This window comes from Dipodomys spectabilis, unplaced genomic scaffold, assembly GCF_019054845.1.
Source record: "Dipodomys spectabilis isolate Male_0828 unplaced genomic scaffold, ASM1905484v1 ptg000463l, whole genome shotgun sequence".
NCBI lineage: Eukaryota > Metazoa > Chordata > Mammalia > Rodentia > Heteromyidae > Dipodomys > Dipodomys spectabilis.
Genome location: NW_024871140.1, coordinates 2,482,517 through 2,626,695, shown reverse-complemented (window position 1 = coordinate 2,626,695; position 144,179 = coordinate 2,482,517). Strand labels below are relative to the sequence as shown.

General features: G+C 40.2%; 1 pseudogene; it reads left to right on the top strand.

Annotated features, from left to right (window-relative positions):
• The first annotated feature begins 83,983 nt into the window (after positions 1 to 83,983).
• LOC122098208 lies at positions 83,984 to 84,080 on the top strand (annotated as a pseudogene).
• Positions 84,081 to 144,179: the final 60,099 nt, after the last annotated feature.

Here is a 144,179-nt window from a genome sequence, read left to right as displayed (position 1 = left end):
CCCCTGTAAATCCTAGCTACTCAGGAGACTGAGATAGAGATCGAGGATCAAGCCAGCTCAGGAGAGGAAAGTTAATGAGACTCTTCTTGACAATTAGCTACCAAAATCCAGAAATGGAGATGTGGGTAAAGTGGTAAAGTGGTAACCTTGAAGGAAAAACTTTAGAGACCAAAGCCCAGACACTGAGTTCAAGTCCCAATACTAGCACAGGAAAATTAAAAAAAAAAAAAAAAAAGATTTCAGGACCTCCTAGTCCACTGTGGTGTAAGGCCAGATCATCCAGGCACAGGTGGCTCATGCCTGTCCTCCTAGCTCCTCAGGAGGCTGAGATGTGAAGATCACGTTTCAAACCCAGCCCAGCCAGGAAAGTCTGGGAGACTCTGATCTCCAAGGAACCTACAGAAAACCAGAAGTTGCTCTGTGGCTCAAGTGGTAAGGTGAAGAGCTGGGAGACAGTGCCCAGATCCAGAGTTCAAGCCCCATGACCTTACTCTGTGGCTCTAGGCAGAGTTTTTCCAGTGTGCCCCTGAGGGTCTCTTAATGTCTAGGTGTCCTGCAAGTCTTGATAGCAGCCTGTTTGGAGGCCATTGCCTACAGAGCAAGCCACAGTACCAGAGAAGTATCGAGCCTGGGGGCATGAAGATCATCAGAATGGCATCTATCATGGGTGCAATGTGGATCTGAGTAGTAAATTACTGTCTCAGACCACGGTTCTGGGCCAGGAGGGGCAGAAGCTGCAAGATGTCACACCAGATAATACCCACTCACACAAGTATCACAAGAGTGCAAATTTGTCAGTCAGACCTTGGGCAGATGTTGAGTTGGGCTCATGAAAGTTTTGTAGGCTCAGGAATCCACAGCCAACTGGATGCTGCTTGTAGCAGTCACTATCCCAGGAGTCTGAAGGCACTGAGCCCTGCTTTCCTCACCAGTGCTTGGGGAAGTGGGGCAGATGAAGATCTGCAATCATGGGCCAACTACAAAGGAGCATCCCCAGTGTCCTTCCCTTGATCCTGTGGCCCCCTGTTGAGATCGAGGGGGCAGGTTCTGTGGAACTTATTGCCATGGCCCAAACCCCTCAGCCCAAGGAGGACTTAGGGAGAAACCACTTGATCTGGCTTGAGAGTTGACTGTGACTGTGACTCAGGACTGCCCCCAGTTCTACCTCAGCTCATCCAGGTCAAATTTAATGCCCTAAAACATTGAGGTACTGGCCATACCAATTTCTCATCCCCTAGTTCCCTGGCCCTGGAATCTAAAGTATATGCCTCTGTATTCTGGGCATCCGGAATTGTCTAGAAGGACCTGAGAGGCCCAGCTGGGGCCAGAAGTTAGATTTGCCTATGATAAGGTACATTGACATTTCCTAGATATCGAAGAGTACATCCAAGCCACCTTGGCCTCACCTCTTATGTAGCCACAGATCATCCTTTTTGTGGGAGCCTTCAGTCAGGTATCAAGGTCGAGTTTGGGACCATCATCTAAACTGATGACTGAGCATGGCGCTACATATCTACCATCCCAACTACAGAGGACCATGCATGATGGTGCATGCCTGTCACAGGAGGACCATGGTCCAGCCAAGCCTGAGCATATATGGAATCTCTATCTCAGAAATGCCCAAGAGAGAAAGACTTGGCTCCCATGGAAGAAGACATGACTGGAAAGCCTAAGGCCTTGAGTTCAAACCCTAATATACCAAAAAAAATCCGAGGCCCGGTGCCAGAGGCTCATGCCTATAACCCTACCTACTCAGGAGGCTGAGATCTGAAGAACACAGGTCAAGATTTAAAGTAGGGTTGGCCTTGCCCATCATACATCATGATGAGAAGACCCATGCCAATACGTTCCATACTAACAGGACTCAAAGCCTTACTAAGTGCTGACCACATTCTCTGTCCCCCTGGGGAGCCACCCCCTGTGGGCCCCACCTCCAGATCCTCCCACACTCCCTCTGCCAGCAACCAGGCCAATGGGAGTAGACAGTTCCAGGGCACAAAGTTCTCTTGCTCTTATAATTTAACAGTGCTGAGTCCCCTTCAAGAGTCTCACACTTCCAGGCCCCCAGACCTCAGCCTCAGAGCCCATGCTGCCCCCAAAGACAGAGTTTAGAAGTTACCAAAGGGTTCACCACTCCTTGTTACAACCAACTTCTATTCACACACACACACACACACACACACACACACACACACACACACACACAAAGCCATCACGGGTAGCTCCTGTCTGTCATCCTAGTTACTCAGGAGGCTGAGGTCTGAGTATCACTGTTCAAAGCCAGCCACGTAGGAAAGTTTGTGAAGCTCCTATCTACACTGAACCACCAAATAGCCACTGGTGGAGCTGTGGCTCAAGTGTCAGAGCTCTAGCTTTGTGCAAGAAATCTCAGGAACAGCATTTAGGCCTTGAGTTCAAGGCCCAGTTCTTCTACCTCCAAACACACACAGACACAGACATAGACAGACAGACAGACAGACAGACACACACACACACACACACACACACACACACACACACACACACGGAGAGCCCAAGCATTCAATAGTCCCTGAGAACCAAATCATGAACTCCCTCAATTAGGATCACATACCACCCCTGAGAAGGTGGCAGTACTGATATCAGACCCACTGTGGACAAAACAGTGAGCCTCACACATATCTGGAATGCCTCATAGAAGAGCATGGCATTTCCTACCATACACACTGCTATGCAGAAAACTTAATCACCTCTTTTTTGTTGTTGTTTGTTCAGGGGCTTGAACTCTGGGCTTTGGTGCTTGCCCTGAGCTATTCAGCTTAAGGCAAGCACTCAATTGCTTTAGCCACAGCACTGCTTCTGGTTTTCTGGCAATTCCTTAGAGATAAGAGTCTCAGGGTCTTTCCTGACCAGGCTGAATTTGACCCATGATCCTCAGATCTCACCTCCTGAGTACCTAAGATAAAAGCCATGAGCTACTGGCACCCAACCAAACATCCTTTTCCATTCCTGTTATCCTGTCCCCTCAGGAGACTGAAATCTGAGGACTGGAGTTGGATGCCACTTAGCAGCAAAGTCCATAAGAACTCTTTATCTCCAATTAAACACCCAAAAAAGCTGGAAGTGGAGCTGTGATTCAAATGGTAGAGTGCTATCTTGGAGCATAAAAGATAAGATCCATGACCTAGTTTCAAGCTTTTTCTAGCGTAGACCCAAAAAAGAAAGGGAAGCAGGTGGGCATATGGGAACTCAAAGCTAACACCTAATACTCAGGACTCCAAGAACTGACTCCATCCTGCTCTTATTCTCTAGATTCTATGTCCTACATCATGGCAGTCTTAGATGGGACTGACCATGCACCAATTGGGACATTCAAGGACATTCTCATACTGAAAATCCCCTGACCTTATCAAAGACTCAGGATCTCTCACTGTCCTGCCTCAGCACTGGGCAGTGAGGTAAGTTCTAGTTATTCTACCACTAAAGGGAACTAAAGGGTTTCTTGGTCAAGGGACAGAGACTGGGGAGATCTAAGTCCCTCTTAGGGAGGTGAAAAGGGCTGCTATATCCAGAAATTTTCCTATGTTGTGAGTATTATCAAAGAAACAACCCTGCTCAGAGCCCAGTGCCTCTGGTTTTCCCACCAGCCTCTACACAGCTCTGCCCCACATTCAGCCTGCCCTCTCTGAATCCCAGATCTGGCATGTAGACTAAAGACTGAGCCCTCATTCCTGCCCTCATTCCCAGGCTGTCCTGTGGCAGTGGCATGCTTACCTCAGGCTTTGGTGGAGGAATGAATACCGGGGGTGGTATCATCAGATTGAGCCCTGGAAAATCCTAGTCCCCAAGGATGTACTGCACAGGCATCCTGCAGTGAAAGATAGCCAGGTTGTCAATGATGAACCCAAGGTGCCAGGACTTTTAATTGCAGTGTTGCTGGATCAAAGGCTGGTAGTCTATGTTGTCAGGCGAGGTCATGGCTCCAATTTCCTGACCTAGGACCATCCTCCCTCTTCAAATTCCTGCTTAACCCTTTACCCCCCATTGAAACTCTCTCATTCCAATACCTCCCTAGCTCTTGGAAACTTCCTTCTTATCTGACCCGAAAATAAACTCGATGAGGCTGGGTATAATTTAAACCTGGTGACCCACCCTGAGTCCTAGGTTCTACCCGAGGCTGGTTCCCTCTACAGTTGGTGACCATACAGCTCCTGGCTGTCATGAAGTTGCTGAGAGGTCAGTGGCTTGGTCCCACATACTAGCTTTAGTTTCGGAAACTGACCCACAGAGATTGTGAATACTTGGCTCCCTTGATCCAGGGACTCCAAACCAAGGCTTGCATGTTCTCCCTTTTTCCTTCCTTTCCTCTTTTTCCCCTTCTGTCTTTCCCACCCCTCTCTCTTTACTTTCTTTGTGTCAGCCCATGGGCCTTGTACTTGGAGCCTAGGTGCTGTCCCTAAGCCTTTTTATTCAAGGCTAGCAGTGTACGGCTTGAGCTACACATGCACTTCTGGCATTTTGTTTTTGGTAGTTATTGAAGACAAGAGCCTTACAGGATTTCCTGCCCGGGCCAAAAGTCTCAATCCTCTGAACTCAGCCTCCTAAGTAGCGAGGATGACAGGCTTGAAGCACTGGCATCCAGATCAATCCAAGGTTTCTTCATGGGCTGTGGAACCAGTCCTGCAACTTTTGTCTGTGACCCCCCCAGAGCCTGGTGCACACTGTAATGTTTTGTTGGATAAATCAATGAACATCTGTCTATGAAAATACTACAGAAAAGTCCCATCTGATTGAGATAAGAATCCTCTGTGGGGGAGGAGGGACGAAGCCTGATGTACCTCTCCCGCAGTTCAACCTCCTCCTTCTTCCCTCTTCCTGGTGCCACAACACTTAACTGTTCTGGCTCTGAGGATGTGAGCCACTATGTACTCGCTGGACTCCAGGGCCTCTGGGATGCCTATCTTCTCAAAGATCTCTGTCCAGTAGCTGACCAGCTCTGTGGCACTCAATTCCCCACGTAGGTGTGAATGAGGTTACTGTGAGCAGAAAGCCTGGCTCAAGGGGCCTCCTCTCCTCCCCCTGGGGCCAGTCAGGATTACCACATCCAGCCCCCATGTTTCATGTTGCAGAAAAGGATCCTCGAGGTATCCCTGGTTTCTGAATCTCCCAGAGTACAGTGCAGGTGCTGGGAATCATCTCTGCTCACAGCTGGCAGGCTAGGGATGGTGAGGTCACAATCTCTGCTCCCCATGACATCCTTGACTGTGGTGGTCACCCTAGAGAGAGCTGGAGGAGAATCAACAGCTGCCGAAGAAAGTCAGTCAAGGCATGACGTTTTTTAAAGGAGACCATCTGGCTTGGGAACTCTTCCTGTGCTGCTTTGAACATCATTGTCTGGAGGCTGAAATTATCTGTCTAATTTGACCCGTCATCACAGGCATTAGTGGAAATTGCCAGCTTCAAGAAAAAAAAAAAAAACCTGGAAAACTTCAAGAGTTCTAAATTCAATGGTCTGCTTTTTCTTCCAGACAGCCTACAGTAGGTTACAGAAAGTGGCATTCCGAGAGCCCTAGCTAACTGCCACAGCAGTTAGCAAGCAGGCTCCAACAGGGGGAATGCACTTGCTTTCCACTGCCCAGCTGGAAACAGCTCAGGCCAGACAGAGACTGGAGTCTGCAGGACTCCAGGGAGAACTGCCCACCAGTACATTGCCCCAGGAGGGAATCCATGCCACCAGTGGGGGACTGGAGTCCCCTGCCTGGCACTGGTGGCTCACGCCTCTAATCCTAGCTACTCAAGAGGATCACGGAGATCTGAGGATCATGGTTCAAAGGCAACCCTGGCAGGAAACTCTGTGAGAATCTTATCTCCAATAAACCACTAGAAAACCAGAAGTCGAGCTGGGGCTCAAGCGGTAGAGCACTCGCCTTGAGCTGAAGAGCACAGGGACAGGGCTCTAGCCCAGAATTCAAGCCTCACGACTGACAAAAAAAAAATGATTGAATTCTTCCTCCTCTTGCCTCACTATTCCCAATAGTATTATTAAAAAGTCATAAGTGGAAAGAAAATAATTTTTTCTGTATGAAATCAGAATTTTTGTTTCAAGTGGGACACACTACACATTCATACTTCATTTTAACTCAAAAATCTTCTTTCCTTTGTTTAAAATCACAGATGTGAATTTGTAATCCTAAAATAGCTGCTACTAATTTATCTGAAATGATCCAAACTATTTTCACGATTCATTATATGTAATAAGAATGTAATAATAATAGTAAGTAATATAGTATGTAATAATTGACTTTTGGGAAAGTCAATAACTATGGATTTTTGTGAGATACTGAGTAATAGTAAAACTAATTAATGATTCAATTAAAAAATTCAGTTACATCTAAAAATAAATCATAGTTATAAACTAATGCTGAAAAAGTAAGATTGTTTATTGGAAAAAGCCAGAAATTTCAATAACCTTACTTTTTAAAAATTGTCTATGATCTGGGCTTTGTTGGCTCATGCCTGTAATCCTAGCTACCCATAACTGGGAGATCTGGAGATAGTGGTTAAAGTCAGCCTGGGCAGAAAAATCTGTGAGACTCTTATCTCCAATATATCTCTTGAAAACTAGAAATGGCAGTGTAGCTGAAGAGATACAGTGGTATCCTTCAGCTGAAGAGAGGAGGGACAGTGACCAGACCCAGAATTAGAGCCCTATGACCGACAAAACAAAATTGACATGAATTTTACTTTATTATTTTATTATTTTTTTTCAAAATACAAACAGAGGGTTTACAATTACATGAACAAGGTAATGAGTACATTTCTAATCAAGCATTTTTGCCTCCTCCTTTGTTTTCCCTTTCCATCCCTTCATATCCCCTTCTTCCACCCCAAAACCACCTCCACACCAAAGTTGTAAAGTTTGTTTTTCGACATGTATATGTCGTTGTGGTAATTAGTCCACCTGTATAACAATTTGTTTTTCCCTTGCCATCCCCAAATTATACGAACATCAAATACAGTGAAAACAGGAGTTATAACGTGGGGGAGGGACATAAAAAGCAACAAATAAATCTTTTCATAAATATGGCAGAAACAATAGCAAGAACAAAAAACAATTTGAGTCCTTATCTTAGGGTTTATTTCTCCTAACATCAACTTGTCTAACAGTCTCTGTTTGTCTCAGACATATACTAGATATTGCAAATAAGGGAAACCATGGCACTTACGTTTCTTTGGGCCTGGATTACTTCACTTAATATAAATTTTTCCAAGGCTTTCCATTTCCTAACAAATGGGGAAATGTTATTCTTTCTGATGGACGCATGGAATTCCATTGTGTATAAAAACCACATTTTCTTGATCCATTCATCTACTGAGGGGCATCTGGGTAGGTACCGTATCTTAGCTATGGTAAATAATGCTGTAATAAACATAGTTGTGTTGGTAGCTTTAGTATGGTATTTTTTGTAATCACTTGGTTAAATGCCCGAAAAGTGGGAGTGCTGGGTCATCGGGTAGCTCTATGTAGACTCTTTTGAGGAAGCTCCATACTGCTTTCCAAAGTGGTTGAACAAGTATACAGTCCCACCAATATCCCCACCAGTTTCTGTTGTTATTAGAGTTCTTGATTATAACCATTCTAACTAGGGTCAGGTGGTATCTCAATGCTGTTTGGATCTGCATTTCTTTTATGGCTAGGGAGTTTGTGCATTTCTTCGTGTGTCTATTCGCTATCCTTATTTCCTCTTCAGAGAAGTTTCTCTGTAAGTCATTAGCCCACTTTTTTATTGGGGAGTTCTTTCTTTGAGGATTTGTTGTTGGGGATTTAATTTTTTGTGTTCCAGGTATATTTTAGACATGAGACCCTTGTCTGTTGTGTGCCTAGAGAAGATCTTCTCCGAATCTGTGGGCTTTCTATTGATCTTGCTAGCTTTGTCCTTTGCCAGGCAGAAACTCAGCAATTTCATGAAATCCCATTTGTCCAGCATTTCTTTTATTTTTCGTGTTTCTGGGTCTCTATTAAGAAAATTTTGGCCTGTGCCAAGGAGACCTAGGGTTTCTCCTATCCCATCCTGTAATGTTTTCAGGGTGTTTGCTTTGACTCCCAGGTCTTTGATCCATTTGGAGTTGATTCTGGTGCAGGGCGATACATATAAGGATCTAGCTTTAGTTTTCTACAAGTGATTAACCAATTTTGCCAGCACCATTTACTGAAGAGTCTGTCTTTCTTCCATTCTATTTTTTTTAGCTCCCTTATCGAAGATTAGGTGACTATAGGTATGTAGGTTCATTTGTGGGTTTTCAATTCTATTCCATTGGTCCTGAGTTCTGTTCTTGTGCCAATACCAAGCTGTTTTGATTACTATAGCTTTGTAGTAGAGCTTGGAATTTGGTAATGAAATTCCTCCAATACTGTTCTTTCTGTTAAGGATCATTTTTGTTCTTCTGGGTCTCCTATTGTTCCATATGAATTTTTGGATTGCCTCTTCTGTTTTCTTGAAGAATGAGTTTGGAATATTGATAGGTATCACATTGAATTGGTAGATAGCCTTGGGAAGTATTGCAATTTTCACGATGTTGATCCTTCTGATCCAGGAGCATGGGAGGTTTTTCCAATTTCTAAGTTCCGTTTTGACTTCATTTTTCAGGTTTTTAAAGTTTTCATCATAAAGGTCCTTCACTTCTTTGATTAAGCTAATTCCTAGGTATTTTATTTTTTATGGGGCTATTATGAATGGAGTTGCTTTCCTGATTTCAGCCACACTTCTCATTGTTGGCATGCAGAAAATCCACTGATTTTTGAGAGTTAATTTTATACTATGCTTCTTTGCCAAAGTTTTGAATCAGCATGAGTAATTTGGGAGTGGAGTCTCTGGGATTCTTTAAATACAAGACCATGTCATCTGCAAAGAGGGAGAGTTTTATATCATCTTTCCCTATTTATATCCCTTTTATGTTTGCATCTTGTCTTATTACTGTAGGTAGGTATTGTAATACTAAATAGAGGAGAAGTGAGGAGAGTGGACATCCTTGTCTCGTTCCTGAGTTAAGAGGAAATGGCTTTCATTTTTCCATTAATTATAATGCTGGATGTAGGTTTGTCATATACAGCCTTTATTGTATTGGGGTATGTTCTCTGGGTTCATAGCTTTTCCAGAGTCTTCACCATAAAGGGGTGTTGGATCTTGTGAAATGCTTTTTCTGCATCTATTGATATATGCATGTGGTTCTCATTATTGCTCTTGTTGATGTGATGAATTATATTAACTGATTTGCATATATTGAACCAGCATTGCCTCCCTGAAATAAATCTTCTTTCTTTGTGTGCATGATATTTTGGATGAATTGTTGAAGTCGATTGGCCAAAATTTTGTTGAGGTGTTTAAAATCCATGTTCATCAAAGAAATGGGTCTATAGTTCTCTTTCTTTGATGAGTCCTTGCCTGGTTTGGGATAACAGTTACGTTGACATCATGGAATGAATTCGGTAGTGAACTTACTCTTTCAATTTTTTGAATAGTTGGAGGACCACTGGTGTGAGCCCTGCTTTGAATGCCTTGTAGAATTCTGCTGTAAATCCATCTGGTCCTGCACTTTTCTGAGATGTGTGGCCTCTTATTGCTGTTTCTATTTCTATGCTTGATATGGGCATGTTAAGTTGATTTAACTCATCTTGGTTGAGTTTTGGCATGACGATATTTGATAGGAAAAGGTCCATTTCTGCCAAATCTCAAACTTATTAGCATGAAGTTTTGAGAAGTATTCCATTATAATGTTCTGATGGTGATGTTCCCATTCTCGTCTCTGAGTTTGTTTATTTGGGTGTGTTCACTTCTGTTTCTGTAAGATTTGCTAAGGGTGTGTCAATTTTGTTAATTTTTTTGAAGAACCAACTTTTTGTTTTGTTGATTCTTTTTTGGTGTTTTTGGATTCTAATTTACTTAATTCTAATTTAATTTTAATTATTTCTTTCTGTCTACTGGATTGGGGTCTATTTTGCTGATCTTTTTGAAGGAGGTTCAGATGTCTTATTAAATTGTTGGTTTCAGATCTCTCTAATTTGTTGATGTAGGAATTCCGAGCTATAAACTTCCCTCAGAGTATTGTTTTTGCTGTGTCCCAGAGGAGCTGGTAATTTGTGTATACTTATGGTGCATAAAACACAAGATAGTCCAAAGAGGCACATTGAAAATAACTATTTACACTCGAAATGGGCCTGCATTTACCTTGTCATGGGCTGTACACTCAGTGACAAGCCAGCCCCATCACCAAATCTCAGACCTCTAATGGGCAGCCACACATAGTTAATTGGTTTGCAAAGCACCAACTCCCAAAATTATCATCTCCAAAGCTCCAAACTTCAATAGGTAAGGCTTTGTCCTTTTCCCTTACTCCCTCCTTTTTTTTATAGACTTTCCTTCATTTCCCTTTTTCCCTTCCATCACTTCGTTTTTCTCTTAGGCTTCTCCACTATCCACAGGCCTAAACTTCTGTGACCTGGTGGCCAATTGGCATACTTTCCCTCCTACTAGCCCTCAAATTCCTCTTCTCCCAAGTCTTTCCCCTCCTGCTGTCTCACCACTTCCTTCCCTTGATTTTCTCCAATTCCATTTCTCTGACCATGCAGCGTATACATAGGTTGAACACCTCCATCACTCCAGTGGGTCTCCTGCCTAACAGTTTTCAACCATCACTTCACAAACTGCCCATTCCCCAATCACTTCTTCACAGCTAATCATATGGGGATGACATCCTACCCCTTCCAACAACATATCCTGGCCCTTTGGTAGTATGTCCCATGCACTCCAGTGGGCCAGGACATGGGGCTACATTGATTAGTGGGCCCTGCTGATTATTAGGGCCCCTCTGCTTTATACACCCCCCACTGGTTTTCATGTCCAATCAAATCCTATATTTCTTCTTACCAAATGCTAAAAATTCCCTTCTCTCCACCCAATGAACAGGCTTGAAATGTAAATTTAATAGAAAACGAGTAAATTATAGAAACACACTAGTTAGCAGTAATTAACACTTAGTAAGTCTTATCCTTAAGGGATCATCTGAGTGTCTCTGCACAGTTCATCTTGCAGCTTTCTCTGAATATTGGTTCTAGCACCACCAAGTATGGTCCATGCCACTTTGGTTCTAATTCAAGAGCATGATGAATTTTTACACACACCAGCTGTCCAGGCAAGAAAGAGTGGGTGAAGTGTTTTTTTTTTTTCATCTCCATTTTTAGTTTATATCACTTACTTGAGGTCTAGCTTTTGAATTTATTGCTGAAGGAGACTTTCTATAGAATAAACTACATTACTCTCCCCAAAGAAATTTGCCTTCCAATTGGATTTAATTTCTTATTTTATATTTGAACTTATCTGTTGCCATCCTGTTTATTTATTTTTTAAATACTTTCTATTGTTATTATTTTTAAGTAGTTGTAGAAAGAAGTTCCCATTCTACAAAACAGTACATGAATACAAGGTGTCACCCATCTCTCATAACCCTTCCCTTTTCACACTTTTTTGTAAAAATTGAGGTAAGTGATTACATATATTTCACATATGTCACAATATTGTGGAATTGTGATAGTTAAAGTCACAAACACATTTTAACCTTGACAAGGCAAATTATCGTTATCATGGTGTAAAGTTTGTTAATTCTATGAGCTTTGAAAATCCAAATTATTTTTCCCACCTCAGGTGATGTTTACATTTTTTCCCTTTTGCTTAGTGTAAGCTTTTCCCTCTTTCCCTCTTTCTCTCTCATGCCTCCCAAGCCTGTTTTGACCTTGGGAATCTGTTCTGGAAGTTCCTGCCTTGGCCTATAAGTCCAAGTCTCTCTCATACTCGGTCCTGCCATAGTTTCAGAGTTTCAGGTTTGGGTTACTTAGTTATTTTTCTTCTATGTCCAGTGCAGCTGATGGACCCCTTTCTTGTATGTTGTTCCATTTCCCAGTTATTCTGTTCCTCCTCCTGGCTTCCCTCCATTGAATGCATATTTCTACCATCTACATAGTCAAGAACATGAAATCATTCAGGGTGATACAACAAAAAGAGTGGCTGTCCTTTGTTTCTCATGTCCTGTTTACTTTGTCATACCTTCTTGCATTTTGGCTTTAGAATCCACATGTCAGGTAGACCCTATGCCATTTGTCTCTTTGTTCTTGGCTTACCGCACTCAAATAATTTGGTCTACTTCCATCCATTTCTATACAAATGCCATCATTTTGTCCTGTCTAATGGCTACATAGTATTCCATTTTATATAGGTACCCGAATTTTTGGATCCACTTATCAGTAGTCGCTCATCTGGGTTGTTTCCAAATCTTGGCTATTGTGAACAATGCTGCAATAATCATAAAGGTGTGTGTGTCTTTGTATACTTGTTCCTGTTGTTCTGAGTAGATGCCTAGGAGTGGTATGGCGAGTTCATAGGATAGGTCGATATTTAGCTTTCTGAGGTACCTCCAGAGTTCTTTCCAAGTGATTGTATTAGTATACATTCCCACCAGCAATGTAGTAATGCTTCTCTTTCTTTGCATCCCTTCCAGCATTTGTCATTGACTGAATTTTGGATGTTGGCCATTCTGACTGGGATGAGGTGGTATCTCAGAGTTGTTTTTATTTGCATTTCCTTTACAGCCAGGGATGATGAACATTTCCTCATGTGTTTCTTTGCCATTTTTACCTCTTCTTCTGAGAAGTCTCTCTTGACCATTTCAAAATTGGTTTGTTAGGTTTGTAAAGGGTTAGTTTCTTGAGTTTACCATATATAATGGATATTAGACCCTTGTCTGATATATTGCTGGTGAATAATTTTTCCCAATTATTTGGCTTTTTTCTAGTTTGATTACTATTTTTTATCTGTGCAGAAACTTTATTTTATGGTAATCCCATTTATTGAGTAATTCTCCAATTTGTTGTGACCCTGGGAATCTGTTCTTGAAGTTCCTGCCTTTGCCTATAAGTCCAAATCTCTCTCATACTCGGTACTGCAATAGTTTCAGAGTTTCAGGTTTGATGTTAAGGTTTTGAATACATTTTGAGTTGATGTTAGTGCATGGTGATATGATATGGCCCACTTTTAGTTTTCTGCATGTGGCCAGTTTTCCCAGGACCAGTAGCTGAAGAGGTTATGATTCTTCCAAGGTATGTCTTTGGCTCCTTTGTCAAATATCAACTGATTGTACATATGCGGTTATATTTCTTGGTCCTCTAACCTGTCTCACTGATTTTTGGGTCTCTTTTTGTGCCAGTACGAAGCTGTCTTTGTTATTATGGCTCTATAGTTGAGCTCGAAGTCCTGTATCATGATCCCTCCTGGATCCTTTATTTTGCCTAAAATTGTTTTGTCTATGCTAGATCTTTTGTTGTTTCATATGAACTTTTGGACTACTTTCTCTATTGCAGTAATGTAAGCCACTGGAATTTTAATGGGAATTGCATTGAATGTGTTTATTAATTTTGGCAGTATGGCCATTTTCACCATTTTAATTCTGCCTATCCAGGAACATGGGAAATCATTCCATTTCCTGGTATCTTCTAAGATTCCTTTTTTAGGCTTTTATAGTTTTCATGAAATAGACCCTTTACATCTTTGGTTAGGTTACTTCCTAAATACTTTTTTTTTAGGTTATTGTGAATGAGGTTGTTTCCTTGATGTCCATTTCTGTTTGTAATTTGTTGGTTTACAGAAAGCCGACTGATTTTTGTGGGTTAATTTTGTATGCTGGTACTTTGCCAAATTGGTTTATAAGCTCTAAGTGTTTGGGGATGGAGATTTAGGGATCGTTAATTTATAAAATAATGCCATCTGCAAAAAGAGAGAATTTATATTCTTCCTCTCCCATGTGGATCCCTTCAATGTATTTTTCTTGCCTTATTGTTCTGGCTAAAAATTCTAGAACTATATTGAAGAGGAGTGGAGAGAGTGGACATCCTTGACTTGTTCCTGTTTTTAGGGGAATTGGTTGTAGTTTTTCCCTATTAAGCATAATTTTGGCTTTTGATCTGCCATGTAAGGCTTTTATTGTCTTATGTAATGTTCCTTCTATTCCTGTTTTTTCCAGAGCTTTCAACATGAATGAGTGCTGAATTTTATCAAAATCCTTTTCTATATCAATGGAGATAATCATGTGGTTCTTGACCTTGGATCTGTTGATGTGATGGATTATACATTTATTGACTTATATATGTTAAGCCATCCCTGCATCTCTGGGATGAAGCCTACTTGGTCATAATATATGATTTTTTGATATGTTTCTGGATTCTGTTGGCTGCAATTTTATTGAGGAGCTTTGCATCTGTCTTAATCAAAGAGATTGGTGTGTAGTTCTTTCTTGTTGGGTCTTTGCTTGGTTTGGGGATGAATGTGATGGCTTCATAGAATGAGTTTGGGATTACTTCCTCGGTTTCTATTGCTCTGAATAGCTTGAGGAGTATGGGTATTAGCTCCTCTTTAAAGACCTTATAGAATTCTGTAGTGAATCCATCAGGTCCTGGGCTTTTCCTGTTGGATGATTTCTTATTACTTCTTCTATCTCATTGTAGGTTATTGACATTCGTAATTTATTTATTTCTTCATGGTTCTGTTTGGGCAATTTGTATTTCTTTTTTCAGGCAGCAAAAGAAGTTTATTTACCAAAAGCTTCCCCACCATGCATGGTGGAGAAGCATGACTGAAAAGAAAGGGGGTCTACCCACCTCTTATCCAGGACTTATCTAGGCCAGGGACAGGAAGAGGTGTGGCCAGGTGCTGGAAAATTGTGGCCACACTGGATCCGGATATGACCTCACGGTCTGGAACCCTCCAAAGGTCAGAGGGAGGCATGTGACCAGAGGTGGCCTAGGATGTGACCTAGCAGGAGAAGGTGATTGCTTCCAGGTCTGCCAGTTACCTATGTAACAGATATTGGGTGGAAACTTAGCCAGGAGGGAGGGAGGTGTCCCTGTTCAGAACTTACATTCCCGCCATTTGATAATTATGAAAAAAAGGGTGAAGATTCTCTCTGGCTACTTCATGTTTGCAAGTGGCATTGACGGTAAGGTTAAAAGGCTAATATGTGGTCCTATCTGGGAGGAGGCAGAAGGCAACACCTGTCACTTGGGCATTGAGTCCTTAGATAAAGTCTGGAGGAGGCAAGTCTTTTGGACGAAGTCTGGGGAAGTCTCATGACGCAATGAGGGACTGAAAAAAATACTAGAGAGCAAATAAATGGTAAGAGGAGGTCTTGGGGCTGAAAATCTTGGTAGAAATATCCCTACCTTCTGACACCTGGCGACTAGATAGAGAAGAAGTCAATTAACAAAGGCAAGAATATAAATCCTGTCCAGTTGAATGGTAGACAGATATGGACATTAGATGGGCAGTCTTCTTACTTCTATTGACCTCCCGGCTCTGGTTAATTTTGATAAGGCAGGTACAAAGTGGCTGATGTTATATCATCTCCTCTTACTCCTCTCCATGTTACTTTGTTCCCCACACTGGCTGAGTCTAGGTGCTCGTGGCTGGGATGGTTAGTCCCAGTTGGTATTCAAGGAGGCTTGAACTCAAGGCCTGAGCACTGTCCCTGAGCACTTGTTCTCAGAGCTCGCACTCTACCACTTTGAGTGATGGTACCACTTGTAGTGTTTGCTGGTTAGAGATAAGAGGCTCGAGCCATGCTTCTAGCCTGGCTCTTTGCAGGTTAGTTGGGAGATGGAGTTTGAGGGATTTTTCATCCCAAGCTGGCTTGCACTGCAATCTTTTCCACAAAAGCTGTTTGTTATTTTCAATTAAAGCAACAAGGAGATCAAATATAATAAGTAGAGCTTACCTTGTCCTTATCAAGGATTGACCAAATATTCTGCAATGACAAAACTTGTTCGATGTGAGAATCTTATCAAAGATATGCCCAATATGTTAGAATCAAATAGTCAGTACTAGACTATACAACACAAAACCAAAAAAGGCAAAACTCAAAACAAAATTTTTGACAACAATATTTAGACATCTTTGCTAACAAAGCACATCAGATGGTTGGGCCTCAGTTACCAGGGTCTGTGAAAAGAGCAACTTGTTAGCAATGCATATCAGAATAGATGGATGGAGGATTAGCAAGCTTCGTAGAGGTGTAAGGGTTGGGTGGGGCCAAAACCCTTAACCCACCATGTGGCCAAGATGGCAAACACAAGATGGCGAATTTCTGAAAAAATGCAAAGAAAGCCTGAACAAAAAATCAAGCCTAGTTTGGCTAGCCGTTGAGAGGGAACCTAGAGGAGATCCCGGGGAAACAGTCCATGTTGCACTCTTCAGGGCACAATCCAAAAAATTGTAGAGAAATAGAAATTTGGACATGAATAGCAGAGCGCGAAGAGAGCCTGAAAGTAAAGAGACTTCTGACAATGTACCATTGCAGAGGCATAAATTGTCTAAATCTGAGAACAGCAAAAAATATGAGGTCATCTGGCTATCCAGGGAGCACAGGAGGCATGTCAGCGGGGTTTCACGGCTCGAGCATGACTCCCAAGACCCCATTAAATGTGTTAGAGAGTCAGTTTGGTGAGTGAAGGAGAGCTGACCAGGAAGAAGCTGTGTCCCGGCTTGCCCCAGACCCCTATAGAGAGAAACGGCTAAGCCCCCCAAACCAGGCATTCTCCGCTCCGGAGATGACCATCCTTTCTGCTAAAGGCCATAGGAGCTCTCTGGAATGGCGCCACATCTGAGCAGAGATTGAGCAACAGAGAGCCATGGAGAGTAGTTTCATTCACCAGTGTAGGGAAGTGGTGTGTGGATGTGGATGTGAAGGCCAGCAATGGTATTGGTGAAAAGTCTCACATGGTGTCTCAAGGCAGTTTGGTTTGCAGAAAAGGGGTGGTTAGAATATTCTAGCATTTCCAACTCTAAAACCTCATCCCATTCATGGCACTATTTGTAAGGTATATTAAATAGGTAGGTTTCATTAAGTAGCCCATGAAGAGAACACCACACGCTATTCAGGTATGAAAAGAAGTTTATTTACCAAACTGCTGCCTCCACCATACATGGTAGAGAAGAATGGCTGAAAAGGAAAGGGGGGATAGCAATTTGTATTTTTGTAGAAATTCATCCATATCTGCTAGGTTTTCTTTCCTTTGTGAGTAGAGTCTGGAATTATTTCTTCATGATTGTTTTGATGTCTTGGATGTTTGTTGTAATTTTTTCCCTGTGGTATCTCTCATATTATTGATTTGAGTCTCCTCTCTTATTTTGTTAGTTACTCTTGCCAGTGGTCCCTCAGTTTTAGTGACTTTTTAAAACAGCCTTTAAAAATTAATTTTATTTATAATTTTCATAATCTCTGTCCCATTAATTTCAGCTCTTATTTCGGTTCTCTTTCTGTCTAGCAACTTTAGGTTCAGGTTTTTCTTGTTTCTCTAGCATTTTTAGTTGCATCATAAGATAGTTTACTTGTTCTATGTTTTCTTGATGTGTGCACTGAGAGCAATAAGTCTGCCCCTCAGGACTGCTTTTGCTGTGTCCCATTGGTTTCTTTGTGATGTATCTTCATTTTCACTGAATTGTAGGAACTTTTTAATTTCTTCTTTAATTTGTTCTGTGATCCATGTATTGTTCAACAGACTGTTGTTTTTTCTACTTTATGCCTTGTTATTGAGAACTAGTTAGATTCCACTATGCTCAGATAGAATACAGAATATTATGTCGATCCTCTTGTGTTTGCTTAAATTCCATGTATGAACTAAGGAATGATCTATTTCAGAAAAAGTTAGGGGGGTTGGAAGAGGAAGACCCTACTGGCGTGAATACCTGTAATTCTAGCTACTCAGGAGGCTCAGATCTGTGTATTCAGGTTCAAAGCCAGCCCAGGTAGGAAAGGTCATGAGGCTTTTCTGGGGTTTCTCAGCACCACACCCTGCCTCAAGTCTGGGGTTGTTCACCACCTTTGCCACCATGGGCTGCTTATGCAAGCCAGTATAGAGAGGCGCCACACCCCACTACGGGTCCAGAGTTGTTTGCTGCCGCTGTTGATGCCACTGCTGCTGCCATAGCTGCTGCCACTGCCCCAGCTGCTGCCACTGCCCCCAGGATCAGTTGGGCCACTAATGCAAGCCAGGCACCCCACCACAAGTCAGGTGTTAACCACTGTTGCTGTCTCGGGTTAGGCTGGGCCACTTATACAGGCCAGTATGGAGAGGCACAAACCACCACGGGTCTGGACTTGTTCAGTACAGCTGTCCCCACCTCAGGCACCGCTGCTGCCCCGGGCTTGTCAGGGCAAGTGCCAAGAGGCATTGTGCCCCATTTCTGGGTGGTTTGCCACCACTGCCAGTTGCTGCTGCTGTTCCAGGTTAGGCTAGGCTATTTACACCAGCAGGGCAGAGGTGCCACCCTGAGAGTCTAGGGTAGTTCGCCACTGTTGACAGCTGCTTCTGCTCCTAACTGGGCTGGGATACTTGTACCAGCCAGGCAGAGGCGCTCTTCCAGGGAGGGTGAGGGGAGTCTTTGTTCTAGCTCTGCCTTCTGAGATTTCTGTTTGTATATTCTGGGTTGGCCCAGCTCTGGGAGTCTCCTGGGAGACTTGGGATGCTTGTGGGTGTGTGGTCCTCAGAGGGTCCAGACCCAGGGCACTTAAGCAGCTTGGTACAAAACCCCATCACTTAAGCTGCACAATATGGAGCCCCATCAGCAACAAAAGGTGAGGGAAGGGTCTTCCCATTTTACTGTCTGTGTAGGTTTTTCCCTTTTCTTTTTGCACTTCCTTTATCTCTCTGAGTAATTGCCTTTTATTTGTGGGTCACTTAGAGAAACATAGCATTGAAATCCAAACTCTGTATTTGGTTGGAGAGAGCTGTGGTGTTTCCCTGCTGTTGTATCACCTTCTTGGTCCCACCACTTCAGGTGGAGTTTTCCTTATCTGGCTGGTGGGCCTTGGTAACCAAAGGATAGTTACACAAAAGAATATGTTATAAAGTCTGTAGATTGTGGTTAAACATTTCTGTTAATATAGACTTCCTAATTTTAGGAACCCAAGGGGGTATTCTACACTAAAGTATTTCAAAGGGATTGAATCCTTGAACATAAGGGCTACATCTTGCTCGAAGAAGAGTGAAGTGGAGGAGGCTTACCTAGCCATGGCCAGTCTCTGTATTTAATTTAGTTAAAGTTTCCTTTAAGGTCATATTCATTCTTTCTAGTGCTTGAACTCTGAGACTTATAAATGGATTGTAACTTCCAATTTATTGCTAGGGCATTAGTTAATAATTGAGAACTTGGGCCATGAAATCAGGGCCATCATTGGACTCCACAGCTAAGGGTATGCCAAATCAAGGTATTATTACATGCCTCAGCTCAGCCTGAAAAAATGTCCACTATTACTATCAGATACCAATAGCCATACTTTTCAGGCTTTACCTCTGTGGAGTCCACTTTCCCAAGTTCACCATCTGAGGTTCCTCACATATCAATTCTTTCCATATGTTCCAGCATTTCAGCATTTACCTGTTGGAAGTTACCTACACACATTACAAAATATTGTCAGGCTGAGGGCCCACCGATTTTCAAAACAGTTTTAGGCAGTGTCCTCAGGCAATTTACCAGGTTGCAAATATCTACATGTAAACTGACAGAAAGCTTGAGCCTGTATGCATTTTTCACAAGTTCAGTGTCAACATTTGCACACTTATTACCACTGTTTTTGCTTCTTCCTTTAATATTGATGACTAGTAGCTCTAGAGAACCAGCTGGTTTTAGACTGGTCTCCTAAGCTACCTGATCAGCTCAGATGTTTCCCTGTATCTTATGGTCTCTAATTTCTTTAACTCCTGTATAGTACTCTGAACCTTGGAGACTTCTTCCATTTTATTATCCTCCTCAAACTTGTTTTCATGATCCCACTCTCCTTCTCAATGTGCTCCTTAATCTGCAAGTGTTTTGGCAGGGTCAGAGGAGAGTTCCCTTGACTGGCCAACTGCTGCTCCTTCTCACAACACCTTTGCTTGCTCTTCAGCTCCTCTCTTAAGTTCACAAAGGTGCTATTGAGAGGTATTTTTTACCACCTCCACTTGTTCCACTGGGACACGATGCTTCTGCATTAAATTTATGGTGAAGATCTCAACAATATTTTGGGGCTTTTACTCTAGTAGTTTCTCTTTCTAGTTTTCCACTTCAGTCTATTCTTTCACAGATCTTTCAACTGTTTAGCTCTTCTGTTTTTCTTCTTAATGCTCTTTCCCTTTCCATGGCATTCTCTATCAAAGCAAGTGGTCCTTTAACTCTTTCTGAAGAGAAACAATCTCTTTTTTGAGCTTGATATTTTCCTGTTCTCTTTTCTTGGCCTCATCTTCTATGACACAGCACTTCCCCGTCTTCTCTGCTAACTCCTCTTTCCTTCTTACTCTGTTGATTTGAATTTCTGGTGACACTTTTCAAAGCTTATAATCAACATGTACTTCAACCTAATATATTCTTATATCAGGTTCAGCTCCTTTTTCTTTTTCTTTTTTTTTGGGGGTCCAGTCATGGGGCCTGAACTCTGGCCTGGACACTGTCCCTCATCTCTTCAGCTCAATGCTAGCACTCTACCACTTGAACCACAGTGCCACTTCTGGCTTTTTCTTTTTTGCTTATTTGGTGCTGAGGAATCGGACCCAGGGCCTCATGCATGCAAGGCAAGCACTCTACCACTGAGCCACCTTCCCAACTTCCCAGCTCCTTTTTTATAGCCATAATTTCTTAATGGAATTGCATGTTTCTCCAGAGCTATGAGCACATTTTCCATGTGGTTAATGTGATTACTTAACCTGTCATTTACATTTTCCAGGTGGTTAATGTGATTACATAACCTGTCATTTTCTATCTTTCTCCTCCTTGGACATTCCTTTTCCTAATGTCCATTTTGCTTGCATTAAGCTCACTGTTCTAGTCCTAGAGGTTCCCTACTGCCATTTGCAAATGAATTGTACTGTCTTTGCCAAAGGTTTCTTGATCCCTATTCTGGTGCTCCTACCAAAACTCAAACTCCCTTCTTAGACTCGTTATTTTTCAGGATGTCTCTGTTATCAAACACCAACTGGGCAACCACTTTACCTCAAAAACTTAACTTTTCAAGCTTTCTTCTAATATCTATAGCTGACTGGGTAGCAAAGGCCAAATTTAGGGCTCTTTGATTCTCCAGGGCTTAAATATCTATAGCCTTTATGTCCTATAGGCTTCTGGGAAAAGTTCCAGAAAAAGCATTAGGGTACTCACTGGGGAACAGTACCATTTCACTCACCTTAGATTGAAGACTTAGCTTTCTATCCACTGTGGTATCCCTGCTAGCTAAACTTGGAAATAATTGGTAAACCCCTCCATACCTCGACTGCTGTTAGTCTCAGCTTGGGTAAGTCTGGGGAAAGACTAGCTCCAAATAGTCTGGTTCAATAGTGGGGCTACTGTCTGGTACAAGGACTACTGTCAAATCACTGACAGTATTCACTCCCTTTAATACAAGGTGAAAAACACCTGTAAAATTTGCTGACAGTCATCCCAGATGTGCTTGTGTGTGAAAATTATTGTCTCTAATGAGGTAATGATCCCCTGTTTTTTTTTTTGTTTTTTTTTTTTCTGAAAAGGATGGATTTTTCTGTTTCCAGTTATACAGGTCACTACTTGTAAAGGGAACATATATTAGAAAGGGGTCCTGCCCACCATCTCCTCCATGTTCCTGTCTCAAGGGTAATAAGGGTAACATGCCACATTGTACCACCTCAGTCTGGTACAAGTAACTGAAAGGTTAAAGTTTGAGGCAGTGACCACCACTTGTTGCTTGTTTCTGTCTAGCAAAGCAACACGTGGTGGTAATCAAAACACCTGGTTGATTGTGTGCCTATATAAGACCTGCAAATCCTAAGCTCGGGGCTCTCCTCCTAGGATCCGCTGTGTCGGAGTGTAGGACGAGGCCCGAGCTGCAGCCCGTATAAATAAAACAGCTGTAGAGTCTGACTCTCGGTGGTCTTCTTGCAGGGGATCCTGCGACCTTGCCATAATGGTAGACTTTTGGTATGGGAGGACTTATTAGAGTTGCTGATGACAAAGAATAGGAGAAAGAGTACATCAGTGCATCTTCCTCTGAGGGATTCTGTAAACCTGGGGGAGAAATTTTTTGGATATGACAACCTAAGGCCTTGTTCTCCCAACCTGAGAAAAGGAGTAAACAGGTGCATAGTGCATACAGGACACAGATAGAACTATCAGCATACATATAAAGACCAAGAGCCACAGACACTTAACCCACATGTCCCATACCTCTCAATGTTGACCTCTACAGGAGCTCGCAGATGACAGAGAGAACATCTCAGATTGCCTATTGAGGAGGCAACAGATGACCTCTGGAGGATGTCACAGATGTCTTCCCTAGGAGGCTCTAGATGTCCTCTCATGGAGGTTCCAAATAGATTCCCAAGGAAGTGTCAGATGACCTCCAAAGGAGTTTCCAGATGTCTTTTCAATGAGGCTGAGATTACCTCTCTCAAGTAGCTCCCAGATGGCCACTCAAGGAGGTCACATATTAACTCCAGAGGAAGTTCCAGATAACCCTCTTAAGATAGTGACAGATGACCTCCAGAGAAGGTCCGATATAGCTTCCCAAGGAAGTCCCAGATGATGTCCAAAGACGGTCATAGATTTCTCATCATGGTAGCCTGAGATGACCTCCCAAAGAAGCTCCAGATGACCTCAGGAGGTGGTCCTAGATTGCCTCTTAAGAAAGCCCCAATGACTAATTTTTTTTTTTAATTTGATTTAATTTTATTTGTGAACATACTGTACAGAGGAGTTACAGTTACATGGGCAGGATAATACGTACATTTCTTACCAAGCATTGCAGCCTCCTCCTTTGTTTATCCTTCACATCCCTTCCTAGCCTCCCCCCTCCCCCCCTAATACCAATCCTTCTCCTTCCCCCCCCCCCCCAACGTTGTAAAGCTCGATTTGGACATGACAACTTGTACTTCTCATTGTTGCAACAGGTCCACCTGTATCATTGAACAGCTGGTTTTTCCCCATCTCCTCCACAAGTTATACTGACATCAAATATAGTGAAAGCAGGGGTTATACTGTGGAGGAGGGACATACAAAGCAACAAAGAGATAATCTTATAAATGTGTTAGAAACACATGCATGAAAGAAAAAAAACATTAAAATACACATCTAAGGGTTCATTTTCCTGACATCACATTATCTGACCTTTTCCGCTTGACTCATACATATACTAGATATTACAAATAAGGGAAACCATGGGACCTACGTTTCTTTGGGCCTGGCTTACTTCACTTAATATAATTTTTTCCAAGTTTTTCCATTTCCTAACAAATGGGGCAATGTCATTCTTTCTGATGGAGGCATAAAATTCCATTGTGTATATATACCACATTTTCTTGATCCATTCATCTACTGAGGGGCATCTGGGTTGGTTCCATATCTTAGCTATGGTAAATAATGCTGCAATAAACATAGTTGTGCTGGTAGCTTTAGTGTGGTCTTGTTTGTAAACATTAGGGTAAATGCCCAAAAGTGGGATTGCTGGGTCATAGGGGAGCTCTATGTGAAGTCTTTTGAGGAACCTCCATACTGCTTTCCAAAGTGGTTGAACAAGTTTACATTCCCACCAACAATGAAGTAAGGTTCCTTTCTGTCCACATCCCCTCCAGCATCTGTTGTTGTTAGAGTTCTTGATTTTTGCCGTTCTAACTGGAGTGAGGTGATATCTCAATGTTGTTTTGATTTGCATTTCTTTTATGGCTAGGGATGTTGAACATTTCTTCATGTGTCTATTGGCCATCCTTCTTTCTTCTTCAGAGAAGCTTCTCTTTAAGTCTTTCGCCCACTTACTTATTGGGCAGTTGTTTCTTTGAGGATTTGTTGTTGGGTGGTTTAATTTTTTGAGTTCCAAGTATATTTTAGATATGAGACCCTTGTCCGTTGTATGGCTAGTAAAGATCTTCTCCCAGTCCGTGGGCTTTCTATTGATCTTGCTAGCTATGTCATTTGCCCTGCAGAAGCTCTGCAACCTTATACAATCCCATTTGTCCAACTTTTCTTTGATTTGTTGTGTTTCCGGGTCTCTATTCAGAAAATTTCGGCCTGAGCCGAGGAGACCCAGGGTTTCTCCTATTCCATCCTGTAATGTTTTCAGAGTGTCTGCTTTGAGTTCAAGGTCTTTGATCCATTTGGAGTTGATTCTGGTGCAGGGTGATATATAAGGATCTAGCTTTAGTTTTCTACATGTAGTTAACCAGTTTTGCCAGCACCATTTACTGAAGAGGCTGTCTGTCTTCCATTCTATTGTTTTAGCTCCCTTATCGAAGATTAGATGGCTATAGGTCTGTAGGTTCATTTCTGGGTTTTCAATTCTATTCCATTGGTCCTGAGGTCTGTTCTTATGCCAATACCAAGCTGTTTTGATTACTATGGCTTTATAGTAGAGTTTGAAATTTGGTATTGATATTCCTCCAGCAGTGTTCTTTCCGTTGAGGAGCGTTTTTGCTATTCGGGGTCTTTTATTGTTCCATATGAATTTTTGGATTGCCTCTTCTATTTCCTTGAAGAATGAGGGTGGAATTTTGATAGGTATTGCGTTGAATTTGTAGATAGCCTTGGGAAGTATTGCCATTTTCACAATGTTAATCTTTCCAATCCAGGAGCATGGGAGGTTTTGCCATTTTTTAAGTTCTGTGTTGATTTCCTTTTTCAAGATTTTAAAGTTTTCATCATAGAGGTCCTTCACTTCTTTAGTTAAGTTAATTCCGAGGTATTTTATTCTTTGTGGAGCTATTACAAATGGAGTTGCTTTCCTAATATCAGCCACACTTTTCTCATTGTTGGCATACAGAAAAGCCATTGATTTTTGGGGGTTAATTTTATAACCTGCTACTTTGCCAAAGTTTTGAATCAGCTTGAGTAATTTGGGAGTGGAGTCTATGGGATTCTTTAAATACAAGATCATGTCATCTGCAAAGAGGGAGAGTTTTATTTCTTCTTTCCCTATTTGGATCCCCTTTATGTCTGCATCTTGTCTTATTGCTGTAGCTAGGCATTCTAATACTAGATTGAAGAGAAGTGGAGAGAGTGGGCATCCTTGTCTTGTTCCTGAGTTAAGAGGAAATGGCTTTAGTTTTTCACCATTGAGTATAATGCTGGCTGTAGGTTTGTCATATACAGTCTTTATTGTATTGAGGAATGTTCCATGGATTCCTAATTTTTCCAAAACCTTCATCATAAAGGGGTGTTGGATCTTGTCGAATGCTTTTTCTGCGTCTATTGAGATAACCATGTGGTTCTTATTCTTGCTCCTGTTGATGTGATGAATAATATTAATTGATTTGCGTATATTGAACCAGCTTTGCATCCCTGAAATGAATCCTGTTTGATCGTGGTGTATGATTTTTTGGATGAATTGTTGAAGTCGATTGGCCAAAATTTTGTTGAGAAGTTTTGCATCAATGTTCATCAAAGAAATGGGTCTATTGTTCTCTTTCTTTGATGAGTCCCTGCCTGGTTTTGGGATGAGGGTTATGATGGCTTCATAGAATGTGTTCGGTAGTGAGCTTTCTCTTTCAATTTCATTGAAGAGTTGGAGGAGAATTGGTGTGAGCTCTGCTTTGAAGGCCTTGTAAAATTCCGCTGTAAAACCATCTGGTCCTGGACTTTTCTTAGCTGGGAGGTCTCTTATTGCTGTTTCTATTTCAATGCTTGATATGGGCCTGTTAAGCTGGTTTAACTCATCTTGGTTTAGTTTTGGCATGTCAATATTTGCTAGGAAAAGGTCCATTTCTGTCAAGTTCTCAAACTTATTAGCATAAAGCTTTGAGAAGTATTCCCTTATAATGTTCTCAATCTTGGTTGTTTCCGTGGTGATGTTTCCATTCTCATCTCTGAGTTTATTAATTTGGGTGTGTTCTCTTCTTTTTCTGATAAGATTTGCTAAGGGTCTGTCAATTTTGTTAAGTTTTTCGAAGAACCAACTCTTTGTTTTGTTGATTCTTTCTATAGTTTTTTTTGGATTCTAATTCATTTAATTCTGATTTAATTTTGATTATTTCTTTCCGTCTACTGGATTGGGGCTTATCTTGCTGCTCTTTTTCAAGGAGGTTTAGATGTGTCATTAAATTGCTAGTTTCAGATCTCTCCAATTAGTTGATGTAGGAGCTCAGAGCTATAAACTTGCCTCTGAGTACTGCCTTTGCTGTGTCCCAGAGGAGCTGGTAATTTGTGTGTTCATTTTTGTTGAATAGCATGAACATTTGAATTTCCTTTCTAATCTCTTCCATGACCCACTCTTGATTCAGCAGTGTGTTGTTCAGCCTCCATGTGATACTGGACTTTCTTTGGTGGCTTTTGGTGTTGAGTTCTAATTTTATTCCCTTGTGGTCAGAGAGAATGCAAGGTATAACTTCAATGTTTCTGAGTTTAGACAAGTTTGCTTTGTGGCCTAAAATGTGGTCTATTTTAGAAAACGTTCCATGTGCTGCTGAGAAAAACGTGTATTCTGATGCTGCTGGGTGAAATGTTCGGTAGATGTCTGTTAAGTCTAGTTGATCTATGCAGCTGTTTAGATCTGCGGTTTCTCTGTTGAGTTTTTGCCGAGTTGATCTATCTAGTGGGGAGAGTGGTGTGTTAAAATCCCCAACAATTAATGTCTTTGGATCTATATGGGATTTGAGGGAAAGTACTGTTTCTTTGATAAATTTGGGTGCTCCATTGTTTGGCGAATAGATATTTAGAATTGTAATATCCTCCTGAAGGGGAGATCCTTTAATTAGTATGTAGCGACCTTCTTTATCTCTTCTCACGAATTTTAATTTGAAGTCTATTCTATCTGATATTAAGATTGCAACTCCCGCCTGTTTATGGGGGCCGTTTGCTTGGTAGATTTTGTTCCAGCCTTTAACATTGAAAATGTGTTTGTTTTTACGGGCAAGATGTGACTCCTGAAGGCAGCAGATAGAAGGGTCTTGTTTTTTAATCCAACTAGACAGTCTATGTCGCTTAATTGGAGAGTTCAGTCCGTTAACGTTAAGAGATAGGACTGAGAGGTATTTGGGAGTTCCTGCCATGTTATCCACCTTCTTGGGGGCTGCGAAAACTGGGTTCTTCCTATGGTTCTTGGATTCTCAGTTTGGGTGCAGTTTCTTGCCCTTTGTTGCGGTCTTGTTGGTTTTCTATGTGTAGGACATCTTTAAGAATCTTTTGTAGGGCTGGTTTGGTGGAGATGTATTGTTTCAATTTTTCTTTGCTATGGAAGGTTTTTATTTGGCCTTCAGTTATGAATGAGAGTTTAGCTGGGTACAGTATTCTTGGTTGATAGTTGTTTGTTTTTAGGGCATGGCATACATCATTCCAGGCTCTTCTTGCTTTGATTGTCTCTGCTGAGAAATCTGAGGTGATTCTAATTGGTTTCCCTTTATAGGTGATTACCCTTTTCTCCTTGACAGCTTTAAGGATCTTTTCCTTGGTCTGAGTTGATCCTGTATGGATTATAATGTGACGGTGGGATGTCCTATTCTGGTCTGGTCTATTTGGGGTTCTAAAAGCTTCTTGTATCTGAATAGGCCTATCTTTTTGTATGTTTGGGAAGTTCTCTGCTAGGATCCTGTTAAACAAATTTCCTAGACCATTAACTTCTGTTTCTAGGTGCTCCTCTACACCCATTATCCTTAGATTAGGCCTTCTGATGGTGTCTTCCAGGTGTTGGATAGATCTATCATACTTCTTGGACTTGTCTTGGATGGTTGTATGTTCTTTCTCTATAATATCTAGGCTGTCTTCAATCCCTGAGATTCGATCTTCTGCATGGTCTAACCTGCTGTCAAGACTCTCTACTTTGTTTTTTATCTCTTTTCCTTCTAATTGGTCAGCTTTGATGGCTTCAAGTTCTTTGTTGAAGCTCTGTTTTAGGTCTTGTATGAATTTTTTTACTTCCTTAATTTGGTGTTCAGTGTTTGTTCTCAAATCACTTAGTTGATTGGTTATGGTTTCTTTGGACTCCCATTCCTTCTGTTGGGTTCCATTCAGCATTCCCTTTGTGGTCTCCCTGACTTCCTTCAGCTCTTTGTTAATGGATTCCATGAATGCCTTTAGTGATCTTTGTGTGTTCTCTACCTGGTCTCTCAATTCCTGAATTACTCTTTGATTAGCTTCCTCCTGTTTGTGGGATTCCTGCAGTTCTCTTTCCTCCCGTTCGTGGGATTCCTGCAGTTCTCTTTGAGTGTTCTCAGCCTGCTCACGCCATTCCTCCCTTTCTCTTTGAGTATTCTCAAGTTGTTCACGCAAATCCTGTATCAGTTTTTGAGTAGCTTCCTCACGCTTATGATATTCCTGTATAAACTTTTGGGTTGCCTCCTCTCTCTCCCTATCACGCTCATACAGAGTCCTTTGTAAGTTGTCAAACTTCTCATTTATCATGTTTGCCACCAGTGTTTGTAGAGCTATTTGGGAACTCTCCTCTGGATTGTTCATTATCTGATCTGACCCCTGATTATCAAGATTGGGAATTGAGATACCCGGATTTGCCATTTTTCTTGTGTTTTTCCGGCTTACTCTGCCCATTTGAGATGAAAATAGCACCAGTTTTGTGCTAGAACACTATCTTAAGGCAACCATCAACCAACGTTTGCATTTATACAGTCAATAGTCTACAAATACAATCTAGTTCAACAGATACATCTATTCAACATCAAACAACTATATGTTAATGGGCTTCGAACCGCAGAGAAGAATTTGGAAAACCAGAAATTTTTAGGGTTAGGGAGAGATGTGGGTAAAAATTAGGAATAGATTGGTGTGGGGAGGCACAGGGAGAGTTAACTATGTCCTAATCTCAATGCAGGAAATAGGTTGGGTAGGATGCAAGTAGAGAGGGAGAGAAAAAGAAGAAAGGGAAAGGGAAATGAAAAGAAACCAGAAAAAAAATTAGAAACGTAAAAATTAATATAGTTATGGAGATTGAAAGACCATCTATTTAGTGAGGAATGTGAATATAATGAGAAAACAGGAGGGTGATAGAGGAGATGTGAAAAACTTAAAAAATGCTTAAAATATTATATAGATATAAGAGGTAGTACTGCTATTAAGGAATTTAAGTCTCAGAGGTTTTGGATTGAGTAATAAATTTGTGGATTAAGTGTGTACACAATGGGGGATAGGGTCTACTAGTTAACTATGGGCTTATCTGATGATGTGCAGGGCAAGAGTTAAGTCACATACAGAAGAACAAAAGAAAGGAAAAGGTGAAAAGGATAAGAAAGGGAGAAAAAAAAAATCAGAAGTTCAGTAGAGCTAGACAAAAAACAAAAAGATAATTAAGAAAGAAAGAAAAAGAGAGAGAAGACAAGAAAAGAAAAGAAAACGTACATTCACGTATTCCTAAAATAAAAATTATAAGAGGGAAAAAAAAGTTACTGGAAAACAATTATTTTTTCAAAAAAGGCAAAAATTAAAGATTAATAAAAGTTTTAGAAAAGGAAAAAAAAAATTTATATATATAAGGTACCAAAAAAAAAAAAAAAAAAAGAAAAGAAGAAAAAAAAAGTTCTTTGATTTTTTTTTTTATTTTTTTGGGAGGGGTGGGAAGAATCCTGTATCTCCCTTTTGTCTGTACCCAGCCTCTTGTTGGAGTCTCTGGTCAGCTTGAGGTCCTGTGGCTTGATTGGTTTCTTGAGTCAGTTTGTTCAAACAGGCAGAAAAATGCTCTGCTTTACCCAAGATTTTGAGATCCCCCTCCCAGGTTAGTTTAATGGGAGGGTGATCTGCTTTAAGAATCACAAAAGAGGGGTGATGAGGCTAGGTTCTGGTAGAGTTGAGGCCTTTCAACAAACAGTAGCTTTTCCCTGGGGCTATTTTGTGAAAAATTCACAGAGCCCACCCTGGAGCCATTCTCAGGGTTTCTGTTTTTCAATTGATTGTGGTGGCTGCTAGAGGGAGGGGCAGCCTCTGGCTCTGGTTACCCAGTGAGGAAAGCCACTCCAATGGCTGGTGCCTGAGCTGGGTGACTTTTCCCTGGATGGAGCTGAGTCTGGCAGGTCACTTTGCCGTTAAGTTCTTGTGACCTGTTATATGACTCGTTTTATTCCAAGGCCTGAACTGGAGCTAGCCGCTCCTCCGAGCTTTGTCGGTATCCAAGATGGAGATCACCGGTGCTGGGAGGGGGGGAGGGGTGGCCTTCCCTCCTCTGCTCCCTGAGAAGGAGTGAGGAAGTCGGGCTTCTACTCACGCCGAGTCTTGGATCCTGGGTCGTCTCTGGTCTGCAAACTGCAGGATGAAGATGTCCGCTCCTTGTCGGTTCTTGCTGGTGTTGACCTCTTAGCTCCTTTGAAAAATAACATGCCCTTTTCAACATCACAGTCCCTTTGTGTACCATATCTTTGTTGTGAACTGACAGTTGAAATCAGACATGCCATTATAACATCAAAAAGTGTTTGTGGAAGTGGTGCTGTAGCTCAAGTGGTAGAACGATTGCCTAGAGCTGAAGAGCTGAGGGACAGACAGTGCCCAGGCTCAGAATTCAACCTCACGACCGACCAAAAAAAAAAGTGTTTGTGACATCCTCAACAGTGTGACATCACATTTTCATCATGAGAGCATCAGCTCGTTGTGACATCACCAAACTCAATGACTGAATCGCATTATGACAACAATTCTCATTGTGACGTCATAGACACATTGTGAATGCTTATTCTATGATTTCATTGTGTTTCAAAAGTGGCATGAGAGTTGATATCAGAAACACACTTTTGTGCCTACAAACCATTTTGACATCATAATCACTTTGTGAAATCACAGTACCATTGTGATATCACTAGCAATGTGACATCACAAACCTCTCCTGTCTTCATAACTTTTGTGACATGCTTAGACTTTTTTGCCCTCATAATTTGTTTTCAACCTCATATTTCATGTGACTTGAGATAACAGAAATCCCCTGGGACATCATGACCAATTTGACATCACACTGACAGATGTCATGATCATCGTGTCACATTTTGACATCACAAAAGGTTTTGATGTCACAATTAATGGGTGATGCCATACAGTAAGGGGTCTATAACGTCACAATTGGTTTGTGATATCCAAATGGCATAACGGATCCCATTTGTCATGAAATCACAGAGAATATGACTTCACAACAGACTGTGGTATCTCCAAAGTCATATATTTTCACAAATGTTATGAAGTCTTAGGAGGATTGTGATGTCACAGTGTGACACGATGTTTATGATGTATGTCAGTGTGATGTCACAATGGTCATGATGTCACAGTGGATTTCTGATATCATATATCATAAATATAAGATTGAAAACAGATTACGAGCTCATAAAGGGCCTAAGACATCAAAATTGCTGCACATCACAATAGTTATGAGGACAGGACAGGTTTTTGATGTCACAGTGTGTTATTGATATCACCATGGCACTATGATGTCACAAAGTGATTGTGATGCCATATATTTAAGAGATCAGAATATATTTCTGATATCAACCCACATGCCACATTTGAAATAGAATGAAATAAGAGAATAGGCTTTTACCATATATCTATGACTTCACAATGACAATAAATATCATAATGCTATGAGGTCATTGTAAATTGATGATGTTGCAAGGAGGTAATTGTGTAATAATGAATATGTGTTGTCTCACTGCTGATGGGGTCACAAAGCGTTTCTGATGTTACAATGGCATATAGGAATTCAATTGTCATGTGTTCACAATGAGGATATGGTACACAGAGGGACTATGATGTCACATATGCCATGTGTGTTTTCAAAGGTACTTAGGGGTCATGATAGCTTTATGATACACAGTTGTGATGAGGTTACAGTGGGCTTTTGATGTCATAATGATTTTGTAATATCTCAAACACAAGTCCATTTTCAATTGTTACTATTTCACAATGTGCATACAAGTTCACAGAATGAGCTGGAAGTCATAATGGACATGGATTTTTAAAAATGTTAGGAGGTCATTTTAGGTTTGTGAATATAGAATAGGACAGTGATATCACCATGACAATGTCAACTCATTACATCATGTCAAAATATTGTTTTGGTGTCACAGTTAGTTGATGATTCCACAATGGTGGTGAGTTCACAAAATATTGGTAATGTGTTGGGCATGTCAAAATGACATGATGATTCTCATTTGTCTTAACTTACAATGAGTATATGAGTTCACAAAGGGACTGTGGTTTTCCAAAAGTATGTGTTGTCACACATATATTGAAATACTAAAAGGTTTGTGGTGTCAGAATTTGACACAATGGAGGACAAAAAGGCCTAAGGTATCAGAATTGCAGCATGTCACAAAAGTTTTGATGAGAGTATAGGTTTGTGATATCACAGCGGGTTAGTAATATCACAATGGCAACATGATATACAAAAGGATTGTGATGTCTCAATGGTTATGAGTTCCTGATTTGTTTATGATATCAACCTACATGCCACAATTGAAATAGAATGAAATCACAGAAACGGCATTCATAATGTGTCTATGATGTCACCATGACAATGTGAAGTTATAATTCTACCATATCATTTTAGTTTTGTGATTTCACAATGAGTAGATGGTATAAAAATGATAGTGTGATGTCACAACTATGATGATCTCACAAACTGTTTTGGATGTCAAAATGTCATGTCTGATACTCAATTGTCAATATTTCACAGTGGGGCTTTGGGTACACAAAGGGACTCTGATATCACAAAGCTATGTATTTTTCAAATGTTATAAGAGGTTATAATACATTTGGAATGTCACAATGTGATCCTGGTATCAAAAACAACAATGTGAAGTCACAATGGGTTTGTGATGTCACAGTGGTGATGAGGTCACAATGGGTTAGTTATGTCACAAGTTTGTAATATCACAATTATTTGTCCAATTTCAATTGCTATTACTTCACCATGAGGACACTGTAATAACCAGAAGTGTTGCTATATTCCACGGGTACATTCATCATTGCCTCCTAGTCTGGACAAATGGAGAGGGGGGTGCATGAAACTGGAGGGGGCAGGACATGCTGCTGAAAGAGATAGGATGTCAAACCCCACATGGTGAGCTGCCAAGAAGTAATTGAGCATGGACATTTGGTAAGTGATAATTGAAACTGGAAGGCAAGAAACATATTGCAGTTGGGGAAGGGTACAGCCTATATATAAGCTGCAATTTCAGAGCAAGAGAAGGGGAGAGAAAAAGGTTTAAGGCCTGGGTGGAAAGAAGTGAAGAGACTTCTGGAGGGCAAAGACCTGGGAGGAGAGGAAATTGAGAGAGAGCAGGAGGTGAAGGACGGCAATTGGCCACCTGGACAAGGCAGGGCAGGCCTGTCAAGAGTAGAGCAGCCTGAAGAGAAGAATGGAATGGTGGAAGGAAAAGAAAAAGACCTGAAAGGTAGGACAGATCTGTAGAGAAGGAGAATGAAGAGAAAGGAAAAAGCCTTGTCCTTTGAAGTGTGGAGCTTTGGAGATCATTAATTTGGGGGCTGGTTGTTTACAGATCAGTTAACAAATGGCTGAACTGCTCTTTGGAGGTCTGAGGGTTCATGGTTTTGACTGAATTTAGCTCTTGGCATCCAGCCCAGGCCAAGGTAGTCACTTGTTACAAAATTTATGAGGACAAGACAAGTTTGTGTTGTTACATTGCATTAATGATATCACAATGTCAATATGAGGTCACAAAGTGATTGTAATGTCACAATGATGATCTGGTCACAATGGGTTTCTGAAATCAACCTATATGCCACATTTGTGATAGAATGAAATCACAGAATAGGCAATCGCATTGTCTCTAGGACCTCACAATGAAAATGTGATGTCATAATGCCATGACGTCATTGTCATTTTGGGATGTAACAATGGGCTGATGGTATTATAACAACAATGTGAGCTCACTCTGGAGATGATGTCACAACGCATTTGTAATGGTACACTGGCATGTCTGATATCAGTTGTCTTTGTTCACAATGACGACATGTTTACCCAAAGGGACCATGATATCACAAATACCATGTGCTTTTTCAAAGGTGTTAAGCGGTCACAACAGGTTTGGGATGTCACAAGTTGATCATGATTTCACTGTGGCAATATGATGTCACAATGGGTTTGTGATGTCAAGTGGTGATAAGGTCACACTTGGATAGTGATGCCACAATGAATGTGTAATATCACCATTACATGTCCAATTTCATTCTACTAGATCACAATGAAGATACGAGTTCACGTAAGAAGCTAGATGTCAGAAAGGCCATGAATTTTGTAAAATATTTTGAGGACATAATAGGCTGGTGAAAATGCAATGAGATAGAGTTATCCCATTGGCAATGTGATGCAACCATTACATGAGATAGTATTGTTTTGAAGTCACAAATGGTGATGCCATACAAGTGATAAGTTCACATAGGTTTGTGAATTCACAATGGGATGGTGATGTCACAATCTCATGCCAGATCTCTAATTGACAATGAATATATAAGTTCACAAGAGATAATGATATATCTAAAGGCATATGTTGGCACAAGTGTAATGAGTCTTAACATGTTTGTGATGTCCTCATGTGACTCAGTGGTCATGACATCTGACAGTGTGATATCACAGAGGTCATGATATCACAGTGGATTTTTGATATCACATGTCATGCCTGAAGTATTAGGAGTTAAAAAATTTATGAACTCAGAGAGGCCAAAGAGATCACACTGGCAGCATGTCAAAAAATTTATGAGGATAAGACTGTTTTGTGATGTCACAGTCGCTTAGTGATATCATAATGGCAATGTGATGTCATCAAGGTATTGTGATATTATAATGGGTAAGTGGTCACAATTTATTTCTGATATCAACCCACCTGCAACATTTGAAATAGAATGAGATCACAGAATAGGCATTCCAATGTATCTGTGACATCACAATTACATGTGATTTGATGTCATTGTTGTTTTATGATGTCATAATGGGCTGATGTTATCATAATGACAATGTGATGTTACATTGCTGATGATGTCACAAGGTTTCGCGATGTTAAAATGGCATGCCTGATCTCAATTGTCATTAGCTCAACATGAGGATATGAGAACACAAAAGGCCTGTTATGTCACAAAGGCCATGCTTTCTTTCAAAGCTTTTGAGGTCATAATAGTTTTGGGATTTCACAATGTGATAATGTTAGTACAATGCAATGTTATAACACAATGAGTTTGTGATGTCTCCGAGGTGATGAGATCACAAAGAGTTAATGATGTCTCATCAAATTTGTAATATAACAATGACATATACAATTTCAATTTCTTCTAATTCACTATGAGGATACTATCATAACCAGTGGGGCCAGAATTATCTGTGGGAGCCGATATTCATTGTAAATTCTTGGTTTGGTCCACCGGAGACTGTGGGGAATGCCGCCAAAGGTGGAGGTGTCAAGCCTCACACGGTGAGCTGTCAAGAAGTGATTGAGCATTGGGCAGTTTTGGAAGTGATGGTTGAAAACTGTTACGCTTGAGATCCGTTGGAGGGAGATGGGTACAACCTATATATAAGTTGCATTTTCAGAGCATTGTAAGGGGAGATAAAAATGGGAGTTACCCGGATGGAAGAAAGTGGTGAGACAGCAGGAAAGATAAAATCTGAGAAGAAAGGAAGCTGAGGGAGAGCAGAAGGTTGGCAAGTGGTCACTGGGCCAGAGTAGGGCAGGCCTGTGGAGAGTGGAGAGGCCTAAAGAGACAAAGGAAGTGGCGGAAGGGAAAAATGGAAAGACCAGAAGGAATGACAGGTCTGTAGAGAAGGAGGGAAGAATGGAAAAGAAAAAAAGCCTTGCCCATTGAGGTTTGGAGCTTTGGAGATCATAATTTTGTGGTTGGTGGTTTGCAGAACAATTAAGTAAGGGTGAGGCTGCCCACTGGAGTTCTGAGGTTTGGTGGTCAAGGCTGCTCTTAAACCTGGGTATCCAGTCCAGGTTAAGGTAATCACAGTACCCTTCCTAATGAAAACTGGTTTATTATATTAAATGTGACTCGATGGTTTATCTCTTTGCCTTAGAGGTCATATGTACATGAGTCCAAAGAAAGAGCTTGAAGTCTCAAAGTCCATGAATTTTCTAAGATCTGATGAGGCCATAACAGGTTTGTAAAAACACAATGGGAGAGCGATACCACAACAGCAATACCACAATATCATGTCAAAATAATGATTTGATACAACAATTATTTGTTGATGCCATTCTCGTGATGAGGTCACAATAAGTTTGTGATGTCACAATGGGTTCACGATGTCAGAGTGGCATGAGAGATCTCAACTGTCATTAATTGGCAATGAATATATGAGTTCAAAAAGGGACTGTAATGTCTCCAAAGGCATGTTTTGTTACAAATGTGATGCCGTTCTAACAGGCTGTGAGGTCATAATGTGACACAATGATCATGACATCTGGCAGTTTGATGTCACAGGAGATTTCTGATATCACATGTCATACCAGAAATATGAGATTGAAAACAGATTATGAGATCACAAAGGGCCTAGTATATGGCAATGGCAGTATGTCAGAAAACTAATAAGGACAGTACTGGTTTGTGATGGCACAGCAGGTTAATGATATCACAATGGCAATGTGATGTCACAAAGGATTGTGATATCACAATGGTTATATGGTCAAAATGGGTTTCTGAAATAGAATGAATTCACAGAATAGGCCTTCACACTATTAGGTCTATGATGTAATAATGTCACTGTGATTTATAATGCTATGATGCCATTGTCATTTAGTTATGTCACAATGAGCTGATGGTGTCATAATGACAATTTGGTGTCATTGCTGATTTATGATGTTACGATGGTTATGAGGTCACATTATGTTTCTGATATTAACACACATGTCAAATTTGAAATAGAATGAAAAAGCTGGGTGCTGGTGGCTCACACCTGTAATCCTGGCTACTCCAGATGCTGAGATCTGAGGATCACGGTTCAAAGCCAGCTCAGGCTGGGAAATCTATGAGAATCTTATTCCCAATAAAAACCATTAGAAAACCGGAAGTGGCTCCGTGGCTCAAGCGATAGAGCTCTCGCCTAGAGCTGAAGAGCAGGGACAGCACCCAAGCCCAGAGTTCAAGCCCCATGACCGAAAAAAAAATATTAAAAACAGTCTTTTTATAACATCACAATGACAATGTGATCTCATAATGCTATATTATCATTGTAGTTTTGTCTTGTCAAAAATAGTTGATGCTGTCATAATGACAATGTTATGTCACTCTGGTGATGTCACAAAGGGTTCATGATGTTAAATTGGCATGTCTGATATCAATTGTCAGTTCATAATGAGGGTATAGTTCCACAAAGCGACTGTGTTGTCACCAAGGGCATGTGTTTTTTCAAAGGAGCGAAGAGGTCCTAATAGGTTTGGTATGTCACAATGTAATAGTGATGTCAAATGGCAATGAAAGCTCACAATGGTTTTGTGATGACACATTGGTGATGAAATCAAATAGTTTTGTGAAGTCACATCTCATAATCACATGTCCAATTTCAGTGTGTGATGCCACAATGGGTTGGTGATATCAAAATGACAAAATGATCTCAATTGTTATTAACTCACAATGAGTACATGAGCTCACAAAGGGACTCTGATGTCTCCAAAGGCATGCACTTTCACCAAAGTTATGAAGTCCTAACAGGTGTGTGTTGTCAGAATGTGACAAAATGCTGATAACATCTATCAGTGTGATATCACCATAACTTAGATGTCACACTGAATTCGAGTATCACATTTCATACCTGGATTGGGTTTGAGAGGACTGGAATTTCACAGTGGGTTAGTGTTATCACTATGGAAATGTGGGGTCACAAAGGGATTGTGCTATCACAATGGCTATTAGATCACAATGTGTTTCTACTATAATAGGTTTGTACTGTCACAATTGGTTGGAAATGTCACAATAGCATGCCAGATCTCAAATGTCATTAATTCACAATGAAGATATGAGTTCACAAAGGCACTGTGTTGTCTCTAAAGTCATGTGTTTCACAAATATGATGAAGTCCAAACAGATTTGTGAGTTCATAATGTGCCATCATGGTCTTGATGTCTATCAATGTGATGTCACAATGTTCATGGTGTCACAATATTCATGATGTCAGAGTCAATTTCTGATATCATATGTCATACCTGAATTATGAGTTTTAAAACAGATTATAAGTTTACTAAAAGCCTAAAATATCCTAATGGCAGCATATCACACATTATGACTAAGTTATGACCTCCTCATAAGTATGGCATCACCAATTGTGACATCAAAACATTATTATAATATGATGTCATCATTGTCATTGTGAAATCACTGTCCCATTGGGTTTTCATATAGTATGACCTCATACTATGAAGCTTCGTCTATCAACTGGTATCCTCATATTGAATTATGAGTAATTGAAATTGGATATATCATTTCTGATATTATAAACAAACTGTGACATCACAAAGCCATTGTGACCTCATCACCACTGTGACATCAAAAGCCCTATGGGACATCTCATTTCCATTGTGACATTACGGATCACATTGTGCCTTTCTTAAACTATTATGACTTATAACCACCTTTGAAAACACACATGGCCTCTGTGACTTCACAGAACCTTTTTTGTATCCATATCCTCATGGGGAACTAATGTCAACTAACATCAGACATACCAAGGAAACATAACAAATCCTTTCTGATATCATAATTGTGATATCATGTTGCCATTATGACAGCATCAGTTCATTTTGACATGTAAAACTACAATGACATCATAGCATTGCAACATCACATTGTTATTGAGATGTCATAGACATGTTGTGTTTGCTTATTATGTTATTGATTCTATTTCTAATGTGGCATGTCGGTTGATATCAGAAAACCATTGTGTGTTCATGACCATTTTGATATCACCATACCTTAGTTCCATCACATTGCCATTGTGATGTCACATTGCCAAATTGATGTCACAAAGGGATTTTGATGTGACAATGGTTGTGACATCACAATGAGTTTCTGATATCAACCCACATGCCACATTTCAAATACAATGAAATCACAGATCAGGCATTCATAATGTGACTATGATATCACAATGACATAATGGCAAATGTTATAATGGCATTGCCATTTTGTGATATCACCATAAGCAAAGATGTCATAACAACAATGTGATGTTACACCAGTTATGATGTCACACAGGGTTCATAATGTTACAATGGTTATGAGGTCACAATGTGTTTCTGATATCAACTGACATGCCACATTTGAAATAGAATGAAATCACAGGATATACATTCACAATGTGTCTAAGACAGCAAAATGGCAATGCGATGTCATAATGCTATGAGGTCACTGTAGCTTGTTGATGTCACAATGTGCTGATGGTGTCATAATGATTGATATCACACTGGTGATTATGTCACAAATTGTTTGTGATGTCACAATGGTATGTCAGATCTTAATTGCTATTAGTTTGCAGTGAGGACATGAGAATGAAGTCACCATGATATACACAAATGAACTGTGATGACACAAACACCATGTTTTTTGTCAAAAGTGATAAAGTTCCTAACAGGTTATGGTTGTCAAAGTGTTAATGATATAAAAATGGGTTAATGATGTAAAAACTAGTTTGTAATATCACATATTGTTTCAAATTTCAATTGCTACAAATTCACAGTGATACAAGTTCACAGAAGGAGTTTGATGTCCCAAAAGCCATTCATTTTCTAAGATGTGATTAGGTCATAATAGGTTTGTGAAAGCATGATGGTACAGTAATATCACAATTGCAATATGATGTCAAATTCTAATTAATTGGTGATGCCAAAATAGTGATGAGTTCAAAATTGTTTTGTGATGTCGCAGTAGATTGGTGATATTACAATGGCATTCCAGAACTCAACTGTCATTAACTCACAATGAGTATATAAATTTAGAATGGGCTTGTGAGGATTCCAAAGTATTTGTTGGCACAAATATGATGAAGTCAGAACAGATTTGTGACTTGACAATATGACACAATTGTCATTACATCTGGCAGTGTGATGTCACTATGCTCATGATGTCAAAGTATATTTCTAATATTTCATGTCATTCCTGAAGTAATATGATGTCGAAAGTAGATTGAGCTATCAATGGGCCTAACATTACACAGTGACATGTCATAAAACTTTTGAGGACAGGGCATAATTGAGTTGTCACAGTTGTTTAGAGATATCACAATTTTAATGTTACATCACAAAGGGATTAGGGATTGTGATGTCACAATGGTTATGAAGTCAAAATGTGTTTTGATATGAACCCACATGCCACATTTGAAATATAATGAAATCACATAATAGGCATTCATAATGTATATATGATGTCACAATGACAATGTGATTTCATAGTGGTATGATGTCATTACAGATTTGTGATGTCACAATGAGCTGATGTTGTCATAATGACAATGTGATGTACCACTGATGATTATATTGTAAATCCTTTGTGACATTTCTTCGGCATATCTGATCTCATTTGACATTTCACAATGAGGATATGGATACACAAAGGGACTGTCATGTCACAAAGGCCATGTGTTTTTTCAAAGGTGCTAAAGATGTCATAATGGGTTTGCGAGCTCTCAAGGTGATTGTAATGTCACAACAGCAATGTTATATCACAATTGCTTTGGGATGTCACATTGGTGGTGAGGTCACAATGGAAAGGACCATTTTGTGATGTCAAAACAGGTTACTATCACAATGGCACTGTGATGTCACAAAGGGATTTTCATGTCACAATGGCTTTGAGGTCATAATGGATTGCCAATATCCACCAATATTGCTCACTTGAAATAGAATAAAATCACAGAATAGGCATTCACAATATGTCTATAATGTCACTATGACATATGATGTCATAATACTATGATATGTAAGTTTAGTGATGTCAAAATGGCATGTCTTATCTTATTAGTCATTAGATTGCCATGAAGATCCCAAAGGTTGCTATGTGCTGATTCCTTCAAAAGGCTCATTGTGCTGAGTCCATTACACAGGGTTCTTTGTGTTATCTTTTAAAATTGTTCTGAGTCCTTGAGAGGTAGGTATGGGTATCCCCAACAATTACACACACACAAACATGGAGGGACACCATGCACCTGCTTGGTGTGTGGGGTGGATGGAGAAGAGTCCCCCAGCAGTTGGGCTGAGAGGAGATTCGATCCCCCCCGCCCCCGGGCAGCTGCTGGGGTTGGGGGAAAGCCCTGACCTGAGGTGAGGCTGCTTCTGCCATGGCCTGATAGCCTTAGGGCAGAGTCAGGGATGGGGGCGTGGGTGAGGGTGGAGGAGGCATGACCCAGGGGAGAACAGGGCATGGCTGAGGGGACACATACCCCCTGCAGCCAGGGGCACACAGGGGCTGGAGCATTTGCGCAGTGGGGGTGGGGCAGCCCAGGAGAGAAGTGGGAGCAGAGAGAGAGCAGAGAGAAGACCAGGCACATGCACCAGGGATGGCGGCCTCAATGCCTCTGTTGCTGTAGGAGCATGTGTCTGGGCCAGGAGCACAGAGCACAAAAAGCCAGCACATAAGGCACATCCCTCACACCACCCCAGGGAGGCTCAGAGGCTAGGTATGCCCTGAGTCTTAAGCCCCTGCACTGGGAACTCAGCTGCAGCAGGGGCATGCTCAGCCCAGCCATCCACCAGCTCCTGCCCCTGCCCCATCCCCTGCGCTCCCTGCAGCATTGCATTGCCTCTGGCTCAGACCTGCTGTGCCTCTTAGAGTCATCCAGTGATGGTGCACCCCCAGCCGCTTTAAGGCCCTGACCTGGTACAGGCCCCTGGTCCTCTGCTCTGAGACCAAGCGTACACCATGCCACTGCCATCACTACATGCTGCACACAGAACCACAGCCTACAGATTCTCCCAGCAGCACAAGTGAGTGGCCGCCAGCAGGTCAGCAACTTGCGACCGCCCCCTACCACTCCCACTCCTCCCCCTGCAAATCCCCCCTCTCCTCTTGTGTCCCAACCATGCCTCCCCAGCACCAGGCGGGCCAGCCCTGACTCTGCCACAAATGAGCCCCAGGAGTGGGGGGGGAGTGGGTGTTGACTCTGGGAACTTACCCCCATCCCTAGTGGCCAGTATCCCTAGAAACAGGGAGATGCAGGAATGGGTGAGAAGGGTTCACCATTGAGCCCCTGGATGGAGCAGTGGGAGGCACATAGTCCCACATCTGCACTCTTCCTCTCCCTGGTGGGAACCTGGTAGCTGTAGTCAGAGATGGGGAGCAGCACCTCTGCACCTGCCTTATTGGGTCTTTTCCTTTTTTTCTGGGAGTGGGGGGTGTTGGATGCAGAAGATAGGTCTCCCTTGCTGTGTGAGCCCTTGTCCTCAATGCTCAGTCACATTTCATCTGAGGAGGGTCCCAGAAAAGCCCACTAGGGAGGTGAGGGCACTGGGGGTCAGATAGTAGGGGAATATATGGGAGGAACACACACCCTCAGACACACATATACCCGGCCTATCCCCCAACCCCAGCTGTCAACAGTACTCACAGGGTAATCACATTTCCCATCTCTGCCAGCATCTGCTGGTGCTCCCTGTCGATATGATCTCCTTGTCCTCCCCAAGAATCTGCCTAGTTGCACAGAAGCATCTAGCCTGGAAGTAGGAGTCTATCCATGTATGTAGCCTTTAGGACCCCATCCATTTCCTCAACACTGCCCCCACCCTGAGTCAGAGACACACCTTGGGACCCCATGACCCACTGCTTGGTTCAGTTCTGGCTCTGAAGAGCCACCTGTCTGGGGATTCCTTCACCCAGCCTCCTGGCCTAGGGTTTTGGTGAATGGGGAGTTAAGGTTGGTTGTTCCCAAGGGGAAGGGACTGGCCCTGGAGAAGGGGAGAGGCGGGTCGTGCTGTGTCATTAGAGTGTTGCTCCCCTTGGGTGGGAGCCCTTGGTTCTGACAAGGGAACGGAGAATGGGAACCTCGTGCTCCAGGTAATACATTGTCCCAGATGAGGAACCAACAAACTTAGGAGAGGTACTACACTGAGTCTGTGTGTGTGTGTATGTATGTGTGTGTGTGTGTGTGTGTGTGTGAGAGAGAGAGAGAGAGAGAGAGAGAGAGAGAAAGAAAGAGAGAGAGAGAGAGAGACAGAATTTTTCTCCTTGTACAGCCTGACTGTCCTCAGGTGAGTAATCAGTTGGCAAATTGCAGGTGCTGCATGGAAGAGTCATCTGTCACCATTCTGGAGGGGTGTGTGTGTGTGTGTGTGTGTGTGTGTGTGTGTGTGTGTGTGTGTTGGGAGAGCAGGGACATGAGAACAATGAAAATATATTTAAGTCACCATGTCTAAAAACAGCAAAAGCATTTTACTACTCTCTTTCTCTATTTTTTGTTGTTCTTTCTTCATCAATACCAAGTACAAGCCCAGCCACAATTTTTGTTTTCTCCTTCACAGTTTCATGGCTCCTTTATGGAAGATTTCAGTAGACATTACTTTCCTCCCATTTACACCTCTCTCTCCCTCCTTTGCTGTAGCCCACAGTAGCTGCTGGGCCTGAGTGGGCCTCTCCTAGAAGAACAGTGTGAACCCTAGACTGGAGTCGACGCCTGTCCTTCTAGCCCCAGCCAGAAGTTTGGTGAAGCGAATGAGATCACAGCCACACTCTTCCAGCCAGACACTCTGCTCTTGTGTGTTTAGTTGGAGGTAATTTAAGGGATTGGAATGTCTCTGCCCAACATAATTAGGGAATGAGATGAGGGAAAGTATAGGGCAGGGGCTGTGAACCTATGAGGTTTTGGAGACTGGCGTACGGTGTGACATGGCAGATGGTTCCCCATGACAGTGGATGAGAGGGGAACCATATCTAGGGCATTAACGGTCTCTGTGGGCATCCGGGCACAGGGCTGCTGTGCCCCACTGGTGGTCAGGATACCCTCTTGGGGCAGTGCCCAGGGTCAATCCTCCCTGGAGTCCTGCAGAATCCAATCTGTGTTCCGCCTGGGCTGTTTCCAGGTGGGCAGTGGTAGGCAAATCCTTTCCCCCTACTGGAGCCTGCTCGGTATCAGGAGGTGGCAGTTAGCTAGGGCTTGCTGAATGCCAGTTTCTATAACCTGCTATTGTCTGTCTGGAAGGAAAAGGGGACCTCTGACTTTGGAACCCTTTAAGTTTGATTGGGACAAATTAAATACCACATTTTCCAGGTTTTTTAAATTTAAGCTGGCAATTTCCACTAATGCCTGCTAATATGGATCAAATTAGATGGATGATTTCAGCTGTCAAACAATGATGTTCAAAGGGGCACAGGCAGAGTTCCCAAGCCAGATTATCTCTTGCTTTGAACATTGTGCCTTGACTGCCTTTCTCTGGCAGCTGTTGAATCTACCTATGGTGACCATCCCACTCAAGAACATTGTGGGGAGCAGAGATTGTGACCTCTCCATCCCCAGCATGCCAGCTATCAGCAGAGATGATTCCCAGCACCTGTACTGGACTCTGGGAGATTCAGAGAACGAGGTTGCCTCAAGGATCCCTCCTCTGCAACATGAAACCTAGGGGCCAGATGTGGTGGATGATCCTGGCTGGCCCCAGGGGGAGGAAGAAGAGGCCCTTTGAGCCAGGCCTTCAGCTCACAGCAACCTCATTCACATCTATGTGGAGGATTGAGTGCCACAGAGCTGGTCAGCTGCTGAAAAGAGATCTTTGAGAAGATAGGCATCCCAGAGGCCCTGGAATGTAGAGAGTACATAGTGGCTCACACCCTAAGAGCCAAAACAGTTAAGTGTGGTGGCACCAGGAGGGGGTAAGATGGAGGAGGGAGAACTGTGGGAGAGCTACATCAGGCTTCATCCCCCCTCCCCCACAGAGGATTCTTACCTGAATCAGATGGGACTTTTCTGTAGTATTGTCATAGACCGATACTCATTGATTTATCCAACAAACCATTACAGTGTGCACCAGGCTCTGGGGGGTCATAGACAATGAAAAGTTCCAGGACTGGTTCCACAGCTCATGAAGAAACCTTGAATTGATCTGGATGCCAGTGCTTCAAGCCTGTCATCCTAGCTATTTAAGAGGCTGAGATCAGAGGACTGAGGCTTTTGGCCCGGGCAGGAAAGCCTGTAAGACTCTTGTCTTCAATTAACTACCAAAAAAAAAAAAAAAAAAACATCAGAAGTGGACGTGTGGCTCAAGCCATAGAATGCTACCCTCGAGTAAAAAGGCTTAGGGACAGAACCTAGGCTCCAAGTACAAGGTCCAGGAATGACTCTAAGAAAGTAAAGAGAGAGAGGAGGGAAGGACAGAGGGAGAAAAAAAAGAAAGGAAGGAAGAAGGGAGAACATGCAAGCCTTGGTTTGGAGTCCCTGGATCAAGGGAGCCAACTATTCACAATTTTGGGGGGGACAGTTTCTGAGACTAAAGCCATTATGTAGGACCAAGCCACTGACCCCTGAGCAACTTCATGCCATTCAGGAGCTCTGTGGTCACTGACTATAGAGGGAACCAGCCTCGGGTAGAACCTAGGGCCCAGGGTGGGTCACCAGGTTTCAATTATCCCCAGCCTCATGGAGTTTAGTTTCTGGTCAGATAAGAAGAAAGTTTCCAAGGGCTAGGGAGGTATTGGAGTGAGAGAGTTTAAAGGGGGTGTCCGAGGATAAGTAGGAATTTGAAGAGAGAGTGATCCTAGGTCACGTGTGTCAAGACATTGGAGCCATGACCTCACCTGACAACATAGACTACCAGCCTTTGATCGAGCCACACTGTTATGAAAAGTCCTGGCACCTTGGTTTCATCATTGACAACCTGGCTATCTTTCACTGCAGGATGCCTGTGCAGTACATCCTTAGGGACTAGGACTTTCCAGGGCTAAATCCGACAGTACCATCCCCTGTGTTCATTCCTCCACCAAAGACTGAGGTAAGCATGCCACTGCCACAGGACAGCCTGGGAATGAGGGCAGGAAGTGGGTCTCTTGTCTAGCTCAGTCTTTAGTCTAGATGGCAGATCTGGGATTCAAAGAAGGCAGGCTGAAGGTGTGGCAGAGTGGGTAGAGGCTGGTGGGAAAACCAGAGGCACTGGGCTCTGAGCAGGGTTGTTTCTTTGATAATACTCACAACATAGGAACATTTCTGGGATAGAGCAGCCCTTTTCACCTCCCCAGGAGGGACCTAGATCTCCCCAGTTTCCATCCCTTGACCAGGAAACCCTTTAGTTCCCATATCATGTGGTTGGATAACTAGTGCTCAGTTGCCCAGTGCTGAGGCAGGACAGTGAGAGATCCTGAGTCTTTGATAAGGTCAGGGGATCTTCAGTATGAGATTGTGCTTGAATGTCCCAACTTGGTGCATGGTCAGTCCCATCTAAGACTGCCATGATATAGGACATAGAATCTAGAGAATCAGAGCTGTTTGGGTTCTGTTCTGGGAGTCCTGATGATTAGGTGTTAATTTTGAGTTCCCATATGCCCACCTGCCTCCCTTTCTTGGTTGGGCCTATGCTAGAAAAAGCTTGAAACTAGGGCATGGGTCTTATCTTTTATGCTCCAAGACAGCACTCTACCATTTGAATCACAGCTTCACTTCCAGCTTTTTTGGGTGTTTAATTGGAGATAAAGAGTTCTCACGGGCTTTGCTGCTAAGTGGCATCCAACTACAGTCCTCAGATTTCAGTCTCCTGAGAGGAAGAATGACAGGAATGGAAAAGTTTGTTTGGCTGGGTGCCAGCAGCTCATGGCTGTTATCCTAGGTACTCAGGAGGTGAGATCTGAGGATCATGGGTCAAAGCCAGCCTTGTTAGGAAAGACCCTGAGACACTTACATAAAAGGATTGTCAGAAAACCAGAAGAGGTGCTGTGGCTCAATAAATGAGTACTTGCCTTAAGCTGAAGTCCTCAGGGACAGCACCCAGGCCCAGAGTTCTAGCCTCACAAAATAAAAAAGAAAGAGAGTAAGACATCTTTCTTTCAAATGATGGTGGAGGTGTGGTGGTTTGGGGAGGGTGCTGTGTTTGGGAGACCAAGTGCTGGCCTCAATGTACAGACATTTGTAAGAACTCCCCAAGTTTGCCCCAGTTTGAAGCCACAGCTTCAAGAGGACGTGTCCTGTGACAGGCAGGGAGTGGGCAAAGGGGTGCAGGTGTGAGATTGTTGTGTCTTTATTTCCTCCACTGAAGGATAGATTTGGATGCTGGGTATCAAAATCTGAAGTGAAGGGTTGCAAAAAGTTTGTGACCTGACGAGATGGGTTTCCTCTGTGTATATGAAGGTGGCTGAAGCCGGAAACCACCAGAGGCTCACGACTCTCATCCTAGCTACTAAGAAGGCTGAGATTTGAGGACCGTGGTTACAAGTCAGCTTGGGCAGAATAGTCTGTGAGACTTGATGATAGACCACTAGAGAGCAGGAACTGTTGCTTTGGCTCAAATGGGAGAGTGCTCAACTTCAGCTGAATTGCTGAGGGACAGCACCTTGGCCCAGAGTTCAAACCTCTTGACCTACAACAAAAAAAGAGGTGACTAAGTTTTCCACATAGCAGTGTGTATGATAGGAAATGCCATGCTGGTCTATGAGACATTCCAGATATGTGTGAGGCTCAATGTTTTGTATACAGTGGGTCTGATGTCAGTACTGCCACCTTCTAGGGGCTGGGATCTGATCCTAATTGAGGGAGTAAATGTTTCTGTTCTCAGGGACTGTTGAATCCTTGGGCTATCCCGTGTGTGTGTGTGTGTGTGTGTGTGTGTGTGTGTGTGTGTGTGTGTGTGTGTGTGTCTGTTTGTCTGTCTGTCGGTTTGACTGTGTCTGTGTCTGTGTGTGTTTGGAGGTAGAAGAACTGGGCCTTGAACTCAAGGCCTAGGTGCTGTCCCTGAGATATCTTGCTCAAAGCTAGAGCTCTTACACTTGAGCCACAGCTCCACCTGTGGCTATTTGGTAGTTCAGTGTAGATAGGAGCCTCACAAACTTTCCTGTGTGCCTGGCTTTGAACAGTGATCCTCAGATCTCAGCCTCCTGAGTAACTAGGATGACAGAGAGGAGCCACACGTGATGGCTTTGTGTGTGTGTGTGCAGAAGTTGGTTGTAACAAGGAGTGCTGGAACTTTGGTAACTTCTAAACGCTGTCTTTGGGGGCACCATGGGCTTTGTGGTTGAAGTCTGGGGGCCTGGATGGTGAGACGTTAGAAAGGGACTCAGCGCCTTTAAAGTATAAGAGTAAGGGATCTTTGTGACCCTTAACTGTCTACTACTTTGGGCCTGGTTGGTGGCAGAGGGAGCACGGGAGGACCTGGGGATGGGGCCCCTAGGGTTGGGTCCCCAGGGGGACACAGAGCATGGTCAGCCCTTAGTAAGGCTGTGAGCCCTGTTAGTGTGGACCTTATTGGCATGGGTCAGACTCTGGGTCATCTCATCATGACATCTGATGGGCAAGGCCAACCCTACTTTAAATCTTGACCTGGAATCTTCAGATCTCAGCCTCCTGAGTAGGTAGGGCTATAGGCATAAGCCTCTGGCACCAGTCCTCAGATACTTTTTGGTATATTAGAGTTTAAACTCAAGAGCTTAGGCTTTCCAATCAGGTCTTTTTCTATGGGAGCCAAGCCTTTCTCTCTTGGGCATTTCTGAGATAGAGACTCCATATATGCTCAGGCTTGGCTGGATCATGGTCCTCCTGTGACAGGCATGAGCCAACATGCCTGGTCCTCTGTAGTTGGGATGGTAGATATGTAGCACTATGCTCAGTCATTGGTTTAGTTGACTGTCTCAGTACACAGCAGTGGATTCGTGACCACAGTTGAAGCTCTGGGTTCAGCCTGGAACCATTGGTCCTCAGTCTCCTCACAGGACAGTTGTAAGGAAACAAGGGATCAATACAAGGAGAACTCTGGGGCACGGCCAGGCATAGAGGGAACGGTCATCAGATAAGCTTCTTGGCAATTCTGTGAGCATATAACCAGAAGATACCCGGAAAGTACTAAGAAGGGGCCTGTTATTTATCATGACACAAGTATGGGATTATGAAAGAAAACATGGCTCTCTTTCATCCTTATATTCGCTCAAACCAAGGAAGAATGGCTTTGGATACTGGTGTCAAAGTCTGATAGTGAAGGGTTGCATGTGCTTTATGGCATGATAAGTTGGATTTCCCCTGGTTGTAAGAAGGTGGCTGAAACTGGGCACTGCCAGTGTCTCATAATTGTCATCCTAGCTACTCAGGAGGTTGACATCTGAGGATCATGGTTCAAAGCCAGCTTTGGTAGGAAAGTCTGTGAGACTTTAACTTAACTGAAGCACCAGAAAACTGGAAGTGGTCCTGTGGCTCCAGTGGTAGAGCGCACATCTTCAGCTGAAGAGCTGGGGGATGGCACGCAGGCCCAAAATTGAAACCCCATGACGGACGACCAAAATAATGTGACTGAGTTTTCTTCATAGTGGTATGTACAGTAGGAAATGACATGCTGTTTTATGAGCCATTCCAAATGTGTGAGAGGCTCTTAGTTTTGTCAACATTCAGTCTGAGGATGGTAGTGCCATCTTCTCGGAGGCTGGGATGTTCAGTTGCGCAGGGACTGCTGAGGCTTTGGGCTACCAGTGTTTATGTGTGTGTGTGTGTGTGTGTGTGTGTGTGTGTGTGTGTGTATTTTTCCCTCATCATTCTCTGCCCACTGCCTGGATGCTTGTCTGCCTCTTCCTGGCCTTGGATAGTGCCCTTCCTCAATAGCAACCTTGTTTTTAGTCCCCTATCATGGTCTACAATGAGTCCTAAATTGCCAGTGTCCTGCATATTCCAGCTTTTCCTTGGGACCCAAGTCTTGCTATCCATATCTTTGTCCTCATCCAGGGGATTATGGGACCTCAGGGCCGGCTGGCATATGTTCTCTCCTGCCTCTATGTGGTCTGGGTCAGTCATGCTGTGTCCTGTCCTTTCCTCAGCTCAGCCCCTGGCTGCATGTCCCATTCCCAGCAGGCTGGTAGTGGTATGGGGAAGGGTGGTTGCCAGTGGCTCTGGCCAACTCAACCTTGATAGCTGACTGAAGGCTCCCCAAACAAGGGTAATCTGGGGCTACATGAGAGGTGAGGCCAAGGTGGCTTGGATGTATTGTTCAATGTCTAGGAAATGTCAATATACCTTATCATAGGCAAATCTATCTTCTGACCCCAGCTGGGCCTCTCAGGTCCTTCTAGACAATTCCGGATGCCCAGAACAGAGAGGCATATACTATAGATTCCAGGGCCAGGGAACTGGGGAATGAGAGACTGGTATAGCCAGTACCTCAATGTTCTGGTGCATTAGTTTTGACCGCGATGAGATGAGCTAGAACTGGGGGGCAATCTTGAGTCATAGTCACAGTAAACTCTCAAGCCAGATCAAGTGGTTTCTCCCTACGTCCTTCTTGGGCTGAGGGGGTGGGCCATGGCAGTAAGTTCGATGGAATCAGCACCTTGATCTCAACATGGGTCTACAGGATCAAGGGAAGAACACTAGGGTTGCTCCTTGGTAGTTGGTCCATGATTGCAGACCTTCATCTGTCCCCCTTCCCCAAGCACTGGTGAGGGAAGCAGGGCTCCAAGCCCTCGGACTCCTGGGATAGCTACTGCTACAAGAAGCAGCCAGTTGGCTGTGTATTCCTGAGCCTACAAAATTTTATGAGCCCAACTCAACACCTGCCCAAGGTCTGACTGACAAATTTGCACTCTTGTGATACTCATATTACTGGGCATTAGCTGGTGTAACATCTTATGCTCCTGCCTCACCTGGCCCAGAACCGTGGTCTGAGACAGTGATTTACTACTCCGATCCACATTGGACCCATGACAGATACATTTCTCATGATATTCATGCCCCAAGGCTCCATAATTTTCTGGTACTGTGGCCTGCTCTGTAGGCAATGGCCTCAAAAAAGGCTGCTACCAAGACTTGTAGGACACCTAGACATTAGGAGACCCTCAGGGGCCCACTGGAAAGAACTCTGCCTAGAGATACAAAGTAAGGTCCAAGCAGGTCAGGTGTTGGTCATGGGGCTTGAACTCTGGGCCTGGGCACTGTCCTCCAGCTCTTCACATTACCACTTGAGCCACAGAGGGTAGGGTCCTTGGAGATCAGAGTCTCCCAGACTTTCCTGCCTGGGCTGGGTTTGAAATGTGATCTTCACATCTCAGCCTCCTGAGGAGCTAGGAGGACAGGCATGAGCCACCTGTGCCTGGATGATCTGTCCTTACACCACAGTGGACTAGGAGCTCCTGAAATCATTTCTTTAATTTTCCTGTGCTAGTATTGGGGCTTGAACTCACAGTCTGGGCTCTGGTCTCTAAACTTTTTCCTACAAGTTACCACGTTACCACTTGAGCCACAGCTCCATTTCTGGATTTTGTTAGTTAATCGACAATAAGTGTCCGATTAACTTTCCTCTACTGAGCTGGCATGACCCTCGATCTCTATCTTAGTCTCCTGAGTAGCTAGGATTCACAAGGGTTGAGCCACTGGTGGCATTGGGCTAGAAGCTTTTCTAAAGTAAGGGTTCTTCCCTGCATTTGCCCTGATTCCTCCATGCAAAGGAGGCCTGGGGGTCAGGAGTTGTGAAAACAGGTTTCCAGCCACAGGAAATGGCTTTGGGTCCCTGGCGAAAAGCCAAGCTAATCTTCCCCTTGGGCGCCATTCTGGGACCTCCCCATCTGCCCTGTGACTCAAATCAACTTTGACTTAGCCTTGAATTTCCTGCCAGACTTTTCTGAAGCCATAGAACCTTCATACCACTCACACCACTTGCTCTACAACACACTTCAGGACCTTTGCCCATGCTATACCTCTGCCTGAGGCTCTCTGTCTTTTAGCCACATATTAGAACTACTGTGGAATTTTGGCACTGGGTATATCACTTCCTGGAGCAAGTCTTTCCTTCCCTTCTCCATCTTTATTTTTTTTTAATATTGAGTTGCTATAGATGGAACTTGTGCAGGCCGACTGGCAAATGTTCAGTATTGGGGTGTGTGTGTGTTTTGTGTGTGTGTGTGTGTGTGTGTGTGTGTGTGTGTATATGCCTGTCCAGGGGTTTCAATTCAGGGCCTGGATGCTATCCTATCCCTGAGGTTTTGTGCTCCAGGCTAGCAGTGTACTACTTGAACCACAGCTCTACTTCTGGCTTTTTGGTTGTTTAATTGGTGAAAAATGTCTCATATTGACTTTTTCTGCTTGCAATTGGCATCCTCAGATCTCATACTCCTGAGTAGATTACAGGGGTGAACCACCAGCACCTGCCCTCTACCCTATGTCTTACCTATAACCGTGGCCCTCTTTTGAGTTCCAGTATAATATGTCTCACCAGGCTCAATTTTTTTTTTTTGCCAGTCTTGGGGGTGAACTCAAAGCTCATACTTTGGAGACACTCTAAACATGTGAAGACTGTCACAAATGCTTCCATTTAATTATGTATCATGTTTCAACACTTAATAAAATGTTAGTTAAAATGAGTCAATGCCCTAAATTATTGTGTATAATTTTATAATAGATGTGCCAAATATAATATTGTGTGGATAATAACTCTAAATACAATATTCAATACATGAATCAAAGAAAAATAAAATACAAAATCAATAATAAAAATCATAATATGAAATTAACATGCATATATGTATATATCATGTATTACACATGTATAGAAATATTTCTTCCATTGCAGAACTTTCATTTAGGCCCTGGGAACTCTCGAACTCTATCCTGATTTTCTTTTCCTCAAGGACAGTGAGCTTTTCATTCAACCATGATGCAAAAGAGTTACCTGGACGGTGAGCTCAAAAACTAGCAATGGCAGAAATAGTGGCCCCAGTTCCACGACAGTGACTTAATTTTTTTAATGGAAGCAGTTATATTTATTCAGTTCCATAATGAACATGATAAAAGCAGTGTAGAGTTTTGTACAGCTATTCAAACATCCTTCCCTTACCTGCAAAGTGCTTCTCTGAGAACTACATTGTTTCCTTTTTTGTAGTTTTTTATTGTAAAAATGTTCTACAGAGTGGTTACAGTTCCAGGAGCAAGGTAATGAGTACATTTCCTATTGAGCATTGTTTACTCCTCCTGTATTTTCCCCTACCATCCCTCCCCTCCCATCTCCCCCTGCCGAAGTCAGTGACTTAGTTTTTCATTTTTGGTTGGCACTGTGTTTGAACTCAAGTAATGGCAACTCTTTTCTCACATTACTACAGATTTACCAAGACCCTGAGTTCAAATCCCAGGCTAGGAAAGAAAACTGACAAAAATTCCAAAACAGGGAGATTCATTTTTTAAAAATTTAGTTAAATAGTTAATTTTTATATGTTCTTTTTTTAAATTTTTTTTGGCCAAGCATAGGGCTTGAACTCAGGTCGTGGAAACTCTGCTTCAGCTTGGCTCTCACTTGGCTGGGGTGCACTCATTGGACTCATAGCTGATCATGAGATCCTTGGCCCAGAGGCCTTTCAGGAAGAAAAACAATTTGGAAAGCACAAAAAGTGATGAGCTGCAGAGAGCTGGGGTTTTACGATTTATTTTCTTTGCACAGTGACCATCCTGGGTCTGAATGACAAAGCTGCAAAGTGTACCTGACTTGCCATTGCTGGTGGCTGGTGGGCTATCAGTGAAGCCATAGGCCAACCTGTCAACATAGGTCATGGGTTCAAATCCCAGTCCTGACACCAATAGCAGGAGATGACAAGAGGCTCATTCCTATGCATAGGAATACCGATTGAAAGAGTAGTTTATGTATTGGTCTACTCTAAAAATGGATGCAATAATCCTGGAGTGCTGATTGATCTTAATTAATAGTTTATTAAAGGTGAAAAGAATAATATTCCTTCAATGGTGGTATAAGAAATACCTAAGAGTTGGTAGGAACATAGTAGGTGTCCTTCTATCATAGATAGACGGTCATGGAACTCTTTACCAATATATATTTATTTGTATACCTCCATCTGCCTATCCATGTATTGCTGTTTTGGCCAAACCTGGGGGTCAATCTCAGAGCCTGGGAACCACCTGACATCTTCATTGGCTAGAGGCTGCCATGCTCAAACTCACCCAAACATGAATTGGGCCTGCTAGGCACTAAGTTCAGATCCTGGCATTGCCAGGCATGATGGAGAACATATCTAACATCTGGATGTTATGTGATAGGATGTAAACAATGTATTAAATGGTATAGGTGTCATCAGAGTCAATAAAATAAATTCTAAATAAATGAATTACACAAGAAATAAAATAAATAACGACACCAAACACAATATGGACTGAATGTTTGTATAGAAGTATAAATCTTATCTGTAAAATATATATAAGGAGGGCTGGGAATGTGGCACAGTGGTAGAGCTTTTGCCTTGCATGCATGAGGCCCTGGGCCCAATTCCTCAGCACCACATAAGCAGAAAAAAAAGCTGGCAGTAGCACTGTGGCTCAAGAGGTGGAGCACTAGCCTTGAGGTGAAGAGCTGAGGGACAGCACCTGGCCCCAAAGTTCAGGCCCAGGAGGGGACCAAAAAAAGTATATAAGGAATATCTTTTCCAGGCCTGAGGCTTGAATTCAGACCCCCTAAGCAGAGGGAATGTTGGGAGATCCTGAGATACTCGTTTCTGGACCTGGGAAATTCATGGAATGTGATCGATCTCATCCTTAAATCAGTAGTTCGTACATGATACAAGTAGGAAATGATAGGCAAGACTCATGGGTATCGATTATTTGTAAAGAACAGTTGATGAAGCATGACAATAATCATCACAGTCATGAAATGGAGGCATCAGGAAAGATCCAAGAATCGGTAGTCACACAGATTGGATTCCACCACAGGTTACCATCTCTCCTACTCTATACAAATGTGTACTTATTTGCATACTACCTTCACCTTATATGAATGGATGACTGTTGCGCTGCCGGCTCTCCCCTTGGGAGCGGGGGCTCAATCGCAGGTCCTTGGAAAGGCCTAGCTCCTTCGTGGCTGAAAGGCTGGTTTGCTCATGTGGACCCATTCACCACTTGGTCCTGCTAGGTCTCGAGTTCAGATTCCCTGCCCTGCCAAAAGATTCAGCTTTATATCAGAAGTCAATCGTTGCACCTGTTTTCTTTCCTGTGCAAGTTCTGGATCTCAGCTAGGGTGGAGAATGCATGGGACACCCTGTAGCCATGGTAATAAGTTATCCATGTCAGCCCAGTTATACCTGTCATCATATACTCAAGAAAATACACAATACACCCATGAATAGCATACAAAATAAAGAGAATAACCAAACTCAATGCACGATGCAGTCCACACACAGATGTGAATATACATTCCATGTTTCAATGATCATTGAGGACTATTTTGGCCTTCGTGGGGCTCGAACTCAGTTCCTGGGAACGGCCCAGCTCCTTAGTGGCTCACAGTCTGGTGTGATCACGTGGACCAATTGGGCATTTGGGCCACCTAGACCCAAAGTTCGAATCCCAGCTCTGACAAAAATTCACCCTGATGTGAAAAGCCAGTCGTTGCACCTGTTTTCCTGGGTTGTGCAAGTTCTGGGTCTCAGCTAGGAAGGAGAATGTATACACAACTCCATACTCATGGTAATAGGTTGTCATCCAGTTCACCACAGTTATATTTGTCATCCTATAATCAAGGAAATACAGAATACATCAATGAACAAGACACAAAACAAAGAGAATGAGTACACCAAAGGCACGATGCCGCCCACCCATGATTGGAAATATAGATCCTCTATTTAATTATGAATTTACAACTATATTGGCCCCCACCAGGGCTCCATCTCAGGTCCCAGGAATGGCCTAGTTCCTTAGTGGCTCACAGCCTGTTGTACTCACCATGACCCATTCACCAATTGGGCCTGCTAGGCTTTGAGTTCAAATTCCTGCACTACCAAAAGATTCATTCTGATTTGAGAATCTTATGGTGGCACATGTTTTCCTGTCTTGTGAATGACCTGGGTCTCATTGAGGATGGAGAAGGCTATATAGGCAACTCTTAGCCATGGGAATAGGTTGTCATCCATGTCAGCACAGTTATATCTGTCACCCCATACACAATAAAATACACAATGCATCCATGAATAAGACACAAAATAGAATAACTACATTGAATGCAAGATGTATACCACATCTGTAGGTAAAGAGAAATCCTATGTTTAAAAAAGGTGGGCTTGCTATTTTGTCCAGTGCTGGGGTTTCAAATCAGGCCCTGCACAAGGCCTGACATTTTAGTCTTCAAAGATGGTGACCTTCCTCTTCCCCCACAGTGCAACAGAGTTACCCAGACATGAGCTCAAATCCCAGCACTGACAAAAGATTCATCCTGATGTCAGAAGCCAGTCGTTGTGCCTTTTATCCTGTGAAAGTCCTGGATCTCAAATACGATGGAGAATGCATAGACAACCCAATAACCATGGGAACAAGTTGTCATCCATGTTAGCACAGTTATTCCTGTCACCAAACTTATTAAAATGCACAATACCTCCATGTATTAGAGACAAAATAAGGAGAATAATTGCACTGAACACAAGATACTGTCCACACATGTATGTCAATATAGATCCTATGTTTAAATTATGAATTTATGACTATAGTGGACCACCCTGGGGATCAATGTCAGATTCTGGGAATGGCAACACTACTTACTTGCTCACAGGTTCATATGATCACCTTGACTGATTGGCCAATTGGCTTTGCTCTGCCCTGAGTTCAGATCCCAGCACTACCAACAAGTGGATCTTGGAGTAAGAAGGAAAGTGTGACACATTTTTTCCTTTTCTCTGAGAATCTTGGGGGTCAGGCATGATGGAGAACATTTCTACAAATCTAGATGTTCTGTACTAGGTTGTCATCAATGTAATAAACAGAATGCGTTTCATCATAGTAAAATCAATGTTAAATAAATGAATAAAACAAAAGATACAAGGAACAACCACACCAAACATGTACGGACTGAACATCTACAGGTAAGTATAAATCCTATCTTTACAATATATATATATATATATATATATATATATATATATATATGTATGTATATATATATATATATAGTATGTTTTCCAGGGCTGGATCTTGAATTCAGTACTAGTGAACAGGCCTGACTTTTTTATCTTCATGTAAGGTGATTTTCCCTTTTATCCACTTTGCTGCAGTTTTACCCAGATCCTGAGTTCAAATCCAAAGCCTGTAAGAATAAACTGTGTGAATTACAAGCCAGGGAGCTTATTTTTTTCTCAACATGGGGCTTGAACTCAGGTCGTGGCAAGTCTGCCTCAGCTTCGATCACCCTAGGATGGGGTGAAGCCACTGGACACGCAGGTGCTCCTGTGATCCTAGAACCCCAGGTATTGCAGGGAAAACAATGCACTGAAAAAAATGTGGCCTTTTATGTTTTCTTCCTTTGCACAGTGACCCTTCTTGGTCTGAATGACACTGTTGCAAAGGGTACTTCATCTTGCATTGCTGAAGGCTGACAGACTATAAGGGAAGCCATAGGCCCATGTGGCAACATAGGCCCTCATTTCAAATCCCCGTCCTGACACCAACCAATGGCAAGAGATACTAAGAAACTGGTTCCCATCCAAAGGAATAACACTGGAATTTTGTCAATGTCACAGTTGATTGAGTTAATCGTGCATGATGATCCTATAAAATTAAACAGCATCATTTCAGAAGGCTGGTTGATTTATTTAATATTTATGAAGCATTAAAAGAAAATTATTACTTATAGGAACACAATAATTTTAGGACACTGAGTGCTTACATTAATAATTTAAGTATTTAAACAATAACATTAATTACATGGACACGTAATGAATACTCAGGAATTGGTAGGAATATAGTCTATACAACTGAATAATCTGTAGACAGCTCTGGCACTCTATGAAGATATATATTTATTAGCATACTGCCATCTGCATGTCAATCTGTTTTTATTTTGTTAACCCCTGGGGCTCATTCTCAGGTCCTGGGAACATTCTGTCAGCTCATATTGCCCCAGGATGGCCTGTTGACACTCACCCATTCTGCATGCTTCACAAGATTCTGGCCACAACCCCATTCTTTCTTGTTCCTTTCTGACCAATGGGATACAAGAATGCTGGCCACACCCACATTGCATGCTGCCAGGTAGCACTGAGGTTCCCTGTTAGTTTACAACACTACCAGTAGTTGAGGAAGGTAGAGGTGGCTGAATGGTGAGGGAGAGTCTCAAGGTGTCTTTGGAATATAGAAGGAAATTGATGCTCCTACCCCCACCCAGGCCCTTCCCTCCCTCCATGTGGTGCCAGGTTTCAAAACTCAGGCAATGGCTTGCTGCCAACAGGCCTAAATCCCCGACCTGGTCCCTGCCCCTAGTCTTTTGCTCTGGGCCCATGTGTCTGCAATGCTGCTGCCATCACTGCTGCCCCACTTGGAGCAGCTGCCAACAGCTTCTTTCAGCAGCACAGGTGTGTAGCCGCCCCAACACCAACTCAACCCGGGTCAAACACCCTTCTGGGGGCACCATGACCCCCCCCCCCAGGGTGTTTCCTCTCCACGGCTCTGATGAGCCATCTTTCTGTCTTTAGCATTTCTGAGATAGAAACTAAATATATGCTCAGGCTGGGCTGGATCACGATCCTCCTGTGAAAGGTATGCTCCATCAGGCCTGGTCCTCTGTAGTTGGGATGGTAGACACATGGTACCATGCTCAGTCATTGGTTAAGAAGGATTATCCCAAACTCAGTCCACAACAGCGGATTCTTGACCACACATGAAGCTCTTGGTAGGGCCTCAACCATTGGACCTCAGTCTCCTCACAAGACAATTGTAAGGAAACAAGGGATTTATGCAGAGAGATCTCTGGAGAATGGCTATGCAGAGAGGGAGCAGCCTTCAGGTATGGTTTTGGCAATTCTGTGAGCATATTTCAGAAAGATACCAGAAAGGGCTCAGGTGGGGCCTGTTATTAATCGTGCAACAGGTGTGGGCTTAGGAACCTAAACATGGCTCTCTTTCATTATTACCCTATCCCCATGAGGAAGGGGATCCTTCACTTTGTTCAGTTTTGCAGCTGGGGAAACCGAGCCACAGAGAAGCCAGGTGACCTACTTATGACCTCAAGTTCAGAGGAAGCTCAGCCTGACTTCTCTACCATGCTCCCTAGGACAATTGTTGCTATTCAGTCCACTTCTTGTGTTGAGAAGTCCACTTCTTTTCTGTCGTGGGTCTTGAACTCTAGGATTGGGCACTGTTTCCGAGCTCCTCAGCTCAAGCCTAGCTCTCTATCACTTGAGCCCACAGTGCCCCTTCCAGTTTCCTGGTGGTTCTTTGGAGATAAGATTCTCACAGACGTTTCTGCCTGAGCTGTCTATGAACCATGATCCTCGTATCTCAGCCTCCTGTTTAGTTAGAATTAGAGTTCTAAGCCACCTGCACCGGATTTAACTGTAATTCTGGTTTTCTCTGTCTGTCTGTCCATCTGTCTGTCTGTCTGTCTGTCTCTCTCTCTCTCTCTGTCTGTCTCTTTCTCTCAGGAACTGGTTGAATGGGTGCTGTAGGAGGTGGCCCAACGTCCCCAGGTGGCTGGAACCCAAGATGGCCTACGCATTCTGGAGGTGGGCTATGGGTCAGGAGCTGTCTCACTCAGCATGTTGATACATCTCCATGAGGTAAGCTCTCTGTGCCCTTTCTAGACTGTGAGGGAGGGTTATTCATTGTCCATCTAGCCTTACTGGATTTATACATTATACATGAGTACACTGAGTCAAACTTTGTAAGTTCTCTGTAAATTAAGGCGAATTTTAAATGGGAAGATGGTTTTAAGAACAATCTTTTTGTGAGTGTAAGTGCTGTTCATTATTTCCCAAGTGTACATGAGCTAACAGTAAGGAAAACAATAGCAATAATAGGAGAAAGATAAGTTCTGTGTTTAAGTATAAGGTTCAATACAATATAGAAGACTACAAATAAGGCAACATTGAAACAATAAATCCAATTCCAGTCTGTAGATTTATGGGAGTGATATACAGAAACAAGATTCCTACGTGGAACATGAAGTATGAGGCCACTCCCATTCTAAATCATGCTTACTAATCATGCAACTTTGTAGAAAGTAGAATGGAAGGATAATCCTGTTTCCAAAGAAGTCAGATATAAGAGCATGGATTTAACTGGAAAAAAAAAAAGTTCATCTTGTGAGAGCAGGGAGTATACTAGCAATGAACTGGTGGCTAAGATCACATTTCTTTTATTTTTTCTTTACATATATGTATATTTTTTTGTTGGCGGTGGTCTTGGCACTTGAACTCTGGGCCTGCGAGCTGTCTCTCTGCTATTCAGCTCAAAGATAATGCTCTACCACTTGATCCACAGTGCCATTTCCAGTTTTTTAAGTTAATTGGAGAAAAGAGTCTCTGGGACTTTTATACCTGGGCTGGCTTTGAACCCCAATCCTCATATCTCACAACAACCCAGCTTACGATCACATTTCTAACAGTGTACACTCAGGATACGTAATGTGTGTGTTCATCTATCTTTATAAGAATTCTTGAGTTAGGGGTTGGGAAGGTGGCTCAGTGGTAGAGTGCTTGCCTTGAATGAATGAGGCCCTGGGTTCGATTCCTCAGAATCACATAAGCAAAAAAGATAAAAGCCGAAAGTGGTGCTGTGACTCAAGTGGTACAGTGCTAGCCTTGAGCTGAAGTGCTGAGGGAAGTGCCCAGGCCCAGAGTTCAGACCCCATGACCGGACCCCAACCAAAACAAAAAAAAAAGACTTCTTGAGTTAAAAATCTGGGCTACAGCTTAGACATTACTCTCACAAAAACATTTGTAGTTTAAAAGTTGATACTCCTGGAGAAATAAATCCTCAGAATGTAAAGGAGTCTGGGATTTTCAGTTTGCATCCAGCCTGGGCAGAACAGTCTTTGCAACAGTACATATAATAAAGCAGCCAAAACCTGGATTGAAAGAATGGCTTAGGTGATGGAATACCAGTTATGAGCAAGATTGCTAAATAAGAGCTTGAGGTTTTTGCATACATACATACAAACATACACAAACACACAGAGGCACTTATATGTGCACACACAAATGCACAAATGAAACAACTCTCAGAATGTGTAGAAAAGTTAGGAAACAATAAATATATGTCCTGAATAAGACTAGAATCAAGTGATAATTTTTAATATTAGGAAGTCCTCAAGTGAACTTCCTTCAAATAAGTTTGAGAATATTACATAGGTAGGGACCAGAGATAGGAAGAGAGTCAATTAATCATTATTAAAGGGATCGCATCCATGGAGGAATGAATCAGAGACCCCGAAGGTGCAACTGAAAATATTCATAACCTGTATCAAATGTTAGAAAATCTTTGAAAATAGTAGATAAACTGTCTGAACAGTCATTCTGGTGTATAATATCCCTGGAGAAGTTCAGAATTGGTAGTCTGTGTCTAGATTAAATAAACCAAGAAACTATGGCAGGGCAATGTGATGCAAGTCTAGAATTCTAGCACTGAGGTTAAGACAGGAGATTAGAGAGTGGAATTACATAGTGATACCTTCCCTGGACCAGGTAGTATAATTTTGTCTTAATAAAACAAAACAAAAAAGAAAGGAATACATAGTTGGAAGTTTGGGCTAATTTTTGTCATTATGTTTTGAGAAGTCAAATTTCCTGTTGAAATGCAACTCATAATTAATCCTCACTTGTGTTTTAAATTTTCTCTTCATTACAGAAAATTCCTAGATGCAAAATGACTCATGATTCCCATCCAAAATTTGAAAAAGTAAGTAATCATCATTCTGTTGTATCCTAAAGAAATGATGAAGGATTACAAAAACTTAAGCCTGGAAAAACAGCAAAGTTCGTCTAATGTAGTATTTTGAAGATCTTGCTAAATTAAAATTTAGATTTAAAATAAATATTTTGATTTTGTTTGTAATTTCATATGCTATAGTATACTACAAAATTCTTTTTAAGTAGAGTGTTTAATTGACAAATTCACAAATGATTTTGCATTCTATTTGCCCAGAATATTCTTTCAAGAGAGTTATAATTAGAACTTATTTAATAGATAATTAAAATAGTTCATGTATAAAATGATAATGTGAATGTTGTAGACAGAGTTGCCAAAAATTGATGATATTAATTTATAAATTATAATAAGAGCAATTTTTTTGAGGCTTTGGTATAACATGGTGTGAAGAGAATAATCGTGTGACATCTTCTTTCTTCTACCTGTATGTAACACAAGAAGCAATTTCCTTAATTATTTGCCACTGTATAAAATGAGAAAAATGTTAGGTTTGGGGTTTGTTTTTATTTTTGTTTTTGTTTTATTGGTTTGTCCTAGGGCCTGAACTCTGGTTCTGGACACTGTCTCTGAGCCTGTTTATGCTCAAGGCTCGTGCTCTACCACTTCAACCTCAATGCCACTTGTGTCTTATTTTTGCTGATAAGTTTATTGGAGATAAGAATCTAGGGAATCTTCCTGCCTGGGTGAGCTTTGAACTGTAATCTTCCAATCTTAGCATCCACAATTTATACGAGAGTTAAAGAAGTATAAATATAAATAATATTTGCAAGTGTTCTGATCTCAAGAATACCAGTGGGGGGAAAATGATGCAACACAGTTTATTGTGGTGTTATTTCCAGAACATGTATGGCATCACATTAGCAGAGTTGTATTTTTTTTCACAATAGAGATAAGCTATTCATGATGTGAATTAAGGGAAGTTTGAGGTGCACCCTAAAAATTCTAGACTGTTGGGATAGGATGTCTCTATAACATAAATATTGGGATTGGTTGTCATAAAAATAATAGCTTACTATGATAAACAATTGCTTACTCCTGAAGAATTATTACGTATGCTACATAGTTTTATCCTCTACCAGAATGTGGTTATTTTTCTGTTGACTCTCAGTCTGTAACACCACATTAGAAAATGCATCTATTGCAGAATTACATAACATGCAAGCCGGTACCGTTTTGAATCTCTCAAGTATGGAATCTTCCAAATTTGAAAATGAGTAATTATTAGTCATTGGAATGATGAAGAACACATATATCCTGTCTTCTTAACAACTTATTTACTTTTAAAAGTTATAGGTTTCCATAGAATTAAACTGTTTTGGCTTTTAATATGAGAAACTACTATATTTATTCTTTTTTCAAAATATTGGTAAGTATATTGTGAAAGTATTGTCTAGTCAGACAGCATTCAAGTTGATGGTCCTCTGATTAAAAAGGGATAATTACTTCAAATTAGACGACAAAGAGTATTGATTTTTAAAAAGTTACTACATAAAGAATAATATTTACTCTACCAATACAGTGAAATTTTATTTCATGCAGCTTATTTTTTAAATCTAATTTTATTGTCAAAGTGATGTACAGTGGTGTTACAACAATTTTAAGGTAGTGAATACATAACTTTTCAAACTTGTTACCCCCTCCTTCATTTTCTTCAGTTTTCCTTCACCCCAATACCCCTCACAAGTTGTAATGTACATTTCCAACATATTGTCTTGTGAGTATTGCTATTGCATTGGTTTGCCTTTGTCCTTTGTCTCACCATTTTGTTGTTCCTCTTCCCTTCTCTAATTAAGGTAAATATATACACAATACACAGGTTACCAAAATCAAATACAGCAGGGAATAAAGCATATGGGAAAAATCCAAAAGAAAATAGAAATCACATAGTACATTAAAAGCAACAACCGCAAATAATATTCTCTGTTTCCATATCTTGGAGTTCATTTTGTTCAGAATCAGCTTATAAGGTTATATATATACATAACACAGACACTGGAAAATAATAGTTTCATGGACACTATATCATGAAAACACCATGTTAACTGTTTTTGATGGTAAAGGTGGAGTTAGGATTGGTGAATTCGCAGTTCCAATAAAGGAATTTCAAAAGAGTTTTAAAATTATAACAGGTAAATATTAATTTATTCAAACTTTTTAAAAACTTAGCCTATTATGAAAACTTAAAATTGCCTGAGAAAATAGGCGTTCATGCAAAGTAATCCATGGAGACTTAGCTGAGAGGGAGCAACGTGGGTGAAGATGGCTCATTTTCACACTAAACAAACAAGCCTCAGAAACCTTGCTATAAATCCTTTAGGTTCCCTTGAGAATTGTACTTACCCAGGAAATCTACTCTTACTGTGTGAAACAAGGTTGTAGTAGAATTTAAATTCAAAGTTCTTAAAAAAAAACACATCAAAATTTGTGAATTGACTTTAATTACCAAACAGTATTTCTCTGAAAAAGATAATTTAGGTCCAAATATTTAGGGAGAAAGTGTCCTCAACAATGAAAGAAGGTATTGGGTTTACACTTTTCTGTTTGAAATTATTTCCAAAATGTCTTTGCACGTGAAGCACTGAACCACAGAAAAAAATATGATTGAATACTTGAAACCAATGATTTCACACTTCTTAGTAGCTCACAAAATATAATATCCTTATTAACATGAGATAGAGAAGACTTTTCTCTTTACATAAACCAAAAAGTTTTGGGATCAAAAAAGAATTGAGCAAATTGAAAAGGCAAGAAAACGTATTCTTAGAAGCCTTAGCTAAGCAAATTGGCTTCAGCAGTGGAGGGAGGCCAAACTTTTTGATATACATTGTCTTAATATTTTTGCTACCTATAGTGATTTTACAGAACCTATTTAGCTCAATACAATGCAGAACAGATTGAATGAAGACATGAAAATAAATTCCACATCCAAATAAAAGAGTTTTGAAAGGAAAACCATGAAGATGTAGTGTGGGTAGAGCCAGTCAGATCTGGTTGAGTCAGGTAGAGTAGCAGTTGAAGCACACTTCTTGCTCATAGAGAACTGACCCACAGGCATGTCTGCCTAGCTTGCCAGCCATGAGCTGTCCATGCTCCCTACATGCCCCCAGGGGACCAATCAGTGCCTGTCACCAAGCAGTACCCATCACAATTGCCTTACATCAACTCCCCGCTAAATAATTGGCTGGGAAGGGCTCAGGAGGTTGGGAAGTCTAGGGCTTTAAAATCACCCCCTTGTGCAGAAATAAACGAGACCTGCTTAACCCTGTTCTCCCAATGTGTGTTCCTTGTGGGCTTCGTCCATTCTTACCTCCTGCCAGAGATCTAGCCCTACAAGTGGTACCCAACGAGGGGCTCGATTGCTTTCAGCAGATGGACGGTCTAGGGTCTAGTGTAAGGTTAGTGCCTCCATGGGCAAACTTCCCCCCACAGCACGAGAGCCTCAATCACGAGCACTTGTTGCCCTGCTCAGGAGTAGGCAGATAAAAGTAACAAAAATGAAGCTAGTTTAATATGGGAAATAGTGAGTGAATTGTGTCCCTGGACTGACTCCGGGGAAATTTGGGATCCAGACAGGTGGACCCACGTCCTTCACGCAGCTCATAAAAAGGAAGTCCGTGAAGGCGCTGAGCTGCCCCTAACCTTTTACCACATCATAGTAGCTATTCAAGCCTGCCTGTCAGGGAAAGAAGAAGGGGAATCTCTGCAGGCATTTAACACCTCGCTGCAAGAAGAAACAGAACAAAAGGAAAATTGCAAAGCTGCTCAAGCACTCACATCTTCTTGTGACACAGCAAACAATTCCAGCAAGAACACAGATAACCAACAACTTCCACTATCAGGTGACCCAGGGGGCTGGCCAGCTATGCTTTTAAAACCGCCTCCCCCACACTATCAGTCCCAGGAAGCCTGCCCAATCACTTCTTCTGGCTGTTTAGGCCAGCCTGGGAACTCCCCTCAGAAAACTTTGTATCCTTGGGCAGAGATATACAACTTTGCCCAAGAACAAAAACCCATTGTTCCCCCTGTAATACAACAGTTGTTAATGGACTCCACAACTATCATGGCAATGACAGCCAAGCCTATAATTGAACCCCAGTTCATGTTCCCGGTAAACGTCCACTGAACCTCTGCATGACCTAATCAATGGTACCCCCATGACCCAAAAGTACTTGACAAATACTGGGCCGCTGTCAGGCAAGATGGGTTAAACTCCCCGAATGTTCAACAGATGCTCGAAACCCTTAGCATTGACATTAACTACCCCATGATTGGAATAGCTTAATGAACACAGCATTATCTTCAGGGTATCCCTTTGATGGAAGGCTGCTTTTTATGATGAATGTGAACAACAAAGCGCATGAAGTATCACTGCCAGAGGTCAGGATGCCGCCATGGGGGGCCCTGATTGCTTAAAAGGGGAGGGCGCTTATGCATCTACTGCCACACAAGCAGTGGCATATCCGCAGTACTTTGACCAAGTACACCTCTGTGTATTGAGCATGGTCTCCTCAGTCCCTTCTAAAGAAGGGGACAAACAACTTAAACCCTTCATACAACGTCCCAATGATCCTTTCACTGACTTCGTTGCCTGTGTTCAAGAAGCAGTGGCCCGGAAAGTATCCCACACTGGAGTCCGAGATGCGCTAATCAAGAGCCTAATATGGGAAGGGGCCACACAGGAATGCAGAAAAGCCATTGCCTGTGACCGAAATGGGGAGATCACTGATTGCATCCTAGCCACCAAAGATTTGGGGACATCAACTCATGCTGAGTACCCTTGCACTGCCTTTAGCCTCTATGACTGCCAGTGCTCATGCGCCCCCTAATGGCAAATTGGGAAATCGACCTTGTTGGGGATGTGGCGGAACTGGTCATTTCATAAAGGATTGCCCATCACTCTGGGGCTCACCCAAAAGAAAACAACCTCCTTCTGTAGGTCTTACATGCAAAAACGGTTTTCATTCGGCCTCTGAATGCTGCTCTATGACTCAGCCTTTCAACTAAATAAGGGGCAGTCCTCAGCCCTGACCACAATAGGACAAAGGCAACAGCCACCACCTAAAGTGTTATGGACTATTCCTATCCAAAATGGAAAAGCTAGAATGAAACTTAAAATCAATGGAACAGAATTTAAGGGCATCATTGATACGGGAGCTGACTGCAAAGTCCTTAGAAAAGATGAAGTAGAAGGGTTGGAATGGAACCTAATTCCTGGCCCTTGCATACAAGGTGTCGGTGGAAAAACAGATTCCCTCCATGTCCAATGGCCTATAAGATGGGAGGACTGTGGTGGGGCCACCGGGGCTTTTAAACCTCTTGTTGCCCCTTGCCTTTCATGCAATCTTTTTTTTTTTTTTAAATTTTATTTAATTTATTTGAGAACATACTGTACAGAGGGGTTACAATTACATGGGCAGGATAATGCATACATTTCTTACCAAGCATTGCAGCCTCCTCCTTTGTTTACCCTTCACCTCCCTTCCCAGCCTCCCCCCTCCCTCCCACCCAATCATACCCCCCCACCCCCCCCAACCAACATTGTAAAGCTGGTTTTGACAAGACATTTTGCACTTCTCATTGTTGCAACAGGTCCACCTGAATCCTTAAACGACTTGTTTGTCCCCATCTCCTCCACATGTTATACTGACATCAAATATAGTGAAAGCGGGGGTTACACTGTGGGAGAGGGACATACAAAGCAACAAAGAAATAATCTTATAAATGCGTTAGAAACACATGCATGAAAGAAACAAAAACATTAAAATACATATTTGAGGTTTCGTTTTCCTAACATCACATTATCTGACTTTTTCCGCTTGACTCATACCTATACTAGATATTGCAAATAAGGGAAACCATGGGACCTATGTTTCTTTGGGCCTGGCTTATTTCACTTAATATAATTTTTTCCAAGCCTTTCCATTTCCTAACAAATGGGGAAATGTCATTCTTTCTGATGGAGGCATAGAATTCCATTGTGTATATATGCCACATCTTCTTGATCCATTCATCTACTGAGGGGCATCTGGGTTGGTTCCATATCTTAGCTATGGTAAATAATGCTGCAATAAACATAGTTGTGCTGGAAGCTTTAGTGTGGCCTTGATTGGGATCATTTGGGTAAATGCCCAAAAGTGGGATTGCTGGGTCATTGGGGAGCTCTATGTGGAGTCTTTTGAGGAACCTCCATACTGCTTTCCAAAGTGGTTGAACAAGTTTACATTCCCACCAACAATGAAGTAAGGTTCCTTTCTATCCACATCCCCTCCAGCATCTGTTGTTGTTAGAGTTCTTGATTTTTGCCGTTCTAACTGGAGTGAGGTGATATCTCAATGTTGTTTTGATTTGCATTTCTTTTATGGCTAGGGATGTTGAACATTTCTTCATGTGTCTATTGGCCATCCTTCTTTCTTCTTCAGAGAAGCTTCTCTTTAAGTCTTTCGCCCACTTACTTATTGGGCAGTTGTTTCTTTGAGGATTTGTTGTTGGGTGGTTTAATTTTTTGAGTTCCAAGTATATTTTAGATATGAGACCCTTGTCCGTTGTACGGCTAGTAAATATCTTCTCCCAGTCCGTGGGCTTTCTATTGATCTTGCTAGCTATGTCATTTGCCCTGCAGAAGCTCTGCAACCTTATACAATCCCATTTGTCCAGCCTTTCTTTGATTTGTTGTGTTTCCGGGTCTCTATTCAGAAAATTTCGGCCTGAGCCAAGGAGACCCAGGGTTTCTCCTATTCCATCCTGTAATGTTTTCAGAGTGTCTGCTTTGAGTTCAAGGTCTTTGATCCATTTGGAGTTGATTCTGGTGCAGGGTGATATATAAGGATCTAGCTTTAGTTTTCTACATGTAGTTAACCAGTTTTGCCAGCACCATTTACTGAAGAGGCTGTCTGTCTTCCATTCTATTGTTTTAGCTCCCTTATCGAAGATTAGATGGCTATAGGTCTGTAGGTTCATTTCTGAGTTTTCAATTCTATTCCATTGGTCCTGAGGTCTGTTCTTATGCCAATACCAAGCTGTTTTGATTACTATGGCTTTATAGTAGAGTTTGAAATTTGGTATTGATATTCCTCCAGCAGTGTTCTTTCCGTTGAGGAGCGTTTTTGCTATTCGGGGTCTTTTATTGTTCCATATGAATTTTTGGATTGCCTCTTCTATTTCCTTGAAGAATGAGGGTGGAATTTTGATAGGTATTGCGTTGAATTTGTAGATAGCCTTGGGAAGTATTGCCATTTTCACGATGTTAATCTTTCCAATCCAGGAGCATGGGAGGTTTTGCCATTTTTTAAGTTCTGTGTTGATTTCCTTTTTCAAGATTTTAAAGTTTTCATCATAGAGGTCCTTCACTTCTTTAGTTAAGTTAATTCCGAGGTATTTTATTTTTTGTGGGGCTATTACAAATGGAGTTACTTTCCTAATTTCCGCCACACTTTTCTCATTGTTGGCATACAGAAAAGCCATTGATTTTTGGGGGTTAATTTTATAACCTGCTACTTTGCCAAAGTTTTGAATCAGCTTGAGTAATTTGGGAGTGGAGTCTATGGGATTCTTTAAATACAAGATCATGTCATCTGCAAAGAGGGAGAGTTTTATTTCTTCTTTCCCTATTTGGATCCCCTTTATGTCTGCATCTTGTCTTATTGCTGTAGCTAGGCATTCTAATACTAGATTGAAGAGAAGTGGAGAGAGTGGGCATCCTTGTCTTGTTCCTGAGTTAAGAGGAAATGGCTTTAGTTTTTCACCATTGAGTATAATGCTGGCTGTAGGTTTGTCATATACAGCCTTTATTGTATTGAGGAATGTTCCATGGATTCCTAATTTTTCCAAAACCTTCATCATAAAGGGGTGTTGGATCTTGTCGAATGCTTTTTCTGCGTCTATTGAGATAACCATGTGGTTCTTATTCTTGCTCCTGTTGATGTGATGAATAATATTAATTGATTTGCGTATATTGAACCAGCTTTGCATCCCTGAAATGAATCCTGTTTGATCGTGGTGTATGATTTTTTGGATGAATTGTTGAAGTCGGTTGGCCAAAATTTTGTTGAGAAGTTTTGCATCAATGTTCATCAAAGAAATGGGTCTATAGTTCTCTTTCTTTGATGAGTCCCTGCCTGGTTTTGGGATGAGGGTTATGATGGCTTCATAGAATGTGTTCGGTAGTGAGCTTTCTCTTTCAATTTCATTGAAGAGTTGGAGGAGAATTGGTGTGAGCTCTGCTTTGAAGGCCTTGTAAAATTCCGCTGTGAAACCATCTGGTCCTGGACTTTTCTTAGCTGGGAGGTCTCTTATTGCTGTTTCTATTTCAATGCTTGATATGGGCCTGTTAAGATAGTTTGCCTCATCTTGGTTTAGTTTTGGCATGTCAATATTTGCTAGGAAGAGGTCCGTTTCTGTCAAGTTCTCAAACTTATTAGCATAAAGTTTTGAGAAGTATTCCCTTATAATGTTCTGAATCTTGCTTGTTTCCGTGGTGATGTTTCCATTCTCATCTCTGAGTTTATTAATTTGGGTGTGTTCTCTTCTTTTTCTGATAAGATTTGCTAAGGGTCTGTCAATTTTGTTAAGTTTTTCGAAGAACCAACTCTTTGTTTTGTTGATTCTTTCTATAGTTTTTTTGGATTCTAATTCATTTAATTCTGATTTAATTTTGATTATTTCTTTCAGTCTACTGGATTGGGGTTTATCTTGCTGCTCTTTTTCAAGGAGGTTTAGATGTGTCATTAAATTGCTAGTTTCAGATCTCTCCAATTTGTTGATGTGGGAGCTCAGAGCTATAAACTTGCCTCTGAGTACTGCCTTTGCTGTGTCCCAGAGGAGCTGGTAATTTGTGTGTTCATTTTTGTTGAATAGCATGAACATTTGAATTTCCTTTCTAATCTCTTCCATGACCCACTCTTGATTCAGCAGTGTGTTGTTCAGCCTCCATGTGATACTGGACTTTCTTTGGTGGCTTTTGGTGTTGAGTTCTAATTTTATTCCCTTGTGGTCTGAGAGAATGCAAGGTATAACTTCAATGTTTCTGAATTTAGACAAGTTTGCTTTGTGGCCTAAAATGTGGTCTATTTTAGAAAACGTTCCATGTGCTGCTGAGAAAAACGTGTATTCTGATGCTGCTGGGTGAAATGTTCGGTAGATGTCTGTTAAGTCTAGTTGATCTATGCAGCTGTTTAGATCTGCGGTTTCTCTGTTGAGTTTTTGCCGAGTTGATCTATCGAGTGGGGAGAGTGGTGTGTTAAAATCCCCAACATTTAATGTCTTTGGATCTATATGGGATTTGAGGGAAAGTAGTGTTTCTTTGATAAATTTGGGTGCTCCATTGTTTGGCGAATAGATATTTAGAATTGTAATATCCTCCTGAAGGAGAGATCCTTTAATTAGTATGTAGCGACCTTCTTTATCTCTTTTCACGAATTTTAATTTGAAGTCTATTTTATCTGATATTAGGATTGCAACTCCCGCCTGTTTATGCGGTCCGTTTGCTTGGTAGATTTTGTTCCAGCCTTTAACATTGAAAATGTGTTTGTTTTTACGGGCAAGATGTGACTCCTTCAGGCAGCAGATAGAAGGGTCTTGTTTTTTAATCCAACTAGAGAGTCTATGTCGCTTAATTGGAGAGTTCAGTCCGTTAACATTAAGAGATAGGACTGAGAGGTATTTGGGAGTTCCTGCCATGTTATCTAACTTCTTGGGGGCTGCGAAAACTGGGTTCTTCCTATGGTTCTTGGATTCTCAGTTTGGGTGCAGTTTCTTGGCCTTTATTGCGGTCTTGTTGGTTTTCTATGTGTAGGACATCTTTAAGAATCTTTTGTAGGGCTGGTTTGGTGGAGATGTATTGTTTCAATTTTTCTTTGCTATGGAAGGTTTTTATTTGGCCTTCAGTTATGAACGAGAGTTTAGCTGGGTACAGTATTCTTGGTTGATAGTTGTTTGTTTTTAGGGCATGGCATACATCATTCCAAGCTCTTCTTGCTTTGATTGTCTCTGCTGAGAAATCTGAGGTGATTCTAATTGGTTTCCCTTTATAAGTGATTACCCTTTTCTCTCTGACAGCTTTAAGGATCTTTTCCTTGTTCTGAGTTGATCCTGTGTGGATTATAATGTGACGGTGGGATGTCCTATTCTGGTCTGGTCTATTTGGGGTTCTAAAGGCTTCTTGTATCTGGACAGGCCTATCTTTTTGCATGTTTGGGAAGTTCTCTGCTAGGATCCTGTTAAACAGATTTCCTAGACCATTAACTTCTGTTTCTAGGTGCTCCTCTACACCCATTATCCTTAGATTAGGCCTTCTGATGTTGTCTTCCAGGTGTTGGATAGATCTATCATATTTCTTGGACTTGTCTTGGATGGTTGTATGTTCTTTCTCTATAATATCTAGGCTGTCTTCAATCCCTGAGATTCGATCTTCTGCATGGTCTAACCTGCTGTCAAGACTCTCTACTTTGTTTTTTATCTCTTTTCCTTCTAGTTGGTCAGCTTTGATGGCTTCAAGATCTTTGTTGAAGCTCTGTTTTAGGTCTTGTATGAATTTCTTTACTTCCTTAATTTGGTGTTCAGTGTTTGTCCTCAAATCACTTAGTTGATTGGTTATGGTTTCTTTGGGCTCCCATTCCTTCTGTTGGGTTCCATTCAGCATTCCCTTTGTGGTCTCCCTGACTTCCTTCAGCTCTTTGTTAATGGATTCCATGAATGCCTTTAGTGATCTTTGTGTGTTCTCTACCTGGTCTCTCAATTCCTGTATTACTCTTTGATTAACTTCCTCCCGTTCGTGGGATTCCTGCAGATCTCTTTGAGTGTTCTCAGCCTGCTCACGCCATTCCTCTCTTTCTCTTTGAGTATTCTCAAGTTGTTCATGCAAATCCTGTATCAGTTTTTGAGTAGCTTCCTCACGCTTATGATATTCCTGTATAAACTTCTGGGATGCCTCCTCTCTCTCCCTATCACGCTCATACAGACTCCTTTGTACGTTGTCAAAATTTTCATTTATCATGTTTGCCAGCAGTGTTTGTAGAGCTGTTTGGGAACTCTCCTCTGGATTATTCATTATCTGTTCTAACCCCTGATTATCAGGATTGGGAATTGAGATACCCGAATTTGCCATTTTTCTTGTGTTTTTCCGGCTTACTCTGCCCATTTGAGATGAAGATAGCACCAGTTTTGTGCTAGAACACTATCTTAAGGCAACCATCAACCAAAGTTTGCATTTGTACAGTCAATAGTCTACAGATACAATCTAGTTCAACAGATACATCTATTCGACATCAAACAACTATATGTTAAAGGACTTCGAACCGCAGAGAAGAATTTGGAAAACCAGAAATTATTAGGGTTAGGGAGAGATGTGGGTAAAAAATAGGAATAGATTGGTGTGGGGAGGCACAGGGAGAGTTAACTATGTCCTAATCACAATGCAGGAAATAGGTTGGGTAGGATGCAAGTAGAGAGAGAAAGAGAAAGAAGAAAGGGAAAAGGGAATGAAAAGAGACCAGAAAATAAAATAGAAACGTAAAAATTAATGTTATTTTAGAGATTAAAAGACCATCTATTATAGAGGAATATGAATATGTTGAGAGAAAGGGAGGGACGTAGAGGAGATGAGAAAAACTTTAAAAAAATGCTTAAAATATTATATAGGTATAAAGAGGTAGTACTGCTATTAATGAATTTAAGTCTCAGAGGTTTTGAATTGAGTAATAAATTTGTGGATTAAGTATGTACACAATGGGGGATAGGGTCTACTGGTTAACTACGGGTTTATCTGAGGATGTGCAGGACAAGAGTTAAGTCACATAAAGATGAACAAAGAGGAAAAGATGGGAAGGATAGGAAAGTGAGAAGAAAAGATCAGAAGTTCAGTAGAGCTAGAAAAAAAAACAAAAAGATAATTAAGAATGAAAGAAAAAGAGAAAGAAGACAAGAAAAGAAAAGAAAACACACATTCACGTATTCCTAAAATAAAAATTATAAGAGGAGAAAAAAAAAAGTTAATGGAAAACAATTATTTTTTCAGAAGAGGCAAAAATTAAAGATTAATAAAAGTTTTAGAAAAGCAAAAAAAATTTTATATATATATAAGGTAACAAAAAATGAAAAAAAAACAAAACAAGAAAAAGAAAAAAAAGAAAAGAAGAAGAAGAAAAAAAAAGTTCTTTGATTTTTTTTTTTTTTTGGGAGGGGTGGGAAGAGTCCTGTATCTCCCTTTTGTCTGTAATCAGAGTCTGGTTGGAGTCTCTGGTCAGCTTGAGGTCCTGTGGCTTGATTGGTTTCTTAAGTCAGTTTGTTGGAACAGGCAGAAAAATGCTCTGCTTTACCCAAGATTTTGAGATCCCCCTCCCAGGTTAGTTTACTGGGAGGGTGATCTGCTTTGAGAATCACAAAAGAGGGGGATGCAGTGATGAGGCTAGGTTCTGGGTAGAGTTGAGGCCTTTCAAGGAACAGTAGCTTTTCCCTGGGGCTATTTTGTGAAAAAATACTCACAGCACCCAGCCTGGAGCCATTCTCAGGGTTTCTGTTTTTCAATTGATTGTGGTGGCTGCTAGAGGGCGGGGCAGCCTCTGGCTCTGGTTACCCGGTGAGGAGAGCCACTCCAATGGCTGGCGCCTGAGCTGGGTGACTTTTCCCTGGATGGAACTGAGTCTGTGAGGTCACTTCGCCGTTAAGTTCTTGTGACCTGCTAAGTGACTCGTTTTATTCCAAGGCCTGAGCTGGAGCTAGCCGCTCCTCAGAGCTTTGTCGGTATCCAAGATGGAGATCACCGGTGCTGGGGGGGAGGGGTGGCCTTCCCTCCTCTGCTCCCAGAGAAGGAGTGAGGAAGTGGGGCTTCTACTCACGCGGAGTCTTGGATCCCGGGTCGTCTCTGGTCTGCAAAGTGCAGGATGAAGTTGTCCGCTCCTTGTCGGTTCTTGCTGGTGTTGAGTAGAATCCGCTCGTCTGCTGTGTCTGGCTCCTTCGTCCCGGACTGCGTCTCAGGTATGCCTCCGCGGCGGTGGTCGCCGCTGCGACCCTGCCGCCGCAGCGGCAGCTGCTCAGATGTGTCTGCTTGGCTTCCCCTCTCTTGACTAACTCTCTGTCCTGTGATGGCACACTTGGTGTGATTCTCTGGCTTGGGACTGTTCACTGGAACTCTGAAACTGTTTTCTATGCAAGAGCTTGTTCAGATTCCAGCTTCTCCTCCGCCATCTTCCCGGAACCCTTTCATGCAATCTTTGGGGAAGAGATTTCCTCACTAATATGGGTACTCTGATAACAACAGATGATAAGGCTTTTTATGAAGACATCATAACCGATCGAGCCATTAATCACCTACAGTACCCCCAATTCTAATGGCCACTGTTGCGTGACAAGACCAGTTCCACTCCAATCGGACATGACCAAAGCCATTTGGGTTGAATAGTGGCCTATTTCCTCTGAAAAGCTCCCTAATCTCCAGGCTCTAGTGGAGGAGCAACTAAAGAAGGGACACATAGGACCTAGTATCAGTCCCCACAATTCCCCATTTTTATTATCCAAAAAAGGGTCAAGGAAAGTGGAGATTTCTCCTTGATCTACGTTCCATTGTCATATACAAAAGATAAGAACACTTCATCCTGGACTTCCACATCCTTCTGCAATACCCAAATATTGGCACATTGCCATTATTGACATCAAGGACTGCTTTTTTCCACCCCCCTACATCCCAAAGCTAAAGAATATTTTGCCTTCTCAGTATGGGAACCTAATTGTCAACTACGCACTCGTGGATATCTATGGAAAGTTCTCCCTAAAGGTATGAAAAATAGCCCTACTATATGTCAGATGTATGTTGCCCATGCTATTCAGTCTTTGCTTTCCAAATGCTTTTGTGTCCGTTACATGGATGACATTTTAATAGCACATAAGATGTTACAACCATGCAAACCTGTTTAACACAACTCAAGGAGAGCCTTACATTGCTGGGCCTTCATATTGCCCACAAAAACATTCAACTCAAAGCCCCTTATGCCTATCTTGGATACCATGTAAATCAAACAATTACCCCAAATGAGCCTCATATTGTCATTAAATCTCAATATACTTTAACTGAATTACAAGAATTATGTGGACATATCAACTGGGTATGCAATTTTATGCATCTCCCGACCCAACAACTCCAACCATTATTTCAATTGCTTCAGGGACCCTCTAAACCAACTTCGCTTCGTGTACTTTCACCTGATGTTCAACAAGTTTCACAACAGGTTGCTGATTGATTATGGTCAACACCCTTGGTGTTTTTAGATACCACCCAAGGAATCATCCTAATTATATTAAATAATAATGGCCTAATGGTGGAACAGACGCAAACCCATGCTGTGTTACAAAGGGTACACCTTGCCACTTCCCAATTACCAAAAATTAGCACATCCATTACCATGCTATGCAACCTGGCCATCAAAGGCACGGAATGATGCCATCAAACTTATGGCAGATTCCCCGACCATCTGATATGGCACATTACAAAATAATCTTTGATTTCCTAACAACCGAAGAGGCATTAGCCTTACAAGTCATCCACTACTATTTTAACATTGATAATCATATGCCCAAAAACCACGTTTTTAAAAGTTATCCAAGAACTCCCACTTTCATGGAAATGTTGTACTCGTCTCAATGGGCAACCTATCCATCAAGCCATTGTACTTTTTACCGATGTTAACAAAAATATTATGGGTTTTACAATGCCAATACTAAAAAATACAAGCTTCAACAACATTCCCTGTCTGTTCAAGCTGCTGAATTACTGGCCATTTTGCTCGCCCTTACCTCTTTCCCAAAGAACCTCTTAATATTTTTTCTGATAGTTTTTATACTGTACAAACTGTTGCCATTCTTCCTGGAGCTTTATTAAAAGATGATGGTCATGATGTAGGAAAAATAATGTGTAAACTACAAAATGTATTAGACAATCGTGTCCAACCCTCGTACATTCAACACATTAGATCTCATACTAACCTCCCCGGACCCCTAGCTCCTGGTAATGAAGCCATTGATTGCGCTGTCATACCAACTGTACTACTCACCAATATGTGCATGGACCAGGCCCGAACGTTACATGGTCATTTTCATTTACCAGCAGCTAATATCAAACAGTTATTTCCTGATTTAACACACCAACAATGCAAGCACATGATTCGGTCCTGCTCCTCTTGTGCACCTCTTTTACCCTGAGGACCACTTCAACCCATGGGAACAAATCCCAGAGGCCTTAGACCCAATAACACGGCAAATGAACATAACCCATATCCCCCAATTCAGTAAACAAAAGTATGTCCATGTATGTATAGATACATTCTCAGTCTTTATAACAGCTTTAGCCTTAACAGTGAAACAACACGGCACTCTATTAAGTAACTTCTACATGCCATTACAATTATGGGTGTTCCTTGGACCCTTAAAACAGACAATGGCCCTGCTTACACCTCCATTTTCGTGAATTTTGTACCTTTTGAACATTACACACCAGACAGGTATTCCATATAACCCACAAGGCCAAGCCATTGTTGAACATAGTCATAAAGAAATCAAGACCGTTCTTTTAAAAGAAAAGGGGGAACTGGAGGGGCTAGGGCTTAAAGATCCCCAAACACAATTAAATTATTGCCTTTAACATTCACACCCACCACATGTGGTACCCCCGCATCCCTGCATTGGGGACTCATGAAAACACCTACTCTGGTCCCTTTGGTTAGATGGAGGGGCCACATCACAATAAAATGGGAGGCACTGCTCCCTTAATGGCACAAGAGAGAGGATTTCCTTGTATCTTTCCAGACACGAGTGATAAACCTGTTTGGATCCCAACTGCAGTTGTGCGACCAACCGTTACCACCTACAAACAAGATGCATCAGTTATGCTTGAGCAGTGTGAGGAGGAGGAGACACAAACATGGAGCTACAGCCCATGCCATCACTTGGGGAGACCTAAAGGGTTTGGTTGAACAAGCCCAGGCTATGGCCCCCGACCCTGATCTGGGGTATAGTATTCTATTCCTCCTAATGTGTGCCATAATTACAGCCAATTCTCAATCGGTTGCAGGGCAGGGTAAGATAACTTTAGTGCCCAGCCCCCAAATCTTAATGATGGTAGGGGAGGTTACCACCATCTTCCCTCAAATGCTTTCTTCCAATGGCACGGTTGGCCTTCCTTTCTCAGCAGACGCCTTTTGGCATCAAAAAACAAACCTTACTTTTAGATGGAAGGGAGCCATCTCTTTTTGTTTTACAAACGAGACAATAAAGCAATTTGATGGCTGTATCATCCCCCTTACAATAGTAATGCATGGGATGGGATGGTGGAACTACACAGGACCCTACCCCATTTGTCCCACTAGAAAAAATTGCAATCTGGCTACTGACATACCTTTTCATATGCAGTTGTGCCCACGCAGTCAGTTTGATACCTTTGGCACTCTTTGCACTCCTCTTGAGGAATTAGTGATTAGCCTTTGTGCCAATTCCTGGCAAGGCAAGTATTTGGGGACCTCGCGTTGTCCCTCTACCCGGGTATATACAACCAATCTGAAAAAGATCCCAAACCCCAAAATCTAAAGGAGTTTTATGACTCTTCAGGAGGACGATTGAGAGACCTAGGAGCTCCCATGCCAATCGTTTGCTCATCACATTCCTGCCTCGATTTGTCCCCTTTCCTATTGGCCAATACTCATCACTGTAACCAATCTGGATACCACCAGGAGTCAGGAATGGTTGTGGTTAGAGCCCCATTCTTTTTTTGTCTAGGAGACAACTCCTCCCCTACTTGCACTTTCAGCAATCACTGGCAACCCAATGACTCATATCCTTTTGCAGGTTTGGTACGTGTTCCCCCATTTATTTTTCCGGCTACTAATGACTCTCAGTTTTCCCAGATTCAATTGATTCGTCCACGCACTAAAAGAACAGTAGGATTGATCATTGCAATCAGGTCCACAATCATCGCTACAGTGGCTTCAGCCGCTGCTATATTGCTGTCCCAAGGCGTGTCCACCGAGCAACAGATAAACCAGCTCATCCCTCAACAGTCATCCATAGAATTACAACATTTACAAGTTGCCAATCATCTTAAGGGAGGCCTCCTTGTGCTCCAACAACAAATAGAATTGCTCTAAGAACAGATTACGTTTCTTCGATTAAAACAAGGAGGACTATATAATGCTATCACTATTCTGTCTGTCAGCTTTCCACTCCTGCACCCAATGTCTCTGAACTTAGTAACTACATCAAAGTCCCTAGGTCCCTTGAGTACTTAAACTTCACCCAAAACCTGCTGCATGATGTTAACCACCTAAACCAGACCACCATACAGCTTATTCCCGCTGCCTACTTTTTAGAAAATGTGCTTAAAAAGTTACAAAAATGGTTTTCGCCATCCTCTCTGGTCATCTGGGGAGGCCTTGCACTTGTAGGGCTTACTCTCCTAGGAATTATTAAATGCTTGTACTCCCAGCAAAAACGCTTCCAACGATGGGTCACCATAATGATGGTCCTTTTAAAAGAAAAGGGGAATTTTGTGGGTAGAGCCGGTCAGATCTGGTTGAGTCAGCTAGAGTAGCAGTTGATGCACACTTCCTGCTCATAGAGACATGACCCACAGGCATGTCTTCCTAGCCTGCCAACCATGAGCTGTACATGCTCCCTACATGCCCCCCGGGGACCAAACAGTGCCTGTCACCAAGCAGTGCCCATCATCAACTGCCCGCTAAGTATTGGCTGGGAAGGACTCAGGAGGTTGGGAAAGCTGGGGCTATAAAATCCCAACCCATTTGCATAAATAAATCAGACATGCTTAAGCCTGTTCTCCCAATATGTGTTCCTCGTGTGCGTCGTTCATGCTTACCTCCTGCAGGAGATCTAGCTCTACAATGTAGCAATAGGGGAGGCCTTATAGTCCTTCACCTTCACTAGACTTGAAGCCAAGAATCTGTGATAAGTAGGAAATCCGGCAAGTGCTAAGAGGAGGACAGAGAATTAGAACATAGGAGCATTGTTCTTTTGTAACAGACACTGTCCTTCAAGGTATGGGTGATTTAACTCTATTCTTCTCCATACATCTTGTTGAGCAAATGCAAAACAAAGAAAAATAATCTATTGAAATAATTTTGCAAAGAATAACTTCAGTACTCCTGATATGGTATCTATGGAGAGTCTTAAGAGAGAATATATAAGTGCAGTATTCTTCGGTTTCCTCTAAGCATTTTGTTAGCAAAATATACCTTTGAGGTTAGAAGTGATTGAACCAAAAATTGGTGGAGTACTTATTTTTGAGGGCACTTTAGACACAAGAAGACTTTCAAGGTAAAAGACAAAAGAAAAAAGTATAGCTAAATATTTGTGATCACAGCTTCTTGGACTGGTATTTTGGAGACAGAGTTTTACATTAGAGATTGTCCTCATTATCATTGATGCTGGGTTTCCGTGGCAACCAAAAGCAAGGGGGAAGTTTAATGGACTCGCTTGGACAAGTAAACAGCATGATAGAAAAAAAATGGAAAATAATATTTAATGAATTATTTTGAACAATTACTTTGCCAGAACAAAGAAGGAAATATGTAATTCAAATTACTCGACGTAAATTTATGAATAAAAGTAGTCAATAGAAATGAGAGAAAACATAGAGGACTGTTTCCTCTCCAGTGGTGTGATGGGATCTTGATCTTGTTACTTCCATTTTATCTTCAAAAGCTATCAAATGTGGCTCAGGACTGGAGCATCCAGTTCAGACCAAGAGAACTTGCAGAAGAGAATATTTGCAGCAGATGTAGGTGATTTATAACCTTAGACAACCTATTTAAATCTGTTAAAAATTCTCCTCTACCCCAAACTGCCCACTTTAAACAACTTTGTATGTTTTCCCAAGATTGTCCTTCATTAACTATTTAAAATTTTGAGAGGTCATAATCATATTCTATAGAGATTGCTGTTTGGTTGTGCTTTTTGTGTGTTTTTGTTTTTTGTTGTGTTTTTTCACTGAATTTCAAAATGTTGTGCTAGTGTGTTACAATTAAATATGTCCATCTAATTGTTCAATGTTCCTGGATCAGAGTCACTCCTTCTATCATTTTCAACCAACCCCTTCTACAAGATTTATTTCCAATTTACCACTTCCTTTCTCACATGTGTACATTGAGTATTCTAGCTGTACTTGACCATTGTTCCATTTTTCATTCATTCTATGTCTTTACTATTATTCCTCTCTGGTTTCAACTTCCTGATAGTCATTCTGTTCAACTGTCTGTTAGTACTTTGAAAGGTTTATATACATTCCATGGAGTTTCAATTCTGCATATACTTAAACTGATGTCAGCTTAAATTCCCATAATTCATTCATCTGAAGTAACAATTTGCAAGACTGGAGACATGAAGCACCTAGACATGATTTTATTCCCCTCCATTTGGAAGATTACTCATTAGTCAAAAAGAAAGTTGAAAAATGGCTTAGAATGTATTCCTTACTAACAGTTTTATAAATGGCTTTGTACAGTGGTTTGTGATTATTTTATTTTACACGGGATAATATTTTCTACCACCTATGAGTTTTGGAAAAAGAAAAAAACTAAAATTTACTACTGTAGAGGAATATGATAGAAATAGAAGACAGATTTTATGTTTGTCAAATCTCTGATACGTACTCATATTCAAGACTTAAAGTCATATTTCTTACTATGTTAGATAGGGAAAACATAAAACACCATATGATAAGGCAACTATTTACGACTTTTTAAAATGTACTTATTATGTGATGAAATTTACTTTATTAGCTAATGTTTTGGTTTGAAATATGGGAGGCTGATCTATTAATAAATTTTCGAAGGCACCTACTGAAAAACACAAATGGTGAGGGGTCCTATTTCTACACTTTAATGAATGGTTGAATCTGATTGGCATTAGTGCTGGGTAAATAAATCAACTCTATTGTAACTTGCTCCTTACACTTGAAAAACTAGTAACGTCACTAAATATCATCTACTTGTAAAGTATTATTTTGGCAAATGTGATGTTAAAAAGTTTATTTGAAAAGGAATATAGTTTCAGGAGATTAAATGTAGGTTATCATTTGTTTTAGAATGACAACGTTTTTACACTACAGAACCAAGTTTTACTGAAGTACCAGTGTTTTGAAGCACTAAGGATCTTCTCAATTATTGTTTTTTCTGAATTATATTTGAACTCTATGACAAGTATTCCTAGCATTGGTAGACCAATTATGGATCTATCATTCCAGGAACTATTTTTTGGCCTGCTGATGCTGGACTTAAATCATTCATTAATCCTTAGGAGAGGGGTATTACAAATAATTTTGTGACATTTGTTGTCTTGCTCACTCATATGGGATGGTCTTCTGAAAATTGAAAGTTTGAATTACTGTACTTTCACATTTTGTGATCTCATCTTGCATTTTAAGTTGCCTTGCATTTTCCAATTGCTTACTGCTAATTCCTGCATTTCAAGGAATTGGAGCCCTGAAATATAGGAAATGAGAAATTGAGATGGGTCTTCAATTACTTTCTGTTGGCATGTTGCATGGGCCTAGGTGAGAACTCTTGCTCTAGTTATCTGATGACACGGATAACTGGGACTTGGGATCCTAGGTCCCGTGGATCCTGTAGAAGAATAATACCTTTTAGACATCATATCAGCAAAATTTGAGTATAATCAGTAGGAATGCTTCAGAAATATGGAGAAAAACAGTTTGGGACCAGAGAGTTTAAACAATAAACAGAGCAGAAGTGTAAAATCCCTTATAGATTAGAGGAAAACAATATTGTTTTTTTTTTTTACCATGTGAATTCAGAAGACAAAGAACACTTAGAAGGTATCACAAGTTTATACCGAAAACATTGCATTGATACTTTTTATATTCTAATATATATTCTAATCCTGATTATTTATATTCCAATCTATTTATTGGAGTAAATATCAATTAATTTGTCAAATTATCAATTAATTCCAGTAAGATTCACTGTGTGAAATATAAAATCAGCACATATAAATATAAAATACATAATTATATATAATATAAGAAAATGTTTTGCATTGTTCTGTTGTGGTTAGGGTAACAAAGGCAACTGTTTTAAAATATTATTCCATTACCTATACCTCAGTGTTTGGTAGAATTAGAACTAAAGCTTTACCATTCGGAGATGTACAGCCTAGAGGGAATAGGAAACACTGTGATTAAAACAATTTAATGCCTAATAATGAGGAGAAACATATGGACTTTTCCTGGAGCTATGGAATATATTTTGTGATAGAAAATCATTGGTGTAAGTTCCTGCCTGGTTGGATGGTAGACAAGCCAGGACATGAGGTAATCATGCATATGAATAATTTTTTCACCTTCTTGGCTTTAGCTACTTTTGAAATGGTAGGGTGTAATAAACAATTATATTCAGAAAAAGAAAAAATACCTTCTAGTCTGAACACTTCTTTTTTTTTTTTTTTTTTTGGTCAGTCACGGGGCTTGAACTCTGGGCCTGGGCGCTGTCCCTCAGCTCTTCAGCTCAATGCTAGTTCTCTACCACTTGAGCTACAGCGCCACTTCCTGTTTTCTGGTGGTTTATTGGAGATAAGAGTCTGACAGTCTTTCCTGCCCAGGCTGGCTTTGAACTTTGATCTCAGCCTTCTGAGTAGCTAGGATTACAGGCATGAGCCCGGCTTAGTCTGAACAGTTCTGTCTGAACTGTTCATCTCTCTATGATCCTATGTAACTAAGATTAGTTTTGCTCCAATAAGACAATCTGTGCTGTCAGGGTAAGATATCCTGGTTGGTCTGTTCCTACATGGAGTAAGGGTAAAGTGTCAGGGAGACATTTGTGCCAGTAAGACCTCATTTGGGAAATTTTAAGCTGCAGGATTTTAGAAGTAGCTCTTAAGCAAGGCTTACTTTGAATCCATTAGCTCCACAAAGCTAAATCAGTTCATAAATAAGTATTTGAAAATCCATCACTTTTGGACGTAGGTATAAAGGCTTCAAAGTACGATCAAATTTCAAATGAGGAAGACTTAAAATAGTTATTGACAAAAATTGCAAATATGAGCAATAGAACAAACAATATACTTTTTTCCACCATACACAGAATTTTACAGAAATAAGATGAATAGCAATTTAAGGAACAATAAGGTTTCCTTGTTACAAATAGGCAACCAAGGATATATGCCTGTCTTAAGATTGCATCATTAACTACTTAAATTTACAGGATACTACATGCTTCAGCAGCACGTCTACCCGAATTACAATACACAGATTAACATTGCTTTTGCACAAGGATGATATGAAAATTTGTGAAGTATTCTATATTTTTCGTTCTTCAGATGCAAGAAGTGAAAAACAGTTATTAAAAAGTTGATTACAAATATACAAGTGTAATAATACATGTAATTCGTAGAAATAACAGTTATTTTGTCATCAGTATATTCAATCTTCACTTTTTTAGAAAAGCCTTTACATAGCATAACCTTTATAAAACTTTTGAAATAAGATAGCATTGTCATTTTAACCTAAAGAAATAAAATTCTATAAGGACCTAGGAATTAAAGGAATCTTAAACTGTTTCTATATGGAAAGCAATCTGAAAGGACACATTTATTAATGAACCTATATATTATAAAACAATGTCGAATTCAAAGTATTATATCTAGGAGGGAAAGAAATAGATTATAGACATTATACAAACAGAATACTAAATATTTTAAAATATATTTTTTTCAGACAAGCACCAGAAATATCTTTAGTTTCTGTACTACTCATTTCAACAGATAAGTTAAAATTATTTCTGATTAAAAAAATCACAAACACTATAGAAATCATTATTGATGTATACAAACAACTCGAATATATTTTGACATCAAAGTCAGGCAATTCACTTGGAAGAATACCATGGAATCCATGAATTTTTAAAGTAAGATATTGCTGTTTCTTTGTATTGTGAAAATATTTTGTATGGACACATGGGACGGACTGGCAATTTTGAAATTTAAGAAAGTTACCCAAACCATTAGGACTTAGGAAAACAATTTGTACAGCATTCCACAACTTCAAAGAGGTAGTGATACATAATTATCCTTTTGGCAAGATCAAATGCAGTTTCTTCCAAGTTGTGCTTCAGATCTGGTTTGATATAATGGTTCAACAGAAGGAGATGCAGCTTATCTTTGCTATATCTATTCCCAGCAGCAAGATACAAGGGGGTCAAGAGGCCTTTAGTTTGGCCATTGGTGTCTGCATCATGATGAAATAAAGAAACCACTCTGGTATTATTCCATGTATAAGTACTGTGCAGGGGTGACCAGCCATTCACAGTTATTACATAAATATCTGCTTTGAGCCACCAACTCATAGACAGTGTCTAAGTGTCCACTGTAGGCTTCTCGATGAAGAGGGGTAGACTCATCGTTATCCCTAGTATTCACATGAGTGGCCTTTTTGGAAAGTAGTCTCTGCACTGTAGTAAGGCCATTATTTTCAGCAGAACAAAGAAGAAATTTGCTTGAATCCTTCGTCATTTTTTTTCTTGCAGTCGATACCATTTCTCACTTTTCATCTTATTCCTCAATTTCATCAGAATTGCCTAACCAGAGTTTTTTAGTGCCAGTGAGAATGAGGTGTCCATGTTTTCCAATAGTTCACATTGGATGAACTGGTCACAAAAATACGGTGAATTTCCTGCACCTGTTTTTTTCACTATTATTTATTTTCTCTTTTTTCATTTTTACTATTCTAAATTATTCTAACTGGTGAGTAGGGATTTGGTAGAGAGCAGAGGAAAGATTTTCCTCCGTATTCAAAGGGACAGACTGAAAATGAGGACCAGTGGTGTCTTCATGTGCAGCTTATTCTAGGAATGAGAAAATAGGAAATAATGCCTTATATGTAAATGAATTGGGAAATGACAGAGCAGACAGTGAAATGATGCAACCAAAAATATAAAAGCAAAATACATTAGGATAATTATGGAGCAATCATATTACCTATGAGAACCATGAGAGGGAGAGATGAAGAGAGAGACAGATGTGCAATGATCTAGCTAACCACAAAATCCATCCCTCTGATCAAATTATAGAGCAAATAATTTTATTTTTTAAAAGAGATGGAAATAGAATTTAAGATCAGATGTCTCCATTGTTTTTAATTATATTTAATTATATTTTAATTATATTTAATTATATTATTTTAAATACTTGTACAAGGGAATTTCCATTCAACGTATCAATTTTTTAAATATATTGGATCTTTATATAACTTGTCCACACCCTTCTAAACCTCACCCCACTTTAATTTTTTCTAGTTTCGTACATCTGCATTGAGTATTATACCTTCACTCTCTTCCTCCATAACTCTCTTTATTCCTTCCTTTTGACTTCCACTCACATCTTCCAAGTGATAGTTTCCTGGTATTCATTTTGTTGGAGTAAAGTTCAATTTTTATAAGAAATTACACCTTTGAAATACTCCTCTGCAAATAGGATGCTTTGGTTAATATTTTTGTGTAAACTTGTATAAATTTCTAGCTTCCAAATATGAGACAGAACATGGGTCCTTTGTGTGTCTGGCTCTGACTTAGTTCACTTAATATTTTTTTAGATCTATCCATTTCTTTCCAAATAATGTAACAGTCGTCAAAATGGATGGGTGCAATCCAATTGTGTATATGTGCCACACTTTCTCCAACCATCACTCCGCCAAAGGACATCTGGGTTGTTTCCGTAACATGGCTATGGTGAGTAGTGCAGCAGTGAACATGGTGGTGAAAGTGATTTTACTGTAACCTTTTGGAAGAATTCATCACTACCTTTATGGGAAGAATCCCCTAGCCAGTTTTCCAGAATAAGCACATCACTCCCTTCATCTTCATCACAATGTATTGCAAGTCCTCAAGAACAAACTTCCCTCTACAGGTCTCAAGAAGCTAAAACCACACTGTGCCCATATTCTTTCAATAAATTTTTTCATAATTGTACATATAATTCAATGAAAACCTTCTATATACTTTCCTAATGTGGGAATGAGGGACATGACAGAGTAAAAGTAAGAAATATGCAATTTACTTCGATATTATCATATTTAAAATCATTTTCAGCTCTAATTCATAGCCTCACATAACATTATTTTAGTCTTTATTTGATTACAACATCTAATCCATAAATTATAACAGGTGAGTTAAAAGCAAAGGCAAAAAGTGTTTTTTGATTTTGACACTCATGTGTGAGGTTGCACAACATGGGCAAATAGATGGATAGGAATTAATAGCTCTTATCCATTTTGTTAACGTGGAGATGGTTTTCCCAAACTGATTCTCGCAATTCATATTCCATTCAACAACAAGAAACATGTGATATTTTCCTTTGTTTTGACCCTTATTAACTTTTGTTTCCATTTTATTTTATAATGGATGATTTCATAAATCTACCGTAGATACAAAAATATGTTAAAATATTTCTATCCGTATGCATTGATATATACATACACACATATATTACACAGGTTATAAAGATAATGAATAACTTCAGTAACTGTACAATTTACTAAATTATTAAAACTACTGGCGGCTATTGCCTGGCATCCTGGTTAGTCGGGAGGCTGAGATCGGACGATCATGGTTTGAAGCCCTCTTGGGCAAGAATGTCCAGGAGCCTCTTATCACCAAACAGCCAACAGAAAATCAGAATTGGAACTGTTGCTCAAAGTAGTAGAGTAGTAGCCTTGAGAGAAAATTCTCAGGGATATCATCCAGGCTCTTAGTTCAGAAGTACAATCTACCCAAATAAAATCAATTTAATTATACCTGTGTAAGTAAAGTATTTCCATCACCCAAATGCACAACCATGCTCATTTGCAAGGTAACTCTGTTTTGTCTGAAGTACCATAAAACATTTTCACTTAAGTTGAAAGTAATGCACCATGGGTTCATTCTATCTCTCTCATGCATTTTTCCACTCAAATACTCAAATCTTACAATTATTCCAATTATTTAAAATCATAGTTTTTACTTTAATACCCAAATATTAGAGTTTGAATTGAGTGTCGCGTGCCCCTAAGTGAGTGTCCTTACCACTTTGTCATGTCCCAGCCCTAAATCATCCTGATTATTTTTCAGATAATTGTGTATGACCTTGGGCTCAGTCCATGTTATGTTATTCTTCCTGGAATTTAGAATAATAGGTGCATGGCATTGTGTACAGGTATTTCTGTCCAGTCTGGACTTTAACCTCTATCCTCACAAAAGGAGACTCCCATGTAGTCAGGATTTTCATAAGCTTGTCATAGCTGATGTTTTTTTAAGCCTTTGCATTTCCTGCTGGTTCTTGAGTACTGTATGTGTTTAGTTGTTCTTCACTTTTTCTTTTATTTCTTTCAAACAAGTTCTTATGTTAAGTGCTGAGAAACCAATTCTTTTTCATGATAGTCAAGGTGAACATGATTTGTTCCAAAGCAATTTCAGTAATATTTAAACACCTTCATATCTATTGATGGTATATAAATGATAAGTGCTGCGAAGGGTCTTTTTATTTTCACAGCAGTCTTTGTCATACACAGACAGATCATGAAATATATGAAGACAATAAAACTACAGATGCAAGGAAAGAGAAGGAAAACATATTATTAATTGTTTGACAGAAGTTTCCCTTCTAGTGAAAGAAATACTTTGCTTGATGCAGGATTTCACAATATTATATTGCTTGGAAGAAGCTAAACAATCATCTAATTCTACAGAATTGAGGGAGAAGAATCAAACTCCTAAGTAGTTTACATTTGGGTCAAATAAAAGCATGCTTCCAGAAGGAGAGTTGACTTTAGAGAAACATGATGAGTTGTATGTAAATAGGTGCTTAGTTGATTTTGTTACTTTGTAAACTAATACAGGGAAATAGATTACAGCAAGGTAAAAAAAGAACTTCTTATTGAAATACTCATGTGTGTATGTGTGTGTGTGTGTGTGTGTGTGTGTGTGTGTACATGCATGTGTATACACACATGCACATGTCATCATCCTTAAGCTTCTGTGACCAAGGATTATGGTTTACCACTTGAGCTATTGTTCTACTTCTGGTTTTTTGGAGATAATCGCATGTATTTTCATGATTGGATTGGCTTTGAATAGTGGTCTTCATATCTCAGCCTCCAGAGTAGCTAACTAAGTTTATCCAGCCTCCAAGTAGCTAGTTAAAATTGGGCCTATCCTCTACGCTTCACTGCTCTTTTATTCTTGTCCTGAGGTGTTCACATGCCTAAGTCATATATATGTCTATTTGCTTTAAGAAATACTCTTACTGCTTGGCACCAGGGGCTCCCATCTAAACTTTTAACTACTGAGGAGACTTGAGAACAGAATCCAGGCCAAAAGTTTAGTGGACTTTCTTCCAAATCTATAGCTGGGTGCATTGGATCATTTCCACCATCCTGCACTATCTACAGGTTAAGATTGGAAGGACTGCAGAATCCAGGCCAGCCAAGGTAGGAAACTAGAAAAGTTGGTGTGCAACTCTTATGCCATTGATAATGAGAAGGCTAAAAAGACAGATTACGTGCATGTTCTTGTGGAAAGGGAACCCCTATCCTAAAATTAACCACTGATATGACACCAGTCTAACAAAAACAATACCCCAAGTTGAACACAGTTTCCCACAACCAAAATAAGTATATACTTTAACATCCAAAAACTTAGCACAATCTGCTCTTTGTTCTAATATCAGCTTCATCTAATTATCATATGATGTGACAGAATAGTTTCTTCATTAAACTTACTATATATTTAAAAAGACCTAGAAAATTCTTTCTCACTTACTAAGTGCAAATGAATGGCAAATTGCCTCATTTCTTACATATTTGATTACCACTATAAATTTATCTTATTATTATTAGTAGTAGTAATATATTCTGATTTATTACTTTACTTTGTAACAGTTTTTAAACTTTTGGCTTCTCTGTTGAAGTATTTAAATAGTATCACCGAATTATATTACTTGGGTACTTAGGGCAGTCTTTTAAAAAGTTTTTAACCAATGGTTCTAGTAATTCTGTTTTTATTTATTTATTTTTTTGGTGGGGTTCCGGCCATGGGACCTGAACTCTGGGCCTGGTCGCTGTTCCTCAAGGATAATTCAAAGCTAGCACTTGACCACTTGAGCCACAGTGCCACTTCTGGCTTTTTTTTCCATTTATGTGATGCTGAGGAAATGAACCCAGGGCCTCAAGCATGCAAGGCAAGAGCTCTACTACTGAGCCACCTTCCTAAGTCTCCACGAATTCTTAATTGGTATATTATTCAGTTTATTTTTAATTTCAAGTTAATTTTATTGTAAAAGTAATGTACAGAGGGGATACAGTTACATAAATAAGGTAATGAGTACATTTATTATGGAAGGAACATTGTTATCTCTTCCATTGATTTTTTTGCACACTCAAAAAAGAACTACTGATGCTTTTCCTGTCGCTATTGTCCAATGGGTACTTTTCTTTCTTTGTTAATGCATTTTTTATTATAAAATTGATATACAGAGGGCTTATAGTTACTTAAGTCAACTAAAGAGTACACTTCATTTTATTTTCTCAATTTCAAATTTTGAACTAAATTGTTTAGTTTTGTTTATGGTAATTCTTTTTTCAGAGTTGTAGGATTAGTTAATTTAGTTTTGCATAATTTTAACACATGTAAATTATTCAGACATATATTTTGCTTTCAAAATAGTTAACGTGAATATGTAAAAATTATTTTCTTAAATGTTATATGGTTGCTGAATTTAAACAAATTTATTTTCTCATAATTCTAAACATATTTTCCCAGGTAACAAATACTGTATTTTCAAGAATCACATACATTATTTAAAAAGGCTTCATTACATGGTCACTTTTTGGAAATATTTGTACTTGAATTAAAAAAAAAAACTGAGCTGGGCATAGTGATTTGAGGTTTCCATTTTTTAACTATGGTGGGAAGTATAAATAGGGTTTGTAATTCTGGAGAGACTGGGAAAATATGAGATATTATCATAAAATTTCCATAGTGAAAAGATTAGAGATATAGCCATCCCTAGCAAGATTTAGAGCACCTGGTTACCATATTCTAAATCTGGAGTTAAAACACCAGTAACATCAATCTTTTTTCAAAATAAAAGGACACATGTTTTAGAATGTTTATTATTTAAAACTTTTTTTGCAAATTTCACATGTCTTTTATGTCTTAATAATCAACTTACTTAATCTATAAGAATCCAAGTATCTTGTGACTATTTTATTTCTACTAAACTTTTAAATAGTATGAGCAATATTATGATTTCACGTATTAAAATACTTTTATTGTTTGTGATAATTTCCTGTTTAATATGATAATAACAATATTCCAAATATGTGTATGTGGTGTGTGTGTGTGTTTATGTGTGTTTTTTGTGTGTGTACTTCTAATGCTTGGGAAATCACACAATTTCTTCACATATGTTAGGCCAATGTTTTACCACTGAACTATACTGTCTAGTTATAATACACATTGTGTTTTAAGTTATTACTTTTAAATTTTCATTCCTAGTATGCTTTCTCAAAATTATATATGATAAAATGTGATACATCTTCTATCCACATTAGCAATTGTTATTGTTATTCTTTCTTTACTTCTTTGGAAATTAATTATATTCCTATTACAACTTTTTTACATTGTAACAGCTCTATACAATGCTTTATTTTCTATTTTATTTTTTCCATGTTATCTGACTTTCATTCCAAACTATCAGGTGGATTAAAAAGAAACTAGATTCAGGACACTTTATTTTTCTCCTTCTCTTCTCTGAAGTCTTTCTGTTTTTTGAAATAATACCAATGACATAGGGCTCCTATGTGATCCCCATTCTTCCCCCCCTTCTTCTGCAGTACAGCTCAAGTCATTATCATTCAACTTTTTCATGCTATAATGTTATCTAAAACTTAACTCATTCCTAAATTAATTTTAGTTGCTTTGAGCAATCTTTAAAGACATTTTTCTATATATAATATCAGGGGTTTGTGTTTTCACAAGGTGCGAAATATAAGTGCCTATCAAACATCGAGATATCTCTGGAGAATATTGGTCCACCTGCTCAATAATCTTGTACGTAAATTCAAGGAATACAGGTCAGACAGAACAATCTTGTAAAATAGTGTAGCTTGAGCCTTCATACTATCTTTGAATCGTATTACCATGTTAAGTGAAGATAACATAGTTCTACTATAAGAACAGACACATAGAAGAAGTTAACAGATTTTTCAAAAATAAATTATTATTTTTATGGTCTACAGATTTTGAAAAGGATGCTATGTCTTTATGAAATAAAAACAGAATCGTAAATGGTTGTATTGGCACTATTGCCTCTCTAGATTTAAAGAATGATTTTAGACTACTACCTCAATCCTTTGTTTGTTTGTTTGTATGTCGGTCATGGGGTTTGAACACTGGGCATGGGCGCTGTCCTTGTGTTCTTCAGCTCAAGGTGAGCACTCTACCGCTTGAGCAACAGCAAAACTTCTGGTTTTCTAGTGGTTTATTGGAGATAAGAATCTCATGGACTTTCCTGCCCGGGCTGGCTTTAAACCACGATCCTCAGATCTCAGCCTCCTGAGTAGCTAGGATTACAGGCATGAGCCACCGGCACCTGGCCTACCTCAAACCTTATAAAGAATGATTATCAAACTAAATGTGAGATGTAAAAACCTATAAAACATAAATGTAAAAATTCATGACATTGGATCAGTAAAAGTTTCTAAAAATTTGACATGGAAAATATTAGTGGCTAAAGAAAAGCAAGAACTGGATTATATCAAGTGATAACCTTTCATAATTCAAAGGCAACTATAACAGAAATGAAACCATATTCAACAGATAGAGGGCACATATTTTTTAATGCTACAATGTTAATGCTACAATGATTCTGAAACTTAAGTATTTTTATATCTTCTAATTCTACAGAAATTTTTTTCCTGAATAGGATATTTCTTTAAATAACATATGTAAATTAATAGTCAATAGGAGGAGCATATGAAATAAGCTCCTCTTTAGTGTCTAAGAAATAATAAAAAGAAAACTCACTAGTATGACCATAATATAAAAAGACAACGCAAAATATAATAATGCATTTGTGGAGAAATTGATATACTTCTCATAGAGATCTATTTGTATAATACTACAATCATTTTAGCAAACAAGTTTTCAAGTCTTCAAAGGTGAAAGAGTATTGTATAGGATACAGGCATTACACTTCTATGAATGTATTCAACAGAAGTAAAAAAATTTTGGGGCAGAGAATGTGGTTAATTGACAGTGAACTTGAATAATATCTGTGAGACCCTGCAAATAATCCCCAAAAACAAATTTTGAAAAGACACACTATAAAGGATGTATGCTGGACAAATTCCTATAACTGAATTTTATATCTATTTTAATGTCTGTTCTAAAATTTACAACATTTCTGTTTGAAAAAATGCAAGTTTGTGAAAATTAAGCTTTGAAAACCTATGAAGGTACAATTCACTTCCAAAGCTCTAAAATGTATACAATAAAAGGATATAATATAATGCAAGTGAATTGCATGTCAGGAAAAAAAAAAAACTATTGTTAAAAGTTGTTCACACAAAATATTCAATAGCTAAAAAGATGATTTCGGTGTTGGCGAAAAACTCTTTGTAAACTACTGCATTTAAAACAAAGATGTGATTTCTGTTTATTTTGAGGGTATTTTGTCCGTTTGAGTTTATACAGAGATAACTCAATCCAAAAGCATATGTGATAACTGGAATACCTAGGAATTATGCATCACTTCTAAGTATTTTTTTATTATTTTTATTTTTTATTGTGAAAATACTGTACAGAGTGGTTACAATGACATGGGCAAGATAATGAGTACATTTCTTATCAAACATTGTAGCCTCCTCCTTTGTTTCCCCTTCCCATCTCTTCCCAACCTCCCCTGCCTCCCCACCCAATCCTCCCAGCTACCAACCCCACACCAAAGTTGTAAAGTTCCTTTTATGACATAACGGCTTGTACATGTCATTCTTGCAATGGGTACACCTTTTCCCCTATTTTTCCCCCATGCTTTCCCTTATTTGCAATATCTAGTATATGTCTGAGTCAAGCAGAAAAGGTCAGATAAGGTGATGCTACGGAAATGAACCCTAAGATATGTATTCAAATGTTTTTTCTTCTTTCATGTAATGGTTTCTAACACATTTATAAGAATATTTCTTCACTTAATATAATTTTTTCCAAGTTTTTCCCATGGGTTCCCTTATTTGTAATATCTAGTATATGTATGAGTCAAGCGGAAAAGGTCAGATAATGTGATGTCAGGAAAATGAACCCTTAGATGTGTATTTTAATGTTTTTTTTCTTTCATGCATGTGTTTCTAACACATTTATAAGATTTTCTCTTTGTTGCTTTGTATGTCCCTCCCCCACAGTATAACCCCTGCTTTCACTATATTTGATGTCAGTATAACTTGTGGAGGAGATGGGGAAAAACCAGTTGTTTAAGGATACAGGTGGACCTGTTGCAACAATGAGAAGTACAAGTTGTCATGTCCAAAACAAGCTTTACAACGTTGGTGTGTGGGGGGGAAGGGGGGCAAGGGGGGGAAGGAGAAGGATTGGGATTAGTGGGGGAGGGGGGAGGCTGGGAAGGGATGTGAAGGGTAAACAAAGGAGGAGGCTGCAATGCTTGGTAAGAAATGTACGCATTATCCTGCCCATGTAACTGTAACTCCTCTGTACAGTATGTTCACAAATAAAATTAAATTAAATTAAAAAAAAAAAGAATATTTCTGCCAGGCACTGGTGGCTCATGCCTGTAATCCTAGCTACTCAGGAGGCTGAGATCTGAGGATCGCGGTTCAAAGCCAGCCCGGGCAGGAGAGACCTTGAGACTCCTATCTCCAATAAACACCAGAAAACCGGAAGTGGCGCTGTAGCTCAAGTGGTAGAGCGCTTGCCTTGAGCTGAAGTGCTGAGGGACAGCACCCAGGCCCAGAGTTCAAGCCCCACGACCGACAAAAAAAAAAGATTATTTCTTTGTTGCTTTGTATGTCCCTCCCCCACAGTATAACCCCTGCTTTCACTGTGTTTAATGTCTGTAAATTTTGTGGAGGGGAAGGGGAAAAACTTCTAAGTAATTGAGAAAATTTCTAGAAGAAACTTTTAGCAAATGACAGAAGACACAAACCTATGCATCTGCATTTTATGAAAGTCATATGTTACTTACTCAATCCAATTGCTTATCTCTACTTTGCTAGGAAAAATGTATTCTCAAAATAAGAGCCAAAAGCAGTGAAAAGAACAAAATATACAATCATCTTGATTTATTTGTGAGTAACAAATGAAATAAAACAATTCCACTTAAGGGACTCTAATATTAGTGTATGTGAAGATGTTCGGGAATGCATATATCCATTAAATTTTTGGAATTTTAATTTCTTCTAACGTATGAAAACTAGAACAAGAAAACAAATATATACTTAGAGTGAATGAGCCTTGAAATCATTTTCTTAATTGTTTTGAAATTACAAAAGAATTGATACTCCTTTGCTTTGGAAATCATTTAAAATATTTATCAATTATGATAATTCAAATACCAAGTAAGAGTAATTTTATATAATCATTATAAATATCATTTTATTACTATTGTAAAATAGAATTAAAAAAAACCCACCTATCATTACCTACCTATCATTATTCTTAACTTCTAATCATTATGTAAACATCTTAAACAATCTAAATAGTCACGTCTTTAACATAGATGTAAATATTCTATACATTTTACTTAACATTTTCCAGGGGCATGTAATCATGTTTCTAAGAAATGTTCACAGCAGTGAAAAGAAGCTTTTGTAAAATTAATGTGATACGTTATGTTGTTGTTTTTAATGGTTAATTGGAGATAAGAATCTAACAAGTGCTTTTCTGTCTGGGCTAGTTTCGAAAAGAATTCTAAGATCTCAGCACCCAGAATACCTCTTATTAAACGGGTGAGTTACCGGCACTTGGTTTCATGTTTTTTTTTTTAAATTATATTTTAAGATGCTTGTTTTACTATAATGTATATCATTCTACACATAAATTTAGATATATATATATGTTTCTGAGGACAAATAATCTCTAAAAATGTACCATTCTACACATAACATTTATATATATATATATACATACATATATATATATATATATATATATATATATATATATATATATGGAGAGAGAGAGAGAAAACAGACTCCCTCTAAAACATTTATGCTACTATTTTTGACCTTTTTCATTTCAAAGATATACAGTCTATTTTTCTAAAAGTTTCTTAGAATAAAATAACTAAGATTTCAATAGAAAGCAGAGTGTATTACTTTCAAGGGAATTTTAGATATACACATGACATTGTAGTAACATTTTCAGCATATTACTTGAAAAGGTTCTGCTCACACTCTTAAATATTTGATTATAGTTAGGGGGAAAGAGGAAGTTAATTCATACTGATTAGGAATTTGCAATGCTTCAAAAAATCTATTCCATAATTTGTTATAAGCACATAGTCAAGTTACCTGATATGGTTTAGTTTTTTTTGTTTATTTGTTCAAAATTTCAATATGGATGCATGCACAGTGGTAGCATTAAAATTATTAATCAAAAGACAAAGGGTAATAAGTAATAAACACATATACGACGTTCAATTAGCACTTATAATGCTAAAAATAATTTTGATGGAGAGGATGATGACCACAGTGTAGCCTGATAATGACAATGTTGTGATTGAAAAGGAAAAAAAAAACTTAGACATCTTTGAAGCTGGATTTACCACATTGAATGCATAGTTATAAACAGCGTTGGATTACATAAAATAAGAATAAACGGAGGGGCTGGGAAGGTGGCTCAGTGGTAAAGTGCTTGCCTTACATGCATAAAGCCCTGGGTTCTATTCCTCAGCACCACATAAGCAAAAAAAAAAAAGCCGGAAGTGGCGCTGTTGCTCAAGTGGTAGAGCGCTAGCCTAGTGCTGAGGGACAGCGCCCAGGTCCAGAGTTCAGGCCAACGACCGGACCGCCCCCCCCAAAAAAAAGAATGACAGGAGGAGGGCTGGGAAGGCGGCTCAGTGGCAGAGTGCTGGCCTTGCCTACTTGAGTCTCTGCCTTTGATTCCTCAGCACCACATAAGCAGAAAAAGGAGGAAGTGGCACTGTGGCTCAAGTGGTAGAGTGCATTGAGCTGAAGAGTTGAGGGACAGTGCCAGGCCCAGAGTCCAGGCCGCATGACGAAACAAACAAACAAACAAACAAAAAACAGAATAACAAGAGGAAAGTGTGAATATCAAGAAATACAATCACATAAACAGGTAGAGACAGTAAAACCCCTAATGTTATTCCAGCAGTCTTTCTAATGTATACTCACCTTTCTTGGTGGTATTATTTTCTTACAAATAAAATCATTTATTTCCACATTTTGATGGACTAAGATGTAGGTTCCAACTTTGTGTGATTAGTTCAAATAACATTCTCATACATATACCATTCAATAACCAATGTTTTCCAATGATATATTAAATGTATGTTCTTCAGTACAGCTGTAAATACATGACACAATTTACATAATACTACTTACATATCTGCAGTTACCCTTAAAGGACACAGGCTGTAGAGCCAGGAGTTAAAATTTATTTTTATTTAAGCATGAAACTATTTCTGGCTTTATACCAACAAACTGAATTTGACTCTTTCCTTATTTGAAATCTAAGGTAGAAAATGTAAGGACTCTTCACTTTTCTTTTTCATTGCTCTAGAATTCAACAAATATATTCTTCAATATTTCTGGTAGATTACATCCATTTACAGATGAGAAATATAAGACCACCAGCCAATGTTGTGAGTAAATAATGATACTAGAAGTTTTGTCTGAGATCTTCACTCTGTGTGCTTACAAGGAGAGTCATTGGGTGATGGAGAGGACCAATATGAAAAGATTATGGGGAGAAATGCATACTTTGTAAACAGTTGTTTTAAGACTGAGTGACTTGTGATGAGTATTTGCAATAGGCTTGTGTCAGGGGCATAAAAAGTAGTACATAGAAATTACATTTGTGACAGAAAGAGAAAATCTTGATCATTCATCTTATCTAATGGATGGAGGTAGGGTAAGAGGATATCTAAAGTGTTTCCACATCTCTGTCTCCTAACTATGTTAGTTACATTCTTGGTGATAAGGACTACAAGTGGAAAAGATGGATTTAGAGGAAAAAAACTCTCTGATAGTTCTAAGAGTTATGTTAAACAGATTCAAAGATAGGTCTGTTTGGATATCATCAAAATATTCACGACCATGAATATGAAAAATAATAATAAAATCAGGGATATTATTAAAGGGATGAGTAAAAGGAAAGTTCTGACGAAAGTGTGAACAATGTGAGTACCAGTGTAGAGAAAATTGGAGGAAAGAGATAAATAAGGAAACAAAAAAGTAATAAACACAGATTTACAGAAGAAAAGGAAGGAAAGAATTTTCAGGAAGATATTGAAGGAAATCTACTATTTGGATTTGAAAAGTAAAAAGACATAGACAAGTTCAATAAGAACAGTGTTTTGGTGAAAGTCATTTGATAAAATGTTGAGATATGAATGTGAAGACATAAAATTCTGGATCCATTAATTCAACAGATCCTGTTGATACTAAATGTTGAGAACAAATGCTTTAATCCTGACCTTAGAAATATTATACAGATATAACTGTCATGAAATTTTCTTAGTGGTATTCTGTGAATATTTTTGAAAACTTTATTTAGCCAGGAGATTATAGATTGAACTACAGCACAGAAAAGCCTTATTTTTCCTACAGTTCCAATTAGTGACCCATCTATCCATATCAGTTTGGGATGTTATTGAAATATATTTAGATATGTTTGTATATCTTATCAGCCTACTCATTATAAATGTAGGACAAGTAACACCAAGTATTTAGTTGAACATACAGCATTACTGATGTGACTGAAGACTCCTGGAATTGATTCTTCTTTAGAATAGAAAATGCTTCAATAGCCATTGACACATCATAACTGCCATATATATTATTGAAATCTAATTCTTGTTAGGTATATCTCCATGCTGAAATAACCCTGTCAACCAACCTGACACAAATTCTTATTTGTAGGACAATATTCTTATAAACTTCAAGCTTTTATTGAATGGAAAAGTTTAGACATTAATCTCACCACTATGATTAAATTCCTAAAAAGATAAGACATTTTGCCTTAATACCTTTCTTTCATTTTCTCATACACATTGTCAAGTAGTGAAGGATTCTGATTTAACAATAATACAATCGTGACTTGTATTAACACAACATCTAGGATCTAATGTTAATTCGGATACTTACTAAATAGCTCCAAATTTTGTGGATATTTATATTTCTCCTGGGTAAACTAATGAACTCCAGGAAAATGTCCCTAAGAAGCCTTTCAAATCTAATATCACTGTTTGTCTCAAAATGCTTTAAATTCTACATCCTTTAATGTGGGAATAGGGTTGTATTGTGGAACTTTTCTCCTCAGAGAGTGAGTATTATCGTATTGCTTAACATGGACAAAGTACCTTTATACATAGACTGTGCATGAACAAAAAAGAAGTGGTAGTTGAACAATGTTCTTAACAGTTTGTACAGATGAAATGGAAATAGAGCAACTATGAACTCAAAAGGAATGTGCAAAGAAGACAAAGGCACAAAGTAGAATGTGCCAAGGAAAGCTGAAGCATAATTTCAAATAATGTGCTCAGGTGTGAGGATGTGTTCAAAGTACAGGTTCAGACAATGTAGTTGGATATCTTGGGGGAAAACTGCTTTAAACTATTAGGGGATAATTGTACAAGTAGAAGCCCCTAACTCTGACTCTAATTAGCCACAACATCATCAACTTAGGGACTATTTTCCATGTGCAAAGTGAGAAAATAGGGCTGATCAGTGTTAGTGTTCAAGTTGAAGCAATGGCAATCACACAACTTTTCTTATAAGTGTTCATTTATTTTGGAGCATTCAAGAAGTTATTAAGTAGTAATTATTTTGCATATACCTAAATTAAGTGGACGTATTATATTGGTCTCACTTTAACCTAGAAGTTATAGATTATATCTTTTTATACTCTAACTTGGGACAATGATCTGCTGTCAGTTATTTTCTTCTCTTACCCTTCTTTTGCCCTTCCACTTACATAATTATTATTTAAAGAGACATAATTGAGCTTGCATTTCTAAATTCTTCAAAATTATCTGAACTACTTCATACTTCTGGCAGCCTCCTATATCTTTCTCAAGGGAAATATTTTGTCACTACCATTTTTATCCTACATGATATTGGATATCCTCCTGTCTCATTCAGTGCAATATATACCTTAGACATCCTATATCTCAACACTTGTACACCATAAAATACTATCTTACTAAGAAATCATGATATTAGTAATTTGGTGAGGTGACATCTGTCATTTTTGAATGGTCTTAAGTGATACTTACATGCAATCATATTTTAAACCAATATGCATCTTAGTAGATGAATGACTTGACAAAATGTGGTTTATATATGTATGGAGTAAGCCTATGCTTCCAATTCATAGTGAAATGGAAAGACTTGGAAAAATCCTACTAAGAAAAACAGCAAGACACAAAGAAACAGATTCCATGGATTCCCTCATTTGTAATAACTAGGAAATATCTAAGATAGTCCTAGCAGATGAGCAGAATGAATCAATATCTATGTATAAATGACCATATAAAATGATGCTGAGCAAAATAAATTCCTAGATAGGGAAAGAGGTTTTTCTTTGTGGTTGTTGTTTTTAATGTACTATGTGATTTATTTTTTCTTTTGTGTTTTCCCCTATGGTTTGTCCATTGTTGTATTTGATTTCAGTATCCTTTGTATTGTATATACATTTATCTTCATTTGGCAAGGGAAGCAGAACAATAAAATGGCGAGACAAAGGACAAAAGGGAAACCAATGCAATAGAAATACTCACAGGACAACATGTTGAAAATTTACATTACAACTTGTGAGGGGTATTGGGGTGAAAGAAAGTGTGAGAAAAATGAGGGAGGGGGTAAAAATTTTGACGTTATGTATTCAATACCTTACAATTACTGCAACCCCTTCTATATATCAACTTGACAATAAAATTAAGTTATAAAATGAGCTATGTAAAATATAATTTCACTGTATTGGCTGTATTGGTATAGTAAATATTATTCTATGTGTATTACCTTTAAAAAAAATGAACATTTTGGCTGCTAATTTGAATTAGCTCTTTCTTTATCAGAGGGACTTCAACTGGAATGTTATCAAACTATACAATAATTTCAGAATATACTTCCCATTATTTTGAAAAAAAACATTTAGTGTTGTCTCATACTAAAACAGAAAACAGTTCAATTCTATGGAAAATCCTAACTTTGAAAACTAATTGTTAAGAGGACAGAATATATCTGTTCCTCAACATTCCTATGACTACTAACTACTCATTTTCAAATCCTGAACATGCCATACCAGAGATATTCAAAAAGTACCTCTTTGCATTTTATCTAATTCTGCAATAGATGCAGTTTTCAATGAGGCATTACATATTTAAAAGTCAACAGAAAAAATAGACACGTTCTTGTAGAGGATAAAACTATGAAGTACCTTTAATAATTAATTCCTTTTTTTATTTTTTAGTCAGTCGTGGGGCTTGAACTCTGGGCTTGGGCACTGTCCCTGCGCTCTGCAGCTCAAGGTGAGTGTGCTACCGTTTGAGCTACAGCGCCACTTCCAATAAATAATTCCGTAAGAGTAAATATTTGTTCATCAGAGTAAGCTATTATTTCTATGACAATCAATCCCAAGGTTTTATGATGTAAAGTCATCCTAGCCCAACAGTTTCCAACTTGTAAGGTGCACCTTAAAATTCCCTAAATTCACATCATGACTAGTTTATCACTATTGTGAAAAAATTCTACACTTCTGCTAATGTGATGCCCTTCCTATTGTGGAAAGAATACTACACTAAAATTTGCTACATCATTTCCCCCACAGTGGTATTCTTGAGATCAGAACACTTGCAAATATTATTTATTTTTATTTTATTTTATGTTTTTTATTACATATATATTATCTATCGTAGATATTCAGGAGATCTTTATATCTTAATATTAAGATTTGAAGTTGCTGGTTAAAAGCCCACCCAGGTAGGAAAGTTCCTTGGATTCTTATCTCCAATAAACTCATAAGGAAAAGCCAGACCCAAGTTGCACTGAGGTTCAAGTGGTAGAGCAGTAACCTTGAGCAAAAACAGGTTCAGGGACAGTGCCCAAACCCAGAGGTTAAGTCCTAGGACAAACCAAACAACAAAAACAAAATAAAAACAAACCTCAAACCTAGCATTTTTCTCATTGTATACAAAGGTACATAATTAAGTAACGTTCTTCCTGTGTTATGTATAGGTAGAAAAAAAAGATGTCACACAATTACTCTCTTACATTACCATGTTACACCAAAGTTTCAAAAGATTGCTCTTTTTCTATATTTATAAATTAATATCATCAATTTGTTGGCAATATTTCTAGATTATTCACATTATCATTTTACACATGAACTGTTGGGATTATCTATTAACTAAGTTCTTATTATAACTCACTTGAAAGACTACTCTAGTCAATTAGAATGCCAGAATCATTTGTGAATTTGTAACTTAAATCTTTTACTTGAAAAGAATTTTGTAGTATCCTATAGAATATTAAATTACAAACAAAAATATCTATTTTAAATCTAAATTCTACTTTAGCCATGTCTACAAAGTCCTACATTAAATGAACTTTCCTATTTCTCCAGGCTTAAACTATTGTAATCCTTCTTTATTTCTTTGGAATCTAACAGAATGATGCTTACCTTTTCAAATTTTTGGTTGGGAATCATGAGCTCTTTGCATCTAGAAATGTTTTGTAATTAACACAACATTTAAAACACAACTGAGGAATATATATAAGTTGCATTTCTATAGGGAACTTGACTTCTCAAAACATAATGACCAAATTAGCTCAAATTTCCAACTGTGTATTTCTTTCTTGTTTATTTTTTATTCCTTTCTTGGTTGGTTTTATTGAGACAAAATTATATTCTGCTAGTTGGCCAAAATTTCTGATCAGCTCAAGTAACTTGAGAGTGGAGTCCATGGAGTCCATTAAATACAAGATCATGTCCTCTTCAGGCTTTGTTTTCTTCTTTTTTTAAATTAATTATTTTTTTCTTGTGAAAATACTGTACAGAGGGGTTAAAATTACCTGGGCAAGATAATGAGTACATTTCTTCTGAAGCGTTGTAGCCACCTACTTTGTTTACCCGATCCATCCCTTCCCATAGTCCCCTTGCGCCGCCACCCAATCATCCTCCCCACCACCAAAGTTGTAAAGTTCGATTTTGACATAATGACTTGTATATCTTATTGTTGCAATGGGTCCACCTGTATCCCTAGTGAAATGATTTGTTTGCCATTCCCCTCCAGAAATTATACCGACACCAAATACAGTTAAAGCAGGGGTTATACCATGGGGGAGGGACATACAAAGCGACAAAAAAATAATCTTATAAATGTGTTAGAAACAATCCCATGAAAGAAAAAAAAACATTTGAATACATATTTTAGGGTTCATTTCCCTAACATCAACTTTTCTGACTTATTCTGCTTGACTCAGACATATTCTAGTTACTGCAAATAAGGGAGACCATGGGAGCTTTGTTTCTTTGGGTCTGGCTTACTTCACTTAATATAATTTTTTCCAAGTCTTTCCATTTCCTAACAAATGGGGCAATGTCATTCTTTCTGATACAGGCATAGAATTCCATTGTGTATATATACCACATTTTCTTGATCCATTCATCTACTGAGGGGTATCTGGGTTGGTTCCATATCTTAACTATGGTAAATAATGATACAATAAACATAGTCGTGCTGGAATTTTTACAGTGTGTGGTCTTGTTTGTGAACATTTGGGTAAATGCCCAAAAGTAGGATTGCTGGGTCATATGGGAGCTCTATGTAGAGTCTTTTCAGGAACCTCCATATTGCTTTCCAAAGTGGTTGAACAAGTTTACACTGCCACCAATAGTGCAGTAAGGTTCCCTTCTGTCCACATCCCCTCCATCGTCTGTTGTTATTAGAGTTCTTTTTTTTTTTTTTTTGGTCGGTCATGGGGCTTGAACTCTGGGCCTGGGCACTGTCCCTCAGCTCTTCAGCTCAAGGCAAGCGCTCTACCACTTGAGCTACAGCCCCACTTCCGGTTTTTTGGTGGTTTTATTGGCGATAGGAGTCTCACGGTCTCTCCTGCCCGGGCTGGCTTTGAACCGCGATCCTCAGATCTCAGCCTCCTGAGTAGCTAGTATTACAGGCGTGAGCCACCAGCGCCCGGCATTATTAGAGTTCTTGATTATATCCATTTTAACTGGGGTGAGGTGGTATTTCAATGCTGTTTCGATTTGCATTTCTTTCATGACTAAAGAGCATTTCTTCATGTGTTTATTGGCCATCCTTCATTCCTCTTCAGAGAAATTTCTCGTTAAGTCTTTAGGCCACTTATTTATTGGGCAGTTGTTTCTTTGAGTATTTGTTGTTGGGGGATTTAATTTTTGAGTTCCAGGTATATTTTAGATATGAGACCCTTGTCCGTTGTATGGCTAGTGAAGATCTCCCAATCCGTGGGCTTTCTAGTTATCTTGCTAGCTATGTCCTTTGCCATGCGGAAGGTCTGCAATTGCATGCAATCCCATTTGTCCCATTTGTCTTTGATTTTGTGTTTCTGGATCTCTATTAAGAAAATTTCGGCCTGTGCCAAGGAGACCTAGGGTTTCTGCTATTCCATCCTGTAATTTTTTCAGAGTGTTTTCTTTGACTCTGAAGTCTTTGATCCATTTGGAGTTAATTCTGGTGCAGGGTGATAAATAAGGATCTAGCTTTAGTGTTCTACAATATTTAACCAATTTTGCCAGCACCATTTACTGAAGAGGCTGTCTTTCTTCCATTCTATTTTTTAGCTCCCTTATTGAAAATTAGATGCCTATGGGACTTTAGATTCATTTCTGGGTTTTCAATTCTATTCCATTGGTCATCTTGTATGTTTTACTTCATCTTTCCGTATTTGGATTCCCTTTAATTTTCCATCTTGTCTTATTGTCCTAGCTAGCATTCTTATACTAAGTTGAAGAGGAGTGGAGAAAGCAGACATCCTTATCTCTTTCCTGAATTTATAAGAAATGACTTTAACTTTTCACAATTAAGTATAATGCTGGCTGTAGAATCGTCAGTCCTTAGCCAAAAGAACAGCACTGGAGCAATATCAGTTCCAAATTTCAAACTATAGTGAAAAGCTATAGTAATAAGAACATCTTGGTACTGGCACAAGAACAGACCTGAGGACCAATAGAATAGGACTGAAGACTCAGAAATGAACCAATTGACCTATAGCCACCTGATTTTTGACAATGGAGCTAAAAAAAATAGAATGGAAGAAAGACAGCCTTTTCAGTAAATGGTGTTGGCAAAATTGGTTAAACACCTGTAGATCCATATATATGTATACATATATATATCAGCCTGCATGAGAATCAAGTCCAAATCGATCAGAGACCTCAAAATAAAAGCAGACACCGTGAAAACATTACATGAAGGATAAGAGAAACTCCAGGGCTCTTTAGCACAAGCCAAAATGTTCTTAATAGAGAACCAGAAACAGCAAAACAAAGAAAAGTTGTAGAAATGGGATTGCATGAAATAGCAGAGCTTCTGCAAGGTAAAGCTCATAGATAGCAAGATCAATAGAAAGTCCACTTACTGGGAGAAGTTTTTCATGAGTCATAAAACAGACAGTCTTATATCTAAAATACACTTAGGACTCAAAATCATAAATCTCCCAACAACAAATCCTCAAAAGAACAACTGCCCAATAACCAAGTGAGGCAAAGTATTAAGGAGAGACTTCTTTGAAGATGAAATAAAAAATGTCCATTAGACACATGAAGAAATGCTCAACTTTTCTAGTCATAAAAGAAATGCAAATCAAAACATTAAGTTTGCACCTTACTCCAGTTAGAATGGCTATAATCAAGAAATGTAATAATGACAGATGCTGGTGGGGATGTGGCTAAAAGGGAATCCTACTGCATTATTTGTAGGAGTGTAAACTTGTTTAACCAGTTTGGAAAACAGTATGGAATGTCTTAAAAGACTACATGTAGAGCTCCCCAATGACCCAGCAACCCCACTTTTGGGCACTTACCCAAATGATCACAAAGTTACCAACAAAACCATGTTTATTGCAGTATTATTCACCATAGCTAGGATATGGAACCAACCCTGATGCATCTCAGCATTTGAATGGATCAAGAAAATGTGGTACACACACACACACACACACACACACACACACATTGGAATTCTATGCTTCCATCAGAAAGAATGACATTGTTCCATATGTTAGGAAATGGAAAGACATGGTAAAAAATTATATTAAGTGAAATTAGCAGACCCAAAGAAACATAGGACCCATGGTTTACCTTGTTTTACCTTTGTTTGCAAGGATTAGAACATGTCTAGGACAAGCAGAGAAGATCAAAGGCTAAGAACATATGACTATAGAAGATGATGTTAAGCGAAATGTATCCCAAGTCAGAGACACAAGTGGTTTTTCCTTTCTTTCTTTTGTTTTTAATATGCTTATCACTATGTGATTCTTTTGTAGGTTCATCCCCCCACGGTATACCCCTGTTTTCACTGTATTTGATTCAAGTGTTCTGCATCATATATATATATATATATATATATATATATATATATATATATATATATTTGTAATTTGGGGAGTGGAAGCGATATGGCAGAATGTTTAAATGGGGATGCGGGTTGACCCATTGTGGCAATGAGATGTACAAGACACTGTGTTGAAAATGAATTTACAATGTCAGGCACGGGTCGATGAGGGAGGAGTTGGAGATGTGGGGAGGGAAAACATGGCAGGGGAAAAACAAAGAAGTAGGTAACAATGCTGTATAAGAAATGTACTCATTACCTATTCCTGTAACTCTGAGCCCTCTGTACAGTATTTTTACAATAAAAATATATTTTAAAAAATCTCTGTCTGCTGTAGATTTCCAGTGCTGCCCTCGGAACTGCTTTTTCTGCATATTTTGGCTGTGGTTAGGTCCAACTGCTCTATGGATCAGTAGTCTTCAAGGCATCTTGTTCCCGAAGTGGGACTTGGATTATCCAGTGGTGTTTAGAACCAGGCCAAGGACAGGACAAAACCACTTTCAGAACATGGCTTCGTCATTGCCCATGCAACTAGGATTGCAAGCATAATTTATCTGAATTTGACTCCAGAAAACAATCAGTGAATCCAAGGCAAGTCCACCAAACACCTCACTCCCCCCCCCCATTTCCTCCTTTCTCCCTCCCTGGGAAAGTATAAAATAATTTTGCAGGCTTTGGCACATACACAAAATGCCCACCATCTCCCCTGGTAAACTAGGTTTCAATTAACTAAGTCATGTAAACGGATAATGCTGCATTCATTATTCTGGACAACATCTTCAGTTGTTGCCACTTCCAGTTTTTTCTGCTTATGTGGTGCTGAGGAATTGAACCCAGGACCTCACACATGAAAGACAAACATTCTACCACTGAGTCTCCTTCTGGCCCTAATGGTTTAATTCTTTAAAATTTCTTCTTGTCAGTCATGGGGCTTGAACTCAGGGCCTGGGTATTAACATATCCCTGAATTCTTGAGCTCAAGAGGACCCTTCTCCCAATTGAGCCACAGTGCCACTTCCTATTTGGAGATAAGTGACTCACAGACTTTCCTGCCAGAGTTTGCTTTGAACAGGTGAATTTTTAAATTATATTTCTCCTAGGTGTTTATTGGTACATTACAGTTTTTCTGGAATTTAAAGTTTTCTGTAAACCTTTGTCTTCAAGTAATCCAACAGCATTAAATATTACATTTTGAAGCTATCCTTTAGCACATCCATTTTGAAATTATTATCTTAAGATGAAATTCTAATTCTTTGTAGTAACAACCCATTAAAGTCTAAATGGGAAATACGCTAATTTCAGCAGCCTTCAATCTCCTTCCTCTTTTTTTTTCTCTCCAGTATCTTTTCTTGTTTTGTAACAAGTGTCATGGACTGTCCAACCATTCAAAAGGAAGCTTATTCCATTAATGTAATAGGAAAGGAATCCAGCCTGCCTGTATCTCAAGGCAACTTTGAGTATAATGTTAATCTAATAATTCATGACAGTGGATTTTCAGTCATTTTGATAAATTTTTGTTTAACTACTCATTAAAGAGGTTCCAAAATGCAAGAATCAAAAATCATGTTTTGCTTTCTAAGAATGTTTAAAAAGCTAGTAATTCAACAAAACACATTCTATTCTTCCAAGATTCCATGGTAAAGAATTTCTCTTTTATCATAGCCCTTACCACTGACCCCTTCCCTTCAAACTTGTAGCTTTGTTCAGGTTTCTTTACCAGCTTTCGTTTTTGTATTAGCCTCAGTAATCCCCTTGTAGTATTTGACAATGCAATTCCATTTATTTTTAGAGAGCTCTATTCATATTGCCAAAGGTAGAGTAATGAGCATATCATAAAGCATAAACTATTGAATATCATTAACATGATCATATGTAACAATTCCATAAATTAATATAAGTACCACATAAATGTGCAACTTCATGTACTTTTTAAAATGCCAAGTAGTTACATATCTATGTCGTAAAATAATTTGTATCACTGGTACAAGAGACTCAGCTAAAACTCTTATATCACCCCCAATATTTTTGTCAAATTTTCTTTTCTCATTAACTTTCACCTTAGGGCCTGCTTTTCCTAGCAACAAGTTATAAGTTGATATCCTTGGATTTTAGTCCACTCTGAGGAACCTCTTCTCTTTCACCACTAGTTAGTCCCTCATGATAAATACCTGAGGAATAACGTCCCATTGTGCCTGCAAGAGGAGTAACCAAGTCGACTGTCTGTGCCTACTCTTGCCTTGCTTTGTTTGGGAATATGGTAGCAGAGCCAGAGGTGTCAGGGATCATGTGGCTTGAACCATGGTGATAAGATTTATGGGTAGCAAAATGAGTAGCAGAGGAAATTGGGTAGCAGCAAGAGCTTTGCAGGGGTTGGGGTAGCTAATACAAGCATCCAGAAAAATTTAGCAAGGAAAAAGACGCATAGACAAAGTGAAATATAAAAAAAAAATGTTTTTAGGCATTGTGGGAATTCTTTGTCTACCCATGCTAAAAACATGGAAGAAGGTTATTTTAAACTAAAACTACAAAAGAAAATTTAAGGTCTTGGTGCTAGCAAATCTGTCCAGGGTTTATTACATTAAACAAAGAATTCAAAATGGTTTTTCTTCATGAATACAGAGATCAAAGGTATTATAATGCTTATTGCAAAATGCAAATTAAAGGGGAAAATCAGTCAGGAGGTAAAATTTATATTGAATGTTAACATTTAAGAGGAAAAGAAGATCGTAGATGGCAGACTAAAGACAAAGCAATATCAGAACACTATAAGTTCAATAATAATTAAGGAACTTTAATTGAAAAATTGAGCTGGATTGTACACGTCAGGCAAAAGCAAGAAATCAGTGCCTACTACCAACAAAGAATCACCATAATATATATCTCAGAAAAAGAAACCAAGTTCCTTATCATTGATTTCAATAATAAACATAACCAGCCCTCCCCGACACGAATTTTGCCAGAGCTTAATCTACTCACATCCATTCAACATGAATCAAAGATCTTCCTGTAATATTTGAAACTCTAAAAGTTTCAAGTCCTACTCTGAAAACATTACAGGACGGAATCGGAGAAACCCTAGTTCTCCTTGGCACAGGCCAAAATTTTCTTAATAGAGACCCAGAAGTAGAAAAAAAAATCAAAGGCAAATGGGACAAACGGGATTGCATGAAATTGCAGCGCTTCTGCATGGCAAAGGACATAGCCAGCAAGATCACTAGAAAACCCACGAATTGGGAGAAGATCTGCACTAGCTATACAACGGACAAGGGTCTCATATCTAAAATATACCTGGAACTCAAAAAATTAAATCCCCCAACAACAAATCTTCAAAGAAATAAATGCCCAATTAATAAGGGGGCTAAAGACTTAAAGAGAAACTTCTCATTGTTGCAACAGGCCCACTTGTATCCTTAAACATCTTGTTTTTCCCCATCTCCTCCACAAATTATACTGACATCAAATATAGAGAAAACAGGGATTATACTTTGGGGAGGGAGGATTAGGTGGGGGCCGGGTGGGATGTGAAGGGTAAACAAAGGAGGAGGCTGCAATTCTTGATTCTTGATAAGAAATGTACTCATTATCTTGCCCATTTAATTGTAACCCCTCTGTACAGTATGTTCACAAAAATTAAAATTAAAATTAAAAAAAGAGAAACTTCTCTGAAGAGGAAAGAAGGATGGCCAATAAACTCATGAAAAAATGCTCAACCTCTCTAGCAGTAAAGGAATTGCAAATAAAAACATTGAGGTACCACCTCACCCCAATTAGAATGGCTATAATCAAGAACTCTAATAACAACAGATGCTGGAGGGGATGTGGACAAAAGGGAACATTACATTGTAGATGGAGTGTAAACTTGTTCAACCACTGCGGAAAGCAATATGGAGTTTCCTCAAAAGACTCCACATAGAGCTCCCCTATGACCCAGCAATCCCACTTTTGGGCATTTACCCACATGATCACCAACAAGACCATACTAAAGCTACCAGCACACCTATGTCTATTGCACAATTATTTACCATAGATATGATATGGAACCAACCCAGATACCCCTCAGTAGATGAATGGATGAAGAAAATGTGGTATATATACACAATGGAATTCTATGCCTCCATCAGAAAGAATGGCATTGCCCCATTTGTTAGGAAATAGAAAGATTTGGAAAAAATTATATTAAATGAAGTAAGCCAGACCCAAAGAAACAAAGGTCCCATGGCTTCCCTTATTTGCAATAACTAGTATACCTCTGAGTCAAGCAGAAAAGGTCAGATGAAGTTGATGTTAGGTGAATGAACCCCAAGATAAGTATTAAATTTTTTTCTTTCACACAGTTGTTTTTAACATATTTATAAGATGATTTCTATATTGCTTTGTATGTCCCTCCCCCATGGTATAACCCCTGCTTTCACAGTACTTGATGTTGGTATAATTTGTGGAGGGGAAGGGCAAAAACAATTCATTTAAATAGGAATACAGGTGGACCCATTGCATCAATGAGATGTACAAATCCCTATGTCGAAAAATGAACTTTACAACTTTGGTGGGGGTAGGAGGGGTTTGGCCATCTACTTTCCAGCTGATCTGTAGGTGTAGAAGCAATTCGTAATACAAAGCAATACAAGCCAGTTCTTACTATAAATAATTTTTCTCTGAACATCTTAAAAATAAATTCCGACAACATGAAATAAAAAATGTCTAAGTTTAAAACAGTCTTCTAGACAAGTTAAAGAATTACTGAGAACAGGTATTTTAAGAATAATTTCAGAGAGCTTGAACTCAGGGCCTGGGTTCTGTCTCTGAGATTAATTACTCAAGATTAGTGTTCCCACTTTGAGCCACAGTGCCACTTCCAATTTTCTCATGGTTAATTGAACAGAAAAGTCTCACCAATTTTCTTCTCCAGACTGGCTTTATACTAGGGTCTAGAGGTCTCAGCTCTCTGAGTAGCTAGGATGATAGGCATGCGCCCCTGGCACCTAGCTAGAATAATTGCTTACCTGAGACAGAGGTCAGTTAGTATTAAATGTCAATCATGTTTAACTTTGTAAAATAAAGTTAACTGAAATGCCTTCTGCTAGAAATAAGGAATCAAATAAAAAGGTGGGTTACAAAGTTCTTACCAAAAGCCACATATTTTCCTTGTTTTTTTTTTTCTTCCAAAATTGTGTGCTTTCTAGAATCATACCTTATCTTTCCTTGCTGGAATCTTTAGTTTATCTCATACATGCCCACAGCTCCTTCAACTATCCATTCTTTATGTGAAGAGATTGCAAATACCTATTTTCAGTCCAAACACCTTGTATGCACCTCTCATCCATATATTCAACTGACATAAAAACTTGTGAAACAGTAATCATATCTTATCATTACTGGATATTAATGTGTAAGTAAAATTTCAGAAAATAATGAATAACATAAATAAATATATCACGATTTTAAAATTAATGCTAAATATAAATACAACGTTGATTATTTTCTGAGCAATTTAATAAAAACCTCAAGGAAAAGAAATCAACTTTTTTGAGTGCTGATATTATGGTTTAAACTCAGGACCTTACCTTGTCACTTAGGATTTTTCCCTCAAGGGTGGTGCTCTGTATTTGAACGACAACTCTCCTTCCAACTTTATTTGGGGGATTATATAGAGATAAGAATCTCATGAAATAAAAATCATTTGTGTCCCTATCTTGGGGTTCATTTCACATAACATCATCTTATATGGTCATATGGTACCATGTACTAGTTACTGCAAGTAAGATTAACCATGGGACCTATGGTTATATGAGCCTGGCTTATTTCACTTAATACAATTGTTTCTGCATCTTTCCATTTCCTAGCAAATGGGGCGCTGTCATTCTCTCTGATGGAGGCATAGAATTCCATTGTTCCATTGTGTGTGTGTGTGTGTGTGTGTGTGTGTATCACATTTTCTTGATCCATTTATCGACTGAGGGGCATCTGGGTTGGTTCCATACGTTAGCTATGGTAAATAATGGTGCAATAAACATAGTCGTGCTGGTAGCTTAATATGGTCTTGTTTGTGAACATTTGGGCAAATGCCAAAAATGCGATTGCTGGATCAAAGGGGAGCTCTAAGTGGAGTCTTGGAAAAAATTATATCGAGTGAAGTAAGCCAAACCCAGAGAAGCATAGGTCCTATGGTTTTCCTTATTGCAATAACTATTATATGTCTCAGACAAGCATAAAAGTTCAAAAGCTATGTACATAAGACCAGATAAGATGACGTTAAGTGAAATGACCCTCAAGATAGGGTTTAAAATCTACCATGTGTTTTTTTTTTCTTTTTAAGTTTCTCCCCCATGGTGTAACCCGTTTTCACTGTATTTAATGTCGGTGCCCTGCATCTTATATAAACCCTTCTCTAGCTTGGGGAGTGGAAGGGAAAAAACAAAATAATTAAATAATGATACAGGCTGACCCATTGTAACAATGAGATGCACAAGACACTATGTTGAAAAAGGATCTTTAAAATATAGGCGAGGAAAAGGGGAAGGGAGGAGGGGGGAGTGTAGTTGTGGAGGTGAGAGGGGAGGGTTAGAGAAAAACAAAGGAGGAAGTAACAATGCTTGATAGAAAATGTACTCATTAACTTGCTCATGTAAATACAACCCCTCTATACAGCATTTTTGCAATAAAAACCTCTGTTAAAAAACAGAAGTTGTGCCGGGCACCAGTGGCTCACGCCTGAAATCCTAGCTACTCAGGAGGCTGAGATCTGAAGATCATGGTACAAAGCCAGCCTGAGAAGGAAAGTCCGTGAGATTCTTATCTCCAATAAAACCACTAGAAAACCGATACTGGTGCTGTGGCTCAAGCTGTAGATTGCTCCCTTGATCTGAAGAGCACAGCGACAGTGCCCAAGCCCAGAGTTCAAACCCCACGAACCGACAAAAAAAACCCCCACAAAACAGAAGGTGTCATATACACCAAGTATAGTAGGCGACATCTGTATTCCCAGCTGACTGGGAAGCAGAAATGACGAGCGTCACGGTCTGAGGCCAGGCCAGAGAAATAACTGCCAAGACAACCATCTCAACAAATGAGCCGTCCATAGTGGTTCACATCTGTAATCCTAGTTAATTATGTTATGAGGCATAGGTAGCAAGTCTCAGTCAATCTAAGATCAGACCAGCGCAAAAAGTTCAAGATCTCAAGTAAATAAAATGGAGTAGAAGTATGGCAAAAGTAGTTGAGCTGCTTGGTACTACACAGACAAAGTCCTGTCTAGCAAACAGAGAACCCTTGACTAGAACCCTAATAATATTCCTTTCTTCCACCAAAAACCCTAAATAATTTTGTCTTATTTGAACATCTAATTTCAAGGCCACTGACAAATCAGAGATGGTGATATTCTCTTAAAAATTAGGTATTCAAAAGAGACAAAGTTCTTTATATTTTGAAAAAAATTGAAAAGGAAGGAAAATGCATGTGATTTTTGTTAGCTCCATAATTCTTGAAAACATAAAACGTACTCAAGTATTTAATATATATCCATATGTGTGCATATATCCATGTATGTATAAATGTGTGTATGTATATAATCATATATATACATACATATATATGTATAGTTCATCTCTTTTCTGTGTAGCAAATGGTACAAATGAATCTGTACAATCACTACTCAAAGGCATGAATAGACAAAGAGAATGAGCAGAGAACTCATACTCAGAAATCTATGGTTAGCCTATAACCCTGAAAATCATTTACATCAGTTTGCATGTGTCAGTTAGTGCAGGACAGGGACAATACAATGTTAATGAGATACCAGGCAGATGACATGAGAAATGAGAGATACAAATGGTACAATATTCTTTTTGATGGGTAAGTAGAATTTCCAGTGTTTCTCTTTGTGTGTGTGTGTGTGTGTGTGTGTGTGTGTGTGTGTGTGTGTGTGTGTGTGTGTGTGTCTATGTGTGTGCCAGTCCTGGGGTTTGAATTCATGGCCTGGATGCTATCCCTAAGTTTTTATGCTCAAGGCTACCATTCTACTACTTGAACCACAGCTCTGGTTTTTTTGGTGCTTAATTGGAGAAAAAAGTCTCATATAGACTCTTGCCTGCACTTGCTTGCAGTTATAATCTTCAGACCTCAACTTCCTGAGTGCTAATATTACAAGGGTGAGCTATCACCACCTGCCCTCTACCTCTTACCTATAACCTTGGCCATCCTCTGAGTTCCAGAAGTGTATGTCTTACCAAGGTCACATTTTTATTTTGCCAGTGTTGTGGCTTGAACTCAGGGTCTGGGTATGTTCCTGAGCTGTTTTTGCTCAAGGCTACATTCTATCACTTAAGTCACAGTTCCACTTTTGGCTTTTTCTGTTTATGTAGTACTGAGGAATCCAACCCAGGGCTTCATGCTTGCTTGGTAAGCACTCTTCCACTTAGCCACATTGACAGCCCAAGGATTACCTCTAACAGGAACTATGAGGGTGCAATTTATTGACATACTCTTTTCAGCACAGAAATCGCTGGCCATTTCATATCTTTGCCAGGATTTGGGACCAGTGTGAGACTCAGCAATGAGGAATGATGAATGAGTGATAGCCACCAGGCCTCAGAGATCTAGGCTCACATCCTACAGAGGAATAGAGAATATGGAGCCAGAATTTTCTACAACTCCTACAGCCTAGCAACAGTGGTCTCCCTTAGAGGCAGCAGCTAGCTGCTAGATGTCCCAATGGGACACCTCAGCCAGAATATAATTCACTCATTGCATACCCCAACCAAGGCAAGCATTCTGGGCTTCAGTTATTAAATGGCAGAGAAGGATGCTTTGTTCAAGCTACTGGCTCAGACTTAGTACTCTCTGAGGGCTTGTCCCAGCTTGCCCAGGTTGGGGCTCTGATCATGGGCAACCTGCTGAATGCCCATCATCCATACGTCATCCATAACTACACAGAAACTTGGACTTACTGCCTTCTTTTATTTCTTTGACAGGACTGAGGTTGAAATATGAGCCTAGGCCCTATCCCTGATCTCCTCTTTCTCAAGGGTAGCTCTCAGCCCTTGAGCCACAGCCACAACCCATAGGGATATTTTGCTGTGACCTCTTAGAAATAAGAGTTTTGCGGACTTTCCTGTCCTGGCTGAATTTAAATTGGCATTCTCTACATCTCAGCCTCCTGAGGAGCTAGGATTATGTGCAGGAGCCACTGACACCTGGCTTTATTTTCTTCTTATTGTTCTTTTTTTGGGGGGGGAGGGGGTGGTCAGGACATGGGGCCTGAACTCTGGGCTTGGGCACTCTCCCTCAGCTCTTCAGCTCAAGACTAGCACTCTACTACTTGAGCCACAGCGCCACTTCCAACTTTTATCTTTTTGCTTATGTAGTGCTGAGGAATCAAACCCAGGGCCACGAGCATGCAAGGCAAGCGCTCTACCACTGAGCCACCTTCCAAGCCCTCTTGTTCTTTTTTAATCATGAAAATCTGAAATCTTCAGTGTCATTCCAATGGTTTGCATTCGAAGTAAATTTCCCAGGCCTGGAGTTAGAATACCAGGACTGCCACACACAAATGGAGGGAGATCCTGACAAACTCATTCATATTTATGTGAATGCTAGTGGAATGTTATAAAAGTAATTAAATTTGCAGTTAATTCATGATTCTATTTTAGAAAGCCAAGCAAAAATTATTGGATTTACATCTTCTATTCTAGCACCATGCTATGATTCCCCTAATGGAAGGATATTGATTAATTTTTAATTAATGCTTTCATAAGTATTCAAGTATGATACTTCATTAAGTGGAGACATAACTTAATAACTAATTATTGGTAACTATATATATATATGAAATTTAGTGATATCCTCACATTCTCTCTCTACATATATATCTATATATGCATATATATAGATATATATGCATATATAAACAGCAATCTACACATCTCTCACTCCATATATATATATGGCACTACTGTGGCTTGATAACAGGTCATCAGAACTTCCTGGCAGCTCAGTTTGTCAGAGGTTGGTGTGCTAAGACTGTGACCCCATTTATGGGTTGGGCATTGTAGGCTGTAAGTTGAAATCCCAGCATTGCCAAAAATTTATTCATGGAGTATGAAGACACTTTTACACAGTTTTTTTTTTTTCCTGAAAAATGTCCTGGGTCTCAAAATGATATATACTTCATATGCAAATATATCCTGTGTGATAGGATGTAATAAATGACATGTTATATGTGTAATAATACTAAATGAATAAGGGTTATAAATGTCATACTCACTAAACTCATGTATGTATTTTTCCAGTGTTGGAGCTTCAATTCAGGCCCTGGGAACTGGTCTGAATTTCTTGTCTTCAAGGACGGTGAGCTTACCCTTCACCCACAGTGCCACAGAGATACCCAGATGCTGAGTTCAAATCCCAGGCCTCCCAGAAAATTGGTGCAAATTCCAAGCCAGGGCCTTTTTTTATTTTATTTTATTTTTGCCAATCATGCGGCTTGAACTCAGATCTTGACAACTCTGCCACAGCTACACTGGGATCCTAGGACCCAAGTTCAAATCTTGATTTTGGCAAGAAATAAATAGGAGAAGGATAAAATGGAGAAATTCAAGAAGGTGGTTTTACATTTTTTTCCCTTTGCATTGTGACCATCCTGCGTGTAAATGACAAGGCCCAGAAAGTGTACATGACATTGCATGATGATGTTTGGCTGGCTAATAGGGAAGCCATAGCCAAAACCTCAACTTAGGCCTGGAGGTCGAATCCAGGGACTGCTACTAAGTATTGACATGAGGCTCTAAGAAACCCATTCCCATGTACATCCATATGAATGGAATTTTATAACAGTAACAAATTAGTAATTAGTGTATGAGTATACAATAAAATTATACACAACAATTATACTACAATGACTAATTTTCAATTAATACTTTATTATGTATTCAACCATAATACTTAAAAGTGGAAGGAATAATTTGATTGTCAATAATGGGTAGTAATATTATATATGTAATTTCATACTATACAGACAGCTTTCTCTTGTTTTATACATATATGTATATATATGTGTGTGTATACACACACACACACACACACACACACACACATATATATATACACATATATGCCAATCTACATATTTATCTGTTCACACTTGTCACTCTTGGGGCTCAGTAGTATAACGATGGCTAGTACATACAAAACCCTGGATTCGATTCCTCACTACCGTATGCACATAAAAATCCAGAAGTTGTGCTCTCACTCAAGCAGTGAGCATTAGTTTTGAGGATAAAAGCTAAGGGACTGTGTCTAGACTCTTACTCAAGGTCCAAGATGGGCATGAAAAAAAGACTAAATGTTGTGACTGCAACTCTATAAGGATAGGACTTCAAATACCTCATCACAGAGCAAGCCGGGAGTTTGGTGCTGACAACTGCCATCTAACCTGACTTAGACAGAGGCATACTACTGCAACTCAGCCTCACAGAACCAGATGCGGCTGGCTTGCTCACCCCTGTCATCCAAGATTCTCAGAGGCTGAGATCTGACACTGGTGGGTTTAAAACCCAGCCCTGGTGGGATGTCTGTGAAACTCTGAGCTGTGGATCAAAGTGATAGATCTCTAGCCTTGAGCAAAAGATCTTAGGACAGTACCTCCAACATTTTAGTGCAATTCCTGTGGCTGACTCCCCCCCCCAAAAAAAATACCCCTCTGAATCATTAGATGTGAACTTTGTGCAGTTTGTGATGTCTTTCTGAAAGAATGGTGATACTGATGAAAGCACCCTAATACTAATGACAGCTTGTGGGATACATCTATGTGATGAGTCCTTCCTGGGGTGCTGGGGCCCTCACGGGTTGCTGTGTGCTGAGTCCTGCACAGGATGCTATGTGCTGAGTCCTTCACAGGGTACAGTGTGCTAAGTCCTGCATTGGGTGCTGGGTGCTGAGTTTTAAACAGGATGCTGTGTGCTGAGTCCTGTAAAGAGAGTTATTTGGAGCCGGGCACCAGTGGCTCATGCCTATAATCCTAACTACTCTGGAGGCTGAGATTTGAGGGTCATGGTTCAAAGTCAGCCCGGGCAGGAAAGTCGCTGAAACACTGATCTCCAATAAACCACCAGACAACTGGAAGTGTCGCTGCAGCTCAATTGGTAGAGCACTAACCTTGAGCTGAAGCACTGAAGGACAGAGTTCAGGCCCAGATTTCAAGCCCCATGAGCGACAAAAAAAAAAGAGTGTTATGTATTTTGTCCTTCAAAGGGTGCATTCTTTCATCTTGTCCTTGTAAGAACTCCACAACTGACATGACCATGCAGAAAAGAATATTGAGGGTCAGATCTGTCCCCAGGGCAGGGACAAAATTATGTATTACTGAAGACTAGTGAGGTGTCTATAGGAGACAATTGTTTGTCTTGTTTTTTCTAACTCATGTACCTTGAACTCAGGGCCTAGGCACTGACCCATACCTCTTGGGCTCATGGCTAGCACCCCACCACATGGAGCCAAGAACCCCCTTGCAGCAGAGTGCCACTGCTTAGGGTTCTATAACCAAGGTCTGTCATCCTGCCTTCTCAAGAAGCTGAGATCTGGGTTCCAAACTATCCTTGACACAAAAGGTACCAAGAGACTATTATCTCCAATTCACCACTAAGAAACCTGAAGTGGAAGCTGGTGCTTGTGGCTCATGCTGTTCATCCTAACTACTCAGGAAGATGAGATCTGAGGATCATGGTTCAAAGCTAGCCTGTGCAGGAAAGTCCTTCAGACACTTACCTCCAATGAACCACCAGAAAACCGGAAGCGGCTCTGTGGCTCAAGTGGTAGAGCACAAGATTTGAGCTGAAGAGCTCAGGGACAGCACCCAGGCCCAGATTTCAACTCCTACAATGACAACAACAACAACAAAAAGACAGAAACAAACTAACAAACTTGAAGTAGAGGGCTGGGAATGTGCCTTAGGGGTAGAGTGCTTTGCATGTATGAAACCCTGGGCTTGATTTCTCAGAACCACATCACTAAGAAAAAGCCTGAAGGAGGTCTCTGGTTCAAGTGGGAGAGGGCAAACCTTGTACAAGAGAAACTAGGTACACTGCTCATGTCTTGAATTCAAGCTCCAGGATTAGTGTATGTACACACGCATGCTCGTACACACACTCACACACAGAGAGAAAGCAGGAGTGAAGCTGTGACAAAGTGGTAATGCACTAGACTTCGGCTCTGAGCTCATGGTCAGCACCCAGGCCCTGTGTACAACCCCAAAACCTAGCCACCCAGGGCCCAACTAGGAGAGGTCAAAGGTTTCAAACCCTGATGAACTTCACCAGTGCTAGATGACAGGAAACTTTGTGATATCCAACATGTGCTTGGATTTCCCAAGCTTCTGGAAACCTAGGAGAGGCATTAGAGGCCCATCATTGCCGGCAATGAAACATTTCATTATGTTCAGTGCCCTAGTTGTCTGCCTGAAGGACTACTGAATTATATTGAGCACCGTATCTGAACACTGGAATATAGTCTCATAAAGGCAGGATAAGAGCACAGAACTTGGCCTGCCATGGGAGGTGGCAAAAATGAAGGCCTGCTGTTAAATCAGAGCACTGGGAAGAGAGATAGCTAAGGGTAAAAAGAGGCCTTTTTCTCCTGACTTTCAGAGCCTGCCCACACATCCTCACTAATTGGCCCAGATGGAGTTACTTGGTACACAGATGTACAGGAGTGAGGTCTTTTGTGTTCCTGTCCAGACAATGAGGGAGACTTCCTCCAACAGTCCTGGGATGCAGAGAAACCCTCAGGTTACATTGGGAGCAGGGAGGGGAGCCCTGGAATATGCAATATCATAAAAGCACTTTCTGTGTTATGAAATCATTGTATTGAATACAATTTTCCTTGCTTGGTACCATTCATCAAAGCTACTCAGGAGTTTCACCTATAGGAATACATCCATACATACACAAAGAAATTGTGGTACGGGTTTTATTTTTTGAGGGGGCAGGTCCTGTGGTTGAACTATGAGCCTAGGCCTAGTCCAAGAGCTCCTTTTTCTCGAGTACTGCATTAAGCTTGAGTCACAGCCCCACTTCTGGGTTTTTCTGTGATCTCTTAGAAATAATATTGTCAAGGACTTTCTTACACTGGCTGGTTTCAAACTCAAATTCTCTATATCTCAGCCTCCTGAGGAGCAGGGATTACACTCAGCAGGCACTTTCACCTTCTTTCTTTTTTCCTTTGTTTTATAATCTGGACTGACTTCTTAATAGGGTCATTTCTATGGTTGGGACTTATAAGTAAACTACCCAATGTTCTTTATACCTGCTTTCTTTGAGAGTATTTTCTCTATTCATCTTACTCTCTGGTCACAGGTTTGAAGCCAAAATGAGAAATGAGTTTTACAGGATTTAGGAGAAAATGTCCACAGGACATGCCAGTTCTGTCACTTAGCATTGAGCTGCAGTGAATTTACTGTCTCAGGATATGAGGACCAAAAGCTGGAGCAATCCTCATACTGTCTGCATTGCTCCTTTTGCCTATAAAATGATCTAATAATTATGAGAGCTGTGTGTCTCAAATCTTCATGATCTAGAACACACTAGAAGCATGTTCCTGTTTCTGTTTCTCTAGTACCTCTTGAGATTTAGACTAAAGGTTTGGGTGGAGTGGCTTCTAGGTGAATCCCTGAGGAAATCCACTTTAAGCCTGCTCAGGAGATCTCCATTCAAAGCTAGCCCTAGCAGGAAAGCTTTATTGTCTCCAATAAACCACAAGAAAACCAGAAGTGGAGCAGTGGCTTACAGGATAGAGCTCCAGCTTTGAGAGAGAAAGCCAAGCAGGAGATACAGGCCAGACCAGGCAGGAAATCCTAGGAGGCGCTTATGTCCATTGAACAACCAGATGGCTGAAAGTGGAGCTGTGACAGTGGTAGAACCTCAGCCTTGTGAAAAACAGCTGAAGAATTCATCACATCACATCCTCAGTTTAAGCCATCGGATGGTCACAAAAGAAAATTCAAAAAGAGAAGGCCAAGTTTATGTATCAGTGTCCTAGTTACTTACGTGGGTATATTACTTCCCTAAGTGAAAAGAGGCTGTATGCAAAACTTCTGCTTTTATTTAAGATTTATGTTTTAGATATGCTCATTGTACATACTGCATCATTTTCATCATTTCAGCCCCATTGCTTTTCTCTTCCAGGGTTCTAGGCCTGTTTCCTTATATGATGCACGCTGAAGCTCTCAGCAACCTTTATTTACATTTTATTATGAGGCCAATGCAGGAGCAGTCACAAATCAGGCAGGGGAAGAGAAGATCAGAGTTCATAGAAATAAGCGGTATTCAGAAAATTATACTTGGGGACGCAAAATGGTAGCATATATATGTATGCTATATATATGTATGTAACATACATATATGTATGTAACATACATATATATGTATGCATATATATGTATGTAACTACCATTAAGAAAAAAAGGTGAGGGGGCTGGGAATGTGGATTAGTGGAAGAGTGCATGCCTAGCATGCAAGAGGCCCCGTGTTCAATTCCTCAGCAACACATATACAGAAAAATCCAGAATTGGTCCTGTGGCTCAAGTAGCAGAGTGCTAGAGACAGTGCCCAGGCCTTGAGTTCAGCCCAAGAAATGTCAAAGAGATAACTATGTAGGTCGGTAGGTAGGTAGGTAAGTAGGTAGGCAGGTAAGTAGGTTGGTACATAGATAGACGGACAGACAGACAGACAGACAGATAGACAGATAGACAGATAGACAGATAGACAGATAGATAGATAGATAGATAGATAGATAGATAGATAGATAGATAGATAGATAGATAGATAGATAGATAGATAGATAGATAGATAGATAGATAGATAGATATAGATAGATAGATAGATAGAAAAATGATAGATGAATCTACTTCAGGAGGAAAGAAGAGAACAATTCCCAGTCATGAGGCCTTCTGTAGTGTGCCAGGACACCAGCATCACCTTCACACAAACACAGAGCCGGAAGAATATCTCTTTCCCACTTCTCAGGCAGCCGAAGCCCCAGAGCCAAGAGGGCAGAGCCAGGTTCTAACTCAGCTGCTTGGAGAAAAAAAAGAGAAATGACCCTGCCTCACCTAGGACTGGGGATTAGCATTAATGATGTGGAGAATGAACGAAGGAGAAATGACTGGCAGAGGTAGAAGAAGGGCCTTCAAATCTGATAGATTGAGAGTAAAAAACCCACTCCCTAAGACCAGAGAGCAGGGCTTTTCTACTCTGTTCCTCCACTCTCCCTAACTAAACTGGCTCTCTATTGGTAACCAAAAGATAGCCCGAGGCTCCCTTCACCTGAGGGAGGAAGGTTAGTCTTTGTTTGAGGAAGCTGAGAAAAACTTCTCCCTGCTTTACCTCTAACAAATGTTTCAGGTTTTCCCCCATTGCTGGTTGTGCCTGGAATGAATGACGTTGTTTTGCAGCTCACTTCCCGGTTGATTTTGTATATTCTGCCTCCTTGTTCTCTTCACCTAGCCTGGCTTTGAAACTGTTTTCTGTCCTTCAAATACAGTGTTACACTGGAGTTCTTCCTGCTAACTGTGCCAGGGCTCGGATCCTGAGAACTTCATTTGAACCCAGGATGGGTCAATGGGTCAAGAACACTAAGAACATTTAGTGTAACTTCTCATCACCAAAGGAAAAACAAGAAGCTCTTGAACATCTGACCTTTCAGATGTGGAAGTCAGAGTGTCATGGACTTTCCTGCCCTGGCTGGCTTCAGTGTGATCCTGAGACCTCAGCATCCTGAGCTATGGTGATGCGCAAGAGCTACTTGTGCTTTGCTAGGTTCAGATGTGTAATGACATTGACAATACAAGTCAACTGCTTATCACAAAGGGCTTAGGTAGCATATTAAGCTTTTCAACATTGGACCTTTCAGAACCCTGTGGACACAAGGTTACAATGCTAGAGTCTGTGAGGCTGGGCATGTGGATCTGCTACACTTAAGCCTGGAGGTCTGACTACAATTCTGCTGTATATCAGCGTTGATTTTCCAGAGAATGTTCTCATATTTAGCAAATATAAATGTACTTTGATTAACCCTCAATTTTTTTCCAGTTCTGTGTCTTGTATCAACCCTGGGCACTGTCCCTGAGCAATTCAGTCAAGGCTAACTCTCTACCACCTGAGCCACAGCTCCACATGGGATTTTTTAGTGGTTCATTGGAGATAAGAGTCTAACAGGCTTTTCTTGCCTAGCCTGTCTTTGAACTGTGGTCTTCAAATCTCAGCATCATGAGAAGGTAGTTTTCCAGGTGTGAGCCACCGGCATCTGGTCTATTGTTTTTGACAGCCCTGGGGATTGTTTTTCTCAAGGCTAGCATTCTACCATTTGAGCCACTCCACCGCGTCTGTCTTTTTCTGAGTATGTGGCACTGAGGATTCAAACCCTGGTATTCATGCATGTTGAGTGAGTTCTTTACCACTAAGCCTCATTTCTAGCCTCCGCCTTACAATTTGATCCCACAACTTGCCTGTCCTCAAGAAAAGGCTTCTCAGTATAAATCATCTAAAGACATCCCTATAGGAAGGTATCCAAAGATAAATAGGACAAAGCTCATTCTTGGGAGAGACTATAAACGTGAGAAGACTGTGACAACTGCCTTCATTTAATTATGTATCATGTTTCAACACAAAAAATTTTAATGATAAATGAGTCAATGTCCTAAATTATTGTGTATAATTTTATAATAGATGTGCAAAATGTAAATGGGAATGACAATATAAATAAAAAACAATAAAAGAATGAATCAAATAAAAAATAAATAAATACAAAATCAATAATGAAAATCATAACATGTAATAAACATACATATGTAAGTATATATCATTTATTACACATGTATAGAAATATCTTTTCCATTGCAGGGCCTTCATTCAGGCCATGGGAACTCTAGCCTGAATTTCTTTTCCTCAAGGACAGTAAATTTTTCCTTCACCTATGGTATAAAAGAGTTACCTGGACGGTGAGATCAAATCCCACCAATGGTATAAATACTGGCCCCAATTCCAAGACAGTGAATTAATTTTTTAATGGAAGCAGTTTATTCAGTTCCATGCTGAACATTAAATAAAAAGCAGTGTAGAATTTTGTACATCTATTCAGACATACTTCCCTTAACCCCAAAGTGCTTCTCGGAATACTACATTGTTTATTTTTTTTGTATGTTTTTTATTGTAAAAATGTTGTACAGACTGGTCACAGTTACATGAGCAAGGTCATGAGTATATTTCCTATTGAGCATTGTTACCTCCTCCTTTGTTTTCCCCCTACTATCCCTTACCTCCCATCTCCACAACTACTCCCTCTGCCAAGCTCAGTGACTTAATTTTTTAGTTTTGTCTTGGCACGGGGTTTGAAATCAAGTAGTAGCAAATCTGCACTTTCCCTCACATTGCTATAAGTTCCTGAGTTCAAATCCCAGCCTAGGAAAGAAAACTGGCAGAAATTCAAAACCAGGGAGCTCTATTTTTTTTTAATTTAGCTAAATAATCAATTAATTTTTGTCTTTTGTCTTTTTTTTTTTTTTTTTGGCCGATCATGGGGCTTGAACTCAGGTCGTGGCAACTTTGCCTCAGCTTCGATCACCCTAGGCTGGGTGCAACCTTGGGACCCATACCAATCCTGGAATCCTAGGCCCAGAGGGCTTGCAGAAATAAAAAAAAAAAAAAAAAGTGAGATAGCACAAAAATTGGCAAGCTGCAGAGGGCTGGGGGTTTAATTTTTTTTTTCTTTGCATGGTGACCATCCTGGGTCTGAATGCCACGGGTGCAAACTGGACCTGACCTGCTGAAGGCTAGCGGGCTAGGCCAACCTGTCTACATAGGTCCTGGGTTCAAATCCAGGTTCTGACAACTACCAATGGCAGGAGATCACAAGACACTCATTCCTATGCATAGGAATACCAATTGAAAGAGAAGTTTGTGCATTGGTCGAGCCTAAAATTGGATGCAATAATCCTAGGAGAATATTGATCTTAGTTTCATGCTTTACTAAGCATGAAAAGAATAATATTCCTTTAATTATAGTATAATAATAAACACCTAAGAGTTGTTAGGAATGTAGTATTTGTCATTCAATCGTAGATAGGCAGCTATGGTGCTTTTTACCAACATATATTTATTTGTATACTACTGACTGCATATCCTTGTATTGCTGTTTTGGCCAATCCTGGATCACGATCTCAGCACCTGGGAACCACCTCACAGCTTCATTGGCTAAAGGCTGCTGTGCTCACACTTATCCATTCATAAATTGGTCCTGCTAGGCCCTGAGTTCAGATCCTAACACTGCTAAAAATTGAATCTTGGAGTATGAAGCCAAGTGTGACACCTGTTTTCTTTTTCTGGGAGAGTCCTGGGTGTCAGGCGTAATGGAGAACACATCTATAAATCTAGATGGTATGTGATAGCAGGTAGACAATGTAATACATAGTTAGGATTCATCACAGTCAATAAAATAAACAGTAAATTAATGAAAAATATAAAAAAATACAATCAATAACCACACCATACATAATATAGACTGAACATCTGAATGGAAGTTTAATCCTATCTTTAAAATGTATATAAGGAGTACGTTTTCCAGTTCTGGGGCTTGAATTCAGACCTAGGGAACAGGCCTGACTTACTGGTCTTCAAGCATGTTGAGCTTCTCCTTTCCCCACAGTGCAAAAGAGTTACCCAGACCCTGGGTTCAAATTCCAGGACTTGTAGACAAAAAAAAAAATGGCACACATTCCAAGCCAGGGAGCTTCATTAGTATTTTTAATATTTTTTAAGTTCACTTTGCCTTTATTTGATACATATTGATTTTAGAGCATGAGAGATTTTTCAAAAAAGGGATTTAAACTTTTACATTTCAGCATAGCACATTGGTGCTTCTATTTTGAACATCTGCCTTGAAGAGTGAGAATGAAAATAAGGACATCATTTCTCTCTAAAATGTCAGGACAGTTGAATTTATTTCTATTTAGAGTTATTTCTACAATTATAAACTCTCTGCATTTGTATCGTATGAGTTTTCCTCAGTGCCTACTAAGAAATACACTAGGGGAGTCCTCATATCACAAAATGTTGGGTTTCTGAATAAAACCTCAATAAACTGGATTGTAAAATGAAAAACAAAAACAATGGGACTGGGATGTATCTCAGTAGTGGAGTACTTGCCTAAAGAGCATAAGACCCTGACAGAAAAGTTTCCTAAAGCTCAGAATGTTAGAATTTTATGATCTGCATGAACAAACTTTTTTTAAATTTATTTTTCGGTCCTGGGGCTTGAACTCAGGGGTTATCCCTGTGCTCTTCAGCTCAAGGTGAGTGATCTAGTACTTGAGTCACAATGTCACTTCAGTTTTCTAGTGGTTTATCGGAGATAAGAGTCTCATGGACTTTCCTGCCTGGGCTAACTTTGAACCACCAACCTCAGATCACAGCTTCCTGAGTAGCTAGGATTATAGGCATGAGTCACCAGTGCCAGGCACATGAACAATCTTCTTAAAGATTGATTCTGAGAAAAGAAACTTGGAATACACTTTTAGTGTAAATAATTTATAATGTCATGGTTAAGGCACTAATTCAGAAATATTTATTCATTGGCTGGTTTCTTAGTTTATTTAAAGATATATATACATATATTATTAAAAACATAGCTTTGAAGTGCACCTAAGAGCTTATGTGCTCAGGTAAAGTTATACAATTGAATAAGCTTCATTTTTTTTCAGTTTGATTGGTACCTTAAATTAGGTGAGATTTGTGTATTGTCGTTTTGTTCTCTGTTTTTGGAGGATTTCTCTCCCTTTTATCCCCCTACCTCTTCTCACATTTGAACTCAGCTTGCTCTTTGTTGGCTTCATTGTTCATAGCTGATTTTCTACCACTTCACTTGCCAGTTAATTGGAGATGATATCTCTCAGGCTTTTCTGCATTCATTGGCTTTGAAATTTCATCTTCCAGTTCTCAGTCTCCTGAGTAGCTTACAGATGTGAGCCACTGTGGTGCCTAGTGATAAATTAGACTTTGGTTGGTGTATTCTTTGTGTTTTTCTAAGCATGGGATCATCTACTATAGTATTTCTGTGAATGTCCTGGATCTGAAGTAAGATATATAATACATATGCAAATCTGTATAATTTTCATAAAATGTAATAAATATGTGTTATAAGTGTAATAATAGTCAATAAATATAATAAATGAATAATACAAAAAAGCAATATGCAGTAAACATAAGTATGTAGATATTAATCATTTCAAATATGAATGAAAATTAATTTATAGGGCTGGGGATTGATTTCAGGCCTAGGGAACAGGCCTGAATTGCTTGTATTCAAAGAGGGTGAGTTTCCCCATTCCCCACAGTGCATTAGAGTTTTCCAGACTCCAAGTTCAAATCCCAGGCCTGGCAGAAAAAAAAATGAGCATGCATTCCAAGCCAGGGAGCTCCATTAGTATTTTTAATATATTTAAATTTTTTTAATTTATTTAATTTTATTTTCTATATATTTCATTATTTTATTATTTATTTATTTATTTAGCCAAGCATGGAGCTTGAAGTTAGGTTGTGGCAACTCTTCCTCAGCTTCCATCACCCTAGCCTGGGTTGGTGCAACCTCTGGACCCACAGCGTATCCTGGGATCCTAGTCCTTAGTGGCTGACAGGGAAAAAAAGTAAAAATGGCAAGGAAAAATAGCCATGAATTGCGAACAGTTAGAGGTTTCTCGGTTTTCTTTCCTTGCATGGTGATCATCCTGGGTCCAAATGACACAACTGCAACCTGTAGGTCACCTGGCATTGCTGTCAGCAGGCTGTCAGCGAAGCCATAGGCCAATCTGCGCACCTAGACCCTGAGTTTGAATCCCAGTCATGACATTTACAAATGGCTGGAGAGCATAAGAAACTATTGCCTTTCCATAGGAACACCAGAGGAATGTGGTTAATGTCATGGTTGGAAGACTAGTTTGTCAATTAGTCTAGCATAAAATTAAACCCAGAATTCACAAGATGTGGATTGATTTTAATTTATAGTTTATTATGCATTAAAATAATACTCTGTGTGTGTATATGTGTGTGTGTGTGTGTGTGTGTGTGTGTGTGTGTGTGTGTGTGTGTGTTTTGTCTGCAGTGGGTCCTGAACTCTGGGCCTGGGCGTTGTCCCTCAGGTTTTCAGCTCTGTTTTAGCGCGGTACCATGTCAGACACATTGCCATTCCCGGCTTTTTCTGATCATGTGTTGCTGAGGAATCGAACCCGGGACTCATGCATGCAAAACAAGCACTCTCCAAATGAGCCACCTTCCCAGCCCCTAAAAGAATACTATTGATTAAATGGAGTCCTAAATAAATACCTGAGAATCACTAGGAAGGTACTATATGTCATTGAATACTAGATAGACATCACTGGCAATATCTAAATATCTAAATACATATGTATTTGTATACCACCGTCTGCATAGAAAGGTATTGCTATTTTGGCCAAACCTGTGTCTCCATCCTAGGTCCTGGGATCCACCTGGCACCTGAATGTTCTAGAGGCTGCCGTGCTGACACTCATCCATTCGTGATTTAGGCCTCTAGGCCCTCAGTTCAGGTCCCAGCATTGCTAAAAATGTCTTCCTGGAGTAAGATTGCAAGTGTGATACCTGTTTTCCTTTTCTGTGCAAGTGCTGCGTGTCAGGTATGATGTTTATAATATGTCTGCAAAGCTACATGCTATGGAATAGATTTGAATGCATGTAATAAGTGCTATAGGTGTACTCACAGTCCACAAAATAAATGGTAAACAAATAAATATATAATAAAATATAATGAATCATTCCAACAAACAAGATATAGACTGAATGTATGGATGTAAGTATAAATGATATAATGAAAACGTCTATAAATGTTATGTTCTTCAAGGCTGGAGCTTCAATTCAGGCTTAGGGAACAGGCCTGAATTCCTTTTCTTCAAGGGAGGAGAGCTTCCCTTTTCTCCCATCCCCTGCCCCAAGTGCATCAGAGTTACCCAGATCCCAAGGGGACATCCCTGGCCTGGTAGACAACAAAAGGGCACAAAATCCAAGACAGGGAGATTCAATAGCGTTGTTAATTAATTAATTTTTTGCCAAGCACGGGGCTTGAACTCAGGTTGTGGCAACTCTGCCTCAGTTTCCATCACCCTCGGCTGAGATGGTGCAGCCTCTGGACTCACAGCCTATACTGGGGTCTTAGGCCTCAGGGGTTCACTGGAAAACAAAATGAAAACAGCATTGAAAAAAAGCCACAAACTGTGGGCGGTCAGCAGTTTCTGTTTTCCTTCCTTGCACGTTGACCATCCTGGGTGTGAATGACATGGCTGCAACCTGTAGGTCACCTGGCATTTCTGAAGGTTGGCACTCTCAGCGAAGCCATAGGCCAACATGGACACTAGGCCCTGAGTTCAAATCCCGGTCATGCCACTTACAAGGGGCTGAAGAGCCTAAGAAACTATTGCTTGTCCATAGGAACACCAGAGGAATGTGATTAATGTCATGGTTGGATGAGTAGTCCCTCAATCAGTCTTGCATAAAATTAGACCCAATAATCACTGGACAGGATTGATTTTAATTCATAGTTTATTATGCATTAAAAGAATACTATTGATTAAATGGAGTCCTCAGTAAATACATGAGAATCGGTAGGAAGGTAATATATGTCATTGAATACTAGATAGACACCTCTGGCAGTACCTAAATATCTAAATTTATATTTGGGCTGGGAAAGTGGCTCAGTGGTAGAGTGCTTGCCTTGCATGCGTGAGGCCCTAGGTTCTATTCTTCAGTACCACATAAGCAAAAAAAGCCAGAAGTGGCAATGTGGCTCAAGTGGTAGAGTGCTAGCCATGAGCTGAAGAGCTGAGGGACAGTGCCCAAGCCCAGAGTTCAGGCCCCACGATGGAATCCCAAAATAAACAAATAAATAAATAAATTTATATTTATTTATATACCACCATCGTCCTAGAAAGTTACTGCTATTTTGGCCAAACCTGGGGCTTGCTCTCAGGTCCCGAGATCCACTTGGCAGCTGAATGGGCTAGAGGCTGCGGTGCTGACACTCACCCATTCATGAATTGAGCCTCTTAGGCCTTCACATCAGGTCCCATCATTACCAAAATTTCTTCCTGGTGTAAGATTTCAAGGGTGACACCATGATCATTTGGGTCTGAATGACACGGCTCCAAAGGGTACTTCACCTTGTATTGCTGAAGGCTGGCATTGTACTGGGGAAGACATAGTCCTGAAGGGCAATATAAGCCTAGAGTCGAATCCCAGTCGTGTCACTTACGAATGGCAGGAGATCTTAAGAGACTCGTTCCCATTTATAGGAATAATGATTGAATGTTGTAAGTGTCAGGGTTGAATGAATTGCTCATGAATGATACTCGTATAAATTTAGACATCATGATTTCAGTAGGCTGATTGATTTTGTTTAATATGAATCATTAAAAGACAACTATTTCTTATAGAGACACAATAATTTCAGGACACTGATTTACTTAATAGTTTATTAAGGATGAAAACAATAATATTAATTATATGGAGGCATAATAAATACCCAAGAATTGTTAGGAATGTAGTCTATATAACTGAATAATGGCTAGACATCTCTGGCACATATATATATTTATTAGCATACTACCATGTGCGTGCCAATCTGCTCTTATTTTGTCAACCCCAGGGACTAAATCTCAGGTCCTGGGAAATGCCTGTCAGCTCAGTTTGTCCCAGGATGGAATGTTGACACTCAATCATTCATGAATTTGGCCCTGTAGGCCATGGGTTCAGATGCCAGCACTCCCAAACAATGAATCGTGGAGTAAGAAGCAGATGGTGACACATGTTTCCTTTTCTGTGAAAGTCCTGCATGTCAGGTATGAAGTGGAATACATATGCAGACCTATATCCTATGTAATCAATGTAATCAATAGTCTCTGTGCCATAATAGTCAATAAAATAAATGGTTACTACATGAACAAAACAAAAGGTAAAATGAATAACTACACTGAATGAAATATGGAGTAAATATATGTATGTAAATATAAATCATATATTTAAAATGTACAAAAATAGGATGTTTTCTAGTGGTGGTAATCGATTTCAGGCCTAAGGAACAGACTTGAATTTCTTGACTTCAAGAAAGTACGCTTCCCCTTCTTACACAGTGCAACAGTGTTACCCAGACCATGAGTTGCAATCCTAGTCCTGGCAGAAAAAAAAGGCATCTCTATGCTATGTGACAACCAATTCTTAGGTATTTCATTATTTCTCCTCTTAATGAATGTAATTTTTTAAACTCTTCATATAGTATTGATTAAAATCAATCAGTATCCTAGAATACAATTGTATATAATTTTATACTACAATCATTCAAGAACTGCCCATTCAATCATAACATACATCACATTCCATTGGTATTCATATGGATAAAAATGAGTTTCTTAGGATCTCCTGGCATTTGGAGGTGGCAGGACCAGGATTCGAATTGTGGGCTCCAGCTCCCACCACCTAAACCCGAAGATAGGGAACGTAACAGTCTATCCAAGAACATCAGCAAGACCAATGATTAAGCAGGCACCAGTGACTCTCAGCAGACCTCCATGATACTTACAAGGCTGTGAAAGGAGATTCATGGTCAAAGTCACCCTAGGCTGGAAAATACTTGAGACCCATGTCCAACTTCAGTGTCAACAAAGCCAGAAGTAGAGCTGTGTGGCTCCAGTGCTGGAGGGCTAGCCTTGAGCAAAAGCAGCTCAAAGAATGTGCCAAGATCCTGAGTTCAATGTCCAGGACTGGCAACAAACAGACATACACAACAATTTGTGCAGCCATCTGGCCGTCTGTTGGTTGACATCACTACCAGCAGTTGAGGAAGGTAGAGGTAACTGAGTGGTAAGCAAGAGTCTTGAGGCGAATTTGGAGTACAATAGGAAATTGATGACCTAGTCAGTGAGTGGGAGAATAGAGGATTTCCTAGAGCCTGGGAATGTGGCCAGCCCATCTTTCCCATCCCAGTGCTCAGATGTCTGAAACAACAAGATTCTGAGACAGAGCTGCGGGCAACAAATTACTGCTAGAACACCAGCAGAAGAATCCTCCCATCAGACCTTCAACATTCAAGAAAACAAAGAATAAAAAAAGAGAAGGATCCCAAAGACAAACACCACTGGGGAGGGTGATTCAATGGAGGGTCTGGCCAAAGGTGATGCCTACCACAGGCTTCCCCTGCCTTTGGACACAGTAATAGCCACCAGGGTCCAGAGTGTCATGGATCCGCATACCACCAAGAATCTACGGAGGTGCTACTGACATGTGGTGCTTGCCCTGGACTGCAGCAAAAGAAGAAACCAGGTGCTCTGTGCCAAGATCCAACCACTGAAGCAGGAAAAGAGAGAACTGCAGGATTGACAAGAGAAAGAGAAGGAGAAGGTAGCCCAAGTGCAAAAGCACCAAAAACAGAGCTAGACATCCACAAGCTACCCATACAGAGGTTGGTTTTGGCAGAAAGTGATTTACAATTGGCACCAGCCCACATGCAGCTCATGGCGGGTGCCAGAGAAATGGAGCATGAAGCTCTCACCAGCTGCCTACAGGCCGCAGAGCAGCGCATGGGGGAGCTGGAGATGGTGGCTTCTGTGGTTACTACTTACAGAAGGAGACTGAAATGTTGTTCAAACAACTGAATGATGTAACACTTCAGCTCAAGGAAAAGACCAGAAGCTTCTATGACCTGGAGAAAGTGAACAGAGAGTTTTAGGAGAAGCTGGAAGCACTCTGAACATAGACAAGCAACAGGAAGAACAGAATCTGCAAGTTCCAACAAGTGCTGCAGAAGCATGATGTACTAAAGAGACTACAGGACAATCTGAGCTGAATGGTGACCGCAGCGAATCTGGAGACAGACACCTAATGACAGAACTTGAGCATTGAGAGGTCCGCACAGAAGGAGGAGGCCTGGTGGCTGACTGAGCAGGTAAACCAACTGACAGAGGAGAAGGAGTGAGGATCGAGGTAGGTGCTGCACCTAGAGAATAGCTGGGGGAACTGAGAACAAAGCTGGCAGAGCCATGGTCCCCTGAGCGTCCATCTCAGGAAGAGCAGCAACTGCAGGCCCACGCCTACCGCACGCAGATGGGGTTGAAAAACCTGGAGGAACAACTTCACATCTAAGTCCAGGAAAACCAGAGGCTCTGTCTCCAGATTGCGGAGCAACAGGAGCAACTGGCAAGACTAGAGGAGAAAACCAAGGATCGGCAGGAGATCCCCGAGACCTCATAGTGTGCATGTGTGTGCAACCCACAGCTGGAGGAACAGCTGGCCTTGCTGCGGGACACTCTCCACAGGGTGAGCAGTGAGAAGGAGGATCTCACCAGCATCGTGGACTCAGAGCAGCAGGCGAAGAAACATATGTGGGAACAGCTGGAAAACTGAGAGGAGAAGATAGAGGAATGGAAAGAGGTGGCTGAGAGAGCCAAGCAGCTCAGGAGCTGCAGGAGCAGCAGGAGCAGTCCCTGGCTCAGCTGGAGGAGCTCAGAGCCACCTGTGAGCAGTACATCACTTCCAATGAGCAGCTGTGCTCCAAGTAGCAGGTCCTGCAGTAGCACTTGCAGAAGCAGACCCAGCAGTTGGAGCAGCTGAAACAAGTGCAGGGTCCAACCAAATGGAGGGACTAGGTGGTGCCCCCAAAGTGGCATGACAGTTTCAAGTGCCTGGAAGTGACCAGTCCACAGGTTGAGCACCTGCAGGCCCAGCTGAGCGTCCTGGCTTTCCCTGGGGAAGGGGAAGCTGTGAACCCTGGATAAGCAAAAGCTGAGGAAGCGACTCACCTCGATGTGCCCATGGCAGAGGATGGAGATGTCCCCCAAACTGAGAGGGATGTGGTTCTGTTAGCACTCTCGGAGGCTGAGATCCACAGGGGGAAACTCATGCCGGACTGCTGCAGGCACTCCTCCTTCCCCGGAGAGCTCAGTACCAGATAGAGCTGGAGCCACAGGTCCCCCGCCCCGTGAGCTGCCACCACAACACGTGAGAGAATGAGAAGTGGGACATGTGGGCATCCGAGAAGAAAATCTGGTTCATCCGCAACCTGCCTGATGAGGTGGACTTCCAGAGTCCTGCAGATGAGCTCCACCATCGATGCAACCAGCTGTCGGCACATATCTGCACCGTCCAGGAATCCCTCTTGGCATGTAAAGGACAGATGTTCATTCTGTATCAGCTGTGTCAGGAGAAAGCCGAGTGCATGTGTCGGCTGTCCCAGGAGAAGATGGAAAGTATATAGCTACAAGAGTTGCTGTCGCTCCTACATGGGGCTCCAGATACCGACACAGGCTGAGCTCCCCACCAGTCTAGCTTCTTCAGAGGCCTCAGGCTCCTGGTTGGGCAAAATGAGGAAGGCACAAAAAGGTTTTGAAGAATTGCTATTTCAGGATAGTGTGGAAACTGCAAGAGAAGAAGTCAGGGTTCGCTGCCCTATACAGGACTCCCCCACAGAGCACGTCCTGCTGCAGATCCCCACATCCAGAACTACCCACAGCTGGTGCACTCAGGCTTGCAGTGCTCCATCCATTTTCTCTGTAGACTGATGGGGATGATGACTTCCTATGTGACATACTGAGTTCCCAAATCCTCAGCAGCCACCAGAACTAGGTGGCCAGGTGGGGTTCGCTAGGCCTCCATCTGCCTGGTGATAGGAAGGGTAACCTGTGGGCCGAGTAGAGCAGAGGCTGCTGGGAGGAGGCCCAAATTCCAGGGAACTCTAATGGCCCATTGGTGGTCAGGGAAGAGGCCCATGTTATGCTTATCACAAAGCATAAATTGTTTCTAAAGGGAAAATAAAGCCTCCACAAAGATTTGTTCTTCCAGTTATGGGTCTTGAAATCAGGGCCTGGCCACTGTCCTTGAGCTCTATTTGATCAAGACTGGTCGTCTACAAGTTGAGCCCCACCTCCCCTTCCAGCTTTATCTTTGTGGAATCAAACCCAGGGCTTCAGACTTGCTAGGCAACCACTCTATCACTGAGCCACATTCTCAGCTAGGATGATCCCCCTCCCCCAAACCCATATGGCCAATCCTCAGATAAATAGGAATTAGGGGCTAGGATGAATATGAAGCACAAGTCTGGTTCACATGGATACTTCCCTGCCCCTTCTTTGACACCCTTATTTAAAGTTTCTCTTTTACTATTGAGGGATGAGAGAGGGAGAGGGACGTCCAAAAGAGGCGTACCAAGAACATTGCCCCCCTGAGTGCCACAGCCTCCCCCACACAAGTGGTGCTACAGATTCCCATCTTACCTGACTCAATGTTGTGTCTACACTGTCTCCCTACCCCTGCAAGGCTCAGAATGAAATAAATGTCAGCCCTGGCTTCAGCCCACACCCAGAGTAGAAGCCTAGTCCCAGGCTGGCTTCCACCTCTGACTTTCCCGAGTTAGGCTGGACCCACCATTCACCACTGTGTTGGTGTCAATGATCTCAGGGATGGATTTCAGGAAGAACGTCTATGGCAAAGAGCAGAATCCGCAGTGTGAGCAGGGAGGAAGGAGAGAGGGCCATTGGTCTGGGATCTTCGTCCTTGGAGCCTTGCAGTCAAGCCAGAGCCATCCTGACCTGAAGCACGGCCAAGGACAGGGTTTGGACAAGATAGAAGAGCATGGGACTAAAGGAGGTACTGCTTTATCTTGGCACTCTTGAAATTTCCAATATTTGGCCCATGTCAATCCCAAAGCCAACATGCAATGCCTCTCCTTGTTGTTGTTGTCCATGAGCACTGTCCCTGAGCTCTTTTTCTCAAGGCTTGCATTCTACCACTTGAGCCACAGGGACACTTCTTGTTTTGTGATGGTTCTTTGAGGATAAGAGTCTCACACACTTTCCTACCCAAGCTGGCTTGGAAGCCAGATCTCACCTTCCTGAGTAGCTAGAATAATAGGAGTGAGCCACCAGTGCCCAGCATGTGATGCCTCTTTAAAGGATCTTGGCGAGTCTGTAAAAAGAATCCCAAAGGGTCTGGATAGACCATGACCCAATCAAGGAGCTGGGATTGGGGAAGGCTGATGTTATAGCCAGTCTGTTCCCCAAAATTATAGATGTCAGGTGGTGTTGGATGCATTGAACTCCTAGGCCAACAACCACCAGACTTAGTGGGGAAAAATGTAGAGAATACCCAAAGGTTACAGTGTAGAAATCTCTGATTTTGCATGCACATGGTGTGGGGTGAGGGTGGGGGTGGGGGGGGTGTGTTTACCAAGGCTTGAAGAGCCTAGGTGGTAACCTTTAGCTTGTTTGCACAAGTTTGGTGCTCTAACATTTGAATTATAATATTTCTTCTTCCCAGCTTTTTGGTGATTCTTTGGAGATAAGAGTATGCCCAGGCTAGCTTTGAATCTTGATTGATCCTCCAGAGTCAGCCTTGAGTAGCTAGGATTATAGGCATGAGCCACTGGCATGCAGCTGCAAGGATGTCTTTTCATACTTTCTGTTCTAACAGCTGTCTACTTTCCCTGGCTTAGATCTCTGACCTCTACATTAACTCCCAGCAGCCCCTGACTCTGTGGAGAACATAATGCTCAAACCTGTCAGTGCATCCTATTTCTTTGTCCTCAGGGGAGAGTATGTTTCCTCTGAAGCCTGGAGGGTTAGAGTAAGGGGAAGGAGGGATAGCTGTAGATGGGTGCTCGGCTAGGAAATAGGTATTCTGTTTTATCCAAGAAGGAAAGCGTGGCCAGATGCTAGTGGCTCATGCTCTCATATTCCTAGCTCCCTCAGCACGCTGAGATCGGAGGACTAACATTAAGATGCAGCCCAACAAGAAATGTCTGTGAGACTCTCCTCTCCCAAGAACCACCTGAAAGCTGGAAGAAAAGCTGTGGCTCAAGTGGTAGAGGGCTATCCTTGAATGAAAAAACTGAGGGACAGAGCACAGGCCCTGAATTCAAGCCTTACTACCAAGATGCACTTATGCACATGTGCGCACAAGCACACACACACACACACACACATATATATACATACATACATATATATATATATATACATATATATATATATGTATATATATATATATATATATATATATATATACAGGGCACTACTGTGGCTTGATCACAGGTCCTCAGAACTTCCTGGCAGCAGCTAGGCTAAGACTGTGACCCCATTTATGGATTGGGCATTGTAGGCTGTGAGTTGAAATCCCAGCATGGCCAATAATGTATTCATGGAGTAAGAAGCCAATTTTGTCCCATTTTTTTCCTTCTCTGTGAAAGTCCTGGGTCTCAGTATATGTGATATGATGTAATAAAATAAAAGTTTTATGTGTAATAATACTAAATAATAATAAATGTCATATGGAATAAACCCATGTATGTAAATAGATCTCATATATGAGTATTAATTTTTTCAGTACTGGGACTTCAATTCAGGCCCTTGGAACTTTTCTGAACTTCTTGTCTTCTAGGACGGTGATCTTCCCATTCACCCACAGTGCCGTAGAGTTACCCAGACCCTGAGTTTAAATTCCAGGCCTGCCAGTAAAATGGTGCAAATTCCAAGCCAGAGACTTATTATTATTATTATTGTTGTTGTTGTTGTTGATGTTATTATTTGGTTGTAGTCCAAGTACCGGGCTTGAACTCAAGTCTTGGCATCTCTGCCAAAGACGATCCTGGGATCTTAGGTCCTTAGTTCAAATCTCAGGACTGGCAAAAAATAAATAAATAAATAAAAAGGAAAAGGATAAAACTGAGAAGTTCAATAAGGTGGTTTTACTTTTTCTTCCCTTTGTATTGTACCATCCTGGGGCTAAATAACAATGCCCAGACAATGTACATGACCTTACATTGCTGATGTTTGGCGGGATATTAGGGAAGCCAAGCCGAAATAAGCAACTTAGGCCTGAAGGTTGAATCCCGGGACTCCCAATAATGAACAGTTGGCGGGAGATTCTAAGAAACGCTTTCCAGGGCTGGGAAGGTGGCTCAGTGGTAGAGCGCTTGTGTTGCATGCTAGAGGCCCTGGGTTCGATTCCTCAGCACAACATAAGCAAAAAGAAAAAAGCCACAAGTGGCCCTGTGGCTCAAGTGGTAGAGCCCTATCCTTGAGCTGAAGAGCTGAGAGACAGCGACCAGGCCCAGAGTTCAGGCCCCATGACCGGACCCCCCCAAAAAAATTAAAAGAAATTAAAATTAAAAAAAGAAACGCTTTCGAATAGACATCTGTACAAATAGAATGTTGTAAAAATAACAATTACATTAGTAGTGTACGAGTATATTATAAAATTATTCACAACAATTTTACTACATGGACTAATTTTCAATTAATACTTTATTATGCATTTAATCATGATACTTAAAAAAGGAAGGAATAATTTAATTGGCAATATTTGGTAGAAATATCAAATATGCAATTTCATAATTTACAGACATCTCTTGGTAAATATATCTACATCTATCTAGCTAGCTAGCTAGCTAGCTATGTATCTATCTATCTATCTGTCTGTCTATGTAACAATCTACACATTTATCTGTTTATACACTTGTCACTACTGGGGCTCAGTGGTAGAGTGCTCGCCTAGTAAGTACATAGCCCTTGGTTCGATTCCTCACTACCATGTGCATAGAAAAATCCAGAAGTTTTGCTGTAGCTAAAACATTCGAGGACTAGCTTTGAGCATAAATGCTTAGGGACTATGTCTAGACCCTTACTCAAGACCGAGGACTGGCACCAAAACAAAATAAAAAAGGAAAAGAGAATGTTCTTACTGCAACTATATAAGGATAGGGCTGCAAATACCTCATCACAGAGCAAGCTGGGAGTCTAGTACTGAAACTTGCCATCTAACCTGAATTAGCCAGAGGTAAACCGCTGCAACCCAGTTCCATGTACTAGATTCTGCTGGCTTGCTCATCATGTCATCCAAGATACTCGGGGGCTGAGATCTGACACTGGTGGGTTTAAAACCCAGCCCTGGCAGGAAGTCTGTAAAACACTGAGCTGTGGCTTAAAGTGTTAGAGTTCTAGTCTGATCAAAAGACCTTAGGACAGTACCCCCAACATTTCAGTGCAATCCCCGTGGCTGACTCCCCCCCCCCAAAAAACATCTCACCCATCTAAAATTTAAATTTGGACTATATGTGGCGTGCTTCTGAAAGAATGGTGATACTGATGAAAGCACCCTAATTCTTTTTTTTTTTTAGTTTAATTTTATTTTATTTGTGAACATACTGTACAGAGGGGTTACAATTACATGGGCAGGATAATGCGTACATTTCTTACCAAGCATTGCAGGCTCCTCCTTTGTTTACCATTCACATCCCTTCCCAGCATCCCACCTCCCCCCCAATCCCAATCCTTCTCCTTCCCCCGCCCCCCGGACCGTGATGGTAAAGCTCGTTTTGGACATGACAACTTGTACTTCTCATTGTTGCAACAGGTCAACCTGTATCCTTAAACAACTGGTTTTTCCCCATATCCTCCACAAGTTATACTTACATCAAATATAGAGAAAACAGGGGTTATACTGTGGGGGAGGGACATGCAAATCAACAAAGAAATAATCTTATAAATGCGTTAGAAACACATGCATGAAAGAAAAAAACATTAAGATACATATCTAAGGGTTCATTTTCCTGACATCACATTATCTGACCTTTTCCGCTTGACTCATACATATACTAGATATTGCAAATAAGTGAAACCATGGTAACTATGTTTCTTTGGGCCTGGCTTACTTCACTTAATATAATTTTTTCCAAGTTTTTCCATTTCTTAACAAATGGGGCAAAGTCATTCTTTCTGATGGAGGCATAGAATTCCATTGTGTATATGTAACACATTTTCTTGATCCATTCATCTACTGAGGGGCATCTGGGTTGGTTCCATATCTTAGCTATGGTAAATAATGTTGCAATAAACATAGTTGTGCTGGTAGCTTTAGTGTGGTCTTGTTTGTAAACATTTGGGTAAATGCCCAAAAGTGGGATTGCTGGGTCATAGGGGAGTTCTATGTGAAGTCTTTTGAGGAGCCTCCATACTGCTTTCCAAAGTGGTTGAACAAGTTTACATTCCCACCAACAATGAAGTAAGGTTCCTTTCTGTCCACATCCCTTCCAGCATCTGTTGTTGTTAGAGTTCTTGATTTTTGCCGTTCTAACTGGACTGAGGTGATATCTCAATGTTGTTTTGATTTGCATTTCTTTTATGACTAGGGATGTTGAACATTTCTTCATGTGTCTATTGGCCATCCTTCTTTCTTCTTCAGAGAAATTTCTCTTTAAGTCTTTCGCCCACTTATTTATTGGGCAGTTGTTTCTTTGAGGATTTGTTGTTGGGTGGTTTAATTTTTTGAGTTCCAAGTATATTTTAGATATGAGACCCTTGTCTGTTGTATGGCTAGTAAAGATCTTCTCCCAATCCGTGGGCTTTCTATTGATCTTGCTAGCTATGTCATTTGCCCTGCAGAAGCTCTGCAACTTTACGCAATCACATTTGTCGAACCTTTCTTTGATTTGTTGTGTTTCCGGGTCTCTATTCAGAAAATTTCGGCCTGAGCCGAGGAGACCCAGGGTTTCTCCTATTCCATCCTGTAATGTTTTCAGAGTGTCTGCTTTGAGTTCAAGGTCTTTGATCCATTTGGAGTTGATTCTGGTGCAGGGTGATATATAAGGATCTAGCTTTAGTTTTCTACATGTAGTTAACCAGTTTTGCCAGCACCATTTACTGAAGAGGCTGTCTGTCTTCCATTCTATTGTTTTAGCTCCCTTATCGAAGATTAGATGGCTATAGGTCTGTAGGTTCATTTCTGGGTTTTCAATTCTATTCCATTGGTCCTGAGGTCTGTTCTTATGCCAATACCAAGCTGTTTTGATTACTATGGCTTTATAGTAGAGTTTGAAATTTGGTATTGATATTCCTCCAGCAGTGTTCTTTCCGTTGAGGAGTGTTTTTGCTATTTGGGGTCTTTTATTATTCCATATGAATTTTTGGATTGCCTCTTCTATTTCCTTGAAGAATGAGGTTGGAATTTTGATAGGTATTGCATTGAATTTGTAGATAGCCTTGGGAAGTATTGCCATTTTCACGATGTTAATCTGTCCAATCCGGGAGCATGGGAGGTTTTGCCATTTTTTAAGTTCTGTGTTGATTTCCTTTTTCAAGATTTTAAAGTTTTCACCATAGAGGTCCTTCACTTCTTTGGTTAAGTTAATTCCTCGGTATTTTTTTTTTTTGTGGGGCTATTACAAATGGAGTTGCTTTCCTAATTTCAGCCACACTTTTCTCATTGTTGGCATACAGAAAAACCATTGATTTTGGGGGGTTAATTTTATAGCCTGCTACTTTGTCAAAGTTTTGAATCAGCTTGAGAAATTTGGGAGTGGAGTATATGGGATGCTTTAAATACAAGGTCATGTCATCTGCAAAGAGGGAGAGTTTTATTTCTTCTTTCCCTATTTGGACCCCTTTTATGTCTGCATCTTGTCTTATTGCTGTAGCTAGGCATTCTAATACTAGATTGAAGAGAAGTGGAGGGAGTGGGTATCCTTGTCTTGTTCCTGAGTTAAGAGGAAATGGCTTTTGTTTTTCACCATTGAGTATAATGCAGGCTGTAGGTTTGTCAAATACAGCCTTTATTGTATTGAGGAATGTTCCATGGATTCCTAATTTTTCCAAAACCTTCATCATAAAGGGGTGTTGGATCTTGTCGAATGCTTTTTCTGCGTCTATTGAGATAACCATGTGGTTCTTATTCTTGCTCCTGTTGATGTGATGAATAATATTAATTGATTTGCGTATATTGAACAGCTTTGCATCCCTGAAATGAATCCTGTTTGATCGTGGTGTATGATTTTTTGGATGAATTGTTGAAGTCGGTTGGCCAAAATTTTGTTGAGAAGTTTTGCATCAATATTCATCAACGAAATGGGTCTATAGTTCTCTTTCTTTGATGAGTCCCTGCCTGGTTTTGGGATGAGGGTTATGATGGCTTCATAGAATGTGTTCGGTAGTGATCTTTCTCTTTCAATTTCATTGAAGAGTTGGAGGAGAATTGGTGTGAGCTCTGCTTTGAAGGCCTTGTAGAATTCTGCTGTAAAACCATCTGGTCCTGGACTTTTCTTAGCTGGGAGGTCTCTTATTGCTGTTTCTATTTCAATGCTTGATATGGGCCTGTTAAGGTAGTTTAACTCATCTTGGTTTAGTTTTGGCATGTCAATATTTGCTAGGAAAAGGTCCATTTCTGTCAAGTTCTCAAACTTATTAGCATAAATTTTTCAGAAGTATTCCCTTATAATGTTCTGAATCTTGGTTGTTTCCGTGGTGATGTTTCCATTCTCATCTCTGAGTTTATTAATTTGGGTGTGTTTTCTTCTTTTTCTGATAAGATTTGCTAAGGGTCTGTCAATTTTGTTAAGTTTTTCGAAGAACCAACTCTTTGTTTTGTTGATTCTTTCTATAGTTTTTTTGGATTCTAATTCATTTAATTCTGATTTAATTTTAATTATTTCTTTCCGTCTACTGGATTGGGGTTTATCTTGTTGCTCTTTTTCAAGGAGGTTCAGATGTGTCATTAAATTGTTAGTTTCAGATCTCTCCAATTTGTTGATATAGGAGCTCAGAGCTATAAACTTGCCTCTGAGTACTGCCTTTGCTGTGTCCCAGAGGAGCTGGTAATTTGTGTGTTCATTTTTGTTGAATAGCATGAACATTTGAATTTCCTTTCTAATCTCTTCCATGACCCACTCATGATTCAACAGTGAGTTGTTCAGCCTCCATGTGATACCGGACTTTCTTTGGTGGCTTTTGGTGTTGAGTTCTAATTTTATTCCCTTGTGGTCAGAGAGAATGCAAGGTAAAATTCAATGTTTCTGAATTTAGACAAGTTTGCATTATGGCCTAAAATGTGGTCTATTTTAGAAAATGTTCCATGTGCTGCTGAGAAAAACGTGTATTCTGATGCTGCTGGGTGAAATGGTCGGTAGATGTCTATTAAGTCTAGTTGATCTATGCAGCTGTTTAGATCTGCGGTTTCTCTGTTGAGTTTTTGCCGAGTTGATCTATCTAGTGGGGAGAGTGGTGTGTTAAAATCCCCAACAATTAATGTCTTTGGATCTATATGGGATTTGAGGGAAAGTAGTGTTTCTTTGATAAATTTGGGTGCTCCATTGTTTGGCGAATAGATATTTAGAATTGTAATATCCTCCTGAAGGAGAGATCCTTTAATTAGTATGTAGCGACCTTCTTTATCTCTTCTCACGAATTTTATTTTGAAGTCTATTTTATCTGATATTAGGATTGCAACTCCCGCCTGTTTATGGGGGCCGTTTGCTTGGTAGATTTTGTTCCAGCCTTTAACATTGAAAATGTGTTTGTTTTTACGGACAAGATGTGACTCCTGCAGGCAGCAGATAGAAGGGTCTTTTTTTTTAATCCAATTAGACAGTCTATGTCACTTAATTGGAGAGTTCAGTCCGTTAACATTAAGAGATAGGACTGAGAGGTATTTGAGAGTTCCTGCCATGTTATCCACCTTCTTGGGGGCTGCGAAAACTGGGTTCTTCCTATGGTTCTTGGA